This window comes from Macaca nemestrina, chromosome 15 (genome assembly GCF_043159975.1).
Source record: "Macaca nemestrina isolate mMacNem1 chromosome 15, mMacNem.hap1, whole genome shotgun sequence".
In the NCBI taxonomy this organism is placed as follows: Eukaryota; Metazoa; Chordata; class Mammalia; order Primates; family Cercopithecidae; genus Macaca; species Macaca nemestrina.
Genome location: NC_092139.1, coordinates 67,115,265 through 67,259,443, shown reverse-complemented (window position 1 = coordinate 67,259,443; position 144,179 = coordinate 67,115,265). Strand labels below are relative to the sequence as shown.

General features: G+C 39.7%; 2 protein-coding genes, 1 long non-coding RNA gene and 1 other non-coding gene across 8 annotated transcripts; 1 reads left to right on the top strand and 3 right to left on the bottom strand.

Annotated features, from left to right (window-relative positions):
• Window positions 1-28,915: 28,915 nt before the first annotated feature.
• LOC139358607 (ankyrin repeat domain-containing protein 18B) lies at window positions 28,916-46,240 on the bottom strand. Of its 2 annotated transcripts, XM_071079832.1 has the most exons (8): window positions 46,142-46,240; window positions 44,004-44,133; window positions 36,917-37,198; window positions 35,783-35,994; window positions 34,208-34,430; window positions 30,710-30,755; window positions 29,489-29,542; window positions 28,916-29,042 (listed from the first exon to the last, which is right to left on the bottom strand). In XM_071079832.1, exons 2-8 carry the CDS (start codon window positions 44,100-44,102, stop codon window positions 29,020-29,022), a joined length of 939 nt encoding a protein of 312 aa, XP_070935933.1. In that variant the 5' UTR covers window positions 44,103-44,133; window positions 46,142-46,240; the 3' UTR covers window positions 28,916-29,019. The 2 variants fall into 2 exon arrangements, 1 of the variants encoding a protein (XP_070935933.1); XR_011613796.1 differs by lacking the exons at window positions 44,004-44,133; window positions 46,142-46,240 and adding an exon at window positions 30,006-30,107 and having other exon boundaries at window positions 29,025-29,042; window positions 36,917-37,373.
• Window positions 46,241-52,699: 6,459 nt separating this feature from the next.
• Window positions 52,700-106,052, bottom strand: LOC105483443 (putative ankyrin repeat domain-containing protein 20A2). 3 transcript variants are annotated; one of them, XM_071079829.1, is made up of 18 exons: window positions 105,764-106,052; window positions 101,171-101,285; window positions 100,835-101,008; window positions 96,795-96,901; window positions 95,603-95,740; window positions 92,870-92,925; window positions 85,991-86,021; window positions 83,255-83,324; window positions 79,977-80,067; window positions 73,132-73,162; window positions 72,092-72,161; window positions 68,878-68,962; window positions 66,350-66,378; window positions 66,186-66,258; window positions 60,397-60,467; window positions 56,330-56,487; window positions 54,772-54,952; window positions 52,700-53,593 (listed from the first exon to the last, which is right to left on the bottom strand). In XM_071079829.1, the coding sequence occupies exons 1-18, from the start codon at window positions 105,964-105,966 to the stop codon at window positions 52,700-52,702; spliced, it is 2,577 nt and encodes an 858-aa protein (XP_070935930.1). In that variant the 5' UTR covers window positions 105,967-106,052. The 3 variants fall into 3 exon arrangements, with proteins under 3 accessions (XP_070935930.1, XP_070935931.1, XP_070935932.1); XM_071079830.1 differs by having other exon boundaries at window positions 68,878-68,959; XM_071079831.1 differs by lacking the exons at window positions 73,132-73,162; window positions 79,977-80,067; window positions 83,255-83,324 and having other exon boundaries at window positions 105,764-106,051.
• On the top strand, window positions 81,639-86,206 carry LOC139358614 (uncharacterized). Of its 2 annotated transcripts, none has more exons than XR_011613798.1 (5): window positions 81,639-81,857; window positions 81,977-82,098; window positions 84,201-84,469; window positions 85,199-85,461; window positions 86,001-86,206. It is a non-coding gene; the product is annotated as an uncharacterized lncRNA (long non-coding RNA). The 2 variants fall into 2 exon arrangements; XR_011613797.1 differs by having other exon boundaries at window positions 81,644-81,857; window positions 84,186-84,469.
• On the bottom strand, window positions 94,057-94,163 carry LOC112423875 (U6 spliceosomal RNA). The gene has a single exon (XR_003014450.2). It is a non-coding gene; the product is annotated as a U6 spliceosomal RNA (small nuclear RNA).
• Window positions 106,053-144,179: the final 38,127 nt, after the last annotated feature.

Genomic DNA, 144,179 nt, shown 5'->3' with positions numbered 1-144,179 from the left:
AACGGGACCTTCATCAAGAAAGTTTCCACTGTGGCAGCCAGGACTCAGCCCTGCCAGGTACCTCCGAGAGACAGCATAGAACACGCGCCTCAGAGTCATCTCACCCAGAGCAAGGGAGCTGGGGTATTTATCCACTGATACCCACCAGTCAAACCTCAGGGACCCTTCCAAGGTCATGATTCCTCCAGAATGTCCTGCCTGCACTGCAAGGGTCAGACCTGGGGTTGAGGGCAGGGCCCCTGACAGCACCTCCAACAATGAGCAGGAACACAGCCTGGTGTGGGGATTTTCAGTGAGTCACTGATTCCAACACACACACACACATACCTTCACACAACACACTCTAACACCAACACAGTGCATATGTATGTACACATACATGCACACATGAATGTTGTCCACTTAGATCCTGGTGACTCCATGGGATAGACGATAAGGCAGGAATCAGAGGGAAGAGCAAAATTAAGGGGAGTGAATGTCTTAAGAACAAAATGCACATTGAGGCAGAAAATCAAGGGGGAAGAGGAGTGGTCTGGACACCAAATGCCTGCTGGGTGGCACCTGCTCTGCACACACTGTCACTAATTCTCCAAGCAGCCTCATGAGGTAGAAGAAATTCCCCTCAATTTACAGATGACAGAAACGTAGTTAAGAAAAGAAAACTGATTTTACCAGTGTCTCAGCAAGTTAGTGGGTGAAGGTATGGACTCCCAGCTCTCTCTGTCCACAAAGTCTACAAATTCTCCCTTGTTAGGAAGGCTGGATACCGGGCTCTGCTTCTGGACTCTGCTCCTTTTCCTGCTAGGCAATCATGGCAGAACTGGCAGAAACGTTATGCCCCTTCACCACCTGGAGCAGAGCCAATGAGAGGGGCTGGGGAACAGGCCATGAGGCCCTGCACCCTCCATTCATTGTCTTCAGGATTGCGATCCCTCAGAACTCTTGCACCACGTGGTGGCAGCACTCTCAGTGTCTGGGTGTCTTCTGAAGTTGTACAGGATGCAGTGGAGGCCACTGGCTGTGCTGTCATATCCTAAGTGGCAGCCACCCAGTCTTGGGCTTCTTGGCTGCTTCAGCACCAGAGGTTGGACAGTGCCCATGCAATGAGGCTCTCAGGAGAATGGCAGGGAAAGGAAAGGCAGCATGGAGAGATGTAGGGTCCATCCACCATGTCCCTGGATGGAGAGACTCCTGTTCCCACAGTAGTTCCCACACCGGGACCACGATTGGCACTCATAAACATGCCAGCCTCCATTTATATTTCCTTGTTTGACAACTCCTTCCCATTTTCATCCTGGAGACAAGACTTCTGAACACACTAGCTCTGAGAGCACCTGAGACAGTCCCTGAAGACCTTTGATCCAAGCAGGATCCCTCCCTTGCCATCTCCAGACCTCCCCACAAGCTCCCTCCCTGGTCTCCTGGCTCTTGTTCATCCCTTCCAGGCAGCCTTCCACAATCATCTCTAAAACATATCCGACTGTCCCTCATGTATCCAGCACTTTCCATGGCTCCCCAGAGCCCTCCAGATCAAGTTCAAATTCTTTGATCAAACACTTGATCTCAAGCTGCATTCTACCTCCTGAATTAAGATCCCCGAGAAGCCCAACTTGCTCAGCACAAATGAATCACTGAAGTCAAAAATCTTGAACGTGGCCTTGGCCTTGAGGAAGTCATCAACACCCTGGCTAGTGAGGGTGCAGTGCTGCTCCAGGATGATGGTGTGTAAAGTTGTGCTCTAGGTCGCAGGCCCTGAAGAAGCATCTCTCCTCAGGACTGGGTAGTACAGGAAGTCTGTGCACAAGCAGATCTGCTGGTGCCGTTACACTATGCAGCTCCAAGATGGTGGCAATATACTTACTGAGATGTCTGCAGGGTGAGGCTGGGGAGAGGAAGCAGTTCCATAACACATATGAAACCCTGGAAAGACTTCCCTGCCAGAATCTCAGGACCACATTACATCCAGAAATGGGTGCCTTCTGGGCACACTTCTCTCCCTGCCTCCCACTCTGAGCTGCCTCCTAGCCCCACATGCCCCAGCCTGGCCCAGGGCTTGGAGCCCAGCGGGTGTTCCGTCCATGGTGTTGACTGCTCCCTGGGCCAGGAGAGCCCTTGGCGGCTCTGTGACTCCTCCTGTAGAACCCCTGCCTCTACCATGGGACCTCCTGATTCCCACAGAAGCCCCCACGGCCCTGGATTGCTCTACCTGCCCTGGGATCCTCCAGCCCCATAGACCTTACTTGACGCCTTAGCCCTCCCAGAACATGACATGTTTCTCAGAATGTGGCTGATGTCCAGGGCCATCTGCGGATGTTTGCTGGGGGCCTCTCGCTGTTCTCCTTTGTGGTCTGTAGGGCAGGGTCAAGAGGAGAAACCAGTCCAACATTCAGAATGGACAAAAAGCTCACTGCCACAACGGCAACCACCAAACAGTCAGCAGTGCTTCTGGATGGAAAAGAGGTTTCATTCTGCAGAAAGCTCCTTGTTTGGCTTCTCTCGGAAGCCAGGGAGGGGTACCAAGCCCGGCTTACCTGCAATGCCTACGTTACCATCTCTTCCTAGGATATGCGATGGGCCCCTGCTCCCACTGTAGGGTTGACGTTCCCTCCAGCTGGAGACCTGGGCTCCTGACACCAGCTGGCCTGTTTTTCCTGCTCTGGATGACAATGGAAAGGCTGTGCCTGGTATTTCCCTAGGTTCTTGGTTTCTACTTTCTAGACATCCAGCAGCAGTGACCATACCTGTTCCCACTCCTGAAAGGGGACTCCCTTGTAGGGCAGCCAAGACATCTACAGATGGAAGACTGCTCAGTGAGACAGGCCACAGGGGTCCCAGGGGAGGATCAGGGGCTGGAGGATTCTGGAGGTTTCCAGCCTTGGGGTCTGTGGTTCCTCAAAGAGGTTAGGTCTACCTAGTACCAGGCCTGCCCTCCCATGATTCAAAAAGTGGATGATTGCTCAGCATCAGGAACTCTGATCTGGAACTAGTTTTTCATTTAGGTCACCAAGAGACAACCCCTAACCCCTGAGCAAGGCATGGTCCAAGCTCTGGCATGAGATTCTCTTCCAGCAATGTGATGCCTACAGGGCCAGGTAGAAAAGCCGTTGACCAGGCCTTCTGTCCTTCTTCAAAGGACAGTGTGCCATCCGCCCTAGAAAGGCAGGTGGTACCAGGCCACAGCACTTGGTGCCTGTATCCCTGGCTCTGCAGACACCGGTCATGGAGGTCCTCCCGTCTTCACATTACCTTCTTGCTGCTCCTAGATTTCCTCTAGTCATTAAACACTTTGAGCCATTTTTCTGTGCATCTGATCTGACATTTTTGCTCTCAGATGAAACATGATAAAGTAAGCCGCGCCACCAGGATTCCTGGAGGGAACCTTTGGGTCTTGGGCTCCATGGCCCTGATGGGACTGAACCAGAAGGAGCCAGGGAAAGGCAAACACTGGGACTCAGGCCCTATGACCCAATGGCCATTGGTGGCTTGTCCTTATGGCCCCAAGACACCCTGTCCTCAGGCCACAGACAGCATGGGGTATGGTCTTGCCTCAGCCTCCAAGTAGTGTCCTGGCACTAGCGGGTGCTGACCCTTGAGCCACAACCGCAGTTGTGGGTTTTGGGTTTGGTAAAAACACCTCAGGGACAGAGTTCTGGGGTTGACTTTGGCAGGAAACATGGCCCCTTCCAGGGATGATGTGTCACTCCTACTTGCCACCAAATGTGCACATAGGCTGTCCCTCTGCCCATCGCATCCTGCTGGAGAGGATGGAGGAAGTCAGGGAACAGGCAGGGTGGACAGCTGGGGTGCAGGGAGAGGCAGGTGCATGCTGGCAGGTCAGACCCTTCGAGGGCTGTGTGGGGGCATCAGGTGGGGTGGGCTCCAGGTTCACGCTCAGTGCACTGGGCAGGTCTCAGGACAGGCTTCCTGGACCCCACCTGGGTGATGTGGTTATCCCTGGGGGACTGTTGACAGGCCCTGGTCACCCATCCTGGGCAGAACAATCCCATCTCCAGACTGGACTTTCTGAGTCCTGAGACAGGAGAGTGCTGCCCAGGCCTGACAATGGGAGGACCTGTTAAATCCTCCATTCCTAGACCAGCCTAGCACACAGCAAGGACAGCCTCTTACCTTTACCTTCAGGGTGCGGACTGACCCACCTCATTCTAAGGCAACCAAGGCAGAGCTGAGGATCTGTGCCAGGCTAGGAGCCAGGCCCCTCCCTAAATGGGCCTGAGGGAAGTACCATCCCTGTCCCAATGCGCCACAAATGTCAGCCCAGGAAACACATAGGGAAGGGAGGGCACCTCCTCCCTGCCGGCTGACACTGGAAAAGTGGGACCTGGGAGACCAGGGAGCGCAGGGCTGGCAGGGGCTGCTCCAGACCCAAGGAGAGCTCAGGCTGCACCATGGGGCTTCCACTCTTGGGCTGGATGCTGTACCCTCTGCAGGATCTGAGAAAATCCAGTCCTGAGATGGGACAGTGTTGCCCAGGGTGGGTGACCACGGCCTGACAGCAGTCCCCCAGGGAGTGACCACATCACCCGGGTGGGGTCCAGGAAGCCTGGCCCGAGACCTGCCCAGTGCACTGAGGGTGCATCTGGAGCCCACCCCACCTGACCCCCCAGAGTCCTCACAGGGTCTGACCCCCAGCATGCACCTGCCTCTCCCTGCACCCCACCTGCCCACCCTGCCTGTTCCCTGGCTTCCTCCATCCATCCTGTGCAGCCCATAGACTGCGACCATCTCTCCGGCCACTCTGGCCCTTCCTTTACCTTTGTCCTGTAAGACTCTCTGAGCAAGATCTCCCAGGTCCATCTAAACACCTGCTTTTTCCATTTTCACTGGGCCATTGGACACCACTGGGCCATCCCAGCTGTCCACAGGTCCTTTGATAACGTGCATTTCCTCTGACCTCTCCCAGCCGTGCTCACCAGCCCCCATTTACCAGGTCCCTGCTGACCAGATCCCACACATCAGCTCCTCCCTGACCACACCCTCCCTGAATAGACCCCCATGACCAGCTCCCATAAACCAATATCCCGCTGCCAGGCCCATAATCACCAGGCCTCACTCACCAGGACCTTACTGACCAAGCCTCAGTGACAAGGGCTCACTGACCAGGACCTTACTGATCAGGCCTCACTGACAAGGGCTCACTGACCAGGTCCTTACTCACAAGGCCTCACTGATCAGGTTCCACAGATCATGACCCCTTTGCCTGGCCCCATAGATGAAGGTCCATTGACCAGGCCTTCAGGGATTAGGCTGCCAGTGACCAGGCCCCTACTAACCAGGCCTGAGGTGACCAGATGTCTCTGACCAGAAACCCAGTGAGTAGGCCCTGCTGAACAGGCACGCACTGCTCAGATCCCCACTGACCAGGTCACCCCGTAGACCGAGGCTACAAAAGTCACCACTGATCAAGACCTCTCTGACCAGGACCCGAATGATTAGGTTCCGCTGACCAGGCTGCCCTGACCAGGGACCCACTGACAAGAGCCTCTGCTGTCTAAGTCCCATGTGACCAGGCCTCCACCGAATAGCACCCCTTGACCTGGTCACCAGTGACCCAGATCACACTGACAAAGCCACCACTAAGCCCCAGCTGACCAGGTCTCCACTGACCAAGCCCCGCAGCCCAGGTTTGCACTGACCAGACACCAAACATTTGTCTGCCAGTAGGTCCCCACTCACCAAGACCCCCACTCCTAGAACCCCTGAGACCCTCTCTAAGCAGACCCCTGCTGACCACGCCCCCACTAAGTACGCCTCACTGACCAAGTCCCAACTGACTAGCGCCACTGAGCAGGCCCACACTGATCAGGCCCCTTCTAACCACACCAGAAGGCAAGCGGCAATGAGATGTTTCATATGTCAAGGTAGGAGCAAGATGGAGAGAGAAAGGAAGTGCCACATCCTGTTATACAACCAGATCTCATGAGAACTCACATCAGGAGATCAGCATCAAGAAGGTTAACCATTGGTGAAGGAATCACCCACACCACCGCCCACTGTTTCCAGTCAGAAGCCTCCTGCAGAGGCAGAGCCTCTTAAGAAACTTCCACTATGGCAGTGCAGAAGGAAAATAGAGGCTTGGAGCGCCCACACAAGAGGCTACCGTCCTCCAGAACCCAGATTCACAAGCCACCAACAGCTCACACCCTCAGTAATGGAAAGGGTACAGGCACTCCACACTAGCCCAACCCATGAGAGCAGCCATGGGGGCTGAAGCCTGCAAAGCCACAGGTGCACGGCCCTAGTAGAGGTTTGCCATGAGCCTCTGCCTCTGCAGCAGGTTTCTCCCCCTTCCTATTGCCCTCCACCTTCCCACCACCCTACTCACGACCTACTCCTCCCCACCCTACCCCTCCTTTCCTTCCACCCCAATCCCTTCTCGTCCAAGATTAAATCACCTCCCACCTGGCCCCACCTCCAACTTTCAGGATTACAATTCCACATTAGTGTCATAGGGACACACAGCCATCCCATATAATTCTGACCCTCACACCCCAGAACCTCATGTCATTATCACAGAGCAAAACACAATCATAACTTTTCTAAAGTTTCCAAAAGTCTTAACTCATTCAGAAAGTAAACATGTCCAAGTCTCATCTGAGACAAGGCTACTGTCCCTTCTGGCTATGAGTCCCTGAATTTAAAAGGGATTTCTTTTCTTTCAAGGTACGATGATGGGACGGGCATTGGGTAAGGTTTCACAATCCAAAGGGAAGAAATTCCCCAGAAAAATAACACAAATGTGAGTGCAAAACCCAGGAGGTCCTGGCTAACACGGTGAAACCCCGTCTCTACTAAAAAATACAAAACAGTAGCTGGGCGAGGTGGCGGGCGCCTGTAGCCCCAGCTACTCGGGAGGCTGAGGAAGGAGACTGGCATAAACCTGGGAGGCGGAGCTTGCAGTGAGCTGAGATCCGGCCACTGCACTCCAGCCTGGGCGACAGAGCGAGACTCTGTCTCCAAGAAAAAACAAAAACAAAAACAAAAACCGGCAGGAGACTATGCACTCAATCTTTAAGTTCAATAATCACCCAGAGAACTCACTATCATGCAGACAGCATTAAGGAGATAGCGTTTAACCATTTGTGAAGAATCCACCGCCCGTCCTTGTCTTTCACGCCCACAAAATAACCTCCCCCATTCTCTCCATGCCCCTACCTCCACCCCCCACTCTTCTCCATGATTATATCACCTCCCAACAGGCCCCGCTTTAACATTCCCCATTATAGTTCCACAAGAGTATTGGTAGAGACATAGGGCCGAATCCTATTATTCTGACCCAGGTCCCCTCAAATCTCATATCCTTGTCTCACTGCAAAATACAGTGATGCCTGCTCTACAGTCCCCTAAAGTCTTAACTCATTCCAGCATTTACTGAAATGTCCAAAGCCCAAAGTCTCATCCGAGACAAGGCTGCAGTCCCTTCTGCCTCTGAGTTTCTGAAATACAAAGCAAGTTAACAACTTCCAAGGTACAATGATTGTACTGGCACTGGGGAAGCATTCCCAGGCAAAAGGAAAAACGATTGCCAGAAAGCAGCACAAAACACAGATGGGACTTACAGACCCCATGCAAGTCAAAAACCCAGCAGGCCAGTCATTGAATCCTACAGCTCCAAATCATCTTTTCTGAATTTACATGCCACATCTAGTGCACAGGGGTGTGATGGCTGGGCTCCCAAGGCCTTGGGCAGCTCAGCATCTGTGGCTGTGCAGGGTCTGTCTCCTACAGCTGCCCTCATGGGTGGGGCTGGTGTCGAGTGCCTGTGGCTTTTCCACACTGAGGGTGCAAGCAGTTGGTGGGTCTATGAATCTGGGGTCTGGAAAGTGGTGCATATAGGCTGCCGGTTGTGAGGTGTTTGATTGGGTTTAATAGGGTAGGAATGTTTTCATTGATGTTAATTAGTGTGGGGAAGTGGGGTTGTGGGGGCTCCAACCCTCTATGTTCCTTCTGTACTGCCCTAGTAAAGGTTTCCCATGAGGCTCTGCCTCTTGGAAAAGCTTCTGCCTGGACACCCAAGTTTTTCCGTACATACTCTGGAGTCTATTAGAAGCCTCCCAAGCCTCTAGTTTTGTGCCCTGTGCACCTGCTGGCTTAACACTATGTGGAAGCCATCAAGGCTTGGAGCCTGCACCCCTGAGCAGTGACCCAAGCTGTACCTGTGCATCTTTCAGCCATGGCTGGAGTTGGAGCTGGAGCTGCAGGGATGCAGGCAGCAGTGCCCTGAGGATGGATACAACCGTGTGACCATGGGACTGACCCAGGAAAGCATTCCTCGGTCCTAGAACTCAGGGTCTGAGAGCAAGCTCTGCTGCAAAGCTCTCTGAAATGTCTTCAAGGCCTTTTTAACATTGCCTTCGCTATCAGCACTTGGCTCCATTTTATGCAGATTTCTGAAGCCTTCTTGAATTTTCCCACTGAAAATCAGCTTTTCTTTTTAACCCCTTGGCCAGGCTGCAAATTTTCCAAACTTTAAAACTCTGCTTCTCATTTAAAAAATGTTTCGATTTCAGGGCATTTATTCAGTCACACAGAAGACCACAGGCTGTGCAATACAGACAGGACACGTCTTGAGATTTGCTGCCTAAAATTTCATTTCACCAGACATACCCTAAATCATCACCCTCAAGTTCAAAGTTTCACAGGTCTCCAGGGCAGAGGCACTATCCCGCCAAGTTCTTTGCTAAGGCAAAACAAAAGTAACCTTGGCTCCTGTTCCCAGTAAGTTGCTCATTTTCATCTGAGACCTTCTAAGCCTGGCCTTCCCTTGTCCATCCTTCAGTCACCCTTTGAATTGCAACTATTTAACAAGTCTCTATGGTCACCCTTTTAATTATAACTATTTAACATGTGTCTACAATAGTCCGAACTTTCCCTCATCTTTCTGTCTTCTTCCCAGCCCTCCAAACTGTGCAGTGTCTGGTAGTTACTCACCTCTGAACCTCCTTCTACATTTTCAGCTATCTTGGTCACAGCCTGGCAATGTGGTAAAAGAAGAAAAGTCCATTTTCAGGGGGAAAATTCAAGAAGGCTTCAGATATATACATATAAAAGAAGTCAAATTATAATAGTAAAAGAAAGAGGAAAACAACCTAGAGGACATTTCACAGATCCACTTTGCAGTACAAATTTTCTGTAAAGTTATTTTAAAAAGAGGTTTAATTGGCTCACGGTTCTGCAGGCTATAAAGGTAGCATAGTGGCTGCTGCTTCTGGGAGGACTCAGGAAGCCTCCCAATCATACCAGAAAGTCAAGCGACAATGAGATGTTCCATATGGCAGGAGTAGGAGGAGGACAGAGAGCAAAGTGGTGCCATACCCTGTTATACACCCAGATCTCATGAGAACTCACTATCAGGAGATCAGCATCAAGAAGACTAACCATTGGTGAAGTTTCCACCCACACCACCGCCCACTGTTTCCAGGCAGAAGCCTCCTGCAGAGGCAGAGCCTCTTGGAGAACCTCTACTAGGGCAGGGCAGAAGGAAAAGATGGGCTTGGAACCCCAGCACAGGAGGCCACCATCCTCCAGACTGCAGATTCAGAGACCCACCAACAGCTTGCACTCTCAGTTGGAAAAGCTACAGGCACTCAACACTAGCCCAGCCCATGAGAGCAGCCATGGGGCTACACCCTGCAAAGCCACAGGTGCACTGCCCTAGTAGAGGCTTTCCATGAGCCTCTGTCTCTACAGCAGACTACTCCCCCTTCCTACTACCCACCACCCTCTCACCACCCTACAAACAACCTACTCCCCACCCTCCCCGCCCCCCCACTTTTCCTCCAACTCTTGCACGTCTCCCATCCATGATTAAATCACCTCCCACCAGGCCACACCTCCAAAATTAAGGATTACAATTCACATGAGTTCTGGTAAAGAAACACAGCCAAATCATATTATTCAGACCCCGATCCCCTGCAGGGTCACATCCTTCTCACAAAGCAAAATATATTCATGCCTTTTCAAAAGTTTCCAAAAGTCTTAACGCATTCCAACATTAACTCAAACGTAAAAAAATTCAACATCTCATCTGAGATAAGTCTACAGTCCCTTTTACCTATGAGTCCCTGAATTTAAAAGGATGTTCCTTTCTTTCAAGGTACAATAATGGTACAGGCATTGGGTAAGCTTTTTCAATCCAAAGGGAAGAAATTTCCCAGGAAAATAACACAAATTGGACCACAGGTGCAAAACAAGTCCAAAACCCAGGAGGCCACTATTCATTCAATCTCAGAGCTCTAAAATCATGAAGAGAATTCACTGTCACAAGCACAGCAATAAGGAGATGATGTTTAGCCATTTGTGAAGGATCTGCCCCCCGACTCCCAATTTTCACCCCTCAACCCAACCACAATTCCCCCATTCTTCCTACCCCCCAACCTTCCAACCCCCACTCTCCACCACGATTAAATCACCTTCCACCAGGCCCCACCTTTAACATTCTGATTACAATTCCACATGAGTTTTGGTAGGGACACAGAGCTAAATGGTAGTCTTCTGTCCCTGGCTCCTCAAATCTCGTGTCCTTCTCACATTGCAAAATATGATGCCTTCCCTATAGCCCCCTAAAATCTTCTATCATTAAAGCATTTATAAAAATGCTGAAAGCTTAAAATCTCATCTGACACGAGGTTACAGTCCCTTAGGCCGTGAGCCTCTGTAATATAAAGCAAGTTAACTACTTCCAAGGTACAAGGATTGTACAGGTATTGGATAACCATTCCCAGCCAGAAGGAAGAATTTTGCCAGAAAAAAACAAAACACAGATAGGGCTTACGGGCCCCATGAAACTCCAAACTGAGAAGGCCAGTCATTCAATTCCACAGATCCAAAATCACCCTTTTAAAAACCTTGTCCCACATGCAGAGCACAGCGGTGTGAGGGCTGGGTTCCCAAGGCCTTGTGCAGCTGTGAACCTGTGGCATTGCAGGGTTTATGCCCCACAGCTGCCATCATGGGCTGGGCTGCTGTTGAGTGCCTGTAACTTTTCCCCACTGAGGATACAAGTTGTCAGGGTGGTCTGCCAATCTGGGGTCTGCATGATGGTGGCCTCCAGTGTGGGGGTTCCAAGTCCAAATTTTCCTTCTGCATTGCCTTAGTAGAGGTTTCTTATGAGGCTCTGCCTTCCTGAGATGCTTTTGTCTGGACACCCAGGCATTTCCATACATCTTCCAAAATCTCCACAGAGGCTCTACTCTCATGCTCCATCCCCCCAGTGGCTTAACACGATGAGGAAAATACCAATGCTTCTAGCCTGCACCCTCTGAAGCAGTGACCCAAGCTGTACTTGTACATCTTTCAGCCATGGCCAGAGCTGGAACTGGAGCTGCAGGGATTGCAGGCAGCAGAGTCCTCAGGCTACTCATAGATGGGGGTCGGGAGGTCATGGAACTAGCCCAGGAAATCATTCTCCTCTCCTAGGCTCCAGGTCCTGTGACAGCAGGGGCTACTGCAAAGATCTCTGAAATGCCTTCAAGGCCTTTTCCATATTGTCTTGGCTCTTATCACTGGGCTCCTTTTTATGCAAATTTCTGAAGCCTTCCTCAGTTTTCCACTGAAAATCAGCTTTTCTTTTTGTGGAGCCACGTTCTTTGCTACATCAAAACAAAGGAACCTTGGCTCCTGCTCCCAGCAAATTTTTCATTTTCATCTGACACCTTGTAAGTCTGATCTTTACTGTCTAGTTTCCTGTGAGCCTTCTGATCACAAGTATTTAACAATTCTTTACAAAGATCCAAACTTCCCTCATCTTTCTGTCTTCAAAGCCCTCCAAACTCTCCCGACCTCTGTCTGCTACCCTCTTCTGAAACTGCTTCTACATTATCAGCTATCTTTGCTGCAGCCTGGCAACGTGGTAAAGGAAGACAAGTCCATTTTCAGGGGGGACAATTCAAGAAGGCTTCAGATACTTGAATGAAAAGAAGCTGTGTGCTGATTGCCAAGACAATAGAGAAGGCCTTGAAGACATTTAATGGTTCAACTTTGCACTACTGATTTTCTCTATAATCATAAAGAAAAGAGGTTGACTGGGCTCATGATTCTGTAGGCTGTAAGGAAGCATAGTGGCTTCTGCATCTGAGAGGACTCAGGAAGCCTCCCGATCATACGAGATTGTCATGGGGCAATGAGATGATTCTTGTGGCAGGAGTAGGAGCAAGATAGAGAGAAAAAAGAGCTGCCATGCCCCATTATGCAAGCAGATCTCATGAGAACTCACTATCACAAGGACAGCATCAAGAAGATGGTGCTTAACCATTGGTGAAGGATTCACTCCCACCCCCAACTCCCACTGTTCCCAGACAGAAGCCTGCTGCAGAGACAGAGCCTCTTGGAAAACCTCTACTAGGGAAGTGCGGAAGGAAAATATGGGCTTGGAGCCCCCATGCAGATGGCCACCAACCTCCAGACCCTAGAATCACAGATGCACCAACAGCTCACATCCTCAGTGTGGAAAAGCTATAGGCACTCAACATCAGCCCAGCCCATGATAGCAGCTGCCGGGGCTAAACCCTGGAAAGCCACAGGTGCACTGCCCTACTAGAGGTTTTCCATGAGGCTTTGCCTCTGCAGCAGTCTACTCCCCCTTCCTACCAGTCCCCATCTTCCCTCTACCATACTGCCAACCGACTCCTCCCAATTCTACCCATCCCTTTTACTTTCCACCACCACCAACCTCCTACCCATAATGAAGACACCTGCTACAAGATTAGGGATTACAATTCCACATGAGATTCATAGGGACACACAGCCAAACTATATCATTCTGACACTGATATCCCAGAACCTCAAGTCCTTATCACAGAGCAAAATGCAATCATGACTTTTCAAAAGTTTCCAAAAGTCTCAAGTCATTCTAAATGTAAAAAACTCAAAGTCTCACCTGAGATGAGGCTACAGGCCCTTCTGCGGATGAGTCCCTGAATTTAAAATGGAGTTCTTTTCTTTCATGGTACAATGATGGTACGGGAACTGGGTAAGCTTTCTCATTCCAAAGGGAAGGAATTTCCCAGAAAAATAACACAAATGGGCCCATAGGCCCAATGTACATCCAAAACCCAGCAGGACAGTATTCACTGTATCTCACAGCTCGAAAGTCATCAACAGAACTCAGTATCATGTGCATAGCATTAAGGAGATAATGTTTAACCATTTGTGAAGGATCCAACCCCCACCCTCATCTTTCACCCCCACCCACAAAATAAATTACCTCATTCCCCCCACACCCCTGCCTCCAACCCACACTCTTCTCCATGATTCCATCACCTCCCATTAGGCTCCAACTTTAACATTCACCATTACAATTGCATATGAGTTTGGCAGGGATGCAGAGACAAATCATATTATTCTGACCCTAAGCCCCATATCTCATGTACTTCCCACACTGCAAAATACAATGATGCCTTCTCTACAGTTGCCCAATATCTTAACTCATTCCAGAATTTACCAAAATGTCCAAAGCCCAAAGTCTATTCTGAGACAAGGCTGCTGTCTCTTCTGGCCCTGAGCCTCGGAAATACAAAGCAAGCTAACTACTTCCAAGGTACAATGATTGTACAGGTATTGGGTAAGCATTCCCAGCCAAAAGGAAGAAATTTGCCAGAAAGAAGCACAAAACACAGATAGGACTTACAGACCGCATGCAAGTCAAAAACTCAGCAGACCAGTCATAGAACCCAACAGCTCCAAATCATCTTTTGTGAATCCAGATCCCACATCCAGAGCACAAGGGTGTGAGGCCTGGGCTCCCAAGTACTTGGGCGGGTCTGCACCTGTGGCTTTGCAGGGTCTAACCCCCACAGTTGCCCTCATGGGCTGGGCTGGTGTTGAGTACCTGTAGCTTTTCCACACTGAGGGTGCAAGCTGTTAGTGAGTCTATGGATCTGGTGTTTGCAGAATGGTGCCTCCCTGTGTGGGGGTAACAACCCTGTATATTCCTTCTGTATTGCCCTAGTAAAGGATTCCCATGAGGCTCTTCCTCTTGGAAAAGTTTCAACCCGGACACCCAGGTTTTTCCATACATACTCTGGAGTCTAGATGAAGGATCTCCAGCCTCCAGTCTTGTGCTCTGTGCACCTGCTGGCGTAACACAATGTGGAAGCCACCAAGGCTTGCAGCTTGTACCCTCTGAAGCAGTGACCTAATCTGTACCTGTGCATCTTTCAGTCATGGCTGGAGCTGGAGCTGGAGCTGCAAGGATGCAGGCAGCAGTGTCCTGAGGATGGACACAGCTGCGGGGCCATGGAGCTGGAGAAAGAAACCATTCTTTTCTCCCAGGCCTCATGGCTGCTGCAGAAGTCTCTGAAATGCCTTCAAGGCCTTTTTAACATTGTTTTGGCTTTTAGCACTGAATTCCATTTTATGCAAATTTCTGAAGCCTTCTTGAACTTTCCCACTGATAATCAGCTTTTCTTTTTGACCACTTGGCCAGCCTGCAAATTTTCCAAACTTTTAAGCTCTTATTCTCATTTAAATATAAGTTTCACTTTTACGTCATTTCTTGGGTCACATATAAGACCACAGGCTGGTCGACACAGACAGGACACCTCTTGAGCTTTACTGCCTAAAAGTTCATTCCACCAGATACACTCTAAATGATCACCCTCAAGTTCAAAGTTTCACAGGTCTCCAGGTTAGAGACATCGTGCACTGATGTCCTTTGCTAAGGCAAAACAAAAGTAACCTTGGCTCCTGGTCCCAGCAAGCTCCTCATTTTCATGTGAGACCTTCTAAGCCTGCCCATCACTGTCCATCCTTCTGTCACCATTTTAAGTATAACAATTTAACAAGTCTCTACATTGGTCCAAACTTTTCCACATCTTCCTGTCTTCTTCGAAGACCTCCAAACTCTCCAACCTCTGGCCGTTACACACTTCTCAACCTGCTTCTACATTTTCAGCTATGTTTGTTGCAGCCTGGCAATGTGGTAAAACAAGAAAAATCCATTTCAGGAGAAAAATTAATGCAGGCTTCAGATATTTGCCTGAAAAGACGTTGAGTGCTGATTGCCAAGACAACAGGGAAAAGGACTTGAAGGCATTTCATAGCTCCACTTCCCAGGAATAATTTTCTGCATACTCAGAAAGAAAAGAGGTTGAACTGGCTCATGATTCTGCAAGCTTCAAATAAATCATAGAGGCTCCCACTTCTGAGAGGACACAGGAAGCCTCCCAGTCATACCAGAAGACCAAGCTGCAATGGGATGTTGTATATGGCAGAAGTGGGAACAAGACAGAGAGACGAAAAAGGTGCCACACCCTATTATACAACCAGATTTCCCGAGAACTCCTTATCATAAGGTCAGCATCAAGAAGATGTGGCTTAACCATTGGTGAAAGATCTGCCCCTACCACCCCCACCCCTCACTGATTCCAAACAAAAGCCTGAGGCAGAGGCAGAGCCTCTTGGAAAGCCTCTACTAGGGCAGTGGAAAAAGAAAAAAAAAAAAAAATATATATATATATATATATACACACACACACACACAAATATATATATGTATATAATATAAATATATATGTATATAATACAAATATATATATATTTGTGCTTGGATGGTCCACACAGGTTACTGTCCTCTAGACCACAGATTCATAGACCCACCAAAAGCTTGCACTCTCAGTATGGAAGAGCTACAGACACTCAACAGCAGCAAAGCCCATGAAAGCAGCCATGGGGCTAAAGCCTGCAAAACCGCAGGTGCACTGCCCTAGTAGAGGTTTCCCATGTGACTCTGCCTCTGCAGCAGGCTCCTCCCTCTTTCTGCTACCCACCACCCTCTCACCACCCTACTGCCAGCCTACTCCTCCCCACCCTACCCACTGGTTTTTCCTTCCACCGCTACTAACCTGTTTATGATTAAATCACCTCCCACCAGGCCGCACCTCCAACATTCAGGAATACACTTCCCCATGAATTTTTTATGGAAACACAGCCAAACCATGTAATTCTGACCCTGCACTCCCAAATCTCATGACCTTCTCACAGAGAAAAATACAAACATGCATTTTCAAAAGTTTCCCAAAGTCTTAAATCAATCCAGCAGTAACTTAAATGTAATAAGTTCAAGTCTCATCCAAGACAAGGCTGCAATCCTTCCTGCCTAGAAGTCCCTGAATGTGAAAGAGAAGTCCCTTCTTTCAGGTTACAATGATAGTGCAGGCACTGAGTAAGCTTTCTCAATCCAAAGGGAAGATTTTCCCAGAAAAATAACACAACTGGGACACGGGCCCAATGCGAGTCCAAAGCCCAGCAGGACTGCATTCATTTATCATAAATATCACACAGACTGCATTAAGGAGATAGAATTTAACCATTTGTGAAGGATCTGCCACCCACAGTGTCCATCATGATTAAATCACCTTCTACTGAGCCCCACATTTAACATTCCCCGTTACAATTCCACATGAGTTTTGGTAGGGACACAGAGCCAAATCATATTATTCTCCCCTTGCCCCCCAGTCTCATGTTCTTCTCATACTGCAAAATACAACGATGACTTCTCTACAGTTCCCCAATGTCTTAACTCATTCCAGCATTTACTCAAATGTCCAAAGCCCAAAGTCTCTTCTGAGACAAGGCTGCAGTCCCTTCTGCCCCTGAGCCTCTGAAATACAAAGCAAGTTAATTACTTCCAAGGTACAATGATTGTACAGGGATTGGGTAAGCATTCCAAGTGAGAAAGAAGAAATTTGCCAGAAAGAAGGACAAAACACAGATGGAACTTACAGACCCCATGCAAGTCAAAAACCCAGCAGGCCAGTCATTCCATACTACAGTTCCAAATCATCTTTTCAGAATCTATGTCCACATCCAGAGCACATGGTGGTGTGATGGCTGGGATCCCAAGGTCTTGGGCAGCTCTGCAGCGGTGCCACCGCAGAATCTTTTCCCTATAGCTTCCCTCATGGGCTGGGCTGGTGTTGAATGCCTGTAGCTTTTCAACACTAAGGGTGCAAGCAGTTGGTGGGTGTATGCAACTGGGGTCTAGAAAATGGTGCCTCCCTCTGTGTTGACTCCAACCCTATCTATACTCTCTTTCTGTTCTGCCCAAGTAGAGGTTTACCATGAGGCTCTGCCTCTTGGAAAAGCTTCTCGCTGGACACCCAGGCTTTCTGATATATCCTCTGTAGTGTAGATGAAGGCTCTGAAGCCTCTAGTCTTGTGCTCTGTGCACCTGCTGGCTTAACACTATGTGGAAGCCGCCAAGGCTTGGAGCTTGCACCCCTGAAGCAGTGACCCAAGCTATACCTGTGCATCTTTCAGCCATGGCTGGAGCTGGAGCTGCAGGGATGCAGGCAGCAGTGTCCTGAGGCTGCACACAGCAGTGGGGCCATGGGGCTGGCCCAGGAAAACATGCTTTTCACCTAAGCCCCAGGGCCAATGACAGCAAGGGCTGCTTCAAAGAGCTTTGAAATGCCTTCAAGGCCTTTTTCCCATTGTCTTGAATTATTAGCACTGGGTCCCTTTTTATGCAAATATGTGAAGCCCTCTTGATTTTCCCCCTGAAAATCAGCTTTTCTTTTGGACCACTTGTCCAGTTGGCAAATTTTCCAAAAGTTTAAGCTCTGCTTCTCATTTAAATATAATTTCCAACTTATGGTCATTTCTTTGATCACACATAAGAGCATGGGCTGTTCAATGTAGGCAGGACAACTCTTGAGCTTTGCTGCTTAGAAGATCATTCCACCAGATACATCACCCTCAAGTTCAAAGTTTCACAGATCTCCCAGGCAGGGTCACTTTGTGGACAATTACTTTGCTAAGGCAAAACAAAAAAACCTTGGCTCCTGTTCCCGGTAAGTTCCTCTTTTTCATCTGAGATCTTCTAAGCCTGGCCTTCACTGTGCATCCTTCTCTCAGTCTTTTAATCACAACTATTGAACAAGTCTCTGCAGTGATCCAAACTTTCTCTCATCTTCCTGTCTTCTGCCAAGCTCTCCAGACTCTCTAAGCTCTGGCTAATACCCAATTCGGAACCACTTCTACATTGTCAGCCATCTTTGTCGCAGGCTGGCAATGTGGTAAAAGAAGAAAAGTCCATTATCAGGGAGAAACATCTAGAAGGTCTCCAATATTTGCATTAAAAAAGGCCCAGTGCAAATAACCAAGAGATTGGGGGAAAGGTCTAGAAGCCATTTCATAGCTTCACTTCGCAGCATTAATGTTCTGTATGTACATAAGGAAAAGAGGTTTAATTGACTCACAGTTCTTCAGGCTCTAAAGAAAGCATAACTGTTTCTGCTTCTGGGACGACTCAGGAAGCCTCCCAATCATATCAGAAGACCAAGGAGCAAAGAAATATTTCATATGGCAGGAGTAGAAGCAAGATAGAGAGAGGAACGAAGTGTTATATCCTGTTATACCACTAGATCTCATGAGAACCCACTATCAGGAGATCAGCATCAAGAAGATGGTGCTTAACTACTAGTGAAGGATCCACCCACCACCCCATATCCACCCCCCGCTGTTTGCAAGCAGAAGCCTGAGGCAGAGGCAGAGCCTCTTGGAAAACCTCTACTAGTGCAATACAGAAGGAAAACATGGGCTTGGAGCCCCCACGCAGGACACCACCATCCTCCAGACACCAGAGTCATAGACCCACCAATAGCTGTGCTATTATGTAGATAAACAGGTATCTACAATGGTCCCAATTTTCCCTCACCTTCCTGTCTTCTTTCAAGCTCTCCAAACTCTCCAACCTCTGGCTGTTACCCACTTCTTAACCTGTTCAGCTTTCTTTGTTGCAGCGTGGCAATGTAGAAGAAAAGAAGTTCCATTTCAGGGGAAACTTCAAGAAGGCTGCAGATGTTTGCGTTAGAAAGAATTCCAGTGCTAATCGCCAAGACGATGGGGGAAAAGTCATTGAAGATATTTCATAGATTCACTTGGCAGTACTTATTTTCTGTGTGATCGTAATGAAAAGGGGTTCAGTTGGCTCATGGTTCTGCAGGCTGTAAAGAAAGCATAGTGGCTTCTGCTTCTGGGAGGACTCAGGAAGCCTCCCAATCATACCAGAAGGAAAGCAGCCATTAAATGTTTCATACGGCAGGAGTAGGAACATGCCTGAGAGAGGATACAGGTGCCACACCCTGTTATAAAACCAGATCTCATGAGAACGCACTATCAGGACATTTGCATCAAGAAGATGGTGCTGTTTAGCACCATAAGATGGTGAAGGATCTGCCCCGCAACACACCTCCATCCCCTACTGCTTCCAGACAGAAACTGGCTGCAGAGGCAGAGCCTCCTGGAAATCCTGTAATATGGCAGTGCAGAAGGAAAATAAGGGCTTTGAGTTGCCATGCAGGAGGCCACCATCCTCTAGACCCCAGATCCATAGACCTACCAACAATTCCCACCCTCAGTATGGAGAAGCTACAGGCACTCAACACCAGCCCAGCCCAGGAGAGCAGCCATGGGGGCTAAAGCTGAAAAACCACAGGTGCACTGCCCTGGTAGAGCCTTCCCATCAGCCTCTGCCTCCGCAGCAGGCTACTTCCCCTTCCTACCACCCACCACCCTCGCACCACCCTACAGCCAGCCTACTTTTCCCCACCTTACCCACCCCTTTTTCCTTCCACCCCAGCCCTCCCATCCATGATTATATAATCTCCCACCAGGCCCCACTTCCAACATTTGGGATTACAATTCCACATGAGTATTTCTAGGGGCACACAGCCAAAATATATCATGCTGAACTTGAGCCCCCCAAATCTCAGGTCCTTCTCACAGAGTAAAACACAGTCATGCCTTTTCAAAAGTTTCCAAAAGCTTAACTCTTTCCCACATTAACTCAAATGTAAAAAGTTCAAAGTCTCATCTGAGACAAGGCTACAATCTCTTCTGCCTATGAGTCACTGAAGTTAAAAGTGCATTCGTTTCTTTCAAGGTACAATGACGGTACAGGTATTGGGTAAGTTTCCTCAATGCAAAGGGAAGAAATTTCCAAGAAAAATAACACAAATGGGACCACACGCACAATGGACACCCAAAACCCAGCAGGCCAGTGTTCATTCAATCTCACAGCTCCAAAATCGTGAAGAGAACTCACTGTCAGAAGGACAGCATCAAGGACATGGTGTTTAACCATTTGTGAAGGATCCACCCCACCCCTGCCTTTTACCCATAACCCCACCACCTTCCCCTCAATTCTCCCCACCCCAATACACCCCAGTTCTCCCCACCCTTCCCCATCCAAACTCCACTCTCCACCATGATTATATCACCTTCCACCAGTCCCCACCTTTAACATTTGCCATTACAATTCCACATGAGTGTTGGGAGAGACATAGGGATAAATCATATTATTCTGTCCCTGGTCCCCCAAATCTCGTGTTTTTCTCACATTGCAAAATACAATGATGCCTTCCATATAGTCCCGCAAATCTTAACTCATTCCAGCATTTACTCAAATGTCCAAAGCCCAAAGTCTTATCTGAGACAAGTCTGCAGTCCCTTCTGCCCATGAGCCACTGAATTATAAAGCAAGTTAACTACTTCCAAGGTACAATGATTATACAGGCAATGGGTAAGCATTTCCAGCCGATAGAAAACAAAATTGCTAGAAAGAAGCACAAAACACAGATGGGACTCATAGGATAAATAAATGTCCAAAATCCAGCAGGCCAGTCACTCAATCCTACAGCTCCCAAATCATCCAGTTAGAATCCCTGTCCCACATCCATTGCACAGGGGTGTGAGGGCTGTGCTCCCAAGACCTTGGGCAGATCTGCACCTGTGGCTTTGCAGTGTTCAGCCTCTGTGGCTGCTCTCATGGACAGGGCTGGTGTTGAGTGCCTGTAGCTTTTCCACACTGAGGGTGCAAGCTGTTTGTGGTTCTATGAATCCGGGGTTGGGAGAATGATGCCTCCCTGTGTGGGGACTTCAACCTTCTATGTCCCTTCTTGGCTCCCCTAGTAGAGGTTTCCCATGAGGCTCTGCCTCATGGAAAAGCTTCTTCCTGGACATCCAGGATTTTCTGTACATCTTCTGGAGTCTAGATGGGGGCTCCCAAGCCTCTGTTCTTGCTGTAAGCACCTGCTGGCTTCACATTATATGGAAACCATCAAGGCTTGAAGCCACCTCTGAAGCAGTGACCCAAGCTGTACCTGTGCATCTTTCAGCCATGGCTGGAGCTGGGGCTGCAGGGATGCAGCCAGCAGTGTCCTGAGGGTGCACACAGCAGCAAGGCCATGGAGCTTTTCCAGGAAACCATTCTTCTCTCCTAGGCCCCAGGGCCTGTGACAGCAAGGGCTGCTGCAGAGGTCTCTGAGATGCCTTCAAGGCCTTTTTCCCATTGTCTTGTCTATTTGCACTGGGCTCGTTTCTATGCACATACCCTGAGGCTTCTTGAATTTTCCCACTCAAAATCAGCTTTTCTTTTTGAACACTTGGCCAGGCTGAAAATTTTCCAAACTTTAGGTCTCCACTTCTCATTTAAATAGAAGTTCTGTCTTGAAGTCATTTCTTAGGTAACACATAAGAACACAGGTTGTTCAATGCAGACAGGGCACCTCTTATGCTATGCTGCCTAGATGTTCATTCCACCAGCTACATCCTGAATCACCACCCCCAAGTTCATAGTTCACAGATCTCCAGGGCAGGGTCACTGCACAGCCATGTTCTTTGCTAAGGCCAATCAAATGGAACCTTGACTCCTGTTAACAGGAAATTCCTCATTTTCATCTGAAACCTTTTAAGTCTGGACTTCAGTGTTTATCCTTTGGTCAGCTTTCTGATCACAAGTATTTAACAATTCTCTACAGTGGTCCAAACTTTTCCTCATCTTGCTGTCTTCTTAGCTTTCCCAACTCTCCCGACCTCTGTCTTTTACCTACTTCTGAACCTGCTTCTACATTGTCAGCTCTCTTTGTCACAGCCTGGCAATGTAATAAAAGAAGAAAAGTCCATTTTCGGGGGAAAATTCACAAAGGTTTCAAATATTTGCATGAAAAGAAGCTGAGTGCTGGTTGCCAAGACAAAGAGGAAAGGGCCTTGAAAGCATTTCATGGCTCCACTTTACAGCACTAATTTTCCATATGATCATAAAGAAAAGAGGTTTAACTGGCTCATGGTTCAGCAGGCCGTAAAGGAAGCATAGTGGCTTCTGCTTCTGGGAGGACTCAGGAAACCTCCCCATCATACCAGAGGGCCTAGGGGCAAGGACATGCTACATATGGCAGGAGTAGAAGCAAGACTGAGAGAGGAAAGAGGTGCCACACCCTGTTATATAACCAGATCTCATGGGAACACACTATCACAAGGACAGCATCAAGAAGATGGTGCTTAACCATTGGTGAAGGATATGCCTGCCACCCCCACCCCCTGCTGTTTCCAGGCAGAAGCCTGCTGCAGAGGCAGGGTTCTTGGTAAACTTCTACTAGGGCAGTGCTGAAGGAAAATATGGACTTGGAGCCCCCACGCAGGTGGCTACCACCCTCCAACCCCCAGAATCATAGTCCCACCAACAGCTTGCACCCTCAGTGTGGACAAGCTACAGGCACTGAACACTAGTTGAGTCCTTGACAGTTCCAATGGGGGCTCAAACCTGCAAAGCCACAGGTGCACTGCCCTAGTAGGGGTTTTCCATGAGGCTCTGCCTCTGCAGCAGGCTACTACCCCTGCCTACTACCCACCACCCTCAAAACCACCCTACAGCCAGCTTATTCCTTCCCACCCTCCCCCCTTATTTCCTTCCACACCCCCCGCCCATCCATAATTAAATCACTCCCTCCCAGTCCCTCATCTTTCCGTCATGCTCCAATCCCTCCAAACCCTTCCAATCTTTGTTTGCTAGCCACTACTGAGCCTGCTTCTACTTTTTCAGGCATCTGTATAGCAGGCTGACTATGTAGTAATAATGCAAAACCCAATTTAAGGGGAAAAATTGAAGAAGACTTCAGAAATTTGCATACAAAAAAGCCCTGTGCTAATAGCCAAGACAAAGGGAAAAAGGCCTTGAAGACATCTCACAGCTCCTCTCGGCAGTTTTACTTTTCTGTATTATTGTAAATAAAAGAGGATTAATTGACTTATGATTCTGCAGGCTGTGAAGGAAGCTTAGTGTCTTCTGTTTCTGGAAGGAATCAGGAAGCCTCCTAACTATATCATGAAGCCAAGGGACGACGAGATGTCTCCTAAGGCAGGAGTAGGAGGAACACAGAATGAGGACAGAGGTTCCACAGCCTGTTAAACAACCAGATCACATGAGCACTCACTCACTCTCAGGACAGCATCAAGGGGATGGTGCTTAATCATTCGTGAATGATCCACCCCTACAGTTTTATGACTAAATCTTTTGCCACCTAGGCTCCATCTCTAACATTAGGAAATAGAATTCCACATGAGTTTTGGTAGGGACACAGGGACAGAATAGTCCCTGATCCCAGGAATCTCATGTCCTTCGCACATTGCAAAATACAATCATGCCTTTCCAGCATGAGTATTAACTCATTTCAGCATTAATTCATTTCAGCATTAATTCATTTCAGCATTAACTCAAAGTTACAAAGTCCAAAGTCTCATCTGAGTCAAGGCAACAGTCACTTTTGCCTATGAGCCTCAAAAATAGAAAGGGAATTCACTGCTTCTAAGGCACAATGATGGTACAGGCATTGTATAAGCTTTCCATATCCAAAAGAAAGACATTTTCCAGAAATCTTCTTATATCTGAGACCTCCTCAGCCTGGCCTTCACTGTCCATGTTTCCGTCAGGATTTTTGTCACAACCATTTAACCAGTCTTTATAATGTTCCAAAAGTTTTCTCATCTATCTGTCTTCTTTTGAGCCCTCCAAACTCTTCCAACCTCTGCCCATGACATGGTCCCAAAGCTGCTTCCACGTTCTTGGGTATCTTTATAGCAATGCTCCAATCCTCATTTGCCATTTTCTGTATGATTTGTTTTGAAAAAGAGGTTGAATTGACTCATGGTTCTGCAGAGTGGACAGGAAGCACAGTGGCTTCTGCTTCTGGGAGGACTCAGACATCTATCAATCATCGTGGAAGTGGAAGACAAAGAAAGAGTGAGTAAGTTGTCTCACATGGCAAGAGGAAAACACGGAGAGTAGGGAGGTGATGTAGAGTTTTCAGTGACTAGATCTCATGAGAAGTTATTCATGATTGTGAGGATGCTACAAGGGGATTGTGCTGAACCATTCATGAGAAATTTGCCTTCATAATTCAATCACCTTATACCAGGATCCACCTTCCACAATAGGAAATATAATTCAACAGGAGATTTGGTGGGGACAAACATGCAAATTACATCATCAATCTTTGAGTATAAAGACATCCACAGCAGGCTTTATCCAGCCAACTTCTTGGAGATTCTTTATAGGATTTGAGGCCTATAGCACATACACTAAAATATTCATACTTCAAAAAGCAGTAAAGTGGTATTATCATTCTTCCAAAAGTTACAATGGTAGTTTATGCATTCATAGCATGATTTAATTCATGTTTGCTGCTGTTTCTATTGTATCATCATATTAACTGTTTCCTACACAATTCTGTATTCAGCTGGATTTCAGTTGATCACAAAACCATCTTTGTGCTACCACCGATATCGGACACTAGCTCTTTGCTCTAGTGTTATTATTCTCTGTAGAATGAATCCTTGAACTTGAAACAGTCCACGATCGAGTATCTAGTCATTCAACACTATCAATTCCTGGGTGACTTTGAAAAAACAGTATCTTTTGCTGCAAGAAATGCAGCATCTGTGAGTCCATGTCTCTCACTCGAATTGGATGAAAGTGGTGAATTTCAGCCAAAGTAGCCAAAGAAATCCTGTTCCTGTGATTCTGACGTCATCAGTCTCTGCACCTCTGTCTTCACTTCTGCCACATATTGCCGGCTCTCCGTGACTTTGGTAAGAGCGTCCTTGTGCATGTGGATGATGTCCAGGATGTTGGTCTGGTGTCCCTGAGACAGCACTAACAGGTCCATGACTGGGTCCAGGTCCTGCCTGGGCTGACTGGCAAAGAGCTCACTGATAGTGTGGAAGGCCTCTATGGTGAAGTGGATGGCCTGGTCCGACTCCAATGCCTGGCTGAGGCTGAAGTACTGGCTGCCATCTGATGCTCTTTCTTAAAGCCTGTTACCATCATCTGCTTGCATGTCAACTCATTGGCTGTGAAGTTGAGCTGAGTGCCCTGTTGTCCATCTTCTTGGTGAAGTACTTGAAGCTGTCAATCTTGCTCTCCCATTCCTAAAGGTTGAGGGTCACTCAGGGTGGGCTCAGGGACAGGAAGAATCTGGGACTCACCATCTCATCGTTCTCAGCCTTCCTCTTGCCCTGTCTCCAGGCTGTCTCTTCAGTGCTGGTGGGGCACATCGGGAAGTGACAAAGGATGTGGCATCCTGCCCACACCCAGAAGCTGGCCGTGTGGTTCATCCACCAGACTGGGCCCTTTCTGCACTTGAACATAGATGCCACTTCAGTGCTGCCAGGGAGATCTTCACCAATCAGCCCAGGCAGGACCTGGACTCAGTCATGGACCTGTTAGTGCTGCCTCAGGGACACCAGGCCAACATCCTGGACATCATCCACATATACAAGGAAGCTCTTACCAGAGTCCTCCTCAGGATGGCCTGTGGTCTGCCTCATGGCACCCAAGAAGCCCACAGTGCTGTAGGAGCCCTGATGCATGGGCTGGAGCCCCAAAGGCAGTGCACAGCCTGCTCCTGAGCCTGCTGCTCATATCCTCTATGTGGCTCCATTTGCAGCGCAGTTGTTGCACTGAGGCCTGTGCATGCCAGGCAAGGCCAAGCTGGCTCAAAGAGCAACCAGCCACCTCTGCAAGGGTGTGCCAGGAGCAGGTGGACCAGTCCCCAACTCACTCACTGCCAGTCAGGGTCAATCAGTTATTCTGCCCTGGAAGCAGGGCCCCAGTGCCATCTGCTTTTCCTCAGGCCTCCACTTCATCAGCTGTCAGGTGGTGGTCACTCAGGGTGTGAGAAGCTGGCCATCTCTGTTTTCTTGAGTGGATGAGGTTGGTGGCTGGTCCACCTGCTCCTGGCACACCCTTGCAGAGGTGGCTGGTTGCTCTTTGAGCCAGCGTGGCCATGTCTGGCATACATAGGCCCTGGGTCCTGACAAGCTGCTCTGACTGAGCTTGTCCTGTCTTGGGCCAAATTCTAAGTCTGGCCAGGGCCACAGAAGGATGAGTCCTCTGGGTGGTAATCCTGGCTGCTGCAGGGGGGTGCATGGTGCCTCTCCCATCCCAGGGCTCAGGATGAGGCCCGACTGAGATAGGACCCTTTAGGTATGGGACTTGTGCCCCAGAAGGTGGCCTCTGTCACAAAGATCGGGTGAGAAGATGTATGGCATGCTGCTGGCTGCCAGGGCTGTTGGAATGACACATTCACCCTTCCTTCCAGGGACCTCAAAGTGACCAGCTTTCCCTTTAAGAATGACTTCTTAAGGCCCAGGAGTCATCTGGGGCTGCAGGGCAGCTGGCCGCATGCTGCCCTGGCTTCTTCCATGGTGAGCTGGTCACTACCCACCAAGGGGAGTCACATGCAGGCACCATGCAGGGCGCTTGTCTCTGGACCTGCGTCTTGGTTATCATGGAGCCAGACTGGGCCTGGTGACAGGGCCCTGATGGGGTTGTCCTGGTGGTCCTGGGGGTGTCCAGAGGAGATTCAGAATGGAATTGCTGTGAGGATGAATGAGATGACTGTCAGCGCAGAACAGGCACCCAGTGAGTGTTTAGCGTTTATCCTCAGTAGCTGCCCAGAGGCCAAAACCACCCACCTGATAGCAACTGTCCCCAAGCCAGGAGGAAGAGAAGAGAGCAGGTCCCACTCACCTGAGTCTGATGAGTCAGCTGTGCTGAGATGTGCTTCTCATGTAGAAAACAGTCCTTCACGCAGAGCCACTCATGGACTCTGCTCTGTGCCTCTAACTGCTCCACAACACAGAGGCGATGGGGGCTCAGCAACAGTGACATCGTGGGGTGACACAACCCAGCACAACTGGAGCCTGCTTGGGTCAAGAGGGCCCAGGGTCAGTGTCCTCTACCCCCTGAACTGACACGTGTGCATGCAGTGTGTTTGTGCATGTGTGTGTGCGCCTGTGTGTGTGCGTATGTGTGTGTTTGTCTTGCTTCTCTGGCCAGGCTTAGCTTCTACACTCAGGGGAGCACCCAGGTCTCACCACTGTCACAACCAGGGCCCATGGCCAGCATTAGAGCCTCTACAGGTGCTCTCTAATCTCTGCCTTCCCCATCCATGGGAGTCCTGGGAATGCAGACAAAGGAGGGGCACCGTGTAGAGCAGAAAGGGCTGGCATCCTCTCTAGGTGGAATACAGGTCCTGTGTAAATTTGTAGGTCTGCCAAACAGTGCTGGATACAACACATCTTCTCATCTTCTTTTACCAGCCACCTGCCAGGGTGCCCTGACTCTCCTTCCCTGCAGATGGAAGCAAGGAGACTCCACAGACAAACCCTCTCCTGAGGTCACACAGTGGCCAGATGGCCAGGTTCCTACTGACCAGCCGCCCCTGACCAGATCCCTACTGACGAGGCCCCTAATGACCACTCCTCCATTGACCAGGTCCCACTGACCAAGTCCCAACTGACCATGTCTTCCTAACCAGGCTCACACTTAATCGGCCTCATGGGCCAGACTCCACTGACCAATTTCCCACTGACCTGGTCCCCACTGCCCAGGTTCCCACTGACAAGACCACAATTTCCCAGGTTGCCGCCCCCCCATCCCTCACTGAACAAATCTCCATGGATCATTCCCCAGCTGACCAAGTCCCCTCTGACCAGGCCCTCATTGACCAAGCACCAAGCCACCAAGGCCCCACACGGACCAGGCCCCTGGTATACTGTAGAGGCCCCACCAACCAGTTTTTCATTGTTTATGTTCCAACCAATCAGGCCCCACTAATAAGACCCCCACTGACCAGGTCCCCACTGACCAGGCTTCCAATGACTAGGTTGCCAGGTCCCCACTGATGAGAACTTTATGGAGGAGAACACCACTAACCAGGCCCCTGGTGATCAGGTACCAACTGACTAGGTCCTAATGACCAGGTCATTTCTGACCACGGTCTACCCACCCGGCCCCTGAACAGTGCTGCTTAAAGTCTCATTACCATGCCCCCCCTTAGCCCACAGACCCTCCCTCCCTGCATGCATGCCCAGGGGTCAAGCCTTGGGGGTTTTCTTGGGACAAGGCCTCTCCTCCAAGACACAGGGAGAGACAGTCAGCCTCAGGCTCCAGGTAGCCAGCTTCACACTCATCCCCCAAGGCCCTCAGGGTTCATCTCAGAGGAGAAAGTGAGGTGGCCTGGCACAGCCTGGAAACCCCATCTACCCTATCCCTGAGTGTCAGAGTGGGAGGAAGGGAGGGACATTTGGCAGACGAGACACCCTGTGCTGCTGGGTCTCCCGGGGCCCTTCCCGTAGAGCCCGATCTAGAGACACAGCACAGAGGCTGCAGGGAGACTAACCCAGAACCCTTGAGGCTGAGCCAGGGACCACATGAGGACTGTCCCCAGACAGCCAGAAGGCCCTTTGCTAGTTTCTTGGTACCTCAGTGGATGCAGCAGCTGTTCTTCTGTTGGGGACCAGTGAGCACATGCTGGGGAGGGCTCGCCTGTGCTTCCTCAGTGGCTCCACCTCTACCTCTAAGGAAAATCACTCATTTCAGGGCTGGGGCAGAGAAAACACAAGATTATCTTAGAACATCTTGTGCCAGAAAGTAAAAAAGTGCTGACAGAGTAACAGGCACAAATCAAAAAGACATAAAGAGTCAGCTTAGAATATCTACCACTGGCCTAATCTTGGGGAACTGGAGCACCAGAATCATGAGCTTTCCCTTCTCCCTTATTTATTGGTTTTATTTCTCCATGTAGAACAAAGAAGAGAATCAGAAAATAATCACCTGGCAACCATTGCAGTAATAATTGCTCAAACACAAGTCATCCATGAAATGCCAAATCTAGTGTGTTTTGAGGAGTAACCAGATATTTACAGAGCCTCAGATCATCACCACGCAAAATACGGTTCAACTACAAAAAGAAAATCATAACATTAGCATGGACAAGCCTGGCAGGTACTCCTTAGGTCTCCTAAGTAATAAAGACTGTGACATGCAAGTAAGTCTTCGATGACCTCTACTAAAGAATCAATGATGACTTGGTTGTTTGGCTGTTTAAACAGCTGGCATTTGGGCAATCTGAGTATGTCAAATTCAATAATACTGGTTTTCATCTGCAAGATCCACTTAAAACTGAAGAGACTGAAAAACATCACTTAAAATACCCTACAAGTTATCTTCATACATATGATACAAAAATATCCTACTTCGGTAAAGATTGTGATGTTGTATATTTTATGAGAAACAATTAAAATGTTGTGAAAATAGCCCAGTAATAAAGTTTTATAATCTTTCATATCACAAAATTCGTCCTTATGATTTTATGGTTAAATATTCTCTTGATTAGATGTGGCTTACCAGTGGATTCTGTAGAAGAAAGTAGACGGGTGAAAGTGTCCAACACAGCAACAGCTGGAAAGAAAAACAAAGAATTATGTTCTTTACCTATAACACTTTGGTTAGCTCATTGTGATTTTAAAAACTAAAGAGTTGAGAACTTTATCAGAGTTAATAAGAATGAGAAATATGTATGTACATTTACAATACAAAATTACTATTAAATAATTTACACATGGCATTAAATCTAATTGTGTTTAAATATCAGAGCTTTTCCATTCTTCATTCATCTACTCAACAGACACGTGCTAAGATTCTAGAACCAGCACTAGAATTTCAAGATGAAGATGGTATGGTCCACCTCCCAACAGTCATAAGCTATACCCTAAAAAAACAGACAAGACAATGTCCATATGGAGTCATGGATACACGAGAGGTATACAGCAGGGCACTACTGGAACACACAGAAGGGTCCTCTATCCCACTTTTATGTCAATATCATGGGCTTTCTGGTGGAGGAGATAATATAGCTTGATACCTGAAGGACAAGGAAAAGCTCATCAGAGAGAGGGAAGAGGTGCAGGCAAAGAGCCTGAGGTGGGGAAGAGCCCTGCAGAGTTCCGCTCTGTCCAGTTTGGTGCTAGAGCAAAGGGCAGAGTGCAGTAAGTGGTGAGAGACAAGGTTGAGTAACTTGACAGGAATCACATTGACGTGGGTGTTTTTATTTCATGGTGAAAAAGTTGGAACTTTTCCTGAGAACAGACGTAAGCCAATGACACAGTAAATGACAGGAGATTTAAAATGTCACTTGTCAAGTGACTGCTTATGAAGGGTTATTGCTCAGCTAAGTATTTCTGAATGAATTTGACATCTGTTGGCCTTCAATCTCTACCAAAACCCTGAGAACTTGATGATGCCTTTGTTTTCTGAGAATCGTTTCAGGGTGCTGGCTGACAGTTCCATGAGGATGGCAAAACTTAAGAAAGTGTAGAGCCAGTGAAAAAGAGATGCATAGACTTCTTGGGAATTTTTGAAGCTATGGGATGTGATGAATTTATGGTGCACAAGGACAGTCTTCTCTCTGGAAGTTTTTGTTTTCATATCTTTCATTAGATGTGTGTAAGAAGAGAAAAATACTTAACGTGGTATCTACTAACCCAACAATGAGAAGGAATGCCATTTGTTATTAAATTTTATTTCTAAAATAAACCTAAATTTAAGGAATAAATTTTGGCAACATACTTCTCTTTGTTTCTCTAATTATTTGTTCTACACGGTCCGGCTCCATCTAAAATAAGTGAAAATAATAATAATGTTTAAGTTAAACAAGAAACATTATCATGAAAATAATATATCACTTACAAATTGTGGCCTTTAGTATTTTTAGTGACTAGACATAACTTGAAGTTGGCTTCAAAAGAAAAATAATCACATACATAAAGTAAATTTTCTACTGATTTTAATTTAGATAATAGAGGATGTATCTGTGTAATGCTGCTTAGAGTAATCAGACAAAAATACAGTTAATATTGGCCTATTGCATAGACATAATTTTAGAAAGGTGGTGTTTATTAGTACAAAGGTTAAACAATGGCCAGGTGTGGTGGCTCATGCCTGGAATCCCAGCACTTGGAGAGGCCAAGGCGGGAAGATCACGAGGTCAGGTGATCGAGACCATCCTGGCCAACATGAGGAAACCTGGTCTCTACTAAACATACAAAAATTAGCTAGACGTGGTGGCCCACACCTGTAGTCCCAGCTACTTGGGAGGCTAAGGCAGGAAAATTGCTTGAAGCCAGGGGTTGGAGGTTGCAGTGAGCCAATGTTGCACCACTGCACTCCAGACTGGCAACAGAGTGAGACCTTTTCTCAAAAAAGAAAAAAAAAATTAAAGTCATCTTTTACAATGAATGCATTACTTTGAAATTCTTAGCAGAACTCTGCCCTTTATAAAAGTTTAATCTGTTTTTTTACTCCAATAAATTTTTATCTTAAAAAGAAATTTCTGTTCTCTACTTATACTAAACTTTTTTATGGTAAATTTTTCTTTTATTAATTTTTTTTTTCTAGTTTGTATTCTCAATTAAGGTGGTACCTGTGGAGGTTTTTTCCAAAGGTATATTGAGGCATGCCAAGATTTGGAGTACAATTGAACCCATCACACAAGTAGTGAGCATATGACCCAATAAGTAGTTTTTCAACCTTGGCCCACTCTGTCCCTCCCGTTCTTATTTCTCAGTGTCTGTTATTCCCATGTTTATGATAATGTGCACCCAATGTGTAGCTCCCACATCAGTGAAAGCAGGAGATTTTGGTTTCTGTTTCTGTGTTAGTTTGAGTAGGGTAGTAGATTCCAGCCATATCCACGTTGCTGCAAAGGGCCTGATTTTGTTCTTTTCATGGCTGCAAAGTATTCCATTGTATATATGGAATTCTCCAATCTAGCTTGGATTTTCAATCTACCTTGGATGCACCTGGATTGACTCCACGTCTTTGCTACTTTGAATAGTGCTGCAATGAACACACATGTTCATGCATCTTTATGTTACAATGATTTATTGTCCTTTAGGCATACCCCTAGTAGAGTAATGAGGTTGCTTCATCCAACGGTCATTCTTAGTACTTAATTTCCAAACTGCTCTCCATAGCAGCTGAACTAATTTATATTGCCACCAACAGTGTGTGTTTCCTTTCCTCCATAGCCTCCCCAACATATATATATGTTTTTACTTTTTAACAAAAGTCATTCTGACTGGTGTGAAATGGTATCTCACTGATGTTTTATTTGGCATTTCTCTGATGATTATCAATGGTAAGCATTTGTTAATGTGTTTGTTGGCCACTTACATATGTTATTTTGAGAAGTGTCTGTTCATGGCCTTTGCCCAGCTTTAACGGTGTTATTTATTTTTCGCTTTTTGATTTGTTTAAGTCTCTTATGGATTCTGGATAATAAGCATTTGCTGTATCCATAGTTTGTGAATATTTTCTTGTATTATTTAGGCTATCTGTTTAATCCAGTGATAGTTTCTCACGCTGTGCAGAAGCCCTTTAGCTTAATTAGATCACACTTGTCAATTTTGTTATTCTTGCAGTTGCTTTTGAGGAGTTAGCCATAAATTAATTGACAAGCATGATATCCAGGAGAGCATTTCCTAGGATTTCTTCCAGGATTTTTATAGTCAGAGGACGTACTCTTATGTAAGAAAGGCACAAACTGATTTTTTTTTTTTTTTTTTTTTTTTTTGAGATAGTCTCCATCACCCAGGCTATAGTGCAGTGGTATGATCTTGGCTTACTGCAACCTCTGTCTCCTGGGTTCAAGTGGTTCTCCTCCCTCAGTCTCCTGAGTATCTGAGATTACACATGCCTGCCAACATGCCTTGCTAATTTTTGTATTTTTAGTAGAGACGGGTTTCATCATGTTGGCCAGGCTGGTCTCAATCACCTGACCTCAGGTGTTCCACCTGTCTCAGCGTCCCACCTGTCTCAGCGTCCCAAACTTCTAGGCCTTGGGACTACAAGTCTGAGCCACCGCGCCTGGCCAAGCACAAAGCTTTTAACATAAAAAAGGAAATTAACATTTTAGGGTTTTGTTTAATTCATAAAATGCAATTAAATTGGATTCTACTAAATAATAAGCATCCATATGTGGTAAAGTGTTTGGATGCCAATCATTCAGTTGTGATTATGGGTGGGAAGAGTTGAGATGGTGCAAATAAACTTTTCTTAAAAGTTTTTATTTTCAAGATGGAGTCTTGCCCTGTCACCCAGGCTGGAGTGCAGTGGTGTGATCTCGACTCACTGCAACCTCTGCCTCCCAGGTTTAAGCAAGTCTCTGCCTCAGACTCCCTAGTAGCTGGGAATACTGGTGCCCACTCCCCACCTGGCTAATATTTTTTTGTACTTTAATAGAGATGGGGTTTCACCATCTTGGCCAGGCTGGTCTTGAACTCCTGACCTTGTGACACACCTGCCTCAGCCTCCAAAAGTGCTGGGATTACAGGCATGAGTCACCGTGGTGTCTGCTGCAAACAAACTTTAAAAGTGACATGGGCTGGGCGCAGTAGCTCATGCCTGTAATCCCAGCATTTTGGGAGGCTGAGGCAGGTAGATGACAAGGTCAGGAGTTTGAGAACAGCCTGGCCAATAGGGTGAAACCCTTTCTCTACTAAAAATACAAACATTAGCTGGGTGTAATGGTGGGCGCCTGTAGTCTCAGCTACTTAGGAGGCTGAGGCAGGAAAATCGTTTGAACCTGAGAGGTGGAGGTTGCAGTGAGCCGAGATGGTGCCACGACCCTCCAGCCTGGACAACAGAGTGAGACACGGTATTAAAAAAAAGAAAAGAAAAGAAAAAAAAAAGGCGGTAGTATGCATGCACTGCAACTAAACTAGAATTAGAGAGTAAGCCAAAGCATCTCAAGGTATATCGTCAGTTATTAGGCAATAACATGCAATTTCTAAAACCTAACTTAAATGCAGCTTTTAAAGACATTTTAAATGTGTCAGTTTAGTCACATGTATTGAATAAAGCTAGGAAATGGGTATCTCTTGAAAATGAGAGCTCAAGGGAATTAAAAAATGTAAAGTTCCCATTTCCTTTCTGTGTTAACATAGCTAATTATGATGTTTAGTTAACATGCATAAGTCAACAGAACAACTCAGTATTTCACCAAATTACAAAGAGGAATTATATTAGAGAAACGAAAGCCAAAAGAGAAACGATCATATAACTAACCTCAGTGAAGTAGTTCTTGCAGTTATTTGAAGTCTGTGGGTTTGAAGTAGGAATTCTGATGGGCATTTGGGGAACATATTTTCTGTTGAGTCCTCTACTAGTAAGATTTCCAACACAAGGTGACTCTGGGTCTCGCCTTGTCGGAAGAGTGCTGAGAAAATGTTTCATCCGCTCTTTCTCCATAAGAAGCTTGGCGCTGATCATTGCTATTTTCTTATTCGATCTGTAAAGATAGCAAAGACAAATGCTTAGTATTTCATTTTTCCTTAAATGATTCTTAATGACTTGCAGTTTTTAAAACGTTGCCCTGAGAGTAAACCAAAGTACCCACTAAATGGTGTTTTCACACCGAAGATGTGTGACAGCATACCTGTTGTAAGCAATTATAATTGTAAAATCATTCTAAAGAAGCACCTGTGTTTCTAAGGTAATTTATACTGAACAAGCAGTTCAAACAAAGTAGACAGGGGAGAGAAACGGCTGTCAGTGATGCACGGCTCACCAGGTGAAACTTGCTGCTTTCTAAAATGGCTCCACTTGTGAGATTCTAAAGATTCCATTAGAAATACTTGTATTTAAAGGGTAACTATGTGGGAAAATGAATATGTTGATTTGTTGGAGTATAAGAACCACTTCACTGGAAATAATTATATCAAAACATCATGTTGTACTCCTTGAGGTAGGTTAAGAAAACTAAAATGAACAAAAAAAAAATCTAGGAATAGTTGTGTTTAGTAAGGAAATTTTAGGTTTCACCCTTGCACATTTCACCCGTTATCTGGGAACAATTAAGCATTTGGCACTGAGGAAGAACTCAGAGCAACAGCTCCTGGGGAGAACTAGATGGTGTGGCTTGGAATAAAAAGAACTAAAGCAGCGCTGAAGGCAATTAGCCCCCAGCACCGTGACCAAGGCACTGGAGTAGGGGGCTTGTTCTTTCTGCCTTCCACACAAATCTTCAGGCTGAACAAGGTGTTACTTTTTAACCACTTTGTGAATTACACTTCTTTAAATTCCTTGATAATTATTCCCTATTTCACAAGGATGCCTTTCTGTAACATCTTGAAAATGTTACACAAATAGTCTTTCTTGAGACACCCTCTATTGATAATACTAAAAATCACAATTAAAAACGATTGTGCCCAGAGTAGCAGTACCACTCGACACTTTGGGTGTAGGTTGTGATCTACCGAAAAATAAATTAAACTCATTAATCTTTCTATTTAGGGAAACTCTGACAAGTAATTTTATAACAAGATCGCTTTATGAATTATAAAGCTTCAAAAATACTTAGTGACAAAAACTAACAGATCAGATTAACTACATGAGAGTTTTCAGAGGAAAAAAGTCATACAAAAGCAAAAAAATAAAAATAAAAAATAGAAATGGGACAGACATTATCCTTGACTAATATTTTAAAGGTAAGATTATTTACTAACATTATTTTCCAAAATTACATTATCAAATTAGCATTCACTTCGTACTAATCTCCTGAAGCCATCTCACTAAAAATTATGTTTTCAAAACAAATTAATGAGCTTAATTCATTTCCTACAATTGTATGTTTTGACTTACTTTGTTATTTTTTTTGACATGGAATTGTTAGCTTTCAATGCTGCTGCAAAGGCTTCCTTATATTCCTCCAATTCGGTTGTAACCTCTTCATAAGCAGTTTTCATTTCGGAGAATTTACATTCCACATCTTTAAGCATGAGTTCCTTCTTATTTAGTGAAGCCATGTTATCCTTGCTTAACTGCTCCAATTGTTTTTCATGTTGTGCTTGTGTCTAAAATGAATGAAAAGAATACATTTTTAAAACAATTATAACCTAATTACCATATGTTTTTTGCCTTTCATTTTGAGTCAGTGATTCAAAGAGCAATTTTGAATATGTTAAAAAAAAAAAAAAAGAGGCTGGGCCAGGCGCGGTGGCTCAAGCCTGTAATCCCAGCACTTTGGGAGGCTGAGATGGGTGGATCATGAGGTCAGGAGATCGAAACCATCCTGGCTAACACGGTGAAACCCCATCTCTACTAAAAAAACTACAAAAAACTAGCCGGGCGAGGTGGCAGGCGCCTGTAGTCCCAGATACTCGGGAGGCTGAGGCAGGAGAATGGTGTAAACCCGGGAGGTGCAGGTTGCAGTGAGCTGAGATCCGGCCACTGCACCCCAGCCTGGGTGACAGAGCAAGACTCTGTCTCAAAAAAAGAAAAAAAAAAAAAAAGAGGCTGGAGCTTAACATATTTATCAGCAATATCAAAAAAACTAATAACTGAATTCAGAATTAAGTCTGATTTATACAAATTTGAAATCATAATTATGTTACTGTTAATGTAATCTGGTCATACAAGAAGTAATAGAATGCATTCATAATTTTAAAAAGTGATCAAAGAACAATGTAGCTTAAGACCAATTTAAAAGTATCACATAATCTCTAAATCACAATTTTTTCTTATGCCAACTGGTCTTAATCATCAAATGACTCCATAGTGAGAATCATTACTCTGAAAGATTGATCTTGTTATAGTAATAATGGAAATTTAAATGTTTGAAAGAAAAAACAGATGCCATTTTTTTCTAGAACTCTACAAAGCAAATTGCTACAAGACAGGCAGAAGAAACACAATATATACATATCCAAAATACAGTTTGCAGTGAAATAAATGAAAGCACATTACAGATAAACTTACCTGATTTAAAAAACTAACCTGTAAATGGATTTCTTTTAATTTTTCTATTGCCTGCATTGCCTTTTTATCTAGCTCTGATTTATATTCTTGTACTTTGCCAAGTTCTACCATATTGTTTTCCATATGTGTCTTAAGATTTAATATTTGTTCTTTCAACATCTTTTTATCCTCCTCAAGTTTTTCACATTCCTGTTGTACTTTTCTCATAGATAATAACTCCTGTTGAAGAACTTGATTGTCTTTCACCAAATTGACACATTTTGAAGATACAGCTTCCTTCTCTGCCATAAGATCATCAAACTGCATGAATAAAATAATATAGTTTGATATAGACTAAGAATAATCTAATACAAAACCAATAGCAAATTTTGAAAAGTATTTACTTGCAATAAAATGTTATCTGTAACACAGTACATTCTTCAAATGTAAAGCCTTAAATTACTCTGAATTTTAAGAGCAAAGTTAAAGCTACCATGAGTCACAAAAATATATGCTTTACTGTCATCATCTTTCCAGAGAACTTTTGCACTTCATCTGACTTTTATTTTCCTGATAATACATTTCTGTTCCTCCTTCAATGGCACTAAGTGATCTCTCAGTGAAAAGTGTCTAACCCCCTCCCTCATCCTCACTCCCCATAATATGTCAAAACGGTGTCAGACATATCATAGTGGGTGATTTAGGCCAAAGTCAATAAATGGCTCTGGGAATAAGACTTTGAAAATAATTTAATACTCTATACTAGGGATGGTGGCTCATGCCCGTAATCCCAGCACTTTAGGAGGCTGTGGCAGAAAGATCACTGGAGGCCAGGAATTTGAGATCAGCAAGAGCAAAATAGTGATACTCCCATGTCTATATATATATATATATGTGTGTGTGTGTGTGTGTGTGTGTGTGTGTGTGTGTATACTTATTTTTAATTATCTGGGCATGGTGGCTTATGCATGTAGAGCCAGCTAGTTGGGAGACTGAGGCAAAAGGATGGCTTGTACCCAGAGTTCAGGGCTGCAGTGAATTATGACCACACCACTGCACTTCTGCCTGGATGACAGACAAAGACCGTATTTCAAAAAGACACAAAATAATGAATCCTGTAAATAAGGATTCAATGCCATAAGCCTTTCCTTAGACTGCAAATGTTTCAGGACAATTTGAATTGCATTTTAAGAAGTCATGATTCTTGGGGTAAAGGCCATAGAATACAGCACCCAGAAATAAATCCACATATTTAAAGCCAACTGATTTTGGACTAAGGTGCCAAGAACATACATTGGGGAAAGGACAGTCTCTTCAAATGAATGGCACTGGGAAAACTAAATATCCATATGGGGAAGAATGCTACTAGCTTCCTCTGTAACATCATATAAAAAAGAAACTCATAATCAATTGAAGACTGAAATGTAAGGCCCCAAATTATCAAACTACTGTAAGTAAATATAGGGAAAATGCTTGAGGACATTAGTCTGCACAAAGATTTTTATGGGTAAGAAATCAGAAGCATAGGAAAAAACAAATGATAGACCAATGGTAGTACATTGAGCTAAAGAGCTTCTGGCCAGCAAACAACTGAGTGAAGAGAAAACCTGTAGAGTGGGAGAAAATATTGTCAACTATTCATCTGATAAGGGACTAATATGTAAAATGTACAAGAAACTCAAACAACTTGACTGTTAAAAAAAAAAATCTGAGTTCAAAATCGAACAAAATATCTAACTATACTTGTTTTTAGAAAAAAGAAATACAAATAGCCAACAAATAAATTTTTAAATGTTCAGTATCACTAATCCTCAGGGAAATATAAATCAAATCTACAATGTGATATAATCTTGCTTCAATTTGAATACATTGCTATCATTGAAAAGATATAAAAATAACAAATGCTGGTGAGGCTCCAGAGAACAGGAAACTCTTACATGCTGTTGGTGGGAAGGTAAATTAGTGCAGCCACTACAGAAAACAACACGAGTTTTTCTCACAAATCTAATAATGGGACTGCCCAGGGACCCAGCAACCCCACTACTGGGTATTCAGGCAACAGAAAAGAAAACAATAGATCACAAGGATACCTGTCCTCACATGTTTATTGTAGCACTATTCACAACAGCTAATGTATCAAATCAACCTATATGTCCACCACCAAATGAATGGACAAAATCCTGTGGTACACATACACAATGGAATACTATTCACCATATAAAGGAATTAAACCCTGTTATTTGTGGCCACGTGGATCAGTCTGAGGGATGTTATGTTAAGTGCAGATAAATACTGCACATTGTCACTCATGTGTGGGAGCTGAAGAAAAACTGAGGGCTGGGTAACATGGCTGATGCCTGTTATTTCTTAGCACTTTAAAAGACCAAGGCAGGAAAATCACTTGAGGCCAAAAGTTCCAGTGCACCCTGGACAACATAGGGAGACATCTCTACAAAGTCAAAAATCAGACAGGTGCAGTGCTGCATGCCCATAATCCCAGCTGCTCAGGAGGCTGAGGTGTGAGGATCATGTGAGCCCAAGAGTTTGAGGCTACAGTGAACTATGATCAAACCACTGTCTCCAATCTGGATGACTACAGTTGCCCAGAGCCCAGACTACACTAGAAAAGTCCTGTCTCTTAACAACAACAAAAAAGCTCACAGAAGTAGGAGAGGGGAGGCTGGTTAATGGATAGAGAATTACAGTTAGATAAGAGGAATGAGTTCCGGTGTTCTGTGGTATTGTGGGGTGAATATGGCTATGATTTATAGTATGTTTTTTAAAAGCCAGAAGATTTTGAATGTTCATAATTCAAAGAAATGAAAAATGACTGAAGTAGTAAATGTGCTAGTTAGCTTGATCATTACACACTATGTACATGTATGAAAATGTCACTCTATGGCCATAATTATGTGTGTGTGTGTATATACATATATATATATACATATATATATATATATATATGTCAATTAGAACAGAAGCGAGGCTATATTCATCCCATTTAAAAACAGAATATGGGCCAACATTATTGACTTCCTTCTAATGAATAGAATGCAGTAAAAGGGATGCCATGTGGCTTCCCTATCTCAGACTGCTTTCCCTTCGAACTCAGCCCCCAGAGATTGTGAGAGAGATCAGGCCACAAAGACAGCCTGGCAGTGCCAGGGTCAGTGTTCATGCTGCCTGCCCCAACCAAGGTTCCAGCCAATGGCCAGTATCAGCCATCAAACACGTGGGTGAGCAAAGCTTCAGATGATTCCATTTCCCCAAATGATCAGCTGTTCCTAGAGAAGCTGAGGGGAGCAGAGACAAGCTCTCCTGGCCAAGCTTTTTCCAAACCACAGGTTCATGAACAAACGAAATGTTTTTCTTGTAAGTCACAAAACTCTGGGTAATTGTTAGAAAAATAAAGGACAGGAAACATAACTTGTGTAGCAGAAAAGAGTCTCCTTTAAAGTAGGATCTAATAAATGTTGAGATTTATTCACTGATGGCAAACATTACTGAGAAGCAGCAGATAACCAGGAGAGAGACATAAGCTGCTGAGGAGGAACTTTTCCTAAAACCCCCTTCAATTATGAGCTCTGATAACAAGGCCAGGGTGTCTCCTTACAATTTCCCCTCAAGTTAGGAGACCAGACTGGGAAGCAAGAAGACATATGATTTGAGAAACAACTAGAAATACTTGGTTACATAACCAAAATCAGACATTTACCTGATTTCAATGAACTAAAATCCTAAAAGAAGAAGCTTTGAGTATTTATTAATCGATCTAGTGTTCAATTTTCATTTTCCTTTTCTCAGTGAGGAAATAAGGAGAACATTATGGAATGATTTTTAGTCTTCAAAGAAGCAAAATAAACAGCACGCTTTGAGTGCTAAGACATCAAATGCAATTTCTCCTTCACCTTACTTCAAGCTTGTTTGTATGGAGGAGTTAAGACCATCCCATCTCTATGTTATGCCACAATGTGTCTCTATAGCACACTCTGAAATTTCAAAAGTCAAAATACTAATCTACTATGTGTCTCTGATAAACTGCCTGAACATTACCTGATTTTGAAGTGCTGCACTCTTAAGACCTTTTCTTGGAATGAATTAAACTTTATATTCCAAGAATCGTCTACTGAGCTAGAAAGCAGAGCTGTGCATCTCTGTTTCAGCAAAAGGAGGTCAATACAGGGAACTGTGGTTTCTGAGAATGCAAGATTGGCACCAAGAAAAGTATTAGCCACAGTGCTACCCGAGAGAACCAGCTACCAGGTGGAAAGAGGATCTGCGAACTGAAAGATGATGACTTCACTTGATTTCCACTGAGGAAAGCTGGCAGCTCAGACTTAAACTTCTCCTTCCTGGATGGTAGACAGCTATGGAAGATTCTATGAAGTACAATGAATTAGCAAAACATAATGCACTAAATATTAGACTATGTCAGCATATCCTGTGATCAAAACTTTCCGCAAATATAACTATAGAGTGGAGCAATGGAAAAGAGACTAAAGGTTGGAATGGAGAAAAAAAGAAATCAAGTGTGTCTTGTAAGCCTGACTCCCCATCATGTCTTAGACTAAGTAAGGTATAAGCTGGCCAGAGACATCTTCGAGACACAAAAAGTGAAGTTAAAGATATTCCACTAAATTTAATTTTTATTATGACATAAGACATCTGGTAATATGCAATATGATGGAAAAAAACTCCTCATTAAATTTGATTTGGCCTTGGCATAAGAATAGACATAAACAAGCTAAGAGTTGATAATCTAAAAATAAACTTGCACATTTACAGTCAATTGATTTTATACAAGGTTAACAAAAGAACAGAATGGGAAAAGAATAGTCTTTTCAACAAATGGTGCTGGGAAAACTGGGTATCCATATGCAAAAAATAAATAAAGCTGGACCAGATATCTTATTTAAAAATTAACTCAAAACAGTTAACTGTAACAGCTAAAACTATAAAACCCTCAAAAGAAAACCCTGGCATAAATCTTTGTGACTGCATTTCGCAGTGTTTTCTTAGCTATGACTCCAAAGGAAAAATGGATTCAATGGACTTCAAAATTGAAAACTGCTGTGCCTGAGAAGACAGTATCAAGAAGTGAAAAGGTAAGACACTGAGTAGAAGAAAGTATTTGAGAAGCATATATCTGATAAGGGACTTACATATATAGGACATATAAAGAATGTCTGCAATTCATAAACAACAAGATAACCCAATTTAAAAAATGGGCAAAGATTTTGAATAGATATTTCTGCAATGTTATGTGCAGATAAGGGAACCTGGACTTGTCTTGCCTGGACATGCCGGCAGAGGACTGGAGGCCTACAAGCACTGGCAGGATGGGGAGGAGTCACCAGGAATTCCCGCCTTATGCAGGGGAGGAGCCTGACCACTTCAGCTCATGTGCTCCTGGTATTCAATTGTGAGGTGGAAACCTGTTTGCAGGACCCCTCTCTTTGCTGAGCACTTTCCTTTCACTTAATAAATTCTGTCCTCCTCACCCTTCAATGTGTCTTCGTGCTTAATTTTTCCTGGTCATGACAGAAGAACCCAGATTTAGCTGAACTAAGGAGCAAAAACTCTGCATCAATACCTGCTACAGCACAGATGCAGCATGAAAAATTATGCTAAGTGAAATAAGCCAGTCACTGTAGACCGCTTGCTTTTTATTTCAGAGGCTTATAGGCAAATCTATACAAAGAAGGTGGGTGGTTCCCTAGGGCTGAGGGAGGAAGGGGAAACTAGTGAAGATGGCTAAATAATGTGGGGTTTGTTTTTAGGGTGATGAAAATGTTCTAAAATTGATTGTAACGAGGACTGCAGAACTCTCTCAAAATATGAAAGTGAATGAATTGTATATTATAATTAGTGAATTGCATGGTGTGCTCATTATTTCTCAATAAACCTGTTATCCTCCACCCCTAATTAATTTGGTACTAGTGATTTTGGTACTAGTGATCTGGAGACAGATGTTGCTTGGTTTCAGATCACTGGCCAGAGGTCAAGGCCTAAGAGAATCAACAGCATGTCCTTTTTATAGAAAAAAGGATTTATGTTTTGAAAACTATTCTTTTCATTAGTATCAACTCAGTAAAATTAAATGAAAAATCTTTCTTTCACTGCTTAAAGCACTGAGAGATTTATATTGAGGAATAAGACCTTGTTTTCTTTGGCTCCAATTTCTATCCACAGGGTCTGGGAATCACACACTTCAAACTATAAAATCTCATCAGATGGGTTTTATTGACTCTTATAATGTGGCTCACTTTCTAACCCGATTCCGGTCCAGCATCACAGAGAGAAGAAGCTGAAGGAAATCAAAATATTTAACCCCTAAATATATTTTTTGACATATTTTGAAATGGCCGCTGCAGGGCCAAGAGATTGAAATGGCCCTCATTAATGTAGCCCAATCTCTCCCCTTCTAGGTGTTCCCAGTTCTGGGGAAGATTAACTAAGAGCCTGATGCACTTAAAATCTGAAAAGATATATTTATCCTCTATTTTCTCAACATATTTTGGCAGAATTTGTGTTTTTTCATTATTAATATTTTCCCAAATTATGTGATTTTTAATCCCAAAACCGATTTAAAATTACTGTATGTTGGAATGTAAATTACTCTATTACAAAGATACATGCATTTGTATGTTCACTGCAGCACCGTTCACAACAGTAAAGACATGGAATCAACCCAGATGTCCATCAGCGATAGACTGGATGAAGAAAATGTGGTATATATACACCATGGAATACTATGGAGCCATACAAACGAATGAGGTCATGCTCTTTGAAGGGACAATGGATGAACTTGAAGCTGTTATCCTCTGCAAACTAATGCAGGAACACAAAACGAAACACTGCATCTTCTCACTTTTAAGTGGGAACTGAACAATGAGAACACACGGACTTGGGGAGGGAAACAACAAACACTGGGGCCTGTTGGGGTCAGGAGGGAGAGCATCAAGATCAATAGCTAATGCCTGCAGGGCTTAATATCTAGGTGATGGATTGATAGGTGCAGCAAACCACCATGGCATGGCACACGTTTACCTATGTAACACACCTGCATGCCTTGCTCAGGTAATCTAGACCTTAAGATAAAATAATTTTTTAAAAAAAAAATTACCTTATGGTTTAGCTTCTTAATCAGAATATCCATTTTCAGTTTATCTGTTTTTAAGTCTCCATGGAAACCAAAGTCTTCATTTCCAAATACATATAACATATTTATTGTCCTTTCCAGGAGTTTCTTATATCTGCAAAAATGTACATAATTAGTAAGTCAAGTATTTTTAAGAGTAACTATTTAATAATTGTTTAAAAAGATGTTATGTTATGGCATATCAAAGAAACAAATCTATAAGCTATGATCCTTTCAGTTTCAACTGAACATAGTTTGAAAGCATTCTATATGAAATTACAATCTTAGATAAATAATATGAAGAATAATTTATGGCATATATGGCAGGTAAAGTGATATTATAACCATACATTTTGTTTTGTTTTGTTTTGAGATGGAATTTCACTCTTGTCGCCCAGGGCGACTTGAAATGGTGTGATCTCGGCTCACTGCAACCTCTGCCTCCTGGATTCAAGTGATTCACCTGTCTCAGCCTCCCAAGTAACTGGGATCACAGCCGTGTACTACCACGCCTGGTCCATTTTGAATTTTTAGTAGAGATGGGGTTTCACTGGTCAGACTGGTCTTGAACTCCTGACCTCTAATGATCTACCCACCTTGGCCTCCCAAAGTGCTGGGATTACAAGTGTGAGCCACCACACCTGGCCTAACTACACTTCTTGTAAATAAAATATTCATATCCATGTTGGTATGCTAAGTAAAATAACCTATTACTAAATATAAGCCATAACCCAGATGTGAGTAACCAAGATAAAAAAGTAAAACACATATGTTTGAAAAAGACACAAAAATACATTTTGATACCCATTGACCGCAGTCTATAAGAAGAGAAAAAAGTACACACAAAAAGCATCAAGGAGATCATTCAATGTAGAAAAAGAGAAGAAAACATCTTTAGTATCTGAGTTGAGGAGAAAAAGGAACCAGGCCGTTTTAGAAAAAGGGAAAGGGGCAGAGAGATGTGGGATGATTTACAGACTTTGAAGAAGAGATCTAGAGATCTTTGCTGACATGATGTCAACAAAATGAAAGAGATACAAAACCATGTAGAGAAAGGCAATGTTAGAAAAATGTCGATTAGAATCAAAAACAAACTTAAGTGCTCAGTAAATAAATAGAGAAGTAGCTGTGTTCAGGGCTTCAAAGACACATTCCATTAAAAAAAAAAAAGTGATCAAAACGTGAATGCTCATTTTACTTTTTCTTTAAGGTTTACATATATTTATATATATGAAATGTATTTATGTAAAACAGAAGTTTTATAACATGTATACTTCATGTATACAACGGAGGTACCGTGTAAAATGAGTAAACTTCCACGATATGTTTTATATCTAAAAGAAAAAGAAAGAAGCAGAAACAAAATATAAGCTACATATCAAGATAAATTTTGATGTTAAAGAATGACACAAATAGGTCTTTAAAGAATTTGAATGCAGCAGAGGATACTACAAAGGGAAGAAAAAATGACCACAGACAGCAAAAATATCTTCAGAAATCAAAATTCAAGCTAGATAATGAAGAGTGTACTTGACATTATTTGTCCAAGGCTTTGTCATTGTTTTCAAAATCATTAAAGAGTAAGTGGCCAGGCGCGGTGGCTCACATCACTTTGGGAGGCTGCAGCGGGCAGATCACGAGGTCAGGAGTTCGAGACCAGCCTGACCAACTTGGAAAAACCCTGTCTCTACTAAAAATACAAAAATTAGCCAGGCATGGTGACACACACCTGTAATCCCAGCAACTCAGGAGACTGAGGCAGGAGAATTGCTTGGAGGCATAGGTTACAGTGAGCCAAGATCGGGCCTTTACACTCCAGCCTGGGAGACAGAGCCAGACTCTGTTCTCCACCAAAAAAAAATAATAAAAAAATAAAATAAGTATAATATTTTGGCATTCAAAACACTTTCACCTTGCCCCAGCAGCTCAGCTGACTCCTGCCCCCACGACGCAGATGCCTATAAAGTTGTGTTGTGAGCTTGTAAAATACATTTCAAAATAGAATTCGTTTAATTATGAAAATACAGACATAACATGAATTTGTATCTAGGTTTTAGTCAAGTAAAATTAGAGTTAAATCAATTAATAAATGGTTAACATGTTCTACAATAGGAAAACCTTACCCAGTTGCCTCTTGTTCTAATTCATGATTTTTCTTTCTTACTCGATTCACATTACATTCCAGTGATGATATTAACTCAACAAGTTTTCTTAATTCTTCCTTTTTTTCTTCAGTCTTAAAAAAAAGTGTTTAAAATTATTTTTGTAAAATCTAGAGACTCTCTTTTATCTCAAATATATTTCTCATAAGTGGATGAGTAATACTTATTTAGGCAGGTGTATAAAGTGCATTTTATAAACCCGATGCCAGTAAGGGCAGATTTCAAAAATAATAATTTTTCTTAATACTGCTAAAAATGATTCATACTTTCATCATTATCTTTTCTGAAATTTAAACTGCCAAAAATCTTTGTTACAAATGAGGGTTTTTAAACATAAAATACTAAGGGTTAGTAAAAAAAAAAAAAAAAAAAAAAAGGAGTAGTTATATATTTACATTTAGTTTTTAAAGATACTCTAGAAACATTGTCATTAATATTTAAGATATTCCAAGTTTTCTTAAATTATGTCTTACTAACACGATTTTTAGAAAACTCTTATCTAGTTCCTGTTACATTTTTGATCCTCATCTGTCTTCAGGCTGAGCCAAATACTGTCATTCTAAGTATTCACCCATAGGTTTCAGTTTTTCTCTTTCTCTTAACCACTTCTCTTTAAATAAAGTTTATTTTTTCTATAATAAACAAAAGCACAACCTTTGTCTACTTTTTGTGGCTTTTCTATTACCCTGTTTCTCCCCTTCCATTGGACTCTATGACACATGGTCTCATCCAGAAATCTATTTTTCATCACTTATTGTGTTTTTTATACTGAAATCTGATTTTTAATAATTCCAATAAAAAACTCCAAGGGTCGTCAAGGACTTTACTCCGCTTTACTCAGCAGCAACTGCGAGCGGTGACCAAATTCTCCCTCTGCTCCTCTGACCCCACTTCATTTCTAAATGCAGCAACCTGTGTTGTTCAGCTCTACTCCTTTCTGGTTTTTGTTTTGTTTAGTTTTTGTTTTTTGTTTTGAGATGGACTCTCCCACTGTCACCCAGGCTGGAGTGCAGTGGCATGATCTCGGCTCACTGCAGCCTCCACCTCCTGGGTTCAAGTGATTCTCCTGCCTCAGCCTCCCAAGTAGCTAGGATTACAGGCATGTGCTACCATACCTGGCTAATTTTTTGTATTTTTAGTAGACACGGGATTTCACTATGTTGGCTAGACTGGTCTTGAACTCCTGACATCATGATCTGCCTGCCTTGACCTCCCAAAGTGCTGCGATTAAAGGCATGAGACACCACACCCGGATGCTATTTCACTTTTTAAATTCTCTCGGGACTCTGAAAAACCTCAAAACTTTGACCTAGATTCCCTAATCTACATTTCCAGCTCTGACCTTTCTCTTGAGGCCTCTTCCTTCTAGGACACATATTTTGACCATATTCTCAACCACACACTCATACGTTGCTACTTGGTGCAGATGACTTTTGTAGATAGTGAATCTTGTCTATTTTACATTGGTTCTTATTGATGCTACTTTGAGAATACTGTTATTTTCTAATCTCAAAGAGGGACTATCTCACTGTGACGATACTGACCAGTATACTTTGTCCTTTTTTTCTTTCTTTCTTCTTTTTTGGACCAGTATACACTGTTTTTCTTTGTTTTTCATTTTTTTGTTGATATGAAGTCACACTGTGTCATCCAGGCTGGAGTGCAGTGGTGCCATCTTGGCTTTCTGCAACTTCCACCTCCTGAGTCCAAGTGATTCTCCTGCCTCAGCCTCCCAAGCAGCTGGGACTACAGGTGCACACCACCACACCTGGCTGATTTTTGTATTTTCAGTAGAGACAGGGTTTCACCATGTTGGCCAGGCTGTTTTTGAACTCTTGACCTCAGATAACCCACCCACCTTAGCCTCCCAAAGTGTTGGGATTACAGACATGAACCATGGCACCCAGTCCTTGTTTTCTTTTATAACGAAAACTTTCCCATGAGAATCAGATTATCAATTGTTTGCCTTTGTTTTCTTTTAAAGAATTTCCTTTTCCATAGAGATGTGGCATGATGAAAGTCTTGTTCTAAAGTTTCTTTCAGGGGGACACTCAACTATATCATTGGCAGCTCCAGTCAAGTAGAGGTCTCCCTGCTTCCCAATTGAGATTCCTCATCTCAAAATGGTATCCACCAAATGTCTTAATCCAGGTAGTCTCTTGCTTAGAAATTCATGAAATAAGAACCTTCCTGAGAAGTTAGAGGCTATTGATGGAAATGGTTTAAAGCTGCCCCTTATTACATGTTTTACACTCAAGGCAGACATCAAGTGGCTAATAATTCTATGCCTGATGTCTAACTCAATTCTATGGGAATCTATACAGAACGTTTTACTTATGAGACAGTCTCGCTCTGTTACCCAGGCTGGAGTGCAGAGGCTTGATCACCACTCACTGCAGTCCCAATATTCCAAGTTCAAGTGACCCTCCTACCACAGCCTCCCATTGTAGCTGGGACTACAGGCATGCACCAGTATGCCTCAGTAAGTGTTTAAATTTTTTTTTTTTGAGACAGGGTCTCACTATATTGCTCTGGCTGGTCTCAAACTCCTGGGCTCAAGCGATCCTCCTGCCTCAGCCTTCTAAAATGCTAGGATTACTGGCATGAGTCACCTCCCCCAACCAGGTGTTTAACTGGGGACTAACATGAAGCCCTTAGAAGAGCACGTGGAACATAATGAGCTACATAAAATATTTGCTATTAGTATAATAATTCTATCTGTATATCTTAACAAAATTGTGTATGTTAGGCAGGTGGCATGCCAATGGAACTAGTTTCCTATAGCTGCACTCAATCATTCTTCTCACCACTGAGAGCTGCAGCAAATGGGGGGCATAAAATTTATAACTGACTTTTCTATCTGTGTGACTCAGTAGGCAATGACTATGTATGTACTACAATGTAAATAGCGCCTCCTGGATTGAATAGTATGTAACTGACATGACCAGCAGAGACAGGCTAAAGACACTGAGCTGGAAAACTCTAGGCTCTATTGCCAAATCGAGGTTCCTGAATCAGTTCCCTCTGAGCAACTGTTGCTGTGGTGCTGCCTTCACTAGCCGTCTGCTGAGCACTCAGATTGAGGGGCTGTGCTATCGTTCCTCAGACAAGCTGCAGCCAGAACTGTTCAGCTGACAAACTGGTAGCAGTCCAGAAATACAGTTCTGGCTGCGGAGTGAAAAAAGGCCAATTTAGATTCCTTTTCATAGTGAGAAAAACATAAACATGGATTTGAACGATTCTCTTCTATTAGACTCATTGGTTTAGATTTGATATTTAATTGCTAAAAATACATTTAGAATATAAACCTTACTGTGTCAAAGTCTCAAAGAAGAAATAATTGGTGTGGTATAAAGTACTTCATTGTATGCTAAAATCTTCTAAGCTAAAATGTTTTCAATTTATGCAAGGATAGGTGGCATACATATTATATATTATTCCCCCATTAAGCACATTTATAATGAGACAAAATTATCTTCCTTAAAAAAGCCATGTAAAATTAAGGACTAAGTTTTTCTGCACAGACTAGACAACAATTGCTAACACATAAGGTCGATGAGAGTCAGAACAGTCATAGAAAAATTCATGAAACAAAAAATCGTCTGCCAGGTCTGATGAATGAGGCTAGATGAACAGAAACTGAAAAGGCAGAAAGGATAGCATGAGCAAGACAAGTGCTGAAATCTGCCCAATTAACTCTGAGGATAAAGTTCAATGGCAGGAAAATAAAAACACATGTCCACATAATAACCTGTAAGTGAATGTTTGCAGCAGCATTTTTCATAATCACTAAAAAGTGGAAACTAACCTAAAGATCCATCAACTGATGAATGAATGGAAAACCAGTATAGTCATGCAATAGAATATCATTTAACTATAAGAAGAAATAAACTACCAGTGTGTGCCAAAATGTGCATGAATTCTGAAAATATTATGCTAAGTGAAAAAGCCAGTCACAAAGGACTACAGATTGTATAACTCTATGTATATGAAATACACAGAACAGGCCAACCTGTGGAGACAAAAGTAGATGGTGGTTGCCTATAACAGGGGTAGGTGAAGAGACACGGAGGAAGGTTGCATTCATGCTTAGGAGATGTGGGGTTGCTTTTCAGGGTGATGAAAATGCTGTGAATATACTAATAATACTGAGTTGCACATTTTAAATTGTTGAACCATCTGATGTGTGAATTATATCAGTGAAACCGTTTTTAAAATCCAATGGCAGGACCAAGATAATTTTATCAACTCTCAATTTTTGATGTACATACTATATCAAATCTAAATATTTCTACAGTTTTATAGTATATTTTAAATAAAAGATAAAGAAAATGCCTAACTTTTCAAATGGTTTGTAAAAAACCTAAAATACGTACATTTCAAAGACTAGTATAGTGGCCTTTCTGTACAAGTTAACCTAGAATCTGTGAAATAAATAGACACAGATTCTGTGTTCATTCACAAAAGTGAAGAAATAAGATAATTTTCTGGAACATTCCATTAAACATTCTCCTCTGATTTAATCTGGCGTGCCTCATCAGAGCAACACAAAAATTACTTAAAAATACTGTTTAACAGGAGAAAAGTCAATTTTCTGTGAGGAATGATATATAATTCTCAACCTTTCCAAGGGCATGTGTTGCAAGAGAAAAGGTATACAATGGTTTTTCAAAATGGTAGAATGAAAGTCACAATATAAAAGAAAAGTACATTATAAACATAGTAAAATGGAAATAATTAATTATAATTAAAACACAAAAGCTTCTGCCAAAATTAGTATCCTAAAACATGTTATATAATTCAATCAGCTGCAGAATAACTGTCGACATGTTAAATTTCATACATACTTGACTTTTCACTTGAAATAATTTCTTCTTTGAGGCCTGTGTCTCATCCAAATTAATGTGACAACGTGATGTACCTTCCAGTGGAGACTCTAACATAGTTAATTTTTTAAGGGAATCAGCTACTTCTCGTTGAAGTTGTCTCACAACCACCCGATAAAATAATTTTGTTACTGATTTTATTAATTGCCTTATTATTAAATTATGTTAATACTATTGAACTCTAACGTACCTACTTTGAAAATTATCACCACACACATTAATTCACCTTCTTTTCATCACATGTACACACTTTTATTTATTACTGAATTCAGTGAGGAATGCAGAATGTGTTATCTTCCTGCCTAATTCGTATTCTTACTTACGCAACAGACTCATCCCACCATTCAATCATCTTGGAAGCTCAACTCAACCTCAAAGTTCCTAACATATTTAATCACCTGTTCAAATCCTTCTAACAGATTCCTATCTCAGAATAAAAGTAAAATTCCAATGACCTTTGAGGCCCTAGGTAAACAGGCCTCTACCTCCCTCTCTGACTTCAAGCTCCTACAACTCCCTCTGTAATTACTCCATTCCCACTGTATGTGAAGCCTGCCACCCCTCTTTCGTTTGAAAATGGGGATCTAATGCCTAACTCATAAATCACAGGCAGCTATAGTATCTTTGTACTGGACAAAGTTATATTCAAATGATAGTCATTGAGCTTTGAAATAAAAATTATGAGTTAATTATTAATAAAAATATTATTATATTTTTATTATTTATAACTATAAATTTATAACTATAAATTCCAGTGGGAAGACTAAACCAAATACGGTTTTGCTAAAATTTACCACGTTTATCCTAAATTATGATTTTATAACAAGTAGGTGCCCTTAAAACATTATGTGGTCACAAAAATATGTAATTTGACATATTTTCAGATTTGTTAATATGAATAATAACAAAGCTATAGCAACTAAAATATATTAAAAGCTACTTAAAGCAAGGTATGACAAGACACAGCAATGCACTTCAGTTCATCTGGGAAATCTAGAATTAAGTGTCAAAGAAAATCACTTAATTAAATTGTAATTTGAAAAGACTCATTTCAGGTGTAAACATTTCCATTTATACCTTCAACATGGTCTTAACATGTGGCAACATAAAGACATTAAAATTATTATTTAACCAGTACAGGACTATCTACCTGAAAATATGACTCTGTGCCTAATACAATTTTGCAGGTGACACAATGTCTTTTCTCAAAGTAAATAATCTCTCACCTCTACCTTTTATTTCCTAGAAACAAGGTGTGTTTCTAAGCTGATGGAGTAAACACATTTTGCCTTTTATGTTTTCTTATTAAAACAGCTTTGTTGAAATATCATTTACATACTACATCTGTTTTAACTTAAGTTAAACGAGTTTTAGTACATTTACTAAGTTGTGCAGCCATCTCTACAATCCAACTTTAGAGCATTTCCATCACTGCAAGATCCCTCACGCCCTTTAGCGGTCATTACCAGCTTCCAGCCCCAGCCCCTCGCAAACAGTAATCTACTTTATGTCCCTATACGTTTCTCTTTTTTGGATGCTTCACGTAAATGGAATTATACAATATGGTAAACACACTTTTCATCTATTGGTTTTTATATTCAACTAGGTTCAACATGTATCCAGAACCAAATGTTTACATTTTCTTTCTAGAAGTTTGAAAATATTTCTCTTCCTTGATACTTACTACTCTTTCTGCTTTCTCTCTCCCATATCGAAAGAGACTTTCTTTTAAATGATCATAGTCATTCATTAGCTTCTTATTTTTCTCTTCGAGGAGGAGGTCTTTCTTTCCACTCTCAATAGAACCTCTTTGGATATTAATTACTCTCTCTTTATGATCCTCTTTCTGATGATCATCATCTAGTTGCTGTTCAAGACACAGATTTTCACGCTGGAGTTGACATATCCTTTCTTCCACACAGTTCCACTCTCCAGTGGAATTACTCACTTTACCTTCTGCATTTTGATACATCTCTTTCATTTCCTTTATTTGCTGCTGGGTTTGGCTTAGGTCGTTTTGTAGAGTTTCTAAATCCAATGGCTTTGTTCTGAGAGTATCTCTTGTCTTAGGGAACTTATCTTTTAAGGTATTGAATTTAATTTGCGTTTTAGAAAGTTGTTCAGTGAGAAACTCATTCTTATCTTCAACTTCGGAGATATCAGAACTCATTTTTTCTTGCACAGAAATGTCTTGTGTGTTCTGTAAAGTAAGTTTTAGGTTTCTTTCTGTGTTGCTTTCTTTTTTCTTCAGCAGTTCGGAATTGAGCCTTTTATTCTCAGCTTTGAGATCTTTCAGCTCTTGTTGATCCTGGAATGCTGTTTTTGTTATTTCCTCATTGAGTTTTATACTCTTTTCAAGGGCAGCATTTCTTTCTTTAACAATTTTAATGTCCTTAAGATATTCATTTTCTTTTTCCAAGTTGTCATTTTTCATTGTGAGTATTTCCTGCCTGAGTATAGCAATATCTGTCTTCAAAATGCAATTTTCATCCATCAGATCTTCCGTTTCTTCATGAGTATGAAAATCCTAAATAAAATAAAAGAAAGTTTTAGCTAGTACTCCATAAAATAACATATCGTGATTACCTCTGAAGCTGAAGAATAACCTGCACATCCGTACACTAAAAAGTTTACTGTCAGTGGATATCCAACAGGAGAAAAAGTTGAAGCAAAACTTTGAACCTTGTAGAGCATAAATTCCAAAAAGTTCAGAAATTTATTTAAAGTCAACGAGTTCATAAAAGTAAACACACACACACGCACACATGCACACCAGAGAATTTGTAAGAATATCAGAATTGGAAAAGCCTTTGCCTGAATTACAACAAACCCAAAAGCATAAATTAAAGCATTAACAAATTTGACTAAATTAAAATATATCAAATAATGCATTTACACTTTGATATCTAACCCTTACACCACCCTATAATAAGAACCTTAGTTCACACGTATTTGGACAGATAAAATTTCCCAAAGTTATTACAGTTCTGTTTCCCAGATAATATTCTATTGCAATTTGACTCTTTTAACACTTCTATAGTCAGTTATAAGAATTACATTTACTAAATCATAAATCTAGACATTATACTAGTCACTCCTATATACATTCATTGATGAACTCCTCTAGTTACTATAATTTTGAAAAAGAAAGGTTAAAAATATAAGCAAGCTACAGGATTTTCCCCAGGACTTGTGAGTCTATTTCTAGTTCTCCAACAGATCACAGTTACTTCTGTGGTGTAATTATATCAATACAAAATAAAACTTTTATTTTAAAACACCAATGGTAAAATAAGATAAAATTTATAGAGCTCTTCTTAGGATATCATGAGATTATTTGTGATTGCAATAATTTCTGTTTCTTCTTTATTTTATTTTAGGTACAGTAATCAATATGAAATAGGGAAGTACAAGGAACAATTTTCCTGGGAACAACATTTTTATCAATAGGTTATCACTAAGTATACATTATGGCATGTTATTGTTTGCAAAAGCACTTGGTAATAAAATAATATCCTATGTGGATGCCAAGACTTATAATAAATATTAATAATTGTACCTGTAAGTGTCATCATTCATTTTTAAAAGTGAGATAACATTTCTGATTTTAGACCTATTATAGTATATATTAAATCAAGTGGATATTATAAGTAAAATTGATAAATAATGCTTAAAATATAGAATTTTTACCAAAGATTGATTTACCTGATTTGGAGTACTTCTTGCAGTTTTTGGTTTCATCTCTAGTGACTGAACAGTCGGTTCAGGTTGTTTTGCTTCAGCTTCTTTCTTATGTTGTTTCTCTTTCCTGTCTAATTCTTCTCTATTTTTTTTGTACAGCATATTAACATTTATTTTTTCTTCATTTTCCTGTTTGAAGGTGCATCTGCAGATAAAGACATTTCTCTTAAAATGCATTTTGTTAAAAAATAAAGAGCTCATCTCTGCAGATGTTGTTTATCATCCTAATAAAACTTCCATGTTCTGGATTATTTTTCCTTTGCAGCTCTCAGATATTTAATTTCTCACTTCAACATCTTCCAAAGAATGCATATACTTGAAAAGTAGTAAGGAAAGGATATTCCGCTATAGTTTCTGTTACTAGTCACTCTAGTATATATTATAAAAAAGGATACTGGAGATTATTCAGTAAAGTTACATGTTCAAAATTACCTTTTTAAATCACACAATCATAATTACTCCATTATTAGAAAAGATTGTTTACGATCAACTACATTTTTAAAGTTACTATTTATTGACAAGTGTCTAAGTTCACTAGAAATAAAGTTTCATCTTTATGAAATATTGCAGGTACCTCTCCAAATGATTGACAGAGTAAGATGGAACCTTTAGCTGTCCCTCACACAAACTATATCTGCAGATGACTGTCAGCCAAAACTAGGCTAAAGAGTCTAACATCTGTTACCCCATATTTTTTATATTACTTTCTAAGTACTTTCAATTCACCTTGTTATTACATAGATTTTACATATTTATTAACCTATTGTTCATTATGTGTAATATATAATTAATATCCTTAATAAGTGTGTGTATGTTTACACAAGTTATGTTTTCCCGTGAAATCTAGTCCCAGAAATGGAGTTGTTGAGTTAAAGGGATGTCGGGTTATTTGAATTTTTGATACAAAGCACTAAGTTGCTCTTCGGAAATAATTTACCAATTTCATATACCAACGGTGTACGAGAATGCGTTTTTCCTCACATACGCCAACATTGGTAATTACTTTTTAAATATCAGCATGACTTTTAAAAATATATCTTATTTTATGTTAATTTGCATTTTTCTGATTACCAGGCAGGACTAAATATCCCTGGTAAAAATATAAAACTTGTTATTCATAAGGAAGATTAGTCCAAATTTGCATTAGTGTATAGCACAATGACAATTACCTCCTGTTAAATACTGCTATAGGCAGCCAGGCAGGGTGGCTCACTCCTGTAAACCCAGCATTTTGGGAGGCCGAAGTGGGCAGAACATCTGAGGTCAGGAGTTCGAGACCAGCCTGGCTAACAGGGTGAAACCCCATTTCTACTAAAAATACAAAAAATTAGCCAGGCATGGAGGCACATGCCTGTAATCCCAGCTACTAGGGAGGCTGAGGCAGCAGAATTGCTTGAACTCGGGAAGCAGAGGTTGCAGTGAGCCGAGATCACACCATTGTACTCCAGCTTGGGAAAGAAGAGAGAAACTCCATCAAAAAAAGAAAAAGAAAAAGAAAAAAAAATCCGTGCTCTAGGCTTACCTATCACGCTCTTCCTTCAGCTTCTTGGGAAACTGCTGAGGATGCATTTCCCCAGTCTTTCTTTGTTGGGGTAATCTGTCAGCAGCAGCTGTGCGATCACATAGATTTTCTGATACTGGTATTTTTTCACTTTTGTTTGTATTATTTCCTTCTTTGACCTTTAATAAAAGTAATATGAATAATAATTGTTATTATTTTATTCAATAAAAAGAACTTTTTCCCTGATTTTTTCACTTGATTCAGGTTAAATGTCATTTTTATCATAGAAGTATTTTGTGTTTACTTTAATTTTATCATTGTACATAATGATTATAATTATAAGGTACTCATCATTTTACCATTGAAATTTTTGCCGAGTCTGCTTATTTCTGTTTGAGTGAACAGAAGAATTTTACAAAATTTCAAAAAGGACTCTTCTCCATTTTGTGCTTTTATTCCCATCCACTCTTTGCTGCCTGATATAAATTTTTATGCTATCTGACTGGCAGAAACAGAGAAATAAAAAGAAACAGGCGTAACATATGTCTTCTGTCTTTACCACCTGGATGTTACATGAAATAGCCAGATGAAGAGGATGTGACCTTGTGGGGCTTCAGGAACAGTAAAGAAGTTTCCCTTTTCTGCACTAAGCTATTCTTTTCCCCACTGCCTTTTATCTCTCTCTCTCTTTTTCTTTTTTCCATTTGAATCCTGGGATATCAAAAAAGTAAATGTGCTCCCTGAAGGATGGGAACCAAAGTTTGCCACAACACAAGAAGCAGAGTGAAACTGCTGAGTTTCTAGTGCAGAATTCTGGAAAATGCGATGCTTCCCAGATTTCACATTCAATTACCACAAAAGGTGATAGGTGGAATGTATATGGTCCAGTTATCAACTTTAGCCCCATTATCTACTGATAATGGGAGTCAAACCAACCAAGACCTATTAAATGTTTCATCCACATCTCCTAAGGTGGCATTCACTAGCATTTCATGGCACCAAATAACATGATACAACTCTATATTGCTGAATTACATAAAAGATCAATTTATCAAATTAGTCAGATATATTAAAAGTCTAACTTGAGCAAAGCAATTTAATGCCTCAGAGGGTGCAAAAAGCCTCATGTGCTTTTACTTTGAAAGAAGAAAATCTCTATCTTTAGAACACAATGTACAGAACTCAACTTCCTCCTAAAGAGTCAAAGGTTAAATTTTTGGCTGATAAATGATGCTTCTTATATGATCAAAATAATACATGCCAAAACTTACTATACTTTATTAAACAACATAAGGTCTGATTCAGCAGAAAAATTGGAAACTGGTGATTTTTTAAAATATGTGGAAGTATATATCTGTTTTCAAAAGTATTTGAAATAACCATGATGGGACTATAAGTTCAAACAGTTTGAGCTAAGCAGATAAACTTGCATGCATGAAAACACATTAAACAGACTCATTTGGCTGGGAATATTCATTGCAACTCTCAAGGCGAGATGTGTTTTTGTGGCTCATCTCAGTCATTGCTTCCCTCCCATTGTATTCCCATTCTATTAATAAATAAATGTAACTCATCTCTAAATGAATACAGAAAAAAGAATCTAGAATCTAGAGCTTATTTCTTTAGCAATTTCTTTATGTTTATCTGGTTCAGAAGGTCTCTTGGTATACGGCTGAATTAGTTTCCCAGCCCATACGCCACTTGGAAGACTGAGAGTGAGACTTAGGTTGATTAATGAACAAACATTATGAGAACATTCTCCAGAAGCGTTATTTAGATAGCAGAACTAATCTACTTTGACACATAATTACACATTTAGATAACCCCGCTGTAACTGTACGCATGAGATTTTCTTGAATAGAAAATTTGACTACATCAAATAATTGATAAAGAGAAAAAAGAGAAGCAGCAAGTAAACCTCTGTCTTTTTGAAGTTGGAGTTTCTCTTTCTCCAAAGCCAGGAATTCTGCTTGTAACATGCCCATCTCATTCTTAAACCTTGGAATATCTTGCTGTAAGTCTCCTAGCTATATTTTTGATGTTTTTTCACTATGTGGCAGAGAATAACTCACATTTGATAATTCAAGATTCCTGCTTTTGTAGTTGTTAGCACTGGGATTGTCATATGGTGGCTTCTGGAATAAGCATTATATTGGTTTTCTGTTTTTAGAAGTATCTGCAGCAGCAGAAATACTGTAGCTTTCTATCTGAATCATATGCTTCATTTCTTTAGGGTGGGTAAACCACAAATCAAAAAGACTTTCAGGATCTCTAGACGGAGGCCAATACCTAATGTCTAATTTCCAAAGAGTGATATTCGGGTTTATATTTTTTGCTATTTGCATGTCAAACTCTTAATCATCTTTCATTTCAATCATAATTACTAGGTTCCTTAATTTTTTGGTGTCTGTATCATTAAAATTTTTTTCTTCATCTGTGTTAGAAACAAACTATGTGTCTGGTTTGTTATCATTTTTATAGTCTGATTTATTTTCATTTAAATGAAGCTTAGAAGATGACTGCTAAGTATATTTCAGGGACCTGGAGTGGGAATGGAATGAAAGACATTTGCCATGGGCCTCCTCTGTTCAGGTGCTGCCTGGAATGCCACAGAGTTAGGCCCTCCAGATGCATCTTCCTCCTCACAATCATGGACATGACTCATCAGATCAGAGGGCACTCCTTTTTTGTTCATCCCTCTTTAGAGTTACTATGTAGAAGCTCTGCCTCAGGGCAAGCAATACTTTTGGAGTTTTCAAAACTTTCACCAATATTCAGCTTGAACTTGTTTGTAATGAATCTTAAAGAAAGTCCTGAATATACAGATAGATTCCCGTTATCACAATTCTCACCCAGTTCTGGTTCTTGAGACCTTTTTTTTGGAAGGTGCAAAATGGAAAACAAATTTGCTTGTTTTGTTTCTCAGTTACTGTCTTTTCTGTTGGAGTGCATGTTTTAAAATTGGCTTTAATCAAGTACAAACAAAGAAATGTTAGAAAATAATTAAAATTTAACTGATACTTAATCTATGTGTCGCTACTCTTATATGATGGAATTGTAACTAAAATGTGAAAAATAATTTGCCTTGGCTTAACATAGGAGAGAAACACGAACTGGCAAGCTGAACTCTCTGTGTTTGTTTGGACTGAACTTAATTCATTATGTGTTAAATCTACCAGAAATGAATTCAAAGATAGGTAGTATTATAAAAGATTCCTCTCTTACAAAGATTTTACCTCAGCATACCAGAAAGAGTGAGCCCCTACAGTGCACATATATTTCTGAAGATTAACTAGAGACTAGGCAAACACTCAATTATTGAGAGCCAAACTGAACACCACTAAGAAAGAGAAGCAAAATTTTAAATTCCAATTCAAATGATATACTATGATAGTGTTATGTATCTAGATAGATTTTCTGCTTATATCCACTTTTAATATATTTTAAGTTCCACTAGTGATAGTGGATGGATTTTTTAAATTGTAGGAATATTTACTATGTATTTATGTTGAAATAAAGTTATCGTTTGTACCCTGACACCAAAAGTCCCATTCTGCAAGGTAGGATTCTCTTAATAGGCAACTGGGTTGACTTTTATGACCCCATTCATTTCCTGAACACAGACACTGAAGTCAACTGGCGACCACAAAACAGAATACATCTTTAAACTCGACACTGATGACCAGCAATATAAAACTGCAACATTTGAACCGCTGGCAATGATGACTCCTTTAGCACTAGTTTAGCTCAATGGCCATCATGGTTAAATTGTTCATAATTTCTATTCCTTAGTAATATGACTCAATATTTCATGTTACCTTCTGTATTAAGAGTAAGGTTATAAAAATAAAAGAAGATTTCTTGCCTCAATTCCAAGGGTAAAGACAACTATGAATTACTAGAGATAGTAAGAATATCTTAGGTTTTGTAACAGGTTAAAATGTTTTAAAAATTGAATATAAAATTATGATCCATTTGATTCTAAAGGTATATTCTAAAAGGTCATGTCATTTGGTCTATGCTTTCTTACTAAAGCAAAAAAAAAAAAAGAAAACAATGTTAAACAAGAAACTTAAATTTTTATATACCTGTGGTTGCTTCTTTTCGCTTCTTTCATGCCTTTCTTGCTCCTCCTCTGAAGCCACTAGTAAGGCTTGTTCTGTTGACAAATTCATTGGTTTAGTTCAAATGAACTAAGAACAGTTAGATAAAGACTATAATCTTTATAAAAATAGAGAATAAAATTTCTTTGTATTATATATTTTGAGAGTTTAAATGAAGCTTAATGTTTACTGAAATATTTACTTCTTTAAGAAATACTTCTCATTATCCAAAACTTCAACAAACCACTTGGGGAGACACTAGGTATCACCAGGTTGAAGCCATACAAAATCTCAGGGTCACTTACAAATTGTTCCACCCAATATAAATAAACAAAGCTGTTGCAAACAAAACAAATTTTGAAATGCAGTCAAAATATACAATGTAACACTTTACTATAATTCATAACAGTATCTTTTTACAAACACTCATTGAGTTGGCAGTTACTAATAATTTGCAAAATTGTCATTGTTTATACCTTAATTAGTGTTCACCCCATTTTTTACATCACAAATGTTTTCCCCTACTATTCTGAAAAATTTATTTTCATCTTTTAAGACTCAGAATGTAGGCTGGCCATAATAGCTCACATCTGTAATCCCAGCACTTTGGAAGGCCACAATGGGAGAATTGCTCAAGGCCAAGAGTTTTAAGGCCAGCCTGGGAACCATAGATAACATTGACTCTACAAAAAATTAGACAGGTATGTTGATATGTGCCTGCAATCCCAGCTACTCAAGAAGTTCAGGTGAGAAGATCCCTTGAGCCCAGGAGTTTGAGGTTGCAGTGAGTCTCGATCACGTCATTGCACTCCACCCTGGGGCATAGAGTAAGAACTTGCCTCCAACAACAGAAAAAGAAAAAGAAAAAAGGCTCAGAATGCTGTGTGAAGTCTTCCTTCATTCTAGCTGTCTTTCTCCACACACACGTGTCTGCTTCATGGGCCTCCCTTAGTACTTTGGCAATTTTTCCAGTGTCACTTTACCACCTGAACTGCACATCATGTCTTTACTTGTTGATCCCCTTTGCTGCTAGGTTGTAGAGGACAATCTTTTGAATCATCTTTGTATAAACAGTCTTAACTTTACTAAATAATTAGTTATTGAGTTCCTGCTATGTGTTAAGCACTGGGGTATAAGGAAGGAAAACAAAAGCTGTCAGCGATGGCTTTCCTAAAGATCATGCATGAGCTGCGACTTAGAGAGTGAGGTTAGCCAGATTAAGTGAGGCAGAGGGCAGGAAAGGGTGAGCACATGCCAGGAAGCAATGAGAGAGGGAGAGAAGCCTCCAAGAGTGTATGTATTTCTCTGCAAAAGAGGAATGGTGAGGGGGCCATTGCCAGCAGCTCAGTAATTCCAGAGAAAAAGGCAGATGGGGAACGGGCTATGGATGAAGATTTGGGCAGAAATCAGTTTTCTTTTTTTCTTCTTTTTTTTGAGACAAGGTCTTACTCTGTCTCCCAGACTGGAGTGCAGTGGAATGATCTTGGCTCACTGCAACCCGGCCTCCCAGGTTCAAGCAGTTCTCCTGCCTTAGCCTCCCAAGTAGCTGAGATTACAGGTGCATGCCACTACCGCCTGCTAATTTTTGTATTTTTTTTAGAGATGGGGTTTTACCTGTTTGACCAGGATCATCTTGAACTCCTGACCTCAAATGATCCACCTGCTTCAGCCTCCCAAAGTGCTGGGATTACAGACATGAGCCACCGTGCCCAACCCAGAAGTCAGTTTCTGATATCCTTATATACCTTTAAGATGCTTGGATCCCTGGAGCAATACACTCTGCTCATTACTTTACAAACTTTATCAAATGAGAAGTAAATTAATCTACATAAACTTTTTCAGTTACTTCTATTTACTTTACACTTTTTCTGTTTCAGTTTTACCGTGCACAGGAAATGCATTTGGGTTTTGTGGTTGTTGTTGTTGTTGTTGTTGTTGTTGTTTGAGATGGAGTTTCACTCTTGCTGTCCAGGCTGGAGTGCAGTGGTGCTATCTCAGCTCACTGCAACCTCTGCCTCCCAGGTTCAAGAGATTCTCCTGCCTCAGCCTCCCAAGTAGCTGGAATTACAGGCATGTGCCATCATGCCCAGCTAATTTTGTGTTTTTAGTAGAGATGGGTTTCTCTATGTTGGTCAGGCTGGTCTCAAACTCCCAACCTCAGGTTATCTGCCTGCCTCAGACTCCCAAAGTGCTGGAATTACACCCACAAGCCACGGCGCCCAGCCACATTTGGGGATTTTCTTTTAAAAGTTCTGCTTCCTGGATTTACCAAGCTCATGAGAAAATAGAAGCAAACAAGTCATTTGCATAGTTAAGAAACTTTGGATTTATAACTTGTCATCACTACTCTAGAAGACTATCATCATGTTTTGTAAAACAAAATGTTAATTCTAGACATAAGGGGAAAAAGAAATTAAAACTATAGGGGTGAAAATATATTGCATAATTTATTGCTATTGACATGATCATATGACTGATTAAGAGCACTGAATTTCACTTGTATGTAAAGTAGACCCCATATTAGCCGCAGTTAGTCAATAGACTTGGTGTTCTAGCAGAACTAAATTTGATGCTCCTGTGTTATCTTTAAATGATACAGCTCTTCTGAACACCCATACTCCTAGTGGATTACTATCCATTAAGACAAGGTGAAGGAACGTGTGAGTACAGCTGAGGAGACACCATAAGGCAAATGCTCGATGGTTCCCATTAATATTGGGAAAATCAACATTATAATACAGAAAGCTATAGGCATTATTTAATATTTGGTTTGGGAAGGTATTTTTAGTGACGTTGCATACAGTTGTAACTAATAATTGCAGAATTAGAGATGTAAAAATAAATCAAAGCCACACTGTGCTTGAGTAGGAAATCTGTAGACGTCTGCAGCAGCCCCCAATTTTTCCAATCCAGCCCCAAATTCTAAATATAATCATGGTACCCACTCTCAAATTTATGTTACATACTAACCTCAATGAAATTACTCTTTCTCCTTATTCTCTTGGTTATTTGTATGTTGCTTTCCTTAAAGGAAGAATACAAATGCCTTGCTAAGAAGCATTCTGTTTGGGTGTAGGCTGCAGAAGGGGAGGAAACACAAAGTACTTTTGGCCACAAAATGACTTCTGAAAAGTCAGAACTATGGGAGCATGAAGCCTGCCAAGGGAATCGAGAATAACATGTTCTATGCTTCCTTCCCTTCTTTGTTCTCTTCCTACTCTAATAGCTGCTACTCACACAGGTAATGAAGAATATAATTCCCTGATAGTAACACAGCTCCAATATTAATCCTTTCTTTAACTATGAAGTTCGTGTGTCCAAAGTCTGTAGTTGCTGTCTGATTTTTCATCACTGATGGTGATAGACATTTATCATCAACTCACAACTTCCCAAATCTTTGAAGTCTTACTATTGATGATTCAACTAGTAGAAACATAATCTAAAATATCTGAAAATTATGTTTTTATTTATTAGAATGTAAATAGTAATACAAATTGTAATAAAGTGTAAAAATTCTTTCTTCCCTGAAGCAGTGCCATGTTGTCATCTACCCCACAAACACACTACTCCCTCATGGTCTAATGTATTTTACAAGTCCTGTAATTGCTATTAACTCAAACAAGTTTATTTAACTTGTTTTAAGCTTCTGTGATTTACTACAATTTACTTTGAATCACTCAACTATCTCTATTATATATGTTGTTTTCCATGAGAAATTTATTAATAATTAAGATTCTTCAGTGATAAGAAAATATTTGAATAACTAAGTTTGAGAATAAACACATGACATTATTGTGTGTTTCTGTGTACTAGAGACAAAAACTTCAAAACCATTATAATGAGTATACATTAAATTAAAAACTGCCTTCATTTAACCAAGATGATCTTCCCTCAACGCATGAATACCTTCAGAATTCACATGTGAAGCCTTAAATATAGACCAAAGATTTATCTAAAATACAATAGCCTTAACAATCTTATCTGTAGCCAACACAGTGGATCCCGCCTATAATCCCAGCACATTGGAAAGCTGAGGTGGGCAGATCACCTGAGGTCAGGAGTTTGAGAGCAGCCTGGCCAACATGGAGAAACACCATCTCTGCTAAAATAGAAAAATTAGCAGGGTGTGGTAGCACGTGGATGAAATAGCAGCTAATCGAGGGGCTGAGGCAGGAGAATTGCTTGAACCCAAGAGGCAGAGGTTGTAATGAGCCAAGACTGAGCCACTGCACTCCAGCCTTGGTGATAGAGCAAGACTTTGTCTCAAAAACACAAACAAAAGACCTAATTTTTCCATTATGAAAATAAGTCTATGTTCACACGAGATCTGAAGAGTACACAACGCTGTGAGATAGGACAGAAATATATTTTGAAAGTTATATTCCCGGTTTCTGTATCAATAAAACTGTTGAATTTTAGCTTTTAAGACAAGTCAAGGAAAAGAGCAAAAAATGCAGAAGTGAAACTTGAAAGGTCAGTTGGCCATCAAGGGTTCATGATAACTGAACTTACATAAACTATATATATTGATCAAAACATTATTTCTGAATTTTGATCTGAGAGACCCTGGAGTTTCAGATTCATTCAAGGATGTCCACGAGGTCAAATAAGACAATGCCACTTTCTATTTTCAATTTTCTTTTCTGAGAACAGTGCAGCATTCTTCCTCAGAGAAATGAATTGTCCTAACTTCATAGGCTAAAGGCTCACGAGTCATAGTTCTAACTGCATGTATAAAATATGGTGGTGCATGCTTGTATTCTGAACTTTTCAGCTTTAAACTTTTATATAGTCAATATTAATAGATACAAACTGATTTTAAAAAGCCCTTTTAATCTGACATTATTTCTATTTTTCTTTCTTTCTTCATTTATCAGCAACAGGAGAGTCTAACTGAAAGTGGTAAAGTGGAAAAAGGGAATACAATGAAAAGTGTAAAATGAGTTAAACCAGAGATAATCATATCAATGTGGATGCATCTGGAAAATATGATACACCAAAGAAGGTGGCAGAAAAGTATGTAAAGTGTAGAACCACTCATGTACCATTTTAGGACACAAATAAAACATTCTGCATATTACTTCTGAGCATCACAATATAGTTAAAGATTTCAAAAGGGCTTTGAAATGAAAACCAATTTATGATGTCGGTAGCCTCTATGCAATCATGTTTTAAAAACCTTAACACCAAAAAGTCTCAAAATAACCCTTTTAAAAGACTGTCTACCAGTTATAAATGAATCATTACTTTCCTCATTTTTAATAATCAAAGACGTCACAAACTCACACATACACACAAGTATGCATACACCTACATGCACAGTCTGCTCATTGGAACATCTGATTGGCTTCAGATCATCAGTGTAATAACACTAGCAGCAAGCCTCTAAAGTTAACACAGAAACTGACACGTTAATAAGTAAAGCCTTCCTCTAGGTAAAGATCAGAACTCCAACTAGCACAAAACTCACTGGAAATATCTTAGAGTCTCAAATTTCACTGCTTTGAATCCCTGACAAGTACAAAAATTTTATATTGAAAACTTTATGCTATACAAAATATTAAAAGAGAAACATCTGAGTCAAAGTTTACATTGTAAAAATATTTTTATGGCTTCTAAATTTGTTTTTATTCAAATATGAATACAAACAATAACATTTATGTCAATGCCTACCATTCAATTTTAAGCAAATAGAATTAGCGGTAAGAATAATGTGAGCACTTCCATCATTTAATGTACTTATTTCCAGCATTCCATTTGTATTGATAACATACCTGTTCTCAAGGTCTGTACTTTCTTTCTTTGTACTGCCCCTTTCACAGCAGGATCTTCCATTTTAGTGCTAGGCTGAATGGGTTTTAAAAGAAAATGATTCATAAATCATATATATTTTATACAACATGGAGTTAGTGCTTCAAAAATATGCATAATTAATTACCTTCAAGGAAGGATGTTGTGCAGGAGGCCCTACAAAGCAAAGGGGATATGTCATCAATTATATGTAAGTATGACAGGGCCAACCAAACATTCAGGCAGTGTTACTATCAAGCTGAGTTCTCATGCCTGACTATAAAAATAATTACTTAAAGTTTTGAGGGTACTGCTTGGCTTCTTCTTTTCCTTGCCTAGGACAGCAACATGACAGAAATATAATGAGGAAAATAGGAATATAGGATTCCTAATACTCAGTTTACATTTCAATAGTGACATTATGTTTCAAATGCCTATGCCTAAAACAGAAAAGCCTGGATATCACTGTAAACACATGGGCTGATAAGGAGTAAAGAGACCATTAAACAGATGAGGAAATCAAACCTGAGAGTATCAATGTCAAGGCTGAGGGTGAAGGTACAGAGTATTTTCACTCAACACATCAGAGGCATTGCTGCCAGCACACCACAGATAAATTCCCCATGTCCTGTCGCTGAGGAAATACACAGTTGAGATGACAGTTCAGGTGAACGTGCAATTCACCTCTCATCAAAGACAGTGTTCTAAGTTGATCAGCTGTTATACACACTTATGAAATCACAGCTAAATGAAATATTCATTTTTCCCATGACCACATGGGCTACTGTAGCACCTACATTTCTCCTATCCCCTCGTTTGGCCTTGAATTAGAGCTCCTGGATCCACTCATACAAGGTGGTCCATAAAACACATCAAATAAACTATGTAGAATCAGTTTCCAATATCAAAATATTTATCAAAAAAGAAAACACTGAAATACCACAGACTTCCTGGATATGAATACACTGTTATATTGCAAAATCAGTGCAGTATTTATTGAAAATGAGAAATTTGGTATTCGCAGAATGAATTGTATAATATGATTGCATCTAAAATTAACTAAGTTTGGTATATTATCTTACACTGTAAAGGACATTTACAAAACAGCTATCATATCAAATAACTGGCTGTCTCAAAAAAAAAAATTAGCCAAAGCATCTATATGCAATTTAATCACATCTTATTCGCTCATGTCAGTGAAACTTCTCTCTCTGAGGCCTGACAGTTATGAAATGAAATGAGCTGCTGCAGTTTACCCCAAGTCTAGCACTCCCTCCTGCCTCCAGTACTCTCCACAGTAATAACCTCTCTTGTGAGACTGGCCATATGCCAAAGCAACTGGAAGTGACTCATCTCAAGTTTACTTGGCTTTAACTCCCAAGAACACAGCAAATGTCTTTCTTTCCTCCCTCCTTGTCCTTTCACAATCCCTCTTCCTTTGAAAAAGTGATTTTTAGATCTGTCATCCTGATGCTTCCCTTCCTAGCTGCTTTTTATGGATCATTGCGACCACTGTTGTCATCTGTGTTCAGGAGTAGTATACACCTGTAATCTCTCTTTTCATCTCATTCTCCTTCCCCTGTGGCTAGAATCATGCTCAGAAATAAAAGGAAATTAATGCTTTCCCTGGATTCTGTTATTTTTTAAATTGCTCTCCAATAGTTCTTTTTCCAGATTTCTCTAAAGGAAGGCTATTCCCTTGCTATTCAGGGCTATGTCCAGGGACCAGCACTAACATCACCTGAGTACTCATGAGAAATACAGAATCCCATACCTGCTGAATCAGAATGTGCACTTTCCAGAAGCTCCTCAACTAATTCACGACAATTTGAATGCCCTTTTCTACACTGATGTGCTTGCATATTGGTTTACCCTAATTGCCCTGTTTGGCCTAGCGTCAATTTCTTCCCTACTATGTCCCTGAATTTAATACTACATTATAAGCCATAATGTTTCTAATGAACTTTTAATCAGGCAATACCATCTCTACTTAATTTCTTCTCCATAAATCACCCAACACTGTTCATTTCAACGATGTTAATTTGGCCTATACGATACTATCCCATGAATTTACACCATTTTCTATAAAACTAAATTATAGCCATTCATGGCTGACCATTTATGGTGATATTCATCTATGGTAGATAAACCACAGGTCTGTGTGGTAAAGTACCTCAATCCTTAATGCCTCCCCAGTAGTGAGCATGACAGCAAGAGTAGGAAAATGTTACTCTAATTCGCTGACACATTTTCGTACTGGAAGCTCACTTTATCTTCTTTCCTATTTCTAACACCCTGTTCTTCCTTCCTCTACAGAGCAATTTGACTTTATTAACCTCCATTACATACGCCCGCATATGTTTTTTTATGTATTACATGTACACTCTGCCCTCTTCATTCTTTCTTTCTCTTTATTCATTTCCTCTTCCCTCTCTCCTGAGTTGCCTCAGGTCTTAGAGTATCTTAAAATGGAACTCACACTCAGCTCCTTTAGTGGTGCTCCCAATAGAATCAATTGCTGACCCTTGGTTAGAGACACAATTTATCACCATTTGACTTCTCCTTTACTTATTATAGTTAATAGGACATTTTCTTTAGCTAGTAGACTATATTAGTGCTCATGTTTTAAAAGAAACATTCCATCAAATGACTTTTTAAATAAAATACACTTCTCACCTTCTCCTTTCCCATTGACTATTCTGTTGCCTTTTTCATGGGAAGGTCCAGGTAAAGGCTGTGACAATTTCTCGGGAACACACTGCTAAGGAAATATCAAGAATTAGTTTCCATTTAAAAAATTATAATGAGTTACATCAAGAGATTCTTATCATTCTCTTTTTATGAAACTGGATCTCATTCTGTCAACACAGGGCTAGAATGCAGTGGCATCATTATGGCTCACTGTGGTCTCAACCCTCCGACCTCAGGCAATATTCCCACCTCAACTTCCTGATAGCTGGAACTACAGGTGCATACCATCATGCCAGACTAATGTATTTATTGGTAGTTTTGTAGAGACAAGGCCTCATTATACTGCCCAGGCTGGTCTCAACCTCCTAGGCTCAAGCAAACCTTCCACTTCTGCCTCCCAAACTGTTGAGATAACCAGTGTGCACCAGCACACACAGCCCTAATCAATTCCTTTAAATAAACCTCAATGTTGCCCAGGCATGGTGGCTCACACCTGTAATCCCAGCCCTTTGCAAGGCCAAGGTGGGTGGATTGCTTGAGTTCAGGAGTTTGAGACCAGCCAGGGCAACAAAATGAGAACACATCTCTACACAAAAGTACATAAAGGAGTCAGGCATGATGGTCTGTGCCTGTATCCCAGCTGCTCAGGAGGCTGATGTGGGAGGATCACTTGAGCCTGAGAGTTAGAGACAGTAGCGAGCCAAGATCATGCCACTACACTCCAGCCTGGGAAACAGAGCAAGACCCTGACTCCTCCAAAATTTCTATTTAAAATGTGAGAGTAAAGAGAGATACAAATGAAAAACAAGCCTAATTGGTCAATGAAATATGAGCTTAAGTGAAGAAAGAAAAGAAACAACATGAAGTGCAATAAAGTACCTGGAGAAAGAAATCTGTAACACAGCCTTTTGTTCTTTCATATCCCTAATAATACTAATTAATATTTATGCTCCAATAAGTTTTTTGTAAGTACTTCTGTGATAGACTTCATTACTCTAAAACTTTCAATTAGCTAAATATGGTCATCTACCACTACCTGAAAGAAAATTATTATAACAGAGAGAAACCAGGAACTTTCCATCAACTTTCCACCCAGAAAAAGAATTTGTCACCAGAACTCTAAAGGGTAATGTATAGCTTAAAATGGTATATTTAATAGAACATGTGTTGGGCCTAATAAAACATTTAAGAAATGTTAATCTAAAATCACAATGTTAAGATTCCAGTTGAATCATACTAGAAAATATATTGTAACCCTCTTTGCTACTGATGACCTATTTCTAATTTATTTCCTTGTTATTTATGGCATAATTCCTCAACATAACACTTCAAAAGTTACATAACTTTAAATATTAACAATAACACAAATGTAAGCAATATTTTAAATACAATATTCAATTATTAGATACATTAGGTATATTACTATATAACATTCTATTATTTAAAAATTCACTTGTCTCTTTATTCAGACTAAACAAATATTGAGGCTGAACATCTCAATCCGTAACGTCAGCACTATGAGAGGCTGAGGCGGGCAGAACACTTGAACCCAATGGTTAAAGACCAGCCTGGGCAACAAGGCAAAACCCTGTCTCTTGAAAACTCAGCCAAGCATGGTGACACAGGTCTATCATGACATAGGTCTATAATTTCAACTACTTGGATGACTGAGGTGTGAGGATCACCTGAGCCCAGGAAAGAGAGATCGAAGTGAGCCAAGATCTCACTAGTGCCCTCCAGCCTGGCGGACAGAATGAAACCCCATCTAAAAAAAACAATAATTAAAATGCTTCTTACATAGAAGACTGTATTTTAGGCCCTCCAGGATACACACAAGTATGTTCATTGACGTCCAGTAGCTCATGGTATGCAGGAGCTTCCAATGATTATAAGGACTTTGAGTGGTTATTTTATTTTATTTTATTTTATTTTATTTTATCTTATTTTATTTTATTTTTTAAAGATGTAGTCAAGCGCCAGGCTGGAGTGCAATGGTGTGATCTTGTTTCACTGCAACCTCTGCCTGCCGGGTTCAAGTGATTCTCCTGCCTCAGCCTCCTGAGCAGCTGGGAGCACAGGCATGTGCCATCATGCCCGGCTAATTTTTCTGTGTGTTTTTATTTAGAGACAAGGTTTCACCACGTTGGCCAGGCTGATCTTGAACTCCTGACCTCAGGTGATCTACCCACCTCAGCCTCCCAAAGTGCTAAGATTGCAGGCATGAGCCACTGAACGCAGCCAAGTAAATATTTTTTAAGAACTATGATGATAAAATTATGATGTTAAAGTCTTACTATATTGGTATTAAGAGTCTCTGCTTCTAGAACTGGTTATTTGCAGCAAAATACATGTTATTCAATTAGATGAAATTAGATGAAATGTTTTATATAAACTCTTCATGGACATCTCATAAAACACAAAAAAAAATTCCTTTGCGATACAAATCTTGAAAACATAAATTTAAATTTCTACATTACACAATTTATATTTTTAAATCAGATACAGTCTTGTTATGTTGCCCAGGCCGTTCTCAAACTCCTGGGCTCAAGCAATCTTCCTGCCTCAAACTCCCAAGCAGGAGGGAACACAGGTACACACCACCACACTCAGCAATTTTCCTACAATTTTTAATATTATTTTAGTCTCACTACAGGATCAATAATATAGGTAGAGAAACAGTTTCTCCTAGAAACTATATGATAACACAATAATAAGTTTCCAAGAAGAAAAAGCTCTATGCTATGTGCTGGACATTTTCACAACTAAAAGGTACCAGAGGGGGTCCATGATTACTGCAAATCATTTGATCACTGAAGATTTATAGAGGCATAAATAGTATGAAAGTCTGAAAGTCACAATTGTATGATTTAAAAGTCAAAGTGTTACTATTTATCCAAATAAACCTTAACCAAATTTCATATTTCTTCTATTGGGGAAGCATTTACTAATGCAACTTTCCCATCACTATTATTTTCCAGTTCAAAGCTCCTACCCGGTCACAGTACTTGTCAATTTTTGTTAGTTACCAAAGTTAAACACATTTTTTGAATCAACTAGCCATATGTATGTTTTTCTCTGACCAACTTTCCATTATCACCATAAAACAATGACAGGTAAACCACTGCTAAACTTGAAAAGTAAATACTATGCAAAACTAGATTCAGAGTGAGAAAATTAATTTTACAAGACACCACTTTACCTTAGTAGCAACACTCAAGTCTTTGTCATCCAATGTAGGCAATGAATCCACACGCAGTTCATGGAAAATGCTTGAAACCAAAAACACACAATGAAAAGAGCAAGTTGATTTCTTTACAATTTTTATAACTGCCAGTTTATATCCAGCTTCCCCCTCAAACAAAAGACATAATCTGGGGAAAGGTCAGTGATCCATATATTAAATAATGATTCTTGATAAAATTAAAATAGGACCTCTGTTCTAAAAAGAGATTTTAGTTACCTATTTCTGCCTCCATCTGTCTAAATCTACAAAATATTCAATGAAAACTGACCTTGAGCTTTATATAACAAATAGTGACAGTCAATATATTGGCAGAGCCTGACAGTAATTTACACACACAAATTATCTGTCCTGAAGCTGAGCTTAAAATTCAATTAATGGATGACATAAATGTTGTTACCTAAACTGGAAGAATAGTGATGACTTAAAACAACTTTTGTAAAACTTCCAGTCCTACGGCCAAAGCTAAGTAGGTTCTGCCCTAAAGACTTTGATGGTAAAAATAAGATACTGGTTACCAGGGAAATTTTAAAATTCATTAGGACAGATTCTTGGACTAACCACATTCTAACAATAACCTTCAATGAGAGTTTAAGGTATTTAAACTCTCATTAATTTAGGCATTAATTGAATTAATGAATCTGATTAAACTGATTCAGACCTATACCTTGATCCAATGGCTGCACAGATGTCTATCAATCTATGCTGAGGAGCAAGAGAAGGGATTTGGAAGGCAGGCAGGCTGACGGTCAAGTTGTGGGCCAGGTACTTTGTTAACTATGGGATCATGAGGCAATTAATCGACTGCACTAATCCATAGTTGTTTACTGAATAAATAGTAGGTTATAGGAACACAGATGTTGTGATGGCTTTATGAGATGATAAATGCACAGAACATAGTAGGATGTCTAGCCCAGAATACAACGCTCAACAGATATTAGTTTCTTCCATCTCTATTTCCTTAGTTAACATAAATGTTTACATCTATTAAATCCTACCTGACTGCAGATTCATCAGAACTTCCAACATCTATTAAAGAAAAAGGAAAAATGCATTTTAAATCAATAATAAATGTACAGAATATTAAAAGGATAAGAGTGCACAACAATGCATGCCTGTACTCTAAACTATGTGGGAGGATGAGGCAGGAGGATCACTTGAGGAACCCAGAGATTTGAGACCAGCTAGGGAAACATAGTAAGACTCTACCTTCATGAAAAAATGTGCACACTAATGTGTATGCTTTAGATGCTGTTTTTGCTGTTGTTGTTTTGTTTTGGTTTCCTTTTTTTAAAGCGTAAGACTGATGCTATGTTATAAAGCATTCCTTTGGGAGCATGCCTGGGACCTTATTAGAATTAACATTAATTATACCTATTGATAGGTAATTAATGCAGTAAGATCTCTCCCCTTTGTATTTATTAGATGCAAAGAAGAATAAATTTATAAAATTTGGTATCTACATGTAACCTGCAGTACACAAGTCATCCCAGCCACACCCCATGAGAGGGAGTAAAAATGGTATTGTTAGCAAAACAGGTGTGATGAGTCAACAGTGTCAAAGAGCATGATTTCTGGACCAAAATATGAGAGGCCGTTAAAACAGAGTATACAGTAGTACCCCTTATCCACTATATGTGTGGAAAGACATACTTGACAGGGTTTTCTCTGCCCTCACGCCACAGCAACAATCATCTACAAAGAAGGCTTCTGTGACAAAGCATGGAGAGATTTTCCCCCAACAAGCAAAAATCTTTCCTGCTGATAACAACATTCAATTCTCACACCTTATCTGCAGACACAATCAGATTTAATTTAATTTATAAATTAAACTTTGTCATCCATATGTACGTATAGGAAAAACCAGTTTGTGATTCAGTACTATTCGTGGTTCCATGCATCCACTGGGAGTCTTGGAATGTACTTCCCACAGTTAAGAGGGAACTACGGCACTTATTTTGTTATAGCACAACACAGCCTCTCTAGCTCTTCAGTTCAAACTGTTCAGTTTAGGATAAAACACCCTATATCACCAGAAGCCAGCAAAACACAGGAATCAGACCAGAAACAGGAATCCTTGCAAAGACCTTCCAGCCACCAGTGGAGAAGAGCTGAAGAGAGATCGGTGTGTTACTCTGGCTAATACTCTTCTGGGGAAGGTGCTGGGTGGTTTCCTTAGTTGTAGCTATTTGTTCTGCCCTATGTATAACAAGGCCCAAATTCACCTGCCATTTTACCTCCCACAGAAAGAACCACTGGAAACATCACTCCTTTAAGAGCTTATTCACATTAAGAGAGAAGCTTAAGAAACACTGGGGAGGTGTGGCAGGCTGCTGGGAGTATTATCTGATGTGAAAAATATATAGAAAGAAAACTATCAATGACCTTTTACTACCAGAATATTCCAATGCTTGCTCTTCTCCCAAGTAGGAGAAGAAAATTCTTTTTCACCTCACATCAAGCAAAACTCCCTTACCATCCCTCATGACAGAATCTAGTTGTAGATGAGTCATGTCATCATACTACAGGCTGTTGTCAACCTCATCCCTCAAAGGAAGAGGATCAGTGAGGAACACATGTATTTACCTATAGCATTCACTGCCTGGTCTTAACTCCAACCGAAGGTAAGTATGACAGACTTAGTGATTCCACTTTTATAAAGTCCAACCCCTTGCGCTTGTCCCCTTCCATTGCTAGAGAGTCTATCTGGACCCACATCATACAGCAAGATACTCCAGTTTGTGCCGTGTGGCACGGCATGGTGTCCTTTCCCTCAACCCTTTCTATTATGTCCCAAACATCTATACAAATCATGTTTTCTGAGTATGTAAAGCACATCTCATCAGCATATATCATTCCTTACAGTGATAAAGAAGCAAAAGGAAAACAAAAAGGACAAGGAACATCTTAAATGACTACATTCAATTACCATGGAGCTTTAATTTTTTAACTATTCAAAAAGATCTCCACTGTACTCTTCTGAAAATAATAAAACTGTGAATATAGAGTAAAGATCAATGGTTGCCAGGAGTTGCTAGGGTAAAAGTGAGAGATGAACAAGCATAGTATAGAGAACTTTTAGGGTAGTGAAACTGTTCTGTCGATAATATTACAGTAATTGATACATGTCATATCATTCATTATACAGTTGTCCAAGTTCACAGAATGTACAGCATCAAGAGTGAAGCCTGATGTAAACTATGAACTTTGAGTGATTAGAATGTATTATAATCTGTCAATGTAAGTTCATCAGTGATAACAAATGTACCACTCTGGTGGAAAATACTAATCATGGGGGAGGCTATGCATGTGGGAGGCACGGAATATATGAGAAATCTCAGTTCCTTCCTCTCAATTTTGCTGTGAACCTAAAACTGCTCTAAGAAATAAAGTTACTGATTATAAAAAGATATTCACAACTGGGCTCAGTGGCTCATGCCTGTAATCTCAGCACTTTGGGAGGCAAAGGTGGGGGATCACATGAGGTCAAGAGTTCAAGACCAGCCAGAGGAAATGAATTCAAGACCAGTCTGGCCAATATAGGAAAACCTCTTTTCTACTAAAAATACAAAAATTAGCTGGGCATGATGGCGGGCACCTCTAATTTCAGCTACTTGGGAGGCTGAGGCAGGAGAATCATTTGAGCCTAGAAGGGTTTCCACCATTCCCTAAGGAGAGTGGTTCACTGTGTCTAAAGTCTTTATAGAAACAGTGTGGTTACTCTGAACAGCTGCTTTCCTTCTAGGAGTCTGGAATTGGGGTACATGTCAGGGAGAGTAACCTCCATAGAAACACTTGGGTACTTAGTCTCTAATGAGACTCTGGTACTGCTAGATATCACTGCACAAATGTTGTCAAAATGTGAGCCTGGGAGAATTAAGCAGATCCTGGGAACTCCACAGGAGAGAACTCCTGGAAGCTTGTGTCTGGTTTCCTCCAGACTTGACACGTGCACCTTTTTCCTCTACTAATTCTGCTTGCCCCCTTTCTTGTAATCAAGTAAAGATCTGAGTATGACTATTTCCTGAGTCCTGTGAGTCTTTCTAGTGAACCACCAAACCTGGGGGTGCTCTTGGGGAACCTTGACACAAATGCATTGTGTAAGATTTTTATGAAGTTGATATGATATATGTAACTGTAATCAGGTGGTTATTTCACAGAATAGCTTTCCCTAATCTGTTTTCCTTTTCTTTTTTTCCCTTGATATTTGACTTGGAAAGTCTTATATTTCTATATCTATCCAATTGAATAAAGCCATAAAAGGAATAAATGAAACGATAATGTCAGAAAATAATGTGAAACAAGCAGCAATCCTATTTTAACTGAATAAAAAATAGAAAATCTGGGTGATCGACAATATGTTCTACAATATGAATGTTTCTAGAAAAAAACAAAAAGGTGGTCAATTTTCTGCAACGGAAGTGGGCTTAATTCCTTTTTATAATAATTGTGCAGGCCAGGTGCAGTGGCTCACACTTGTAAATCCCAGCATTTTGGGAGGCTGAGGCAGGAGGATCACTTGAGCCCAGAAGTTCCAGACCCACCTGGGCAATAGAGTGAGACCTCATCTATTAAACAAACAAACAAAGAAACAAAGAAACAAACAACAACAACAAAAACACCTTCAAAAGAAAATTAGACAAGTGTGGTGGTACCTGCCTGTAGTCCCAGCTACTTGGGAGGCTAAGGTAAAAGGTGAAAGGATCACTTAAGGCCAAGAAGCAGAAGTTGCAGTGAGCCAAGATGGCACCACTGTACCCCAGTACCGGCAACAGAGGGTGACCCTATATCGAAACTAAATAAATAAATAATTGTGTATCAGGCCAGATATAACCACACAAAATTGCAGTCCCAGCTACTATAGGAGGACTGCTTGAGCCCAGGAGTTCAAGGATACAGTGAGCTATGAATGCACCAATGAATAGACACGGTATTCTAGCCAAGGCAACATAGAGAGACCCCATCTCCTATAAAAATAATAATTGATTAATTGTGCATCATTCAAGTAAATTGTATAACTGGAGAAAAACATAGTACTATTGAGAATGTACTATAATAGTCTACTACTGATCATAGAGTTCCTCTTTACTTGCTTCTCATCTTTTTCTTTGTTTCTCCTAAACCTGAAAACATGGTTCATCCATTAAAAGCAGTTCATCACAAAACACGTCAAAAAGTTCGAATTGCATCCAAACTGTAGGATGTGTTATCCACCACTCCCTGTGAACAGATTCTTGAGGGATAAGAATATATTTGAATAACTAAATTTGTGCATGAACACATTAAGGTCAAATACCCATGACATTATAGTGTGTTTCTGTGTACTAGAGACAAAATGTTCAAAAAGCAATTTAATGAATATACATTAAATTAAAAACTGCCTTCATTAAACTGAGATGATCTTCCCTCAATGCACGAATACCTTCAGAATTCACATGTGAAGCCTTAAATATAGACCAAAGGTTTGTATATAATTACTTAAAGTTTTGAGGGTATTTCTTGGCTTCTTCTTTTCCTTGCCTAGGACAGCAACATGACAGAAATATAATGAGGAAAATAGGAATATAGGATTCCTAATACTCAGTTTACATTTCAATAGTGACATTATGTTTCAAATGCCTGTACCTAAAACAGAAAAGCCTGGATATCACTGTAAACACGTGGGCTGATGAGGAGAAAAGAGACCATTAAACAGATGAGGAAATCAAACCTGAGGGTATCAATGTCAAGGCTGAGGGTGAAGGTACAGAGTATTTTCACTCAACACATCAGAGGCATTGCTGCCAGCACACCACAGATAAATTCCCCATGTCCTGTCGCTGAGGAAATACACAGTTGAGATGACAGTTCAGGTGAACGTGCAATTCACCTCTCATCAAAGACAGTGTTCTAAGTTGATCAGCTGTTATACACACTTATGAAATCAGAGCTAAATGAAATATTCATTTTTCCCATGACCACATGAGCTACTGCAGCACCTACATTTCTCCTATCCCCTAGTTTGGCCTTAAATTACAGCTCTTTGATCTACTCATAAGGCGGTCCATAAAACCATCACATAAACCATGTAGAATCAGTTAAAAATATCAAAATATTTATCAAAAAAGAAAACACTGAAATACCACAGACTTGCTGGATATGAATACACTTTTATATTGCAAAATCAGTGCAGTATTTATTGAAAATGAGAAATTTGGTATTCACAGAATGAATTTTATAATATGATTGCATCTAAAATTAACTAAGTTTGTTATATTATCTTACATTGTAAAGGACATTTATGAAACAGCTGTCATATCAAATAACTAGCTGTCTCAAAAAAAATTAGCCAAAGCATCTATATGCAACTTAATCACATCTTATTCGCTCATGTCAGTGAAACTTCTCTCTCTGAGGCCTGACAGTTATGAAGTGAAATGAGCTGTGGAGTTTACCCCAAGTCTAGCACTCCCTCCTGCCTCCAGTACTCTCCACAGCAATAACCTCTCTTGTGAGACTGGCCATACGCCAAAGCAACTGGAAGTGACTCATCTCAAGTTTACTTGGCTTTAACTCCCAAGAACCAAGCAAATATCTTTCTTTCCTCCCTCCTTGTCCTTTCACAATCCCTCTTCCTTTGAAAAAGTGATTTTTAGATCTGTCATCCTGATGCTTCCCTTCCTAGCTGCTTTTTATCGATCATTGTGACCACTGTTGTCATCTGTGTTCAGGAGTAGTATACACCTTTAATCTCTCTTCTCATCTCATTCTCCTTCCCCTGTGGCTAGAATCATGCTCAGAAATAAAAAGAATCAATGCTTTCCCTGGATTCTGTTATTTTTAAAATTGCTCTCCAATAGTTCTTTTTCCAGATTTCTCTAAAGGAAGGCTATTCCCTTGTTATTCAGGGCTATGTCCAGGGACCAGCACCAACATCACCTGAGTACTCATGAGAAATACAGAATCCCATACCTGCTGAATCAGAATGTGCACTTTCCAGAAGCTCCTCAACTAATTCACGACAATTTGAATGCCCTTTTCTACACTGATTTGCTTGCATATTGGTTTACCCTAATTGCCCTGTTTGGCCTAGCATCAATTTCTTCCCTACTATGTCCCTGGATTTAATACTACATTATAAGCCATAATGTTTCTAATGAACTTTTAATCAGGCAATACCATCTCTACTTAATGTCTTCTCCATAAATCACCAACACTATTCTTTTGAACTATGTTAATTTGGCCTATAGGATACTATCCCATGAATTTACACCATTTTCTATAAAACTAAATTATAGCCATACATGGCTGACCATTTATGGTGATATTCATCTATGGTAGATAAAACCCAGGTCTGTCTGGTAAAGTACTTCAATCCTTAATGCCTCCCCAGTAGTGAGGATGACAGCAAGAGTAGGAAAATGTTACTCTAATTCGCTGACACATTTTCGTACTGGAAGCTCACTTTATCTTCTTTCCTATTTCTAACACCCTTTTCTTCCTTCTTCTACAGATCAATTTGACTTTGCCACCTTCCATTACATATACCCGCATATGCTTTTTAAAATTTATTCCGTGTACACTCTGCCCTCTTCATTCTTTCTTTCTCTTTTATTCATTTCCTCCTCCTTCTCTCCTGACTTACCTCAGTGTTTAGAGTATCTTAAAATGTAACTCAGAACTCAGCTTCTTCAGTGGTGCTCCCAATAGAATCAATAGCTGACCCTTGGTTATCACCATTTTAATTCTCCTTTACTTATTATAGTTAATAGGACATTTTCTTTAGCTAGTAGACTATATTAGTGCTCATATTCTAAAAGAAACATTCCATTAAATGACTTTTAAAACAAAATCCAGTTCTCACCTTCTCCTTTTCCTTTTCCACTGACTATTCCATTGCCTTTTTCATGGGAAGGTCCAGGTAAAGGCTGTGACACATACTTGGGGACACACTTCTAAGGAAATATCAAGAGTTAGTTTCCATTTAAAAAATTATAATGAGTTGCATCAAGAGATTCTTATCATTCTCTTATTATGAAACTGGGTCTCATTCTGTCAACCCAGGGCTAGAATGCAGTGGCATGATTATGACTCACTGTGGTCTCAACCTCCTGACCTCAGGCAATCTTCCCACCTAAACTTCCTGATAGCTGGAACTACAGGTGCATACCATCATGCCAGGCTAATGTATTTATTGTTACTTTTGTAGAGACAAGGCCTCATTATACTGCCCAGGCTGGTCTCAACCTCCTAGGCTCAAGCAAACCTTCCACTTCTGCCTCCCAAACTGTTGAGATAACCAGTGTGCACTAGCACACCCAGCCGTAATCAATTCCTTTAAATAAACCCCAATGTTGCCCAGACATGGTGGCTCATATCTGTAATCCCAGCTCTTTGCAAGGCCAAGGTGAGTGGATTGCTTGAGTTCAGGAGTTTGAGACCAGCCTGGGCAACATAATGGGAATACATCTCTACACAGAAATACAAAAAGGAGTCAGGCATGATGGTCTGTGCCTGTATCCCAGCTGCTCAGGAGGCTGATGTGGGAGGATCACTTGAGCCTGAGAGGTGGAGACTGTAGTGAACCAAGATCATGCCACTGCAGTCCAGACTGGGGAACAGAGCAAGACCCTGACTCCCCAGAAGTTTCTATTTAAAATGTGAGAACAGAGATACAAATGAAAAACAAGCCTAATTGGTCAATGAAATATGAGCTTAAGTCAAGAAAGAAAAGAAACAACATGAAGTACCATAAAATACATGGAGAAATAGATCTATTATAGAGTGTTTTGGTCTTTCATATCCCGAATAATGCTAATTAATATTTATGCTACAATTAGTTTATGTAAGTATTTCTGTGATAGAGTTTATTACTCTAAGACATTCAAGTAGCTAAATATGGTCATCTACCACTACCTTAAAGAACATTATTACAACAGAGGGAAACCTGGAACTTTTCATCAAATTTCCACCCAGGAAAAGATTTGGTCACCAGAATACTAAAGAGTAATGTATGGCTTGAAATGGTATATTTACTAGAACATGAGTTGAGGCTAATAAAACATTTAAGAAATGTTAATGTAATATCACAATTTTAACATTCCAGTTGAATGATACTAGAAAATATATTGTAACCCTCTTTGCTGCTGACGACCTATTTCTAATTTATTTCCTTTTTATTTATGGCATAATTTCTCAACATAACACACCAAAACTTATACACCTTTAAATACTAAGAAATAATACAAATGTAAGCAATATTTTCAATACAATATTTAATCATTAGACACATTAGATATATTACTTACAACATTCTATTATATAAAAATTCACTTGTCTATTTATTCAGACTAAACAACTATTAAGGCTGAATGTCTCCTGTCTGTAACCTCAGCACTATGAGAGGCTGAGGTGGGCAGAACACTTGAGCCCAAAGGTTAAAGACCAGCCTGGGCAACAAGGCAAAACCCTGCCTGTTCAAAAGTCAGCCAAGCATGGTGACACAGGTCTAATGTGACATAGGACAATAATTTCAACTACTTGGATGGCTGAGGTGTGAGGATCACCTGAGTCCAGGAAAGAGAGATCAAAGTGAGCCATCATCTCACCAGTGCCCTCCAACCTGGGGGACAGAGTGAAACCCCATCTCAAAAAACAACAATTAAAATGCTTCTTACATGGAAGACTGTATTCTAGGCACTCCAGGAGAGACACAAATGTGTTTACTGACCTCCAGTAGCTTATGGTATGCAGCAGCTTCCAATGATTATTTAAACATCTAAATATCAAAACTTCAAAATTTGAAATTTCAGAGTGTGGTATAAGGACTTTGAGTCGTTATATTATTTTATTTCATTTTTTCAGATGTAGTCTAGCTCTGTCCCCCAGGCTGGAGTGCAATGGTGCGATCTTGGTTCACTGCAACCTCTGCCTGCCGGGTTCAAGTGATTCTCCTCCCTTGGCCTCCTGAGCAGCTGGGAACACAGGTATGTTCCCAGTTTATGTAAGTATTTCTGTGATAGTATTTCATGCCTGGCTAATTTTTCTGTGTGTGGAGTTTTTTTTTTTTTTTTTTGAGACAGGGTTTCACCTCGCTGGCCAGGCTGATCTCGAACTCCTGGCCTCAGGTGATCTACCGAACTCAGGTGATCTATGCACCTCAGCCTCCCAAAGTGCTGGGGTTACAGGCATGAGCCACTGAACCCGGCCAAGTAAATATTTTCAATAAACTACGATGATAAAATTATGGTGTTAAAGTCTTACTATATTGGTATTAAGAGTCTCTGCTTCTAGAACTGGTTATTTGCAGCAAAATATGTTATTCAATTAGAGGAAGTGTTTTATATAAACTCTTCATGGACAACTCATAAAACACACAAAAATCCCTTTGCGATACAAATTTTGAGAACATAAATTTAAATGTCTACATTTCCATAATTTATATTTTTAAATCAGATACATCCTTGTTATGTTGCCCAGGCCGTTCTCAAACTCCTGGGCTCAAGTAATCTTCCTGCTTCAAACTCCCAAGCAGCAGGGACCACAGGTGTATACCACCACACTCAGCCATTTTTCTACAATTTTTAATATTATTTTAGTCTCACTACAGAATAATATAGGTAGAGAAACAATCTCCCCTAGAAACTATATGATATCAAAATAATAAGTTTCCAAGAAAAAGCTCTATGCTATGTCCTGGACATTTTCACCACCAAAAAGTACCAGAGGGGGTCCATGATTACTGCAAATCATTTGAACACTGAAGATTTATAGAGGCATAAATAGTATGAAAGTCACACTTGTATGACTAAAAAGTCAAAGTGTTACTATTTATCCAAATAAACCTTAACCAAATTTCATATTTCCTCTATCAGGGAAAGCATTTACTAATGCAACTTTCCTGTCACTACTTATTTTCCAGTTAACAGCTCCCACCCTGTCACAGTACTTGTCAATTTTTGTTAGTTACCAAAGATAAACAAATTTTTTGAATCAGCTAGCCACATGTGTGTTTTTCTCTGACCAACTTTCCATTATCATCATAAAACCATGACAGGTAAACCACTGCTAAATTTGAAAAGTAAATACTGTGCAAAACTAGATTCAGAGTGAGAAAATTAATTTTACAAGACACCACTTTACCTTAGCAGCAACACTCATGTCTTCGTCATCTGATGTAGGCAACGAATCCACACACAGTTCATGGAAAATGCTTGAGACCAAAAACGCACAATGAAAATGGGCAAGTTGATTTCTTTACAATTTTTATAATTGCCAGTTTATATCCAGCTTCCCCCTCAAACAAAAGACATAATCTGGGGAAAGGTCGGTGATCCATATATTAAATAATGATTCTTGATAAAATTAAAATAGGACCTCTGTTCTAAAAATAGATTTTAGTTACCTATTTCTGCCTCCATCTGTCTAAATCTATAAAATATTCTATGAAAACTGACCTTGAGCTTTATAACAAATAGTGACAGTCAATATATTGGCAGAGCCTGACAGTAATTTACACGCACAAATTATCTGTCCTGAAGCTGAGCTTAAAATTCAATTAATGGATGACATAAATGTTGTTACCTAAACTGGAAGAAAACTGACGACTTAAAACAAGGTAGAAAGATCCACTGTCTCTTTTCCTTGATCTATCTCTCCTTAAGAGACTAATCTGCTTCACTTCAAAATGGCAGTCTTGATTCCTCAGCATGGAACCCACTGAGGAAGGTCCTATTGCTTTCCTTTGCCCTAAATCAGTATAGGGAATCTCCTGCAATATTTGAAATGTATGAAAGCTAAATGTACAAAAGTCAAATAACAAAGGTGTATATTCTTATTGAGAATACTTTTCCCAGAAAGATTAAAACACTAATAATTATAAAATCCCATTATTTTCACTCTATAGGTACTACCTTATTCAGGTCCACATAAGCTAATAAGCCATTAAAAATTTTCATAGGCACTCAGACATCCATGGAGAGAGACTGCAGGAAATACAGAGTCCTGGTAGTTGTACCTCTATTTCTGTAAGTACTATCTAAATATCTTTCTTCCTATGGGCACCCACTTTCAGAATCCACTACTGCAGGGCTCCATAGAAGTCTTCAATCTTCAACTCTTCAGTCTATGAAAGCACAGATTCCGGAAAGGATGGCCTCAAATGACCAGGAGTAACAAATCTCTATATCCCTCATCCTAAAAAGCAAGCCAACTGGAGTCTCCGTCACCTTCACCCAGCACAGACACACTGCCAACTACCCAACTGAACTCCATGACTGATTTGCCAGACAATCATGCCCCTGACCCAGCCTACATGGACATGGGAAGGACATCAGTGAATTGGGAACAGAGGCAGAGGTAAGGAGGCACCTGCCCTGTACCACATATCTATGTAGTTCAGCAGTCTCCAGCCTCTTAGTACTCCAGGGGCTCGAAGCCACCCCTCTGTAAGTCAGGATGGAAGCAGATGATACCACATTTCTGTCTGCTGCAGACACTCCTCCCAGTGTCTCAAAATGTTTTAGCATATTTCAGTAAAAATCATCAAGTTTGTCGGTCCTTGATTAAAAAAAAAAAAAAAAAAAAAAACAGCAAACTTTTTAGAGCTCCCTTGAACCTTCTATTGTAATGTGCCTTTGTAGATAATTCCCAAATTTCTTGTGTCTTTCATCTTTATAATTTATCTTTATCAAACTTGTCATAAACCCCAATATTTTCATCTCTTAGTGAAGACTTCATACTCCTACACAATCCAGTGTTGTTTCTCTTCAAACGTGCCTTTCCCCTGCTCATTCCATTATTACCTACTTCCATTGGGTTCACCAGCTAATTCCATTCTCATTCTATCCACTGTGTGCACCAGACTCACTCCTGTTTCTACTGGGCTTTAAAATGAGTTCAAATCTCATTTCTGCCAATTGCTATGTCTAAAAAAAGCACACTAATCTCTTTGAGCCTCACATTCTCTATCTACAGAATCACTTAACCGGAATATTCAACACAGGTAAAAATACTAGGAGGTATTTTAATTCATTCTAAGATTCCTTAACATTCTGTAATTCTATGTCCTCTTGATTCTGTCTATAGGAAAACTGGGAGTACATAGCCAACAGAATTTGAAAAAATAATAGAACAAAAGAAACACAAAAAAAGCAGAGAGGAAAGCATTAAAAATCAAGACAAGATTATAGAAAAGTCATGGAAAAAGAAACAAGACTTTAAAAAGTATTATGGAAGTCAACAGAACTCCTGGCCTAAATGGAAAACCAAACTGGGAAGTCAAATCATTTCTCTCTAAGACTTGCCTAAACTTACTTTTGTAAAACTTCCAGTCCTATGGCCAAAGCTAAGTAAGTTCTGCCCTAAAGCCTTTGATGGTAAAAATAAGATACCGGTTACCACTGAAATTGTCAAATTTATTAGGACAAACTCTTGGACTAACCACATTCTAACAATAACCTTCAATGAGAGTTTAAGGTATTTAAACTCTCACTAATTTAGGCATTAATTGAATTAATGAATCTGATTAAACTGATTCAGACCTATAGCTTGATCCAATTGCTGCACAGATGTCTATCAATCTATGCTGAGGAGCAAGAGAAGGGATTTGGAAGGCAGGCAGGCTGACGGTCAAGTTGTGGGCCAGCTTCTTTGTTAACTATGGGATCATGAGGCAATCAATCAACTGCTCTAATCCATAGTTGTTTACTGAATGAACAGTAGGTTATAGGAACACAGATGTTGTGATGCCTTTATGAGATGATAAATGCATAGAACATAGCAGGATGTCTAGCCCAGAATACAACACTCAACAGATATTAGTTTCTTCCATCTCTATTTCCTTAGTTAACATAAATGTTTACATCTATTAAATCCTACCTGACTGCAGATTCATCAGAACTTCCAGCATCTATTAAAGAAAAAGGAAAAATGCATTTTAAATCAATAATAAATATACAGAATATTAAAAGCATAAGAATGCACAGCACTGCAGGCCTGTACTCTAAAGTATTTGGGAGGATGAGGCAGGAGGATCACTTGAGGAACCCAGAAGTTTGAGACCAGCTCAGGAAACATAGTAAGACTCTACCATCATAAAACAATTGGGCACACTTTTGTGTATGCTTCAGATGCTGTTTTTGTTGTTGTTGTATTTGTTTTGTTTTGGCTTTTTTTTCTTTTTTTTAAGCATAAGACTGATGCTATGTTATAAAGCATTCCTTTGGGAGCGTGCCTGGGACTTTACTAGAATTAACATTAATTATACCTATTGGTAAGTAATTAATGCAGTAAGAACTCTTCCCTTTGTATTTATTAGATGAAAAGAAGAATAAATTTATAAAAACGTAGTATCTACAAGTGAACTGCAGTACACAAGTCATTTTAGCCAAACCCTATGAGATTGAGCAAAAATGGTATTGTTAGCAGAACAGGTGTGATGAGTCAACAGTGTCAAAGACCATGATTTCTGGACCAAAATACGAGAGGCCGTTAAAACAGAGTATTCAGTAGTACCCGTTATCCACTATATGTGTGGAAAGACATACTTGACAGGGTTTTCTCTGCCCTCACGCCACAGCAACAATCATCTACAAAGAAGGCTTCTGTGACCACATGTGTGGAGAGATTTTCCCCAACAAGCAAAAATCATTCCTGCTGATGACACCATTCAATTCTCACACCCTATCGGCAGACACAATCAGATTTAATTTAATTTATAAATTAAACTTTATCATAGATAGGTATGCATAGGAAAAAACAGTTTGTGATTCAGTACTATTCGCGGTTCCATGCATCCACTGGGAGTCTTGGAATGTATTTCCCACAGTTAAGGGGGAACTACTGCACTTATTTTGTTATAGCACAACACAGCCTCTCTAGCTCTTCAGTTCAAACTGTTCAGTTTAGGATAAAACACCCTATATCACCAGAAGCCAGCAAAACACAGGAATCAGACCAGAAACAGGAATCCTTGCAAAGACCTTCCAGCCACCAGTGGAGAAGAGCTGAAGAGAGATCGGTGTGTTACTCTGGCTAATACTCTTCTGGGGAAGGTGCTGGGTGGTTTCCTTAGTTGTAGCTATTTGTTCTGCCCTATGTATAACAAAGCCCAAATTCACCTGCCATTTTACCTCCCACAGAAAGAACCACTGGAAACATCACTCCTTTAAGAGCTTATCCATATTCAGAGAGAAGTTTAAGGAACACTGGGGAGGTATGGCAGGCTGCTGGGCAGTATTATCTCATGTGAAAAATGTATAGAAAGAAAACTATCAATGCCCTTTTACTACTAGAATGTTCCAATGCTTGCTCTTCTCCCAAGTAGGAGAAAAAAATTCTTTTTCACCTCACATCAAGCAAAACTCCCTTACCATCCCTCACGACAGAATATAGTTGTAGATGAGTCATGTCATCATAATGCAGGCTCTTGTCAACCTCATCCCTCAAAGGAAGAGGATCAGTGAGGAACACATGTATTTACCTATAGCATTCACTGCCTGGTCTGAACTCCAACCGAAGGTAAGTATGACAGACTTAGTGATTCCACTTTTATGAAGTCCAACCCGTTGTGCTTGTCCCCTTCCATTGCGAGGGAGTCTATCTCTATCATAGAGCAAGATACTCCAGTTTGTGCCGTGTGGCACGGCATGGTGTCCTTTCCCTCACCCCTTTCTATTATGTCCCAAATATCTATACAAATCATGTTTTCTGAGTATGTAAAGCACATCTCATCAGCATATATCATTCTTTACAGTGATAAAGAAGCAAAAGGAAAACAAAAAGGACAAGGAACATCTTAAATGACTATGTTCAATTACCATGGAGCTCTAATTTTTTAACTATTCAAAAAGATATCCACTGTACTCTTCTGAAAATAATAAAACTATGAAGACAGAGTAAAGATCAATGGTTGCCAGGAGTTGCTAGGGAGAAAATGAGAGATGAACAGGCATAGTATAGAGAATTTTTAGGGTAGTGAAACTGTTCTGTCGATAATATTACAGTAATAGATAGATGTCATATCATTATACAGTTGTCCAGGTTCACAGAATGTACAGCATCAAGAGTGAAGCCTGATGTAAATATGAACTTTGAGTGATTATAATGTGTCAGTGTAAGTTCATCAGTTGTAACAAATGTACCACTCTGGTGGAAAATACTAATCATGGGGGAGGCTATGCACGTGGGAGGCATGGAATATATGAGAAATCTCTGTACCTTCCTCTCAATTTTGCTCTGAACCTAAAACTGCTCTAAGAAATAAAGCTGTTGATTTAAAAAAGATATTCACAACTGGGCTCAGTGGCTTATGCCTGTAATCTCAGCACTTTGGGTGGCAAAGGTGGGGGGATCACCTGAGGTCATGAGTTCAAGATCAGCTTGAGGTAATGAGTTCAAGACCAGTCTGACCAACATGGCCAAACCTCGTGTCTACTAAAAATACAAAAATTAGCTGGGCATGATGGCAAGCACCTGTAATTTCAGCTACTCGGGAGGCTGAGGCAGGAGAATCGCTTGAGCCTAGAAGGCGGTGGTTTCAGTTAACTGAGATCACACCACTGCACTCCATCCTGGAAGACAGACCGAGACTCCATCTCAAAAAAATTAAAAAATAAAAATAAAAAAGTTATTCACTGTCTATGCATCCCAGGATCTCCAGAACAAAAATTAAAATAAATAAATAAATAAATAAATAAATAAAACGATGGCCAGGGTCAGTGGCTCATGCCTGCAATCCCAGCACTTTGGGAGGCTGAGGTGGGTGGATCACTTAAGGTCAGGAGTTCAAGACCACCCTGACCAACATGGTGAAATCCCATTTCTACTAAATACAAAAAATTAGCCAGGCATGGTTGTGCATGCCTGTAGTCCCAGGTAATTGGGAGGCTGAGGCAGGAGAATTGCTTGAACTTGGGAGTCAAGGTTGCAGCGAGCTGAGATTGTGTCATTGCACGGCAGCCTGGGTAGCAAGAGCAAAGCTGTGTCTCAAAAAAAAATCAATAATAAAAAATGAAAAATATTCACTGAACCTTTTATTATGATATATTTAAGCAAGACTTGGTGACCCTAAAAATTAGAGATCATTGAAGATCAAAATAACAACACGTGGTCATTATTTCTCAAAGTGAAGTATATAAAATTTATAAAATAAGTTAATTGCATGCTTAGGCAAGACGATATTGATTGAAATGATTGAATATTTTATCTCGTTTCATACTTCTAAACAGGGATTTAGCACAATATGAAAACTAGATTATCCATGTCATCCAAAAAAAAGACAATTTTATTCTAATTTTAACTCAGAACTTATTATGCTTATTTAATTTCACAATTTTACTGAAAGGCTAATAAGATAAAAAGGACAGATTATCATTACCTAACACTGTTATGGTAACTTATATACAAATACCTGTTTGTCACCAAAAGTCAAAAAAGTAACCAGCATTGCAACTTAAGATGGATCATACAAAAGAAATTACTACCAATTTACCTTATCTTATAATATTATGTGTTATTAAAATGAAAATGTAAAACAACACCAAAAGTTAAGTTGGGGCTATAAGTGTTGTGCAATAAAGATTTCATAGAGCAGGCAAGAGACTGCCGTCTTTAGAAAGGCCTGCACACAAGGCTGGCCCTTGACTGGTGTTTAGGAAATTGGAATTGGGAAAGTTTCCACCATTCCCTAAGGAGAGTGGCTCACTGTGTCTAAAGTCTTTATAGAAACAGTGTGGTTACTCTGAACAGCTGCTTTCCTTCTAGGAGTCTGGAATTGGGGTACATGTCAGGGAGAGTAACCTCCATAGAAACACTTGGGTACTTAGTCTCTAATGAGACTCTGGTACTGCTAGATATCACTGCACAAATGTTGTCAATATGTGAGCCTGGGAGAATTAAGCAGATCCTGGGAACTCCACAGGAGAGAACTCCTGGAAGCTTGTGTCTGGTTTCCTCCAGACTTGACACATACACCTTTTTCCTCTACTAATTCTGTTTGTCCCCTTTCTTGTAATCAAGTAAAGATCTGAGTATGACTATTTGCTGAGTCCTGTGAGTCCTGGTGAACCACCAAACCTGGGGTTGGTCTTGGGGAACCTTGACACAAATGCATTGTGTAAGACTTTTATGAAGTTGATATGATATATGTAACTGTAATCAGGTGGTTATTTCACAGAGTAGCTTTCCCTAATCTGTTTTTCTTTTCTTTTTTTCCCCTTGATATTCAACTTGGAGAGTCTTATATTTCTATATCTATCCAATTGAATAAAGCCATAAAAGGAATAAATGAAATGATAATGTCAGAAAATAATGTGAAACAAGCAGCAATCCTATTTTAACTGAATAAAAAATAGAGAATTTGGGTGATTGACAATATGTTCTACAATATGAATATTTCTAGAAAACAATGAAAAGGTGGTCAATTTTCTGCAACTCAACTGGGCTTAATTCCTTTTTATAATAATTGTGCAGGCCAGGTGCAGTGGCTCACACTTGTAAATCCCAGCATTTTGGGAGGCTGAGGCAGGAGGATCACTTGAGTCCAGAAGTTCCAGACCAGCCTGGGCAATAGAGTGAGACCTCATCTATTAAACAAATAAACAAACAACAACAACAAAGAACCTTAAAAAGAAATTAGGCAAGTGTGGTGGTGCATGCCTGTAGTCCCAGCTACTTGGGAGGCTAAGGTAAAAGGTGAAAGGATCACTTAAGGCCAGGAAGCAGAAGTTGCAGTGAGCCAAGATGGCACCACTGCACTCCAGCATCGGCAACAGAAGGAAACCGTGTATCAAAAATAAATAAATAAATAATTGTGTATCAGGCCAAATGTAACCACAAAAAACTGTAGTCCCAGCTACTCAGGAGGATGAGGTAGGAGGACTGCTTGAGCCCAGGAGTTCAAGGCTACAGTGAGCTATGAATGCACCAATGAATAGACACGGTATTCTAGCCAAGGCAACATAGAGAGACCCCATCTCCTATAATACTAATAATTGATTAATTGTGCATCATTCAAGTAAATTGTATAACTGGAGAAAAACATAGTACTATTGAGAATGTACTATAATAGCCTACTACTGATCATAGAGTCCTGTTTACTTGCTTCTAATCTTTTTCTTTCTCCTAAAACTGAAAACATGGTTCATCCATTAAAAGCAGTTCATCACAAAACAAGTCAAAAAGATGAAAGAATTGCATCCAAACTGTAGGATGTGTTATCCACCGCTCCCTGTGAACAGTTGGATTTGGTCATTAAGAATTAGCAGGACTAACTTTGTGTTTGTGTGTACACGTGTGAACGTGTGTGTGTATGTGCTTGTAAACTGTGTGTGTGTAAACTATGACAGATAAAACCATTTTGCTTGTGTAGGAATATGTAATATATTTTGTACTTCTCATGAAAGAATTGCTTTTCTGTCTTCTGTGCTCAGTAGCTGTCTTCAAAAAATAGTCTCCTATTTGTATGGGTGCACGCTGGTTCAGTTCCACAGTTCTTTTTTTCTTTTTCTTTTTTTTTTTTTTGAGACGGAGTCTCGTTCTGTTGCCCAGGCTGGAGTGCAGCCCAGGCTGGAGTGCAGTGGCATGATCTCGGCTCACTGCAAGCTCCGCCTCCCGGGTTCATGTCATTCTCCTGCCTCAGCCTCCTGAGTAGCTGGGACTACAGGCGCCCGCCACCGCGCCCGGCTAATTTTTTGTATTTTTAGTAGAGACGGGGTTTCACCGTGGTCTCGATCTCCTGACCTTGTGATCCGCCCGCATCGGCCTCCCAAAGTGCTGGGATTACAGGCGTGAGCCACCGCGCCCGGCAGTTCTACAGTTCTTATTGCCATTTATTTACGGTACCAGAAAGGGATTGCTGAGTTCCTGGTTCTAAAGATAGTTACTTTCTTAGTGACACACATCAATATGTAATACAGTTTGCCCTTGAACAGCGGGGATTCACTTATATGCAGATTTTCTTCTGCCTATGCAACCCAGACACAGCAAGATCCACCTCTCCTCTTCCACCTCAGGCTAATCAACCTGAAGATCATGAAGACCTTTGTCAGCATCTACTGATGCTTTATGAAAAGTCAATATATCTTTCCTGATGATTTTCTTTCTAACAGCTTCAATTCTCTGGCTTACTTTATTGTCTGAACACAGAATATAATAATGCGGCAAAAACAAAATAGGTGTTCATCAACTGTTTTATGTTATCAGGAAGGCTTCCAGCCACTAGTGGGCTATTAGTAGCTAAGGTGAAGTAATCAAAAGTTATACTCAGATTTTCAACTGCACAGGGATCAGAGTCCCTCACCCCTACATTATTCATGGGTCAACTGTAATTCTTTATTTACTAAATATAAACAATTTATTATAAAACTGAAATAGAAGATCCATTTGTATAACAAGTCCAATTGGTTATAATGTGACTACAGAGGAAACATACAACATACTAAGTTAAAAATCTTTTTTCTTATTCATGCAAAAACATTATATAGGATTTTAGGGATCATAAATGACTTTTTAAGACAATAATGTTTGAGATTATAAATGAGCTACAACTACCTTCTTAAATAAATCTGAATTTCAAACTAGTTAAATTTTAAAAATTAGTTTACATATGTATATACATATATACACATTCAATTTACACATATTTTTAAACTGGTCTTTTTTGATTAACACTACCTTAATCTTACATGTTACTTTTCATTTTCTTATCAAGAGCAGGACCACCAAGAGAAATAAGAAATTCACTATCAGAAGTCTTACCTGGTTTGTCATTTTTAAGTATCTTCTTTTTATGTTCCAAAATTTGTTGTTTAATTCTATGTATACAAAAGTAATAAATAAAGTTGTTATTTTAACACTGAAATAAAAAATATTTACCAAACATATTAAATTCTAAAACCATTTAAGGCAATATCAGACCTAATATCAGAATTTTAATATCCCATACACTTCAAATTTTTAAACCTTACAAGCTTATTAAGCTTATAATTAAAGAATAAAAGAAAGGGAAGTACTCATAAATGGAGGGAGAACAGCTCAGTAAATTAACTCTAGTTAGCTGGACATCATGCAAAGTGTCCTGCACTCAGAATACATCCTTGCTCTGTAACCAATAGGTATTTTCTTTTCAGACAAGTTGCTTCTCGTAGGTTCCATGGTTTCTTCTAAAAAATAAGGACTCTGCTACCTTAGGAAGATGTAATGAGATTACATGTTTAAATGTTCAGAGAAATAGTAAAGCAATGGAATAATTTCTTCTTGAACTTGATTCCTGAAACCATTTTGGAATCCCAAATAAAGCTTGGTGTAGGCTTTTCTATAAGTTCTAATATTCAAATGTTGCAGTTTTCAGAAGATGTTATTAAGTGCTAATTTTGGTTATTAGTTGTATTCATTCTGGCTTGTAATTCAGGGAATCTTACCTAATTCATAACTTACTGCAAAATTTATATATATATATATATATATATATATATATATATATATATATATTTTCTCATTAAAATGGATTACCTAATTGTCTCCCATCACTGAGTTCATCAATCACACCAAGGGCAGAAAACTAATAGGTGTCAAAACCTGGCTTGGACAACTACCACTCCTTCTCTACCTCCTCAAACTCTGAGCCAGCAGATCCATGCCAGGATGCTGGATCTCCCCGGTCCTCTCCAACTAACAGACAAGACAGAACCTTGCTGTGATTGTTTTTCGGTTCCATGAAGGAAAGGCAAGTGGACATTTTTTCATTTCCAAGACATGTACTAACAACATGTAACATCCCCTAAATATTACTCAGCTCTGTTATCCTTTCAGAGATCACTGGACATCAATATTTTCATAGTGATAATCACAATTTCAATATTGGGGGGGTCTCCTGTTTTGGTTTCACTCACACTGCTTCCTAGGAGCTACTCAACAAACAGTCAAATGACCTTCCTGGGACTATGCAAAATATGGAATGCTTTCTGAATCTGTGTGCCATCCCCAGGCAGCAGCCATGCTTATCTGCTCTGTATTGATCCAATTTTAAAATATGTGCTGTGGAAACAAGCACAAAGGCCTGTTTGATACACAAATACTCATGAGTCATGGATGAGGCTTAGCTCTGGTAAATCCAACTCACTTACTTTAGATTCTGAGAATTTTATTGAATGACTTCCTGTGAGGTGGAATTTTAAAATATATTTAAAATTTGAGGAAGAGCTGCGAGTAGCCCAAGAGATTTTCATGATTATAGAGACACATTGCTAGAGGGGCCAACCGCAAGTTTGATCCCACTACTTGCTGGAAAGATAACATGGAACCTTCTGCTATCTAACCAAAGCTTCTGCACAGGATATAAAAAGCCTCAAGGTACAGATCTGATAGCAAAAGGGAAAGGGAACTCTGATCTCCCTGCAACATTATTTGAACATCCCTGACTGTGGAGAACAATCCCAACTAATAGCGGTTAAAGAAAAGACAAATATGGCTTTCAAAGGATAACATACCGTGAAGGCCTAGGCTAAGACTAGCTAAGAGGTGGGCTCCAAATAAGATTTTTAGTGTAGGGCAAGCATCAACTTTCTCAGTATTTGTGTGGGTAAAGCTAGGAGGCCTAGCTGGCAGAGCAGGGTGCTGGGAACAATGACTGACCATAAGTACATAAACTAATAAACACCATAGCTTTGAACTCTATATATGAATCACCATGAAAACTAGGGGGTCTGCATCAGTGAAGGCAACCTGGTGGCAAAGGTCAGTCATTATCAGATTGCAGGATGGGTTACAATGGCAGCAAAACAGCAAGCGAGTCCATGGAAACAACAGAATGATCAGAACGGCCTTTTTTCCCGTTCTTCTGACTTGTAAAGAAAGATTGTCTTCCTTGAACTTAGGGAACCCCTTAGCTTCTTGGAAAATTCAAAGAAGGAAGACAAAGGAGACAGCCCGAGGGGACAATACAAGATTTTCTGCTAAATTGGACATTTCAAGACCCAATAACTAATTAGAAAAGTCAGGCCAGGCATGGTGGCTAGCATTTTGAAAGGCCGAGGCAGGAGGATTACTTGAGCTCAGGAGTTAGAGATTAGCCAGGGCAACAAAGTGAGACCTTGTCTCTACAAAATAATAATAATAATAATAATAATAATAATAAGAAGAAGAAGAAGAAGAAGAATAGAAAAAGAAAAAGAAAAAAAGAAAGAAAGGAAAGGAAAAGAAATCAAAGATGTGGCTCTTTTTATCCCATGCATGGGGATTATACTTAGAATAAAATGGACAACACTGAGGTCACCGGGAATAAAGGTGTTAAAAATCCTGAAAAAATCTTGCACTCTACTTTGAACTAACCTAGACTGCTGCTTGATTTCTGGCTAAAAGTAGACTAACTCATTGCTATTTCAAACCATCTGAACCAAACTATGAACTCTTATCTAATGTATAAGATAGAGTAGTTACAATTATTTTAAACTTCAATTTAGTATCAACTGGTCTTTTGACATACACACTTACTTTGTCAAATGATGAGAAGTAGCGTAATCTTCTGCATCTCGTCCACACATGTCTTGAGTGAAGACATTAATATTTTGCTTAAGAAGGATGTTGACAATACCTGGTGAGTCATAGTGCACAGCAAGCATGAGGGCCGTTCTAAAATAACAAAGAAATAACTCCACTCAAGAACTTTAATAAAGACTTTTATAAACAGTTAGTTTGAGACACTTTACCAATTTCATATCCATCTGTCAGTGTAGACGTAATAACCATTTGCATGTACTAGCTTGGGTCTATAAGCATCTAGGGTGCTCAAGCGTTCATCTTTGTAAATTATCACCAAGGCTAAAAGAAATGGACAGCAGGGAAGCCTCTTGTCCCACTGGCGTGTGACATAATACAAGTTGCTAATTTATAGTCCTTTGATGGCCAAGAAACTGTGCTGAGGTCAGTCATCTAAAGTAGGCAAAGATTTACATGAAGATTTCCCCATTGCTTTCCTACTCTGATATATTGTAATTGTAATCAGCTAGGGGTCAGATAAGAGTTATCTGCGGGCTGAAAACAACAACAACAACAATAATAATAATGACAATAGAAGTAGTCATAAACTAAAAGTCCACATTTTAAAAATTAAAAAAACTGCCAGGTGCAGTGACTCTTGCCCGTAATCCCAGCACTCTGGGAAGTCAAGGAGAACAGATCATGAGCTCAAGAGATCGAGACCATCCTGGCCAACATGGTGAAATCCCATCTTTACTAAAAATACAAAAATTAGCTGGGCATGGTGGCGCACACCTGAAGTTCCAGCTACTTGGGAGGCTGAGGCAGGAGAATCGCTTGAACCTGGGAGGTGGAGGTTGCAGTGAGCCAAGATCACACCACTGCACTCCAGCCTGGCAACAGAGCTAGACTGTATCTCAAAAAAAAAAATTAATAAAACTAATACAAAACCCTTTAGCTAATAAAAGATTACAGTAACAAAAACATCCGATTATAAATAACAAATCTCATAAGAGAAGATTAATCCTACTATATACTGTTCTTTATGTGACTCAGTCTAAATATTTGTGGTCTACCTGATTATTTGTGGTGACATTTTTCACTGTATGCCAATAATTACACTAATCTTATTAATATTTCTGACTTGAGTGACTATTACCCCTCTAGAATACGCAGGCTTTTATTTTTTAAAAAAGAACTACTGTACCGTCTCAGACTATCAACGGCATGTACACTTGCTTTGTTTCTCAATAGAAATTCCACCATTTTCTCTTTCTTGCAAATAATAGCGAATAGAAGTGGGGTATTATTGTCCTATAAGACAGCAGAAAAAATTAATAATTCACAAAATTACATATTTATGAACTGAACTGAAAATCTTCTCTAGGATTCTTTGAACTTCAACATACAATATAGAAAGGAAGTAAATGAAAAGCAGTCCCCTCCTTCTCACTCCTCTGCGCTTTCTGATGTGCTGCTCTTTGCCTTGCAAACAACCCTCCTCTGTCTCCCCAGATTAACTGTGGTCATTGCCAAAATTCACTGTAAACATTTACCAGTCCCAAGAATCCTTGCCTTGATCATAGCACTTAGCATGCTACATTGTAATCATTTCATTGTTTCCCTCTGAAACCAAGAGCTTCTTGAGGGCAAGGGCTGTATCTTTTGTCTCTATAGCCCCAAAACCCTAAGACATAGTAGCAAATATTTTAAGTTTTTTACATAAATTAATGAACTAAATTATTATCTCTAAAGCAGTGTTTCTTAAACTGTATTCCAAAGAATATTTGCTTTAGCAGAAGTATAATACCCCAAGAGAAAGACTCCATGACCTTCTGCATTTGCGAAGTATTACAAAATTGTATCTTACATCCAATAATCAAGAACTCTCTTGAATTTTACCTAATCCCCATTTCACAATACTATTTGTGGCAAATATTAACATTTAAGGAATTAAGAGTTTCAGAGAAACAGTTGCCAGAGCTTCCCAATACAGGTGGAGGATTCCTCTGGGTGGTACAAACTTGCTTGATTCACTTCTATCAGTGGTGTCAGGATGCCAGACGCCAATGTCAGGCACTCCTGCTCCAAAGGGGTCACTATGGAAATGAACTCTGAATTAAGAGAGATTGGCTTCAAATGCACTTATTTGCCTTATAAATAGTCCATGGTTTTTTTCCTAATACAAGAGAATAGATTTTTATCTTTACTGTTAGAAAGCTCAGTATGTTCTGTGTAAGAGAGACAGGTTTAAAAAACTTAAGAACAAATATTTGAAAAACCAAAGCTCAGTAAGAAATACTATTCTCAATTATAATGGTAATCCCAGGACACTAATGCAGCTCTACTTTTTAAATCCATTTTTATTGGCTTCCACTTAAATGGCTATTTAAAATTATTTTTCATTTTAGGCAAAATATAAATCTGAAATAACAGCATAATGGCTTATCAATAAAAGTTCTCATACTGATCCATATGAATTATTTCTGGCATAATAAAACCAGTAAGTCACTTGCATTTTTAAAGGAGGGTGCTGAGGACAAAGATATATTATCTGCAATATTCATAAATTATCCAACTATAACCAGCAATAACCTAAAAAGGCTTCTAGGCATTCTTATGGACAGATAATTATTTCTGGTATATATAAAGAAAAGGAGTTTTAAAAACTTCTAAATTCTAAAATTCAACTCCATAATAGAGGAATTTACATACTCCATAGACTATATATTACAAACAAATCTACACACTGACTTCAAAATCTTGAAATCTTCATCAAAATGTACTATAACATAGGAGTTGTAAACTCAAATACTTACAAGGACAAAGGAAGGTTACCAGAGCAAGGGAAGTACTGAGGTGGGCACAATAGCAAACTGGAGAATACATGCCTTCTATAAAGGGGCAATCTCTGCACAGCAGACCAAACAGTGATAGAAACTCAGGAGACACCAGATTTGACTTTTTGGGATAAGCCTGAAGTCCAGATTTCTACACAAGTCTTCTAAATTTTACATGTTGATTCAACTTATAGAGGCAAATAAACAAATCTGTGTACCACATTAGAATATAGCCCTTGCTTTTTTATATTTACTATAAATGCATTATGAAATGGTTGTGTATAATCCAAGTATTTGCATGTAAAGTATTTTCTTTCTCTAGTATCATATGTTTTACCAAAATATGAGGTGCTTGTATATAATAAAAATTGCTAAAAAGACTCATAATACCTGCTTCAAGAATTTTTCTAACATTTATTCATTTAAAATATGTTTGTATATAATTTTCCCAGATTGTTAACCAAATAGATCATTGGTTCATAGGACTGCTAAAACTAAATTATTAAAAGAATTCCTATTTGTATTCTTATTAACTTCATGGATTTCAGTGTTTAAAACTGCCATTTTGGTTATGATAAAGCTCTATACAACTAACAAACATACTGAGATAGTTCATAATACAACTTCAACTAAAAAAAAAGAGTTTAGGATTTGCTACTATTCTAATTGAGAAAGCCCAACTTGTAATGAAAATTTGTTGACACATAATCACCTGCATGGTGACTAAGAGACAACAAATCCTGACAGGGTCAGCCCCTACTTATTGAAAGATTACCCATAAGCAAATTTCTAAAGACTCTCTGAATGGTAGTGAATGATTCGTGGATGGAAGGAATGGTGTTATTCTGTCAGCTGAGAGATGTTGCCAATAGTATTTCCTTTCACTTCCCAGTCACAGATGTAGAGAAAGACAGATAAGTCAGGGTAATATCATCAAACAGAAGAACTTTGAAGGATGTGGCACCTATCAAATGCCAAGTCTTCTAGAGATTTCTTACATTTTTGAGATACAGAAATTTATATATTGCACTTATCTATTCTGGGATTCTTAATCAGGAGTGTATCCGAACTTTGAAGGTTTTTTTAATTGGGTTTTTTTTTTCTTTTTCTACAATTGTTGTTAGAGACAAGAGTCTCACTATGTTGCTCAAGCTGGATTCAAACTCTTAGACTCAAGCTGGAACTACAGGAACATGCCACTGTGCCCAGCTTCAAGTAAACATTTTTAAACATGTTCAGGCCTTATTAGGTCTATTACATCAAAATCTTCAGGGGAAAGACTATGGTTGTAGATTTTTAACAAAATGTCCTCAGGTCACTGTAATGCCCAATTCTGAGAATTAGTGTAGCAGACAATCACTTCAGTCACATCTCTCACCCACATGGCTAATGCCCTTTATCAGTCAGAGATGTGACCAAAAAGATAAAAGGGTAAGAGATAGAGTCATTTATTAAAACTCCAGTTAATTTTCCTGGGTATGGCTAGAACAGGGACAAGTAAACTCAAAATCCCACTTGATTTTGCTATTTATAAGCTCCTTATCTCCCACTTTTCCACCAAGACATTCTAGACTTGAGAGGAGTCTTTAGACTCTTATCTAAGTGGCAGTTTCTGCCAGGATGGGCAATAAGTCAGTTAATAATTTGTTCCAGCTTCTGCTGAAGTTTTTCTCACTTCGTCACCACATATTCACTGCCAATCTGGTTTCCTCAGAGTCCTCCTAAAATTAATCTCTAGGCGAGTTTCAACTCACTCACTCTCTTTTTCAAACCGAAAATTATTAGACCCAAAGCTAAAGAGCACCTTGTCTCAACACATAAACTAGAAGAACAACAAACTAAAAACAACAACAATAACAACAACTCTTCCTCGCATTTTCCTTCGTTACCTGATTTCCAAGTGACCTGCATATTTCTGATTGCTCTCCTTTTCCCTTCCCATTTTTCCCTGAGAAATGATACGTCAGTTTTTCAGAAAATGAGCAGCAGCAGCAACATGTCCATTTATTGTAAGTTGCTTTAGTTTTGTTTGAGTTTTAAAATAAAGCCTATTTCCAGGGCATATTTTCTTTCCTGTGTTGTTTTACACTAATTAAGAAAAAAAAAAAAAAAAAAAAAAAAAAAAAAAAAAAAAAACACCCTGCATAGAAAAAAAGTTGAAAAGGTTTTACCTTTAACAAATTTGCAAATATTTTCCAAAGCGCATTTTATAAAGCTGTGCCCTTGAATGCTTCTTTAAAAGTATCAATATTTAAAACAAAATCTTGTGCAATTATTTCAAAATAACTTAATTTACATTTGCATTCGGGGAATGGTTGAGCTTCCAAATATAAAAAAAATATCATTGACCCTTACCTATGTCAATGATAAAACAAATATTTTTGAAAGAAAGTTGATTGATCTATACCTTGTCCAGTGCTTCAATATTTGCACCATGGGAAAGTAGTTTTTCTGCCAGTGAGGTGCTCTCACTGTACACAGCATAATGGAGAGCAGTGTTGCCGTAGATATCCTTAAGGTTTGGATTGGCACCATGTTTCAGCAAAATAACGGCACAAGCCTCTTCCTGGCAATGGATAGCCTGTCAGTATTAGACCAAGAAACAGACTGTAAATTCTAAGAATTCAAAATACACATTCCACAGGTTTCACCAACTAGTTATATTTAAATGAGATCAATTCATTTTAATTCTATATATGTAAATCAAATCCATGTCAGGCTAAAAGAGTTGGCTCTAATATACCTGTATCAAGGGCGTTCTGTTTTCTTTGTCACAGATATCAATCTGGCACTTTCTGTTGATCAGGAGAGTTACCACTTTCTCATGGCCACTGGCACAGGCCAAATGTAGAGCAGTTCTACAAGAGCAAGAGGACTTTTTAGGAAACGGTAGTGCAACATCTCAAAACATACCATCATTCATGTCATTGTAAAAATTGAATAGCATGTTTTTCCTCTGCCTTCAAAACAAATACTTAATTTTTTTGAAGAAAGTGCAATGACAACAGCAGCCTATTTGAATAGAAAGAGCTCAGTCTGTAGATTCAGTTCAACTAGGGCTTGAGTCCTACTTTAAACGCTGTCACTTACCAATTATTGCTTAGCCTTTCTGTGCCTCAACTTCTTCATCAATAAAGATGACAATAGTAGCTATCTCATAGGACACCATCGTGATGCTTAAATGAGAAGCTATGTGAAGTATTTAGAATAGTTCCTACAACAGCTCAATAACTGTAAGATTTTTGTTTTTTGAGACAAAGTCTCACTCTTTTGCCCAGGCTGGAGTGCAATGATGTAACTATACCTGGAACTCCTGGGCTCAAGTGATCCTCCATCCCCAGTCTCCTGAGTAGCTGGGACAACAGATGTGCACCAGCATGCCCAGCTATTTATTTAAAAATGTAGAGTAAGAACCTCACTTTGTTACCCAGGCTGGTCTCAAACTCCTGGCATCAAACAATCTTCTCACCTCAGCCTCCCAGAGTTCTGGGATTACAGGTGTGAGTCACTGCACCCGGCCAGATATTATAATTGTTAGTATTACTACTACTTAACAAAAGCATTTTAATTAGGTAGAATGACACAATTATACCTACTTTGCAGGATGGCTTAATGAGTAGGTCACATTTTAACAACTCTGACATTGGAATGCCACTTATAATTCATGATTTATTATAACTCTAACTGGTAGCATTTTAAAAATTATCTTATTGATATATAAACTAGTGGAGCATCACACGATCCATGAGACCTTACATTAAGTAGAATATGGTAACTCAGCACTAGGGCAGTTCCAGGCATGTAACTGAAACTGAAATACATTTCAGTTCTTAAAGGGACTATGGGGAAAGAGCACCGAAATAACAATCATGCATTTTTTAAACAAATTAATTCTTTGATTTTCAAACAACTTGAAGTCAAAGGAAACTCATGAGTCAAATGAATTTGTATGGCTTATTTTATTCAATTCTTATACTTACAGAATATATGTAAATAAGACTTTCCAATGATTAATATTAGGATTTAAAACTGATAAACTTTTGAAAGGGCAGTTCAAAGTTATCTTCTACCATTTTCTAACTTCAGAAATGCTTTTGTTTGAAAGGTGGGAGATAAAGTTTCAAGGAGATGAAGTCCCAATATTCCTATTGTAAATCTCTCAGCTTGTGCAGACAGGGCAGGTAAACATGAAGTTTTTAAGGATACAAGGGTCCTGAGAGATAGTAGAGTATGTCTGCTACATAACAGGTACTCAGGTTATGCTTGATGCATAAATGGAATGAAATAATGGATAAATATAGCTGGGGAGTTCACTATTTTTAAATAAACTCCTATAAAGCAATATTTTTGCAATAGTAATTATTTATATGTGTTATTTTTTATTTTTAAAGAATACAATTAAAATGAAGTGATTAATCTACCATTGTTTGAATAAATGGAATGAGTATATAAGAAAAACATGTGCATAATAAAATATATAGATAATAAAATCTGGAAACACAGATAAAAACATTCCCTTCTTACTTCTGAAGACGCTAAACATTCAAAGAAGATAACATTACACACAATAATGATAAAAAGTAGAAAGCAAGAAATTATTTTTATCAGTGCAAGATTCATATTTCTCTCTTCCCAAGGATGATTCCATTAATACTAAACTTTTACTAGAAGTTTTGTACATGCTCACTGCAGCAATCACAGATAAGAAAAAGGAAAAAAAAACACACTTTACTTAAAATGCAAATACTCGCAGGGCGCGGTGGCTCACGCCTGTAATTCCAGCACTTTGGGAGGCGGAGAAGGGTGGATCACGAGGTCAGGAGATTGAGACCATCCTGGCTAACACGGTGAAACCCAGTCTCTAGTAAAACTGGGTGCTGACGAGTTGATGGGTGCAGCAGAGCAACATGACACAAGTATATATATGTAACAAACCTGCACGTTATGCACATGTACCCTAGAACTTAAAGTATAATAATAACAAAATTTAAAAAAAAAAAAATTAGTCGGGTGTGGTGGCAGGCGCCGGTACTCCCAGCTACTCGGGAGGCTGAGGCAGGAGAATGGCGTGAACCCGGGAGGCAGAGCTTGCAGTGAGCCGAGATTGGGCCACTGCACTCCAGCCTGGGTGACACAGCAAGACTCCATCTCAAAAAAAAAAAAAAAAAAAAAAAAGCAAATGCTCAGAAATTACAAATTTTATCATATTTGGTACTTTTTTTTTTTTTTTTTTGCTAAAACAAGACCATAGTATGTTTGCGTATATACAATTTAGCTATTTCTTTTCCTCGCTGGCTATAGCAAAATACATCTTGACACATCAACTTACTTCTATACCTATTGCCACCTTCAATGGTCACATATTATTCCATCCTATGGATGCAACTGAAATTTATTTATAGGATCCATTCACTGGGTTCTTTTTAAAATAAGTTCCGTGAAAACTAAAGTGCATGTATCTTTATTTCCTAAGGGCATCTTAGTATAATGGAATTGATGAGTAAAGAGCATACACATTTTTTAAATGTAGTACTTACCACCAAATTATCTATTTGAAAAGTAATCAGCAACTTAAACTTTTAAGTAGCAGTATAAAACATCCTCACAAATATTGTGGATAGAAAACTGTTTGATTCCTCTTTTAAATTCTTATACCAGAAATGAGAAGGATTTTTTCCTATATACATAAGTAACTTGTAGATCTGGGGAAAGGTACTTTGCCCACTTTTACAGTGTTTGATGATTTGATTTGAAAGAATTTCCTGTAAAATGAAGATGTACTTTTCATCGAATGTGTATTATAACTTTTCATCTAATGTATATATATAACTGATATATATAACATATTATATCTGGAATATATATGGTATACATATCAGTAATATCTATATCTTATCATATATAATGAACAATATAGGCTGGGTGTGGTGGCTCACACCTGTAATCCCAGCATTTTGGGAGGCCGAGGCAGGCAGATCACTCGAGGTCAGGAGTTCGAGACCAGCCTGGCCAACATGGTGAAAGCCCCTCTCTACCAAAAATACAAAAATTAGCCAGGCTTGCTGGCACCTGCCTGTAATCCCAGCTACTTGGGAGGCTGAGGGAGGAGAATTGCTTGAATCCAGGAGGTGGAGGTTGCAGTGAGCCAGGATTGTGCCATTGGACACCAGCCTGGGCAAAGAAGCGAGACTCTGACTCAAAAAAAAAAAATAAAAGAATATAATGAATTCCCTATAATTTTTCATCTGAAAAATTTTCATCTGAAAAAAATATATATAATATATTAAATATTTTCCAAGTAAGCTCTCTTTTATTTTGTTAACTTTTTTTCTGAAACATAGTTTTAATTTTTAGTTTGCTAAATCAACCTTCAGAATGTCTGCTTACGAGGTCATTCTTAGGAAGGCGTTTGTCAACATAAAATGTACCTGTAAAATAAGCATTTGTATTTTTCTTCTGGTACTTTACTCATTTGCACATGTAAACATTTCAGTCTGTATTCCATCAGGAACTCATGTTTGTGACATAAAATTTAATTAGTTTTCTTCAAACAACAGGCACTTTTTCATTAATAATTCATCCTTTCCTACTCATCAATCCTTACGTATATCTTACATAATTTCAATGATTCTGGGTTTCCTATTCTGTTCCATGCATCTGTCTTTTCAGCTGTTAGCAAACAATTAATTGTAGAAATTAATAGCACATTTTGCTATCTAGAGGAGCAAGTGTTTTTTTACTCCATTATGAGATTTAAAAAAATGTCTTCACAGTAGTGAAAGACAGCAGGTGTCATACAAAAATGTTAAAACCTTGGTATTTTCATTCGGTCTATGTAAAACTGACAAACAGAGAAAGAGCTCACATTTTGAGAAAAATGTTCCTTTCCATTCAAAAACACAGAACCCACCTCCCACTTCCAAGTTGCTCTCTAAGAACCTTCAGTAAAGAAGCTACCTACACAGGTGGATACGGATGTAAAACGGACAGTTTTATCTGAGAACTTTTTGCCTACTGAAAATCACTCATGGTATTTTTGATAGGGGAATTAGTTCTCTCATTAGGCACCTCCTATAATGTATACAAACCATGTTTTAAAGGTGTTCCTTAAAAATAATAACACCGGATATGCTTAACTTTGTGAGTTAAATCACTCAAATTCTCCACCAATTGCTCCAGCCAGAGAATTATGTCGGATGGAAAACAGCTGAGGGTCCGCTTGGCTTCGCCCCTCAGAGGGTGCCCGGCGCCCTCCAAGGCCCAGTCCCAGGGGCTGCGGGGAAGCCGGGCCTGGGGACCCCCTCCCACCCCGGACTGAGCCCCCGCTCCCCGCTACCTGTGCTGCTTGTCCAGGGCATCCAGGTCGCCGCTCCTGCGTGCCAGGCAGCGCTCCACTTCCGCGGCGTCGCCCTTGACAGCCGCCTTGTGGATCTTCTGCAGTTCGGAGTCCCGGATTCGGTACCCGGAACCGGTGTAGACGTGGTCTATGGAGCCCAGGACCCTCTGGCCCCTGCGGCTCCCGAAGCCGAAAAACTTCATGGTAGTGAATTCTTCTCAGACCCCCAACCACCGACCGGCTCTTGAATGGGGGCAGCTCCCTGTCACCTTTTCACCACCCCCCACCCGCCCCTGCCGACCCAGCCCCAAATCCAACCCCAAGTCCCGATCCAACCCCAAATCCGCGATCCAACCCCCAGTCTGCGATCCCAAGTCTATGATGTACTCCAAAATCCGAGATCCAGCCGGGTCCACCACAGCCTTCAGCAGCGACACTCGCAGCCTCCGACCTCTCAGACCCAGTGAGCCTCGCAAAGCCGTTGGGCGCGCGCCTGCACCGCGGTGGCCGCCCGGCTCCCGGAAGCCGCTCCCTGGCTGCGCGCGCCGACAGGTGGGGCTGCAGCTCCAGGCGGGTGCCACTAGGCTCGCGGGTTCTCCTGGGCATCTCCGGGCGGCCCCAGGATCCTAGGCGGGCAGCCAGCCAGGCCTGAGGAGGAGGACTTGTGTGGCCTTGCGGCCGCCCCGCTCCTCCTCCGGAGGGAGATCGGGTGCTGGCGAGGGCACTCAGAGGCCACCGGAGTGGCTTTGCAGATAGCCTGGCTTCACGCTGAGGCTCTGGCCCTGGAGTCTGTGTGGCTAGTGTCCGGTAGTGGAAAAGGCATGGAGAGTCAGGGGCTGCTCCTTCCTCCACCCGACCTAGCCGCTGCCAGTGCCCGACTGCGCGGTTTGCAGCTGCAGATCTGGCAATGGCGCGGGATGGTGGAACTTCCCTTGGATGTCCTCAGGGTCGCTGAGTGCACAGCCCACCTGGCCTCAGGGTCTGCTCCTCTTGGACATCTCTCCGGATCCTGGGCCCTGGCACTAAGCAATCTGTATCCACATGCATGAGACTGAGCGGCTGCTGGCTGGGCCGATCGCCTGACTTCGCTGCCTGGGCGTCTGGGCTCAGGATCCGCGCTGCTGGGGGCACGGGCCTGGTCTGGGGTGTCCAGTCACTTGCAGTGGCTCGTATGCCAGCGGGGACTGGAGGCCTGGTACCTGATGTCCTCAGGGTCATGTGCATCACCTGCCCACTGGAGGCTCTGCTCTGATTTGGTCTCCTCCAACAACACAGGGGCTGCCGGGGTGGGCTCTTCGTGGTAACTGGCATGGTATTAAGCAGCAGGTTCCCACCCTGGTGCCGCTGCTGTGCAGATTGCCTGACTTGGTCGCCCAGGTCTGCGTGGCAGGTGTGCAGATAGGGTGAGGGGCACTGAGGGTCAGGGGGTTGCTCTGTCTTCTCTGCCCGTGTGCAACTTGCAGTTCTGCAGTTTTCTGCAACAGCTGAGGCGCTGGCGGGGGAAAGCAGAACTCCGCTGGATGGCGTCAGGGTTGCCAGCAGAGAGCACAGCCCGCCAGGCCTGAGGGTCCGCTCCTTTTCCACTTGCTCTGAAGCCTGACCCAGATGCTGAGCACTCTGCCTGGATGCAGATAGGGCTGACTGATCGATTGCAGAGCCGGTCATCTGGCTTTGCCACTGAGGCATCTGGCCCCAGGATCCGCGATGCTGAGGGTGGCCAGGCAGTTGCTGCCCACGTGCAGGTGGCAGCTGCAGCTTGGGCACCGACAGGGATTGGCGGGGCTGGTACCTGATGACCTCAGGGTCGCCAAGTGCACTGCCTGCCCAGCCCAGGGTCAGTTCCTTTTTGGCCTGCGCCAACAGCGCAGGGGCCATGGTGGCTCAGTTCTCTGTGGAAACTAGGATGGGGTGAGCTGCTAGTTCCCATCCTTTGGCCGCCTGGCCAACTGTCAGACTTAGCCGCTGCCGCCCAGGCATCTGTCTCTAGGGTTGCAGTTACTTGGGTGGAAGTGGGGATCGGGGTGGGCGTGGAGCGTCACCAGTTGCCAGGCCAGCACTGCCTTTGCAACATATTCAGATGGTGGCGGCAGCTTGGCAAGAACTCAGACCCAGCCAACGCTCCCACCCAAGTGCCAGTTCCCGACTCTGATGCCTCCACCCACAGAGCCCTGTCCCCCAGTGATATCCGCTACTCCGTGTCCGCTGTGCCTAGGGATCCCAGGCGGTCTCAGCAACACAGAGCGAGAGGGAGCGGGCCCGGGGAACCATGGCGGGTATGGGGGCCCTGCAGTGCTCAGGATTCCTGCAGAAACGCTGTGTGCTTGCTGCGCTGGAGCAGGAGCAGGAGCAGGAGGAGGTCAGGTCGCCCTCTAGAGTCTGGAGTCCGAGGAGTCTCCTTCTTTGGAGGCCAATTCTGTTGCTGCAACCTCTGCCGCCACCAGCAGGGCAGCCCCTGATAGAGCCCCTAACCTACCGCCCGCTGTTGGCCCCGGGATAGAGCCCCTAACACCCTCCCCTCCTGACCTGGTGATCTGCCCGCCTCGGTCTCCCAAAGTGCTGGAATTACAGGCGTGAGCCACCACACTGGGCCTCTTCTAAGAGTTTTATCGTCTTCCCTTTTACACTTAGGTCTAAGATCCACGAAAGTCAATTTTTGAGCATGAAGTGAAGTCAGGTCCAGCCACAGTCTTGCATGCGGCTACCCTGTTGGCTCAGCACCATTTGTTGAAATGATTGCTTTCAACAATCGTGGAATTGTCTTGGCACCTTTGTTGAAAATTAATTGACTGTAAATATGAGGGCTTATTTCTGGACTCTCAATTCTATTCCATTGATCTATAGGTCTATTCTTGTTTAGTACCTCACTGTCTTGATTTTGTAGCTTAGTATTTTAACAGCAAGTTTGGAATCAAGAAATGTGAATTCTGCAACTTTGTTTTTCCATTTCAATATTGTTTTGAGTATTCTTGGCCCCTTTGAATCTCCATATGAATTTTAGGATCGGCTAGTCAATTTCTGCAAAAAAAAAAAAAAAAAAAAAAAAAGCTGAGAATTTTGATAGGAATTGTGTTAGGTCTATAGATCAATTTGGGGTATATTGTCATTTCAACAATAGTAAGTCTTTTGTTTCATGAACATGGGATGTCTTTCCACTTATTTAGGTCTTCTTTCATTTCTTTCAAAAAAAATCTAGGTTTTAGAATGTAAGTTTTGGAGTTTTTAATTAAATTTATTCCTAAGCATTTTATTATGTTGGTGATATTGTAAGTAGAATTTTTAAAAACTTCCCTTTGAGATTGTTCATTGCTAATATGGAAATACTTTTTTTTGTGTTTTTATATATTGACCTGGTATCCTGTAACCTTGTTGAACTATTTTGTTAGTTCTACCAGCTTTTTTTTTTTTTTTTTTTTTTTTTTAGTGGATTCCTTAGGATTTCCTATATACAAGATCCTGTTATTGGCAAATAGGGGTGTTTTTACTACTTCTTTTCTGATCTGGATGCCTTCTATTTTTCTTTTCCTGTCTAATTGCCCTGGCTAGGGCCTCCAGTACAATGTCCAACAGAGTGGCAAGAATGGACCCCGCTGTCTTGTTCCTGATCTTTCATCATCAAATATCATGCTTGCTGTGTGATTTTTGTGTCTTTCATCAGGTGAGGGACACTCCCTTATATTCCTAGTTTGTTGTGCATTTTTATCATGAACAGGTGAATTTTGTCAAATACTTTTCTGTATCTACTGGAGGATCAGATGGTTTTTGTCCTTTGTTCTCTTAATATGTTGCATTACATCAATTGATTTTTGAATGTGAAACCAACCTCACATTCTTGGGATAAATCCCATTGATCATGGTGTGTAATCTCTTTCCTATGTTGTTGGATTTGATTTGCCAGCATTTTGTTGAGGATTTTTTTTTTTTTGTATCTGTATTTGTAAGAATTATTGGTCTGTAGTTTTCCTATATCTCTTTCTGCTTTTGTCATCAGAGTAATGCTGGCCTCCTAGAGTGATTTGGCAAGTATTTCCTATTGATATTTTTTGGAAGAGTTTGGGAAAAACTGGTATTAGTTCTTCTTTGACTGTTTGGTAAAATTCATCAGGGAAGCCATCTGGACCTGGGATTGTGGACAATTTTTCAATTATGAATTAAATCTCTTTTTTGTTTTAGTTCTATTAAGATTTGTGATGTCTTCATTCTGTTTCAGTAATTTGTGTGTTTCTAGGAATTTGTCCATTTCGTGTCTAGTCTGTTGGCATGTGGTTGTTCATAGAGTTCCCTCAGAATCCCTTTTATTTCTCTAGGGTAGGTATGATATCCTCTCTTTCACTCCTGATTTTAGCACTTTGAGTCCTCTCATTTTCTCTGTCACTCTAACTAGATGTTTGCCAATTTTGTTGATCTTTTCAAAACATCAACTTTTGTTTTGCTGTTTTTTTTTCTATTGTTATTTATTCTGTTCTAACATTTCATTCCTTCTGCTTGCTTTGGGTTTAATTTGCCCTTTTTCTGGCTTCTCAAAGTAGAAGATCGGGCTATTGATTTGAGATCTTTTATAATGCAAGCACGTAGAAGCAGAAATTTCCCTGTAAGCATCGCTTTAGCTGCATCCCATAAGTGATTGTGTGTTGTGCTTTCATTTTCACTTCATTCAGTAGCTTCTAATTCCCTTTGTGATTCTTTTCTTTGATCCATTCGTTCTTTAGCAATGTGTTGTTTAATTTCCACTTACTTGTGAATTTTCCAATTTTTCTTCTGCTACTGATTTCTAATTTAATTACATCACGGTCAGAGAATATCCTTTGTATGATTTCAACATTTTTGAATTTATTGAGCCTTGTTTTGTGGCTTAGCATATATTCTATCCTGGGAAGCATTCCCTGTGCTTGAGAAGCATGTGTCATAGTGTTTACCTGAGCTGGGAAGGGCTTGGTGCGGACTAGAACAGAGGGAGGGGAGGCTCAGTACAGGTGTGCTGGAAAGAGCCCCCATTCTCCACGTTCTTGGGAGGAAGCACACCCCAAAGGCCCCCGCAGCATTTCCACCTCCCTGGAGCTTTTCTGATCAAGAAGGAGTGTCTGGCCTGCAGAGGGGCCACCGCTGTGTTTGACATGTCCTACTTTTGGAAGTTGTACCTGGTGGGACTGGATACAAGGAAAGCTGCCGACTGGCTCTTCTCCGCAGTTTTCAGCCAACCCCCAGGTATGGAGCCTGGGGTTGGGGGGAATGTCTCTGTCTCTCCATGGGCACAGCCGCAGGCACTGAGATGACCTGGCAAGTCATCCTGTCCCCTCGGGCACCCTGAGCACACTGCTCCTTGCCCTCACCTGGCCTTGGGCCCCCCTCTCTGGCCCCCTTTGCCCCATCCCAGGCTCCAGGCCCTCATTACTTTCCTCCACCTCTCTCTCCCACCTTCCTTCTCCTCCTCACCTCTGCCTTCCTCTCTACTCTATTCCAGAAAGGATATGTGGCAGCTGGCCCTCAGCCACCTCTCTTCTGGGACTGGGGGGCCCAGTTGCCCCCATGCTCTCACAGGTGGGATTGCCAGAATTAAATAGAAACACAGGATGCTCAGCTACTTTTGAATTTTGAATACATAATGACTCATTTTTAATATAAGTATGTCCCAAGCCATATTTGGGACATACTTGGGATCTTCATCTGCCTTTTCGTCACCCACCCACCCAAAAGCTTACGCATCCCCATCTTCATGAGTGTCCAAGGCTGCCAGAACAGAGGATCACAGACCCGGTGGCTTAAAACAACAGAAATTTGTTGTCATGGTTCTGGAAGCTGGAGGTCAAAATGAGGGTGTCTGCATCTGACACTCTGCAGAGGACCCTTCCTTGCTCTTCCAGCTGCTGGTGGCGGCCAGGAATCTTGGCCTTCCTTGGCGTGCAACTGCATCACTGTAGTCTCTGTCTGTGTCACATGGCCTTATCCAGGTGTTCTTTGTCTCTCTCTTTTTTATTTGTTTATTCATTTTTGAGATGGAGTCTAACTCTATCGCTCAGGCTGGAGTGCAATGGCACGATCTTGGCTCACTGCAACCTCTGCCTCCTGGGTCCAAGTGATTCTCTTGTCTCAGCCTCCAGAGTAGCTGGGATTACAGGCATCCACCACCATGCCCGGCTAATTTTTGCATTTTTAGTAGAGACGGGGTTTCACTAGGCTGGTCTCAAACTCCTGACCTCAGGTGATCCACCCACCTTGGCCTCCCAAAGTGTTGAGATTACAGATGTGTGACACCACGCCCAGCCGTGTTCTCCTCTTATAAGGACAGCAGTCAGATTAGATGAGGACCCACACTAACGACCTCACTTTAACCTGATCACATCTGCAACGACCCCATTTCCAATTAAGATCACATTCCCAGTCCTGGAGTGAGGACTTTCACATATATTTTGTGGGGATCACAATTCAACACCTAACATCATCTCTCCAGTCAGCCAACCAACAAACCCACTTCCCAGACTCCTAGGCACCTGCTGCTCACCTCCCATTAATCCAGCCACACACTTAGTCTTCCATCCACCCATCCACCAGCCCACACATCCCTGTTTCTCCATACATCTGTTCTGCCTTCTACTCACCCACTCCCATCCTCCCATCCATCTGCCCACCTTCCCATCTGTCCATCCATCCTCCATCCACAAAGTAACTTATGCCACAGACATTTATGGAGTCTTCTCCAGTACCAGGCACGGTGCTAGGAGCCCTAGAATGAATGGGGGACATGAATCCTGTCCCTAGAAACTTCTCAGCATGGTGGTGGATGGGTGGGAGTGGCCAGTGCCAAGGCATTTCAAGAACAAAGAAGCTTCCTTCTCGCAAGGATGATGGTGATGGGATGACCCACCCATGGCCAGTTCTCTCTGGTTCATTCATCTGAAATGGCATCCCTGGGCTGAGGGGCTCTCCAGGTCACCTCCCAGTAGGGCATCCTGTCTGGGGGTTATCCAGCCTCTGTGACAAGCAGCTGCCCTTGTGAGCAGCCCTGGGGAAACTGAGGCAGCACAGACCCGGCTGGGGCCTCAGCACAGATCCGGCTTTCTTCTCCCTCTCACAGGCTCCACCATGTACACTTGCATGCTCAACCACTGTGGGGGCACCGAGAGTGGCCTGTCAGCTGCCTGGCACCCACTCACCAGACCTCCCTGCTGGCCCCTGCCTTTGAAGTTATGGGATGCCTCTATGTGCACGGTGCTGTGACTGCGACCTGCTCTGTGGACTGATGGTTGTGGACAGGGCGGGATGGACGGGATGGGCTGCTGACGGCAGCTCTGTCATTAGCTGTTGTGCCCACTGTGGTCAGGGCTGGGAGATTAGAGATCTCGTTTCAGGCTAACTGCGGACTTTGTTCAGGTGGCACTGCTGGAGCTCCCAGTACTCAGTGATTGCATCTTTGCACGTGTCCACACTGCTGCGTTTTGGAGCGGCTGCAGCGTGGGCATGCTCAGCTCGGTTGCCCAGAACAGAGCGTGCCAACGATAGGCTGTGCCTCCCACTCAGAGCAGTCAGCTCCTTTCTGCCACTGACATCCTTGCTGGGATGGCTTCTCAGCCCATGTGACTCCCTAGTCTGAGGCATTGGCAGTCCCTTAGAAGATGTCCGGCTTGAGGCTCACACTGATGCCTGATTGCCCTCTGCAGTCCCTCCATGTCTGCTTCCATGTCCTCTGTGACAGGTAGCTCAGTGCCCTCAGTGACGGGTAGCTCAGTGCCCTCATGCCTTGTTTGCTCAGCCCCGACTGTTACATAGAGCCAGGACCTGCCTCCTGTCCCTTCGGCTCCCTGATCCTGTCCCTGGGTTCACACAGAAGCCATCTGATCTCTCGTCCTGTAACCCATCCTCACCAGGGATGAAGAAGCGGAGAGGGAAACATTCTCTCCAGGAAGGGGCATTGCGGCCTCTGGGATGGGACTTGCACAGGGGAAGGTGCTGACTGTTCAGCTCTTTGTGTTGCCCCCAGGGTGGAGGCACTGTCAGGGGTGAGGGCCCAGCTCATTCAGAAAACCTGGCATCTCCTGGTTCTTGATCTGACTGTGCTGCTGGCAAATGTAGTTGTTTTCTCACTGGGACACGGCCAGTGTCAAGCCCCAGTTTGGGTACTGGGGGAAAGAGGCAAGGGGAGAAAGGGCTCACTCATGATCAGCTCATGACCCGCACCTTCAGCAGCAGTCCTTGAGCACCGACTGTGTGTCAGGCTCGGTTTGAGGCAGGGAGGACCCCACAATGAACCAAACACAGAAGGTTCTGGCCCATGTGGAGTTTCTATCTCTGGTGGGAGAAAACAAGATTAAAAAAATGAAAGAAGTGGAAGGTGTAGGATGTTAAATGGGTCAAGAGGAAAAATGACCAGAGGGAGTGGGATATTGGGGAACCTCTGGGGTGCTGCCGATAACAGGGAATAGTGAGGTGAGCCCTTTAGCCTCGAGGCTGGTGGCAGAGATGAGCTGTGAGCATGAGTGAGGGGTCCTGTGGGGTGTGCAGATCTCGCCTACTGCTTCCCTCCTGCCGTTGGTGATGTGGAGGCTGAGAGAGCCATGGGATGAGCCTGAGCGTGTGTGCTTCCTGGATCTGTGAGCTCATTCATTCACTAATTTCCTCGACAGTCATTGTGGAGCCTGTACTGTGTGGCAGCGCCAGGGCAACCAGAGCCGGGAGCAGTTGAAAGAGGCTGGTGGGGCTTCAGGGACTCCACAGTGGGCTGTATGTGCAGATGGGTGCAGGAAGGGCCCTGTAACATCTGGAGGGGGACACACAAGGGGATGGGAAAGAGCTTGTTAGGGAAGGCCGTGCAATGGCGCTGAGCTTGGATGAGCAAGGCTTCTTGGAGGAGATGGCTAGCCCAAGCTTGGAAGAATGGGTAGGAGCTGCTGGCTACAAGGGTATGGAGGTGAGAACTAGTGTGACCTGCCCATCACTGGTCCTCTCTGGGTCATTCAGCTGAAATGGCATCCCTGAGCTGAGAGGAGTGATGGCCGTAAGGAGCTGGGTATCAGCCCCCAGGAGAGGGGTGGCCCAGGCACAGCCCATAGCCACAGCCTTAGTGAGTCTAGCTAGGGAGACAGCAGAGGGGCCAAAATGAAGTCACAGGTCACCAAAATCCTGGCCAGGTCCTGCCACTGCCTGGCTCAGTGACCTGCCTCCCTGAGCCTCAGTTTCCCTTGGCTGGGGAATGAGGACCTTGCTCATCCCCCCTCATAAGGGAAGCTGTCGGGAAAGTGCTTTGAACACTGAGCCATCTCCCAGTGGTGCACAATTAGCTTTCCAGAGGATTCTGGTGGATTCCTAGAACTGAGGGCTGGAGATTGGCGGTGCTGGCTGCTGGAAAGGTTTGCACTTGGTAGGTGTGGGGTTAGCGCAGTGAGTCACATCCCCCAGGGCTCTGCAGGTCTTGGGGACACCACTCAACAGGATAAAACCACAATGTGGGCTTTGCTTTACTTTCAGGCTTCAAAACTGCACTATTTGAGTTATGAATATGCATGGACATTAAATATGCATGTATTGAATATGTGTGCTACCTACCCATGCTACATCAGATCACCATGAAGTTGAGAGAATGTGATGATTTACATGTGATCAAGGTGGCATACAAAGCAGCTGTCAATCTTAAAAGTAATTTTAAATGATCTTCATTGATCTTTTTGTAAGATTACAAAAGGACACATGCTCCTAGGATCCATTCCAATGATACTGAAAAGCACAAAATAAGGTGCACAGCCCACAGCTCCCCACTACACCCAGTGCCGATGGTGCAAGCTCCCGGGCCACCCTGCCTTCTCACTGCTCTCTGCCATGTCGGCTTTGCAGGCCATGCCTGGACCTGGGCTGACTGGCCTCTGGCCTCAGGACTGGCAATTTGTTTTCAGGGAAGTTGATCATGGACGGTCAGGGCCATAGGAGTCCAGGTCCATCAGCTGCCATCTCCCTGGGCACCAGACAGCCTCAGTAGCTCCCATGCCCTCCTGGGAGAGGCCTGAGATGGCTGCAGACTGGTGGGGCCACCCAGGAGCCAGGGGCCTGAGAGTCACTGTGTGTGTGTATGTGTGTATGTGTGTGTGTGTGTGTACATCAGTGTGTGTGTGTGTGTGTGCTGGGGAAAGTGAAGTGAGGTGGAGTGTGTGTCTGGCACTGGGCTGAGGACGCCATCCAGAAAAGGCCCCAGCCTAGGAGTCGGGGAACTCCTTGCGGACTGGCTTGTCTCTTTGCCTTCATTCTCCATTGTGCTCACAGTGTCAAGAGGAGAAAGGGAGGAAGCAGCCTGGCTGGGGCCTGCCCAGGGTCCTGAGAGGTCTCTCGTCCAAGGGATGCTCCCAATAGCCCTGTGGGGTCAGATCTTGTGGGTCTGCCCCTTTTACAGAGGAGAAAATGGGGGCTCAGAGAGGTGAGAAGTGAGCCTGGTGAACCACAGAACTGCACTGGGGCCAGGCTGGCCTAGGCCTGTGGGTTCCCAAGACACTGTCCTCCCAGGGTGGGGGCATCCCTGTGAGGAGGGCGCAGAGGGGTGGGTGGTAGGGGTTGAGAAGCAGGTCCTTCTCCTAACTCCCATGGTTCAGAGGATACTTTGTGCAGATCACGGATGTGGGGGACCGAGGGAGGGACAGATATGGTCCCTGAGCACTGTGAAGGCACAGGCCCCTGACAGGGAATTTGTTTTCTCAGCCTGGAGACCCTTGGGCCACCTGCTCTGTCCCTGCCTCCCAGGCCCTGACATCCTACTGTATGTTCAGGGGACGGTGACTACCTGGCCGTGGGCAGGGCCGTGGCCCAGCACAACTGATCTCACATCACCACCGTGCTGCAGGGCCAGAAGTTCCGGTGCTACCTCATCGACAGCTCCGAGGACCTGGGCATGGTCAGCATCCAGGGCCCAGCCAGGTGAGAGAGAACTGGTAGCCTGCCCCTGGGCACAGCTGCTCCCTGGACCCAGGCCCTCCAACTGGCCCTTGGGCAGAACCATCTGTCCAGAATGGGACATTCTGAAGAGTTAAGCACAGTGGTATACCAGAGATGCCACTCTGAATAAATAATCTTCAAAGCACTGGAATGCAGATAAGCCCACAGCATGAGTCAGACTGAACTTTATAGCTGTTCAGTCACCGAGGACCCCAGGATCCCAGAGGGGAGGGCAGTCTGCATCACCAATGCAGTCTAAGAACTACCGTCCACCATCCCGAAATGGGCAGAACCAGGTTGGCCCTGCTACGTAGGCAGAATAATATCCTACACCGAGGTGTCCCCAGCTCCGCCCTAAACACCCCTCATGACAAGGTCTCCACATGGCTTATCCATGCATTCATTCATTCTGTAAACACCTGCCAGGCTGTTTTCTCCACCCACGAGAAGCCAGGATCCAGGGAGACCCTGGGATGCTGGCTCATGTGCACAGCCACAGAAGGGTCATATTTTGAGAAATAACATATAAAATAAAAATTAGCATATTCATTCCATAAATATCTATATATAAAATATTAATAGTCTGCATATTTTCATATACTTAAAGTATACCTTGACTACTTCAAAGTAATTGTGAGAACCAATACTGTAAGTATAATTACTATGTCATTTTATATGGATCAAGAAACCAAGGCCAAGAGATTAAGTAAATTATTCATGGTTATAAGTTTGAACCCATTTAATCTTTCAGGTTCATATTCTTAACCATTGAGCAATTTATACTACATTTAAATATCATTATAATATATATCTAGTAAATTATAATATTAATATATATCAAAATCAATATTTAGGTATTTTTTAAGTAATTGTAGCGTTTACTATTTCACGCACAATGTATGTAATAATTACAGAAATCTGTGTAACTTGCAAAAGATTTATAATTATTTTCAAAATACACATTAGAAACTATAAAAGGTCGTCACATAAATATGCAATGAGACCTTCCCAACAGTGCTCTTTCTTAGTTTACAAATAAAAATTAAAGCAAGTTGTGTGATTTCTCTGAATCCTGTTGCTGATGTTGAACACTCAGCATTGAGGCACAGATTCATTTAGAAGACATTAATAAAAGTTAACCTTTTATCTTTCGAATTTCTTGTTACATTATCAAAAACAGTTTTAAGCCAACATTAATTTTCATAGGTTTTCTATTTATAGCTAATTGATTATCTAATATTAAGTAGTATGAACCAAGTAGGAAATTAAATCCTATTTTATGTGCCTGAAAGGTAAGTAAACAATGGAATAAATGAAAACATGAGAAAATAACAATTATTGGCTATTTTAATATATATCTTATTGTTCTTATTAAACATTTTAAAACTTGCATATTCTATGATGTATTCTAAAATGTTGTTTTAGATGGATTTCAGTCTAACCCAGAGGTAGCTTGTGCAACAGAATAAAAATTGTACATAGTAATTTAAACAATAGAAATAATCTGTCATTGGTTATTTTGTATGCATAGTTCAAGTCTTTTATGATTATAGTTAATATCCTAAGATATAGGACCAAAATTAAGGTATGTAAGTTTAACTTTTGACCTACAGCTTTGAATGTTATATCAAGTCATTATTGAATAAGCATGTTATTATAAGCACTATATAACATTAATTTGGTTTTATATTTAAATTTTACCATGTGGAAATTAAACTTTAGAGTTGAAGAAACTTGAATAAATTGAATGTAGATATTTTTTAAAGCCAATATGAGGCTTAAATCATATGCTAATCTTTTTATATAAAAATTAATTGAGTTTTACATTTATAATTGAAAGTCACCCTGTGATCTTAGGCCCTTCAGGTCATGAAAATATTCATTAAATTTTTTTTATTAATCCATCAACAAAACTTAAGATTAATTGGGCTAGAAAATTAAAAGGGTCAGGGAAAGTTGGAAGCATGAAGCAACAATAGAAATCATTGTTATTGTATGCTCAATGCACTTTCCCAGAGTTTGAATGCAGAGAGATGGTGAAAAGTGATCAATTATAATTTAAGTACAAGAAGCAGTGGAAATGACAGGCATAAAAAGACACATCTGGGTTTCTACTTTGCTTTCTACAGACAGCTATGCACATATGAATACCATGAAATACCACTCAGCTATAAAAAGTAACATATTTCTGATGTATGCAACAACCTGGATAAATCTCTACAAAATTATACTGAGTAAAAAATATCACTAACATAAGAGTACATACTGTATAGGTCCATTTATATGACAGTCTGGAAATGACATAATTATAGAAACAGAAAAGAGAACACATGTTGCCAGAGGTTAAAGGCAAGAATAATGAATGGAGAGGCTGGAAAGGATGCAGACCTGGCTATAATGCAAATGAAGCATTATTGCTTGAAGATAATTAATATATATGATATTATTTATGATATATTTCAAAAGTTGCTTTCCTTGGAATTTTGATATATTTCAAAATGATACATTTCAAAGGTTGCTTTCCTTGGAATTTTAAAATCTCTCTTTCTGTAACTTTCCATACCTTAGGTCGGTATCATGGATTGCATAAAAATAATAGAATTGATTTATTTTTAAGGAAAAACATTATAACAACAACTAAAATTTTCATGATTGTTATAGCTTTATCCAGTCATGACAAGTATTCAATTAAATCCAACAATATCAGTTATTTAGAAGTTATAATACTCCTCATCTATATAATCCCGAAATAGTGGTACCTCCCGACATATTTATAACTTCAAGGTAGAGCAGCTGTTTATTTCCTTTGAGCAAGATAACCACATGCTTGTCTGTCATGGATAAATATATTTACAACTCTAATTACTTTTGAGAAAACCATGTTTAACAACACAGCAACATTTGGTGGCAAATATTGTTTAGTACTTCTAAGCACAGAAAATGGCTTTTCATCCACCCCTTTAAAATGCAGTGTTTTTATGGACAAACATTTACTTGAATATCACAGAAATCATGTGAGCGAAATAGAAAAATGTGGTAACCTCAGATACTAATTTTGACAAGAGGAAATGTGTTCCAAGACTGTCATCAGAATAAGTGACTGTTTTCAGCAGTAACAGAAATTTCAAGCATCAAAAGTGACTGTAGCAGAAAGCGGAGGATATCCTTAGGCTGCCTAAGTTTTTGTATCTGCACTGGACTTTCAACACGGCCAGAGGTAGCATTATATTCTGTCACTTACGGTACGAGTAGAGGAATTGGAGGGCCCCAAAGGGATCACACTTAGGTTCCCTCTCCAGCAACCAGGAAGAAGCAAAGAGGACCTGTCCTTTGGAACCAGAAAACCACTTTGTGTCAATATTGCACATATGGTGGGGGGAGCTGTAGAGATGCATGATAGAAAAGCTGGTCTTCCTGATTTTCTTGAAGGGTAAAGCTTACCTTTTATTTTGGCACAGTGATGATTGGTTTAAAGAAAATTGAACAAGAATACTTTATGTGTGTGTACACATGTATAGATCAAGTCTGTAGTATACGTGACCATGTATAATGCATATTAACCTATACACACGTGCATGTTTTTTATAATGTGAATTCCAGTTTAATACACCAATTATTAAAAATGTTTATTATTTTAATGTGATACAACTATTTTATCAAATTTTCCATTTTGATTACCTTATTGAAACTGACTCAAATGTACGGTAATACAGAGGACCAAGATGATGACTCATTTTTTTTTAAGGGTCAAGATACTTTATTTTAAGTACAAAGGCATTTTCATGATCTGTAAACGTGTGTATTTGTGCAGTCATATAAAAATTTCAGCCGGGTGCGGTGGCTCACGCCTGTAATCCCAGCACTTTGGGAGGCCGAGGTGGGCGGATCACGAGGTCAGGAGATCGAGACCATCCTGGCTAACACAGTGAAACTCCGTCTTTTTTATTTTATTAAAAAATAAAAAAAAATTAGCCGGGCGTGGCAGGCTCCTGTAGTTCCCAGCTACTCGGGAGGCTGAGGCAGGAGAATGGTGTGAACCCGGGAGGCGGAGCTTGCAGTGAGCCGAGATTGCGCCACTGCACTCCAGCCTGGGGACAGAGCGAGACTCCGTCTCAAAAAGAAAAGAAAAGAAAAGAAAAGAGGCCGGGCGCGGTGGCTCAAGCCTGTAATCCCAGCACTTTGGGAGGCCGAGACGGGTGGATCACGAGGTCAGGAGATCGAGACCATCCTGGCTAACACAGTGAAACCCCGTCTCTACTAAAAAATACAAAAAAACTAGCCGGGCGAGGTGGCGGGCGCCTGTAGTCCCAGCTACTCGGGAGGCTGAGGCAGGAGAATGGCCTGAACCCGGGAGGCGGAGCTTGCAGTGAGCTGAGATCCGGCCACTGCACTCCAGCAAGGGGGACAGAGTGAGACTCCGTCTCAAAAAAAAAAAAAAAAAAAAAAAAAAAGAAAAGAAAAGAAAAATTTCAGAGGTATTCCCATGCCAAATCTCAAAGAGTATATGCATCCATGATAAAGAAAATAAATCTATACTTTTCAGCAGATGGTCCTGTAATGTACATATCAGTCCTCTAATTTCCTTGCAGTTTGATGACTCATTTTACATCATAAGAAACCTGTTAGTATTCTCTAATTATAACACTGTTTTTACTGTAATTCTCACTTGTTCTATCAGTCGGTTTTCTTCATCATTGCAGAGATGGAAATTTCTGTGGGGACTAGGGCTGATGTAATCAGATGTCGATGAAATGCCCGTAAGACTCTTTTATACAGGCAGCATCATACATCCTTCCTCTTTCACCACGTGTCATCCCCATCATGAAATGAAACTTCCATAACTGACTTATGTCTCAAACTCTTCTCTGATGTCTGGCCCTCCTTACATTAGAACAATTCCTGAATTTCATCACCGACCACCATCAATTATTATTATTATTATTATTTTGCTGTCCTCTTGCTCTCTCAGCATAGTATGAATTTCTTTGCAGCATCCATGAGTGAAGGATGTTCCTTTATCTATATTTTTTTCTTATCAACTAGTAAGACCAAGAAAGTGGTTAGTATGCTTCTAGTTGACCCATGGGTGTTGAAAACCATTTTTTCAACTACATTTAACTATCTTCAAGCAATAACGTTCCATTTGCATTATAGCCAGGTCTGCATCCTTTCCAACCTCCCCATTCATTATTCTTGCCTTTAACCTCTGACGACAAGTGCTCTCTTTTCTGTTTCTATAATTATGTCGTTTCAAGACTGTCATATAAATGGAACTATACAGTATGTAATCTTATGTTAGTGGCATTTTTTACTCAGTATAATTTTGTAGAGATTTATCCAGGTTGTTGCATATATCAGAAATATTTTACTTTTTATAGCTGAGTAGTATATCATGGTATTCATATATGCATAGTTTAACATCAACTTTTAAGGAAACAATCATTTTCCTCTTTAATTCAATCAGACAATTACCTGTAACACACAGGCCTAGTCCTGCTTTTAACAACTCTGAAATCTTGAGTTCTAATATGCTTCTCTCTCATCATTATTCCCTATTCATCAACCTCATCCCACCTGTTCTCTCATAAAAACTTCACCTGGCCGGGCGCGGTGGCTCAAGCCTGTAATCCCAGCACTTTGGGAGGCCGAGACGGGCGGATCACGAGGTCAGGAGATCGAGACCATCCTGGCTAACACGGTGAAACCCCGTCTCTACTAAAAATACATAAAAAACTAGCCGGGCGAGGTGGCGGCGCCTGTAGTCCCAGCTACTCGGGAGGCTGAGGCAGGAGAATGGCGCAAACCCGGGAGGCGGAGCTTGCAGTGAGCTGAGATCCGGCCACTGCACTCCAGCCTGGGCGACAGAGCGAGACTCCGTCTCAAAAAAAAAAAAAAACAAAAAAAAAACTTCACCTGTACTTCAAATTCTAGCACCATAAACATTATTTTGTTCAATATCAATTTTTTATTTCCTGGAGTCATGAATTTGCCTATTCGGCTAGTTTTTCACATTTTAGATGACTTATTCCAGGCATACTTATTTCCCTTGCCCTGTGCAACATCCAAAACTTGCTCAATCATGTCTCCAGGCACACTCCTGAGTGAAGTTTTTAAGTTTGGTCAGTTTATTATCCATGCACATTTTTCAGTCTGTTCTTTACATTTCTCACAAAAACAATTCCAACCCTGAATTAATTTTGGCTACACTCATCAAATGACATTGCCTTTAATTTTTGTACTAAAAATACTATTAATCATTTCTGCGAAATAGTTTACAAATGTAAATAGGTGGTGAGATATCAAATTTTGTGTTTTCTCCAACTTTTGCAACTAGAAACTTAATCAATTCTTTTTTGCTATGCTAGTGTTTCCCTTTACAAGTCTCTTCTTGAAATTATTGCCATGAAAATTAAACTTCAAAAACCAACATTAGTGAGTAGAAACACAGTTATTCAAAGTCATCTGAAAGAGGCAGAATGTCACCTGCTGGGTTAAGCTTAAGTGAAAAGTAATTGAGTGTATTAATAAATGTCATAAGGAGTGATACCCTGAAATTTGGAAAGGGTTGGTTACTCATGAAAGAAGAACAAAAGGCAAATCTCAGCCATAATCATTAGCAATAGCCAACTAAATTCTTCAAGTATTATAAACCCATCTGCAAAACACTCTGACCACTTTAAGCCCTTTTGATTATAATTTGGCCTCCTCAAAAGATATGTAAGCAAGAGAAAATTGCAATAGACATTATGACAAAAATATGTGTTATCCATGTAATAGTTATATTTTTACTAAAAGTAAACAGCTTAGAACTCTAGATACATATGGATTTTTCTTTTAGTTGCATTCAGTATGCTATCCCTCTAAAGGGGATCCAGCCTTATTGTGTTAATAAAGTCTTGTTTAGGAATTTTCTATTGCAAGCTCTGGGTTTTGCAATTTTAGTAAAGAATCTCTCTCTCTCTCTCTCTCTCTCTGTGTGTGTGTGTGTGTGTATGTATGTATGTATGTATTAGGAGGTATGCTTCTTATATATTTTACTATGGTTTGAGCCTTTCCTCCGATCTTCTTAAAATACTTAAGCCACCCTTGCTATAGCAGATGAAGTCACATCCTACCTCCATGAGAAAACAGAAGCCATCTGAAAATAACTTTATTAAGTTCTTGCATTCTAAGAAACTTAATATGTCAAACTCTATTTTTGTCTTCTATATCAAAGGAAAAAATGTCAACCCACTTCTATCCAAAGCTGTAAATGTTACTGTCAGTTTTGTGCACAGAAGATCCTCTCAGATTCCCTTTCCTTTTTGTGCTCTTGTCCCACAGAAGCTTTACTCTTAACGTGGGCCCCTGAAACCATGGACTACTCAAAGTGCTCTCTCCTGGGATTTTATGCCTTCTCAGGGTAGCCTCTAGCCAATGACTTACAGGAGTGTGACAGTCCAGTCACCTTTCCAGAGGTAAGAGATATTCTGCTGTGTAATTTTCATTTTTGAGTTTCTTGCAGAATTAGGATGAGGCTGCAACTTCACTTGAAATCACAATCTTGTTGGACTTTTCTCCTGTCTTGCTTTTTTTACTCCCTGTACTGTTTCTCTAACAACATTTCCTTAATGAATCACTTGTGCATAAATCCTTATCCTAGCTTCTTGCTTCCAGAGAATCTGACCTCAGGTAAAAGCTAATTACAACTACCACCTGCATTTGGTGTCATAGTCCCTGTTGTATTACACAGAAAATTAATAAAATTCCTAGTATGCTTATTTCATTAACATTTCTCTTTCTCTGAACTTGTTCTTTGATCCACCAAATAATCACATAACTTTCTTCTTTTCTTTATATTTGTGTCTCTGGAAACAGTAGTCTATGCTCATTTTTCCAGGTTATCACATCTTCTTTACTATTTAAATTTAGGTTGTGTTTTTCTTCATTAAAATTATTTCACTAAGGTTAGCAAAAGCCTCCTAATTCACAAAACCTACAAGCTTTTTTGCAACATAAAACATTTTTATCCATTCTTTTCATTTATTCAACTATTCCTTCCTTGACATTAAGATACCAGTATAATCATTTATGCCTTCATATTACACATGTTTACTGGTGTGTTTTATTGAATGTCAGATACCAGACAAATAAATAAGGGAGAATTGAGATAGTAATAATACACACAGTGTGACATGAAAGCAAATAATAAAGAAACATAACCTACTCTGTTAGAAGAAGGTAATTTTTTTCTGAAAGATACAATGTTTGGGCTGACTCCTGTATGATTTTAGTGACTTAACTTGTGACATATTTTCCTACACCTACAATCTCAGGTCTTGAGACCATTAACTACCTAAACAGGACAAGTAAAATTTGGAGTAGACAGAATTATCTTCACCTAAGTCCAGGCTAACATTAGTGTTACATCAGTGATGAGAAATGACTCCTTCCACCTGGTGTGCATGCAGCTTCTGATCTTAGTATGTAATTTTTTCTCTGCCCATGGAAGCCACTAGCTCTGTGACCATGCAATCCAGATGCCCTGATGACCTAGATGCTTTAAATGCCTACATAGCAACTCTGTACCGGTCCTAGCTTCTTAGCAAGGCTTCCAATTGCTATCCTTATCTGTCATAACAATTGAGCAGAAAAGAATTCTACGAAAGCTGAGCTAAGATTTTGTGTCAGTGTAAGACTTACAGATAGTGACTTCTAAAGCCTGTCAACCGAGGCAAAATCTCTTCTCTGAAATGCTAGAACTGGGAAATGCAAAAGGGAGCAGAGAGAAACATTTGATGAAAAAACTCCACAAATGCAGGTTAAAATTGTAGCCCAGGGAGATACAAAAATCTATTCCTGAATTCATAAGTAACTGGTAGAAGCCCTTACACAGAAAGCATTGGAGAAAAACAATTTTATTTAAATTGTTGAATCTCTATATGTGAAGTCTCAACTTTGAAAAACAGAATACTGTTCGTTTAATCATAATGGCATTGCTAGAAGAGAGCGACCACCCCAGCTCAGCTTTGTGAACAAGAATAATGCAGGGCAGCTGAAACTTCAGGATGAAAAAGAGATATCTATACTATATGAGACACGAATAGAGAAACTGTGTTTAACCTTATCTAAGCATGTCCCAACAGGAGGTTTCTGTACTCCACCTTAGTCTGTATGTCAACTGAACCTTTATTGCCTCTGCATGGCAGATCCTCTTTCTCAAGTCTAGATAGACAAAGTCCCCAGGGCTGGGGCAATAGCTTCTGGCATCACATGGTGTGAGCCTAGAAGTCCATTTTCAGGGCCAGTGATTCAGTAAGTGAACTGTTCAAAACTCGAGATTCAAGCAAACGTGGCTTCCAATACCACAGATGTTTTTAGAACTTCCAGGAAGTGAAATTTTTATCATCTATTTTTGTATTTAACAAATGCATATTCCAACGTACTATTTTTAAGAAAATGTGATAACTACTATAAAATGCTATAAAAATTATGGGTACATAATATGAGTGTCTGTTATAGCAATTATTAATATTGGGGATATTTGACTACTGTATGTCTCACTGAAGTAGCTTTGAAAGGTCCTAGAATCATAACATCTGCTCAGCTTACAAATCACTAGCATACTTCATGAAATTATTATTAACTTTATATATGTTAGAAAATCTAGGAAAGGGATTTCTAAAAGAGGCATTTCTAAAAACTATCTATGATTCATAACACATGAACATTTTATATATAATCTGAAAAACACTTTTAACATTTTTGCCTAAGATCAGAGTTTTTTAAAAGGCAAAGACATATTTTAAAACACATTGAATTATTTTATTGTATATCTTCTTGTCGAAAAAAAAATCCTTAAAAAGTTCTAAATTCATACAAAGTTTTTATCAAATCTTTATGAAGTTTGACATATTAATAATATTAACTTTGATCATGGCACATTTAAGATATTTACACACGTGATACGGCAATTACATATTTTTTGGTCTGGTTTATTTAAAGCCTGCATGGAAGTACAACAATATGCTCGGTTTTTTATTTTATTAATCTAGATAAATCATATAAAATTAACACCTATTTACAATATAATGTACATAATTATTAATATAGCTTAGCATTGTGTGATTTTATTTTTATTATTTCAAACAGATAATTCCATTTAAAAGGCAACATACAAATTTTCGACCACAAAAAGGAAATATGAAAACCTTTAGACCAGCTGTTAGCTAGCATTTGAAAAGCAAATTAAGCAGGTTTGTAATATAATGCAGCAGATGGAGAAAATGTGATCACCCAAGGAATAAATTTTCTTTATCTATCGTTTTAAGTTAGGTCTGTCAGTGTGCCTCTCAGAAAGTCAGTGTTTTTCTCTCATAACATTCTTTACATTCTTGCAAAATAACGTTCTTTCACAGGCATTTTCTGATCATATCTGTTCTAAGGGTAAGGGAATGTTAATACAAGAAAATGACAACATCTTGTTTCATTTTAAAAAGTAGATGGTTATGTAATATTGTTTACTGCAAATAGGTATAGAATATGTAAGCAAAAATGGCACTTATCTAGAAAAATGTTACATTATTTATACTGGTCTAGACTTTGGCCCCAGATATATGTGTTTCTGATTTTTTAAAAAGACAGAATTTTGGTAGCAGATGTTAATAATTTTAAGAAGCTGAATCAAGTGCACCTTTTAAGGAGATCAGAGATGATAGAAATCTGAGACAGACAGACCAGTGAAAACACTAATTCTACAAACTCCATGGGAAGCCAAGGCCATGAAATTACAAATAATCTGAAGGAAATCGATAACTAGACAGAGGACAAAATAAGGAGCTATTTGAAAATTGTGATGATAAATTGCTTTGCTATATGGCACTATATATATGATTAATAAAAAGATAGGCTCACACCTGTTATCTCAGCACTTTGGGAGCCTGAGGCAGGTGGATGATGAGGTCAGGAGTTCCAGACCAGCCTGACCCACATGGTGAAACTCTGTGTCTACTAAAAATACAAAATTAGCTGGTTGTGGTGGTGTGTTCCTGTAATCCCAGCTACTCAGGAGGCTGAGGCAGGAGAATGGCTTGAACCCGGGAGGTGGAGGTTGCAGTGAGCTGAGATCACACCACTGCACTCCAGCCTGGGCAACGGAGTGAGACTCCATCTCCAAAAAAAAGAAAAAATAGATATTAAAGATTTGAGTTTTAGTAAAGATAGTGACACTATTAGCTGAAATAAAGCACACAGTAAGAAAGTAGAGCAAAAATAATGTATATTGTTTGGAATGTGTTCATTATTTAGTGTCTGTCATGCACAGAAATAGATGCTCAGCAACAAGTTGCTATGTAAAATTGCTTTATCAGAGAAGGGATAGGACTGGAGATCAGTTATGATTCATCTGATGTGGGCTGATCGTTGAAGCCATCAGAATAGGTAAAGTGTCTAACAAAAACATGTAATAAGAGATAGAGAATTCCATACAGAATTTTATTTAATGTGGCCACAAATTGGAAGGAAGCTTTTTAAGATGACATCAGTTCATATAATACATGCAAAAAAACCATAACAAACACGAAACATTTGATGGGTGCTTCAGGGCCACTGACAAAGAGATTCTAACAATATCCCAGAGAGATTTTTTATTTCCCTTTACCGACAATGAGAAATCTCTTCAACTCCTGTAGTAGCTGATATGGAGTTGACTTTCTTGGTGTTCTATTTGAAAGACCTGACATATACCCGAAATGATGCTCACAGGAATGTTTCTTACAGCTTTCCTTCTGTCCTTGTTCCTAATCTTGTAGATAGTTTGGAACTGACCATGTGGTTAGTATCAATAGGTAATGTTTTCACTGTTATTTTTGGGAGTGCAGTGGTTGTGGGCATTTGCACAGATGATTGGAGAAGAGAGTTATACAGATATTAAATGTGGGCTAAAATCCTTGCATTACTAGTAAGTGGTCTCTTTTGTTTAGTTGCATATGTGGATGTGGCTTTTCTACAATGTGGTGTAGAAACAGAAGTATTTTATGATTCAACAGATTAACTTATTCCTGTCTTGCCTTGTTAATTCCAGAAGAAAAAGCAATACTGACCTCTATAGGCTATTTAAAATTTCAGAAACTTTAAAATATATATTATTATCTAAAATTTTCTGATTTTCTCGTTTACAAGTCTTCCTCAGCCCGTTGCTATTACCATAATATTAATACTATTCCACCAATATCACAATATAAAAATATTCCTTCCAAATATCTTCACATCTCCATAATATTCCTGGAGTGATTGAAATATTTGGTATGAAAGAAAATGAATCAGAAAATGTTGAAAAACATTTCATCATAAACTATGATCATGATTTGCTGTTTATGTAATGTTCATCTGTGACTATTTCTGCAAGTTCTATAACAATGTTTTTGTGTCTGAATTTTTTTCAAATAAATATTGCATCACATGTTGCCAAAAAATGAAGATATATTAAATGTATTTTGTGCTGTAAATATATGCAAATATATGTAAATATAAGCATTTTCTGGGTGATTTAACAAATAAATACTATATTTGTATTAAAAAGTAAAATATACATATTAAAATAATGCAGGCAAATATGAAAACATTATATCTGCCTTTTAATGTGAAATAAAACCTGCAAAGGAAATCTAAATAATTCAAAAAGAAATCACATTTAACTTGTTTCCCAAACCTATCTGTACCCCTTTGCAAATTGTTTGGAGCACTACAAAGAAGTTAAAAATAAATAAATAAATATGGAGGATTAAACTTGGAGAATATTGTAAACTATTGGTGTTTTTTAAAATAGAGGTATCATTTATATATATAACCAAATCCTTGCTTTTGGCTGTACAGGAAATTTTATCAGTTAAAATTTTAAAAATCATTTCACTTTTCTTACTTTACCATTAAATTTTATCAGTAAAAAATACCTCATTCTCAGTTTTACAGCTTAGCTGAGAATGGAATATGCATTTTTAAATGCATTTTACTTTTAGTACCTTACCACTAATTTTTAGTTGATATTTATTTTTGCACTATTTCCAAGTTTATTTGTTTACTATTTCCAAATTTTAGCACAACTTTCTGTACTTTATAAAGTGTAAAATTTGTAAGTAAACATTTAATTATATTTTATCAAAACCTCTGTGATTAAATTTTACATGCATGCCAACAAAAAATATTGAAACTCTTCTCAATTCAAAATACTTTTATTCTCAAAGTTAAAACAAAACAAAACAAAATGGCCAGGGTAAGCAATCTGCTATCAAATAAAGCATTCTGCTAGGCCCTCTGAGGATCATGAAATTAAGTAGAATATACAACTGAAGTTCCATAAAACTATATATTTTGGAACAGATATAGTTACATAAAAACACTGTGAAAGAAGACATTATCTGGTCTTTGCTAGAAGATACAAGGAACATAGAAGGTGGAATGGCTGTGTGAGGGAGGAAGAACTGATGGGGATTGCAGTGGGAACTGAAAATAGACAAGCAGAATAATGTCTTCAAAAGATCAGTATATTGTAAAATTCAATCTGTTTTTGTGAAGAAAACAAAACTGTTGAACCAAAAAATATGTCCAGAGATATCTAGAGTATAATCTGGAGAAAAAAAATGTAATATGTAAAATAAGGTCAGAAACATAGAGAGAGGTCTCATAGTTGTTTATTAGTGTCCAGAAAACTGGAGACAGAAAATGGGACCTGAGCAATCTTTGAAGAGCGTATTGACCAGCATTTTCCAGAAGTGGTGAAGAACTTAATTGATAAATATGGCAATCTCAATGTAGTCCGGGAGAATATAAATTTTACCAAATCTAAATAACAGGGACCACATTCAAAATGAAAATCTTAAGAGTAACTAAAGTGAAAGAAATATTACATTCAGAGAGCAGTAATGAAAGTCACCTATGAGTTTTCTACTGCCACAAAGATGACAGTGGAATGAGCTATTTGATATATCAAAAGAATACCCCTATGAGCATCATCATCTACATGCATTAAAAATACCCTTCAAGAATAAGGAAGAAGAAAATTATTGTATGCCAAGGAAATAGCGCTCACTACCAAGAATCAGTAATGAAGAAAATCCAAAGAAATACTTCACTGACTACATGCTTAGCACTGTGCTTGTTTCTTTTAATTCAGTCATAATTAATATTCCCCAAACCAAATCATCATACATTTATAAATAAATGTGTAACACTTTGAAAAGAAACTATATCTCTGATTTATTTTAGCTCCAAAATCTGTAATCGTTTGAATTAAGCATATGTGCCTGCTGTCTACAGAATAGTCTACTCAACATCTTAGTTTTAAATGTGTTTCCTACTCTATTACCCTCCAAACTTCAAGTATGATTATCAGGATTACCTAAACTATATCTTCATCCCTAAGAATGATATTTTATATATGTTGATTTTACTTAGTTTTAATGTGAGTAATCCAGCATTATTTGGTTTATTTTCATTTGAGCTATTTGCATTTGCATCTCTCTCTTCTCTCTATCTATCTAATCTACTATTTGTCTTTCATCTAATTATATTTGCACCCCATAAATCTTCAGAAAGGTGAGTTTCACCTCTGTTAAATTTAAATATTTATAATCCATCACATTGATTTGGAACTAAATTAAGTATATCGACTGAACACAGAGAGTGGATAGTGTAGTACATAATTAGACAAATGGGTTTTAGTCACAGACTGCTTTGTGTCTGAGTCTTGGCTCTATTTTTCATTGGCTACACAAGAATAAGCAAGTTAGTTTTACCACATGTAAGGATAACAGTAGGAAAATGGAGAACCTTAGTAATATACTGCATTTAAAATAGGTGTCAGAGTGCCTAGGACATGGAAGGATAGCAGTCAAAAGCAACATAACACAGTGATTAAGAAAACACTGCAGCCAGACTGTTTTTTTGTCTCAGCTCTGCCACTTTCTAATTCCTTGATGTTGGGCAAGTTACTTAGTCTCTCATCCATAAAAGAACGGTAAGATTAGTACCTAATTCAGAGTCAATACTCATATAGACTAGATCCATGCCTTGTATATATTGGTAATTAATTAAAACATGTTAGCATTGCTGTTATGATATAATCAACTGATTAACAATTTTATAGTTAATAGATTTACTTGATAATACTAGCATGGTAGTTATTTCACGGGCTTGCATTGAGTGGTTTAAAGAGATATCGGGCCTTGAGAATCACTCTAACTGCTGCGTGACAACACAATCATTGGCACCCATGAAAATACTTTACTGCATTCCATATAAGTTATCCTGTTTTATTTTCTCCTATAATACATAAACACAAACACACATACACATACTGTGTATTGAAACTATTGCACAAATCCGCACACTGAAAAATTTAAGTAGATATTGCAGTTCCAACCCCTTTCAATATAGATTTCTGCATTTTCTTTTCTCTATTTGTCATGTAAATTGGTGTATTATAACACACATCGGAAAGCATAACCTAAACTGATTTATGAGGCAAGATAAAACAGGTAGTAGCAATAGAATCTGTATTCTCGTTCTTCATTAGTTTTATTCTTTCAATTATTAAGGAATTGTTAACTGAGTCCTTCAGAGCGCACTGTGCCAAATGATGAACAAGTGTTCAGAGGTGTTCAAAAGAGCATTATTGTTACAATTATTATTGCTTAGTAAAAACTGGCATTTTTTCTGCAAATAAATCTTTGAAACCAGTATTTTTTAATTAGTAGAAATTAAGTTAAACATAGATAAAAATAGAAATCTATGTAAAATTATAGCTTCTCTGAAAGAAACCATTAATAATGAGAGATTTACTTCCGGAATTCTTGAGTAAATTTAGGTTGACTGGCTTTTTTTTTTTTTTTTGAGACGGAGTCTCGCTGTGTCACCCAGGCTGGAGTGTAGTGACCGGATCTCGGCTCACTGCAAGCTCTGCCTCCTGGGTTTACGCCATTCTCCTGCCTCAGTCTCCCGAGTAGCTGGGACTACAGGCGCCCGCCACCTCGCCCAGCTAGTTCTTTTGTATTTTTTAGTAGAGACGGGGTTTCACCGTGTTAGCCAGGAAGGTCTCGATCTCCTGACCTCGTGATCCGCCCGCCTCGGCCTCTCAAAGTGCTGGGATTACAGGCTTGAGTCACCGCGCCTGGCCTAGGTTGACTGGCTTTCTAACATGGTTGTGGCTTCACTAAAATAAATCTGCACATGGTATCTATAATATGTTAAAATTACTTTTTATTATGAAGAAAGCAGTACTCATACTTCCAAACCAAATTATGAGAAAAAATAAATAGATAAGCTATCTTTCCAAATAATGTATGCTATAACACATACTAAAGTAGAACACTGTTTCTAAAGCAATACTTATTTGGGATATATACTGTGGACAAACTCCTTACTGAACAAATCTAAAATGTGTGAGTGAAGACATACACTGAAGAAAAAGTGAAAACAGTAATTGTCATAAAACTAGACAGAGTACTTAAACAATTAAAATTTACATCAGAGGAGAACAAAAGTTAAAATGGGGAGAACAAAATGTTCATTTATGGACTCATGAATCTACTGTAAAATAAGGGTGAAAAGTGGAAACACTGAAATTCAAATGTGTAAGTCTTCTTCCTCTCAATTTTTCTTTCTACATTTAGCAGAAAAACACGGCAGAAGAGTGAAATAGAAGACTCTCTGTAGAACAGAAGGCGTTGGCCAATCTGTTGAAATGGGTGGAGGTCGCTGGAAATACCATACCATCTACAGACAGTAAAATAACTGTGTCTATAGACACAATTACTTAAATTGCCTTTGGTTCCTAAGTTTATTTTCTTTAGAGACATATGCAAATTTATAAACACATTGTTTTGAAGGATATAAATGTATCAGGACTAGCAATTGAGGAGTTCTTTGCTGGGTACAATTAATATTCAAAGTTCTCTGTGTCCAGGCAGCCTCAGCGTCACATGAGAGTTTGTTGGAAAAGTGGAATCACAGTTCTCCACCCTAGATGTACAAATAATGCATTTTAACAAGATTCCTGGGCGATTTGTACACAAATCACCATTTAAAAAGGGCTGATCTAGTACATATAGGTTGTTTGACAGATGAAGATGTTCTAAATGCTTTTTATAGTTGCATTTGCAGTGACAGAAGGAAAAAGCTACCGAATGCGGAATAAGTGCAAATAAAACCTATCTTAGCATTTTATCCTCAAAATTCCTGTCATTTTACCTGGAAAAAGTAAGATTCTTATTACAAAGTGAATCACAAAAATTATGTTGTTTCTCTGGAACTTGAAACTCAATATGAAATCATTTGAGGTTCCATTCAAAATTCTAAAACATATGAAACATAGGATATGTTGCATTATCTAAGCAGTTTCATTAAAATTTGCATAGGCCTAAGTAAAGAAGAGGTTATGGTTTTATGATACATCTAATATAAAATTTTTCTATAAAAGATATTTTAGTAGCTCCTGAAAAAGCAATCTGATCAAGATAGGACACTGAATTAATTACATCTTTATAGTGAATACTAAGAAATCTCCTGTTCTTTCTTCTCTACATTAAGGTATTGTGCATTTGCCATTGATGAAGAAATAGTGAAGTAGCTCAGAGCTCATGTATGTACCATATTTTGTATCTTTATATAGCGAGTATCTAAGAATTCATGTGCATGTAATTTAGAAAGAAATCATATAAAAATAGGGGACAGTCTTGAAAGTGTCAGAATTTTACTCTTACTAAAATATTTTGCATCAAATTATCTGTTAGGAAGGCACCATTTTTTCCCAAAAAAATACATCTTGAAATAAAAGTCTAGAAATTTAAAAAATCATATAAAACCAAGAGATCAATATCAAAATATTTGATGTTTATGGAATATATTCCTTTTTGTGAGGGGGCAAATTGTATTAACATTGCATTTTGAAATAAATTAACAGAATAAACATACATAAAGAAAATAAAGCATTAAAGGAAATATGGAGAAAAGCAAAAATGGCTATTTGGGAAACAGATTACTACTATTATTTTATTTATACTTCTCTACTTTTGATAGTCTTTTCAATAAATAAAATACATATAGTACTTGTTAATGAGAAAAATACTTTTAAAATAATAATAGCTGCATTGGTTCTTGATGAAAGCTTATCATCTTAAAGCTATATTAACATTGGAAACCTCAATATATCTGATAAAAATATAAGTATATGCTAATTTTGTGATGTATTATTTCTTTCCTTCTCCTATTAAAAATAATTAACATTGATAAATACAATTAAAGAACATATTCTATAAAATGATTCAAACATCCATAAGGGACACATTTTACATGAGTTGTTTAATCTTTTGATGAAAATAGATGTATTATTTAAGGTGAAACATTTAGATAATGTTCCAGTAAGTATGTTTATACAAGATTATTTTATCTTTTTTGTGTAGTTTTTTTCTAATTGTATTAGAATTCAAATTTTAGTCGAAATTTGAATACATTGCTATTTAACTGATAATTGATATTATATGAAATATCAATCACATTATAAAATACTTTTATTTATAGGAACATATTTGATTAAACAAAAGATATCTATTTGTTCTTTATAGTTTTAAAAAACAATGAAATAATTGGATTTGGGAATATTAATAAGATAATTCAACTTATACTAAACTATATCAAAATGCTCCCTCCCATTTTTAAGTGGTTTAAAACCTCTCAAACTTACAATTTGGGGACTATTTCTTTCTATTATTGATATAGTGATGTTATCTTCTACCATGCCTATGAAGAAATGCGAGCTCATTTACCTAAAAATTAATATAATTCTTCACAAAATGTCTGTGCTATTACACCACTTGTACTTTTATTTTTCTCAAATCTCACCATTGACAATGTTAAGCATTAATTACAACTGAATTTAGCTATCATAAATGGCAATTGCATCCATTGGGAATCACGATTTTCTTCTGATACATTTTTATTTATGAATTTTATTTCCTGAATGTAACTGATTATATTATTTAAACACACAGTATTAATTTAATATCCTAACAATTACTCTACATTATTTTTAAATGCATAAAATGTAGTTTTATAACACTCATCACTAAAGTGTATTTTAAGATAAAAATGGGAAATGGATCACAATAAAGAGCTTTAAATAATTTTATTTAAGCAATATTATGTTTGTGGTTGCTATGTTAAAATGTCATTTTAAAATGGCCACAGAGCAGCGTTAAAATAATATGTCAGAATGTTGATTTTAAGTGGTCTTATAAGTTTGCAAAGTGAAGGATTTTATGTAGAACTAACCTAACCAGGAAGCAAAAGTTTAACTGATATTTATACATAGGTATAATCAGATATAGTCATTTCTAAATGACATATAAATTTTGACATCTACAATATGTATTCTACACATTTTATTGACATATACAATATGTAATCTACAAAGGAACAATTAGCAATATGTATACTGATCAACTGCAACAAAAAGCCACAAAGCACTAACATAGAGGATATTTCTTTTTCCACCTAAATAGGAATTATTAATTAATCAAAGATTTCATGTATTGTTTCATAAGTTATATTCTTTTATTTAAATAATTTAAAATTATACTTACAACAGAGCACTTATGCTTATTGTAGTAATAATTTACACAAATGATTATACACAATATCTTCAAGCATTATTCAAAAATGGTAATTGTGACAGTTAATTTTTTCCACAATTTTGCTTTCATTCATTGCAGGCAAGAATTTTCTTAGTCAATGACTAGTGATAAATGGTAAAAATCAACTTTATTACAAGCAAATGTTTATTTTATAACATAGATATTTAAATTAGTAAATCACACAAGTTCTTTAATGAAAAGTGTTAACTTTATTGAGAAAAATTTAATTGCAGAATGCTTACTACTGTGAATAAGTTTTGCATATGTGTCTATCTACCTGTCTTTTATTGCATCATTAGTTTTAATTGCTTTAATCATATCAAGTTAAATCCATTTGCATATTATCATTGTATAGAGATATATATTTTAGCAAGCAAGTACTTTGAATCACAGACATCTATAATATACAGTCTGCGGGTGATTCTGAAATAGATTTACATATTTATATAGGGAGCCATATTGGGATCACTGGGATAGTTTCCTGAAATAGAAGAACTAATTTCTGTGAGGATATTAAGAAGACAGCTGTCGTGTAATGCTCCCCAAGTAGTTTAAGGTACATAAACAATATTCTGTAATGAACACTCAGATTAGCATATCAGATGAAAGAGTGGAAATTCATCCTGAATAACTTTTAAAGGAAAGACATTTTGAAAAAATTAAACAAAGTTTTTTCCTCCTTGTTCCATACTATTATGTTGTTTCAATCTAAAGCTTGAAGGTAATCTGCCAGTACAAGTACCTTCTTAAATGTTGTTGAATCCAATTAAAGTTTTCCAGTGAATTTAGAATAAATGTGAGACAACATTATGATAGTAGATGAATAAGAGAATAAGTAAGAAAAGAATGGCACTAATCTTTTAGTAAAAGTGACCCTCCAGGCAAAAAATAAATAAGTGAAAAAAATCTAAAGGTTTAGGTAGCTGACTATGAGTTTGCTTCATTTACCCTTCTTTTTAAATACAATAAAATTCCAGATATAATTAGTAAAGTGTGTATAATAGCATATATATGTTTTGATGCAAGCCGTAAGAAGAACTTTGGGATCATTGGCCATTGAAAAGTGTGATGGAAATTCACTATCACTGATAAAGGATATCCAGGAGCAAACATCAGATGCTAAGGCAATTAGGCAGCAAGACTGGAAGCAGAACAACAGCCGACAGCTAGGCAGTTTGTACACCATACATACAATTTCAGCAAAGGGAGAAAGAGAAGGCTGAAATTCAGTTCTCCCTCCTTTTATCAATCATTATACCCAAACCACAACTGTTTCAATGTAAAAGAGTGATGATTCATTAATTTATTTTCTCAAAAGGCATACATGAATGTATGCAAAGGAGCCTGCAGAGGCAAAGCACAGAAGAAGCATTTTTATCCCAGTTTCACAATAAGCTAACTCACTGCCTAGAAGTTCTTCCTAGAAGCAGAAATGCCTGTGAGTACTGTAAATCCTCCAACTTAAAATAAAGCAGAATTAGAATTATTCTAACAGAAATTAAACATGTACTAAGAGAAATCAAGGAGAATCTGTGTCATTGTGCATGGTCCCATGCTTTGCATGTGTTGACCTCTCTAACTCTAACTACAGCGGTTCCATCAAAACCAAACATATCACACTAGAACTTTGAATTCCAAAAAGACATAGAAAAACTCACTTCAAAAATATTGCTCCACAATTGAAATACTATAATGTGAGGCAAACAAGAGAGAGCCAAATAAAAGTTAAATACTTAGTTCTTCTTTATAAGTAATCACTCAGAATATACCTAAATAATCAAGTGCATTTACGTATTTCTTTTTTACTACAATAAAAATGGAATCTAATGATAACAACTGTTTTATTGTTTTTAAATTACTGATTTGGCATCATATAAATCTACCTTATTAATACTTTAAAGTTCACTATCAAGAAAAATAAGTTCACTATCTTGTAATGAAATTCTGTGTATAAAAATGACAGCTGATCATCATTAAAATTACAGCCACCAAGGCCCAAAAAGTTGTAAGGAACATGTTTCGCTGCTGGAAGTTTCCATTCCCAGGACTCTCCAAGCAGAGCAGATGCCAGATGCTCCCATGGCAACAAAACTGAATGCCCTTTGTGGTCACAAATTTTTGATGTGATATTCAGTGAAGGAAAGTTATTTTTTCTTTCTTTTTCTACAATAAATAGAACCAGAAACAGTCATAGAAATAGGAGCTGACTTAACTATTTGCATTATTCAAATATTAAATTCCTAAAATTGCAGACAGTTTAAAGAAGATTAGAGCGTATTTGAAAGCAAACTTTCACATTATAATACAATCTAATTTGGTATATATATAGTGGCAGGATTTTTTTTTTTTTTAAACCAGAGTATTGCTCTGTTACCCAGGCTGGAGTACAGTGGCACGATCTCAGCTCACTGCAACCTCTGCCTCCTGAGTTCAAGCTATTTTCCTGCCTCGGCTTCCTGAGTAGCTGGGACTACAGGCATGTGCCAGCACGCCCGGCTAATTTTTGTATTTTTAGTAGAGACGGGGTTTCACTGTATTAGCCAGGCTGGTCTTGAACTCCTGACCTCGTGACCCACCCGCCTCGGCCTCCCAAAGTGCTGAGATTACAGGTGCCACCACACCCAGACAGGCAAATTATTTTTTAAATTTACTTAGATATAGGTAACAAGAATTTAGAAGAAGAAACCTGAGGGAGCATATAGGTCAAATACAAGACCTAGATGAGAACACTGTCTGTGAAACGGATCAAGTCAATCCAGGAAGTGATAAGATTAGCCATTAATGTTGCTTTCATTGACAAAAATAATTATCCAATATTCATTGGCATTTGCCAGGGACTGGGGTGAGGGGAATTTGATGAGATGCTATTTAAAGGGTGTAACATTCTAGTTATGCAAGATAAATAAATCCTAGAAATCTACTGTACAACATGGAGCCTATAGATAATACTACTATATTGTGCTCTTAAAAATTTAAGAGGGTTGATCTCATTTTAAGTGTTGTTATCACAATAAAAAATGTAATTATAGTTTTTGGATATATATACATTTTATCTCACTTCATTTTAAAGGTATTTTCACACCAAGCATAATGTCCTTCCTTCAAGAATATAAAACATTAAATGTCAATTTAATTTATATAACATTCATATGTATAAAAGTATATTATGAATATATAAAACTATTTTAAAGGCCAGCTAAACTTCAGAACATATCATTGGTCAGATGCAATATTCTTAATATATTATATATCACATTCTTCGACTAGCTCATTCTGGTTTTGCTAAAGAGCATAACTTTATTTATATCTGTGCCTATAGAAAACTTAGCTTTTCTTTATAAGTAAAGAAAAACTGTCTTTTAAATTATTTCCATGCTAGTGACTGTGCCTACAGATTTTCATTAATATACATCCATCTAGATGAGAGAGTAGTTTATAAGGAAGTAATCAGTTTGTGCATAATTTAAAGACTTATTTAAGTTGAACCAGTGAAAATATATAATCTAATAATCTTTTTCAAATACAAAATGATCCTTAAAAGAAGAACAAGAAAAGTTGTGCACAACATTTTAGACTAGACTGGGAAAGAAATGGCAGTCGTAGAACACCGTTTTCCAAAGGCGTTCCCTGAAATGCGTACAACCAGTTGTTAACAGAAGAGCAAAATAAAATGCCTCAACATTAATAGTTATGTTTGATTCCTACATAAAAATCACAAGGATCATAGTGCATATTAGAATTTTAATACTTCTGATGAGCCCTACCATAAAAAGGCTGTTTGACTTTGCGAAATTCAGATATTTTAATGGGCTTGCTTAATTACTAATATCCTTAAGAACTGCGTTCTGTGGAGTAAAGTATAAACCTGAAACATGTTCATTTTTAAAAACATCTTTATCGAGATATAATTCATATGCCATACAACCATCCATTATTTAATCAATAATTTTTAGTATATTCAGAGTTGTACAACCATCGCCATGGTTTTAGAACATTTCCATCACCCTAAAAGACAACCTGTATCCATGAACATTTTCCATTCTCCTTTTCCCCAGCTCTACACAACCACTCTCTACTTTTATTCTCTAAGGATTTGCCTATTCAAGACAATATATATGGAATAATGTTTGCCTATTCAAGAACATACAAATGGAATCATCCAATATGTGGTTATTTATATGTAGCTTCTTTCATTTAGCATAAAGTTTTCAAACTTTATCCATGATTCTAGCACGTATCAATTATTCATTTCTTCTTCAGGTAGAATACTTTTCCATTGTACGGGAGTACTATATTTTATTTATGCATTCATCAGTTGATAGCATTTAGGCTGCTTTGACTTTTTGTTACGAATAATACTGCAATGAACATTCATGTATATGCTTTACATTTTATCATTTCCCTTAGCTGCATACCTAAGGGAATTGGTATGCAATTCCAGTGGAGTGCTATATTATATGGCAACTTTATGGTCACCTTTTTGAAGTACTGCCAGACTGTTTTCTGAATGGCTGCATCATTTTATATTTCTAACAATATATGAGGGTTTTGATTTATCTACATCCTAATGCATATTATCTATCCTTTAAATTATTTCCATGCTAGTGACTGTGCAGTGGATTTTTATGGTTCTTTTGATTTGAAGTTCCATAATGATATTATTTGATAATGATATTACTTCCATTATTTGAAGTATAATGATATTGAGAGTTTTTTATATGTTTATCAGCCAATTGTATAAACTTTTTTGAAGAAATCTCTTTACATCCTGCCTCACTTTTTAATTGGTAATTATTAACTTTCCAATATTTGTATTGTGGTAAAATGTACATAACATAAAATTTACGCTCTTAACTATCTTTAAATGTCCAGTCCACTGTCATTAAATATATTCGTACTATTAGGTAACCATAACTGATCACTTTCCATCTCCAAACTCTTTTTTTAGAAAATTGAAACTCTATATTCCTAAAGGTTATACCATTCTGCCTTAAATGTACATTAGCTTATCTTCAATAACACACAAAAAATCTGCTCCTTCAACAACTCCATTCCTACCCCTCTTGGTTGTGGATAACATAAAAGGACTTCTTTATACATTGTATTCCGCAAAACATAAACTAGTAATCCTCTTAAATGCATTCTCTTTTAAATTATATAGAAACAAAATCTAGAGTAACAAATCAGAGTTAAAAATTACAATAGCTTTTAAGGACAAACTTGTTGGCTCACACCTGTAACCCCAGAACTTTGGGAGGCAAAAGTAGGAGAACCACTTGAGCCCAGAAGTTCAAGACCAACCTGGGTAACATTTTTATAGACTTCATGTCCATAAAATGAAAATAAAACAACACTAACTTTTAGACTAATACCTGTTTTTTTAAAATGTATTAGTTTCTTAAATTATGTAGAAAACAAAAATGTACAGTTACAAGCCCTTGTTATAATTTTAAATGTTACTAACATTTAAAATTGCCCATATATTTACTTTTACTGAGATTTACATTTCTTCGTATGGATTTGAGTTACTGTCTAGTTTCTTCTCATTTTACCCTGCAGAATTTCCCAGAGCATATTTTTCAGGTCAGCTATAGTGGAACAAACTCCTTCTTTAATTAACTAAAAATGTTGTAATTTCTCTTTTGTAAGACTTTTTTTTTTTTTTTTTGAGATGGAGTCTTGCTCTGTTGCCCAGGCTGGAGTGCTCACTGCAAGCTCCACCTTCCAGGTTCACACCATTCTCCTACCTCAGCCTCCTGAGTAGCTGGGACTACAGGAGCCCGCCACCATGCCTGGCTAATTTTTTGTATTTTTGGTAGAGACGGGGTTTCATCGTGTTAACCAGGATGATCTCGATCTCCTGACCTCGTGATCTGCCCACCTCAGCCTCCCAAAGTGCTGGGATTACAGGAGTGAGCCATCGTGCCCGGTCAAGACTTTTTTTTGGATATCAAATTTGGTTGACAGGTTTTTTTTCCCTTGTATTTTGAATATGTTGGCCCACTGCCTTCTATCCTCCAAAGTTTTTGATGAGAAATCTACTGATAATCTTACTGAAGATCTCTTGTATGTAACAAGTTGTTTTTCTCTTACTGCCTTCAAGATTCTCTCCTTGTCTTTGTCTTTCAAATGTATTATAATGTGTCAAGGTGTGGAATGGTCTCTTTGAGTTCATCTTATTTGAAGTTTGTGGAGCATCTTGGATGTTTATATTTATCTTTCATAAAATTTGGAAAATTTCAGTCAGGATTTCTTCAGATAGTCTATCTGCCTCTTTCTCTCTTCTCATTCTGGGACTACCTGCATGTGTACTTATTCCTCTTGATGATGTCCCACATGTCCCTTAGGCTTTGTTTACTTCTTCAGCATTCTCTTTTCTTGTTGTTCTTCTATCTCAATAATTTTTATTGTAAAATCTTTGATTTTGCTGATTCTTTCCTATGCCTGCTTGGATCTGTCTTTGGATCCCTCTTTTCAATTAAAAAAAAAAAAAGTTTAGTTATTGTAACATTCAGCTTCAGAATTTTTTTCAATTATTTTCAGCTTTTTCAAATCTCTTTATTGATAGTTTCATTTTGCCCATGCATCATTTTGTCTTTTTCTACATCTTTCTTTAGTTCTATGAATATCTTTTAACAGTTATTTTAAAGTTTTTGTATGATAAATTAGCCTGCAGGACATTTTCAGAAATGGTTTATGTTGATTGATTGTTTTTCTTTCAATGGTCATAATTTTCTGTCTTGTATTTTCTTAATTATTTTATTTTGGATTTTAATCTATTTATTTATTTAGACACTGGGTTATGAGACTGGCTAATTTTTGTGTTTTTGGTAAAGATAGGGTTTTGCCATGTTTGCCCAGGCTGGTTTCGAACTCCCGGGCTCAAGTGATCTTCCCACCTCAGCCTCCCAAAGTGCTAGAATTACAGGCATGAGCCAGCACGCCTGGCTCTCTCTTGTAAGTCTTGTAATTTTTTTTGTTGAAAACTGACATTTGAATCTAATAATGTGGTAACTCTTAAATTTATCTTTCTCTTTCCCCAGAGATAGTTGCTTTATAGGGAATGATCTCTAGAATATATTGTCAAGTGAAAGAAGCAAAATGCATAAGAGTGTATATGATTATATAATATGTACACTGAAAAATACAGATTTGTCTATTACTACCAAAAGAATGTTGAAAAAAGTATCCACAAACTATAAAAGTTGGTTTCACATAAGGAGAGAACATTGTTGAGAGAGTAGGAAAAGTTGTGGTACTTTTCTGAGTACAGTAATTTTATGCAGTCTTGGTTCTGCATATGTAAATGAAATTTTGTGTCATATTTTAATTGAAGTTTCAAAAGCTCATTCGGAGATTTTATTGAAGAAAAAGGCAATTGGGAGTCCACTGAAGACTTTCTGAGCAGAACAGGTATGTAGTCAGACATAAAATGTAGTAAGATTAATTTGAAAGAGGTTTTTATACTGCATTGGAGCATGAGACAATTCATTCTGTTAAAAGACTGTTTCAATAATCCAAGTGGTAGATGTGATGGAGCTAATCCTAGGGGGCTGATAGTCATTACAGAAAAGGAATAAGACATCACTTGGAAATGCTCCATGGAAACAACAACAAAAAAAGAATGTTAAAAATTCCATGATCATATATTGAGAAGAAAATAAGGGCTTATTTGTTTTTTTAAACAAGAACTATTATGCCTTTTATTTCTTAAAACTAATGGTTAGTAATCATAGCATACAAACTAAATATATGATTTAAAAATGGTTAACAATTTACCTCTGTATTAACAGAAAAGTTGTTTAAATCATTTAATTTTTTAAATTTTTTGTGCATAGGCAAACATA

What these genes read in the sequence shown, in the direction of transcription:
- LOC105483443 (XM_071079829.1), bottom strand. Translation starts at nt 105,966, where the DNA reads ATGAAGTTTTTCGGCTTCGGGAGCCGCAGGGGCCAGAGGGTCCTGGGC. An exon ending in ACTTAAAAATGACAAACCAG is followed by an intron (nt 86,022 to 92,869) that starts GTAAGACTTCTG and finishes TTTCTTTAATAG; the next exon opens with ATGCTGGAAGTTCTGATGAA. An exon ending in ACTTGAGTGTTGCTACTAAG is followed by an intron (nt 68,963 to 72,091) that starts GTAAAGTGGTGT and finishes ATATTTCCTTAG; the next exon opens with CAGTGTGTTCCCGAGAAATT.
- LOC139358607 (XM_071079832.1), bottom strand. Translation starts at nt 44,102, where the DNA reads ATGTTATATGTATTTGGAAATGAAGACTTTGGTTTCCATGGAGACTTA. An exon ending in TAAAAGAAATCCATTTACAG is followed by an intron (nt 35,995 to 36,916) that starts GTTAGTTTTTTA and finishes CATTCATTTTAG; the next exon opens with ACACAAGCACAACATGAAAA. An exon ending in TTCTTCTACAGAATCCACTG is followed by an intron (nt 29,043 to 29,488) that starts GTAAGCCACATC and finishes TTCTTTTTGTAG; the next exon opens with TTGAACCGTATTTTGCGTGG.